Consider the following 144,179-nt stretch of genomic DNA (forward strand, 5'->3'; position numbering starts at 1 on the left):
TCCATTCCATTCCATTCCATTCCATTCCATTCCATTCCAATCCATTCTATTCTACTCGGGTTGATTCCATTCCATTCCATTCCATTCCATTCCATTCCATTCCGTTCCATTCCATTCCATTCGGTTCCATTCGATTCCATTCGATTCCATTCCATTTCACTCCATTCCGCTCCTTTCCGTTCCGTTCCATTCCGTTCCGTTCCATTCCATTCCTTTCTACTCGGGTTGATTCCATTCTATTCCACTCCATTCCATTCGATTCCATTCGATTCCATTCGATTCCATTCGATTCCATTCCATTCCATTCCATTCCATTCCATTCCATTCCATTCCATTCCATTCCATTCCATTCCATTCCATTCCATTCCATTCGATTCCATTCCATTCCATTCCATTCCATTCCATTCCATTCCATTTCATTCCATTCGATTCCGTTCGATTCCATTCCATTCCATTCCATTCAATTCCATTCCAATCCATTCGATTCCGTTCGATTCCATTCCATTCCATTCCATTCCATTCCATTCCATTCCATTCCATTCCATTCTACTCGGGTTCATTCCATTCCATTCCATTCCATTCCATTCCATTCTATTCCATTGAATTCCATTCCATTGAATTCCATTCCATTGAATTCCATTCCATTCCATTCCATTCCATTCCATTCCGTTCTACTCGGGTTGATTCCATTCCATTCCATTCCATTCCATTCCATTCCATTCCATTCCATTCCGTTCTACTCGGGTTGATTCCATTCCATTCCATTCCATTCCATTCCATTCCATTCCATTCCATTCCATTCGATTCCATTCCATTCCATTCCATTCCATTCCAGTCCATTCAATTCTACTCGGGTTGATTCCATTCCATTCCATTCCATTCCATTGCATTGCATTCCCTTCCATTCCATTCCATTCGGTTCCATTCGATTCCATTTGATTCCATTCCATTTCAATCCATTCCATTCCGTTCCGTTCCTTTCCGTTCCGTTCCGTTCTATTCGGGTTGATTCCATTCTATTCCACTCCATTCCATTCGATCCCATTCGATTCCATTCGATTCCATTCCATTCCATTCCATTCCATTCCATTCCATTCCTTTCCATTCCCTTCCATTCTATTCTATTGAATTACGTTCCATTCCATTCCATTCCATTCCTATCCATTCCATTCTACTCGGGTTGATTCCATTCCATTCCATTCCATTCCATTCCATTCCATTCCATTCCATTCCATTCAATTCCATTCCATTCCATTCCATTCCAATCCATTCCATTCTACTCGGGTTGATTCCATTCCATTCCATTCCATTCCATTTCATTCCAGTCCATTCCATTCGATTCCATTCCATTCCATTCCATTGCATTGCATTCCATTCCATTCCATTCCATTCCATTCCATTCCATTCCTTTCTACTCGAGGTGATTCCATTCCATTCCATTCCATTCCATTCTATTCCATTGAATTCCATTCCATTCCATTCCATTCCATTCCATTCCATTCCATGCCATTCCATTGCGTTCTACTCGGGTTGATTCCATTCGATTCCATTCCTTTCCATTCCATTCCATTCCATTCCTTTCCATTCCCTTTCATTCTCTTCTATTTGATTACATTCCATTCCATTCCATTCCATTCCTATCCATTCCATTCTACTCGGGTTGATTCCATTCCATTCCATTCCATTCCATTCCATTCCATTCCATTCCATTCCATTCCATTCCATTCCGTTCTACTCGGGTTCATTCCATTCCATTCCATTCCATTCCATTCCATTCCATTCCATTATATTCCATTCCATTCTTTTCCGTTCTTCTCGCGTCCATTCCATTCCTTTCCATTCCATTCGATCCCATTCCATTCCATTCGATTCCATTCCATTCCATTTCATTCCAATCCATTCCATTCTACTCGGGTTGATTCCATTCCATTCCATTCCATTCCATTCCATTCCATTCCATTCCAGTCCATTCTATTCGATTCCATTCCATTCCATTCCATTTCATTGCATTCCATTCCATTCCATTCCATACCATTCCGTTCTACTCGGGTTGATTCCATTCCATTCCATTCCATTCCATTCCATTCCATTCGATTCCATTCGATTCCATTCGATTCCATTCCATTCCATTACATTATATTCCATTCCATTCCAATCCATTCCATTCTACTCGGGTGGATTCCATTCCATTCCATTCCATTCCATTCCATTCCATTCCCTTCCATTCCATTCCATTCGGTTCCATTTGATTCCATTCCATTCCATTCCATTCCATTCCAATCCATTCCATTCTACTCGGGTTGATTCCATTCCATTCCATTCCAGTCCATTCCATTCCTTTCCATTTCATTCCAGTCCATTCCATTCGATTCCATTCCATTCCTTTCCATTTCATTGCATTCCATTCCATTCCATTCCATTCCATTCCATTCCATTCCATTCCATTCCATTCCTTTCTACTCGGGTTGATTCCATTCTATTCCATTCCATTCCATTCAATTCCATTCGATTCCATTCGATTCCATTCCATTCCATTCCATTCCATTCCATTCCATTCTAGTCCATTCCATTCCATTCCATTCCATTCCATTCCATTCCATTCCATTCCATGCCATTCCATTCCATTCCATTCCATTCCACTCCAATCCATTCCATTCTACTCGGGTTGATTCCATTCCATTCCATTCCATTCCCTTCCATTCCATTCCATTCCGTTCCTTTCGATTCCATTCGATTCCATTCCATTTCACTCAATTCCATTCTGTTCCGTTCCGTTCCGTTCCGTTCCGTTTAATTCAGGTTGATTCCATTCTATTCCACTCCATTCCATTCGATTCCATTCGATTCCATTCGATTCCATTCGATTCCATTCCATTCCATTCCATTCCATTCCATTCTATTCTATTGAATTCCATTCCATTCCACTCCATTCCATTCCATTCCAATCCATTCCATTCTACTCGGGTTGATTCCATTCCATTCCATTCCATTCCATTCCATTCCATTCCATTCCGTTCTTTCCATTCCATTCGGTGCCATTCGATTCCATCGGTTCCATTCCATTTCACTCCATTCCATTCGGATCCGTTCCGTTCCGTTCCGTTCCGTTCCATTCCATTCCGTTCTACTCGGGTTGATTCCATTCAATTCCACTCCATTCCATTCGATTCCATTCGATTCCATTCGATTCCATTCCATTCCATTCCATTCTATTCCATTCCATTCCATTTCATATTTTCCATTGAATTCCATTCCATTCCATTCCATTCCATTCCATTCCAATCCATTCCAATCTACTCGGGTTGATTCCATTCCATTCCATTCCATTCCATTCCATTCCATTCCATTCCATTCCATTCCATTCCATTCCATTCCATTCGATTCCATTCGATTCCATTCCATTACATTCCATTCCATTCCATTCCATTCCATTCCATTCCATTTCATTTTTTCCATTGAATTCCATTCCATTCCATTCCATTCCATTCCAATCCATTCCAATCTACTCGGGTTGATTCCATTCCTTTCCATTCCATTCCATTCCATTCGATTCCATTCGATTCCATTCGATTCCATTCGATTCCAATCCATTCCATTCCATTCCATTCCATTCCATTCCATTCCATTCCATTCCATTCCATTCCATTCCATTCGATTCCATTCGATTCCATTCCATTCCATTCCATTCCATTCCATTCCATTTCATATTTTCCTTTGAATTCCATTCCATTCCATTCCATTCCATTCCAATCCATTCCAATCTACTCGGGTTGATTCCATTCCTTTCCATTCCATTCCATTCCATTCCATTCCATTCCATTCGATTCCATTCGATTCCATTCGATTCCATTCCATTCCATTCCATTCCATTCCATTACATTACATTCCATTCCAATCCATTCCATTCCATTCGATTCCATTCCATTCCATTCCATTCCATTCCATTCCATTCCATTCCATTCCATTCCATTCCATTCCATTCCATTCGATTCCATTCCATTCCATTCCATTCCATTCCATTCCATTCCATTCCATTCCATTCCATTCCATTCCATTCCATTCCATTCCATTCCATTCCATTCCTTTCTACTCGGGTTGATTCCATTCTATTCCATTCCATTCCATTCGATTCCATTCGATTCCATTCGTTTCCATTCCATTCCATTCCATTCCATTCCGTTCCATTCCATTCTATTCCATTGAATTCCATTCCATTCCATTCCATTCCATTCCATTCCATTCCATTCCCTTCCATTCCGTTCTACTCGTGTTGATTCCATTCCATTCCATTCCATTCCATTCCATTCCATTCCATTCCATTCCATTCCGTTCTACTCGTGTTGATTCCATTCCAATCCATTCCATTCCATTCCATTCCATTCCATTCCATTCCATTCCATTCCATTATATTCCACTGAATTCCATTCAATTCCATTCCATTCCATTCCATTCCATTCCATTCCATTCCATTCGATTCCATTCGATTCCATTCCATTCCATTCCATTCCATTCCATTCCATTCCATTCCATTCCATTCCATTCCATTCCATTCCATTTCATTCCATTCCATTCCATTCCATGCCATTCCATTCCATTCCATTCCATTCCATTCCGTTCTACTCGGGTTGATTCCATTCCATTCCATTCCGTTCCATTCCATTCGATTCCATTCCATTCCATTCGATTCCATTCGATTCCATTCGTTTCCATTCCATTCCATTCCATTCCATTCCATTCCATTCCATTCTATTCCATTGAATTCCATTCCATTCCATTCCATTCCATTCCATTCCATTCCATTCCATTCCATTCCATACCATTCCATTCCCTTCCATTCCGTTCTACTCGGGTTGATTCCATTCCATTCCATTCCATTCCATTCCATTCCATTCCATTCCATTCCATTCCATTCGATTCCATTCCATTCCATTCCATTCCATTCCATTCCATTCCAATCCATTCTATTCTACTCGGGTTGATTCCATTCCATTCCATTCCATTCCATTCCATTCCATTCCGTTCCATTCCATTCCATTCGGTTCCATTCGATTCCATTCGATTCCATTCCATTTCACTCCATTCCGCTCCTTTCCGTTCCGTTCCATTCCGTTCCGTTCCATTCCATTCCTTTCTACTCGGGTTGATTCCATTCTATTCCACTCCATTCCATTCGATTCCATTCGATTCCATTCGATTCCATTCGATTCCATTCCATTCCATTCCATTCCATTCCATTCCATTTCATTCCATTCCATTCCATTCCATGCCATTCCATTCCATTCCATTCCATTCCATTCCGTTCTACTCGGGTTGATTCCATTCCATTCCATTCCATTCCATTCCATTCGATTCCATTCGATTCCATTCGATTCCATTCCATTCCATTCCATTCCATTCCATTCCAATCCATTCTATTCTACTCGGGCTGATTCCATTCCGTTCCTTTCCATTCCATTCCATTCCATTCGAATCAATTCCATTCCATTCCATTCCATTCCATTCCATTCCATTCCATTCCATCCCATTCCACTCCATTCCGTTCGGCTCGGGTTCATTCCATTCCATTCCATTCCATTCCATTCTATTCCATTGAATTCCATTCCATTCCATTCCATTCCATTCCATTCCATTCCATTCCCTTCTATTCCATTCCATTCCATTCCATTCCATTCCATTCCATTCCATTCCATTCCACTCCAATCCATTCCATTCTACTCGGGTTGATTCCATTCCATTCCATTCCATTCCCTTCCATTCCATTCCATTCGGTTCCTTTCGATTCCATTCGATTCCATTCCATTTCACTCAATTCCATTCTGTTCCGTTCCGTTCCGTTCCGTTCCGTTCAATTCAGGTTGATTCCATTCTATTCCACTCCATTCCATTCGATTCCATTCGATTCCATTCGATTCCATTCCATTCCATTCCATTCCATTCCATTCCATTCCATTCCATTCCATTCCATTCTATTCTATTGAATTCCATTCCATTCCACTCCATTCCATTCCATTCCAATCCATTCCATTCTACTCGGGTTGATTCCATTCCATTCCATTCCATTCCATTCCATTCCATTCCATTCCATTCCCTTCTTTCCATTCCATTCGGTGCCATTCGATTCCATCGATTCCATTCCATTTCACTCCATTCCATTCGGATCCGTTCCGTTCCGTTCCGTTCCGTTCCGTTCCGTTCCATTCCATTCCGTTCTACTCGGGTTGATTCCATTCAATTCCACTCCATTCCATTCGATTCCATTCGGTTCCATTCGATTCCATTCCATTCCATTCCATTCCATTCCATTCCATTCCATTTCATTTTTTCCATTGAATTCCATTCCATTCCATTCCATTCCATTCCATTCCAATCCATTCCAATCTACTCGGGTTGATTCCATTCCATTCCATTCCATTCCATTAAATTCCATTCCATTCCATTCCATTCCATTCCATTCCATTCGATTCCATTCCATTCCATTCCATTCCATTCGATTCCATTCCATTCCATTCCATTCCATTCCATTCCATTCCATTCCATTCCATTCGATTCCATTCGATTCCATTCCATTCCATTCCATTCCATTCCATTCCATTCCATTTCATTTTTTCCATTGAATTCCATTCCATTCCATTCCATTCCATTCCAATCCATTCCAATCTACTCGGGTTGATTCCATTCCTTTCCATTCCATTCCATTCCATTCCATTCCATTCCATTCCATTCCATTCCATTCAATTCCATTCGATTCCATTCGATTCCATTCGTTTCCATTCCATTCCATTCCATTCCATTCCATTCCATTCCATTCCATTCCATTCTATTCCATTGAATTCCATTCCATTCCATTCCATTCCATTCCATTCCATTCCATTCCATTCCCTTCCATTCCGTTCTACTCGGGTTGATTCCATTCCATTCCATTCCATTCCATTCCATTCCATTCCATTCGATTCCATTCGATTCCATTCCATTCCATTCCATTCCATTCCATTCCATTCCAATCCATTCTATTCTACTCGGGTTGATTCCATTCCATTCCATTCCATTCCATTCCATTCCATTCCCTTCCATTCCATTCCATTCGGTTCCATTCGATTCCATTCGATTCCATTCCATTTCACTCCATTCCGCTCCTTTCCGTTCCGTTCCATTCCGTTCTGTTCCATTCCATTCCTTTCTACTCGGGTTGATTCCATTCTATTCCACTCCATTCCATTCGATTCCATTCGATTCCATTCGATTCCAGTCCATTCCATTCCATTCCATTCCATTCCATTTCATTCCATTCCATTCCATTCCATGCCATTCCATTCCATTCCATTCCATTCCATTCCATTCCGTTCTACTCGGGTTGATTCCATTCCATTCCATTCCATTCCATTCCATTCCATTCCATTCGATTCAGTTCCATTCCTTTCCATTCTATTCCATTCCATTCCATTCCATTCCATTGAATTCCATTCCATTCCATTCCATTCCATTCCATTCCATTCCATTCCATTCCATTCCATTCCATTCGATCCCATTCCATTCCATTCCATTCCATTCCATTCCATTCCATTCCATTCCATTCCATTCCTTTCTACTCGGGTTGATTCCATTCCATTCCATTCCATTCCATTCCATTCCATTCGATTCCATTCGATTCCATTCGTTTCCATTCCATTCCATTCCATTCCATTCCATTCTATTCCATTGAATTCCATTCCATTCCATTCCATTCCATTCCATTCGATTCCCTTCCATTTCGTTCTACTCGGGTTGATTCCATTCCATTCCATTCCATTCCATTCCATTCCATTCGATTCCATTCGATTCCATTCCATTCCATTCCATTCCATTCCATTCCATTCCATTCCAATCCATTCTATTCTACTCGGGTTGATTCCATTCCATTCCATTCCATTCCATTCCATTCCATTCCATTCCATTCCCTTCCATTCCATTCCATTCGGTTCCATTCGATTCCATTCGATTCCATTCCATTTCACTCCATTCCGCTCCTTTCCGTTCCGTTCCATTCCGTTCCGTTCCATTCCATTCCTTTCTACTCGGGTTGATTCCATTCTATTCCACTCCATTCCATTCGATTGCATTCGATTCCATTCGATTCCATTCCATTCCATTCCATTCCATTCCATTTCATTCCATTCCATTCCATTCCATGCCATTCCATTCCATTCCATTCCATTCCATTCCGTTCTACTCGGGTTTATTCCATTCCATTCCATTCCGTTCCATTCCATTCCATTTCTTTGAATTCCATTCCATTCCATTCCATTCCATTCCGTTCTACTCGGGTTGATTCCATTCCATTCCATTCCATTCCATTCCATTCCATTCCATTCCATTCCATTCCATTTCATTCTATTCCATTGAATTCCATTCCATTCCATTCCATTCCATTCCAATCCATTCCATTCTACTCGGGTTGATTCCATTCCATTCCATTCCATTCCATTCCATTCCATTCCATTCCATTCCATTCCATTCCGTTCTACTCGTGTTCATTCCATTCAATTCCATTCCATTCCATTCTATTCCATTGAATTCCATTCCATTCCATTCCATTCCATTCCATTCCATTCCATTCCATTCCATTCCATTCCATTCCGTTCTACTCGGGTTGATTCCATTCCCTTTCATTCCATTCCATTCCATTCCATTTAATTCCATTCCATTCCATTCCATTCCATTCCATTCCATTCCATTACAATCCATTCCATTCTTCTCGGGTTGATTCCATTCCATTTCATTCCATTCCATTCTATTCCATTGAATTCCATTCCATTCCATTCCATTCCATTCCATTCCATTCCATTCCATTCCATTCCATTCCATTCCTTTCTACTCGGGTTGATTCCATTCCATTCCATTCCATTCCATTCCATTCCATTCCATTCGATTCCATTCGATTCCATTCCATTCCATTCCATTCCATTCCATTCCATTCCAATCCATTCTATTCTACTCGGGTTGATTCCATTCCATTCCATTCCATTCCATTCCATTCCATTCCCTTCCATTCCATTCCATTCGGTTCCATTCGATTCCATTCGATTCCATTCCATTTCACTCCATTCCGCTCCTTTCCGTTCCGTTCCATTCCGTTCCGTTCCAATCCATTCCTTTCTACTCGGGTTGATTCCATTCTATTCCACTCCATTCCATTCGATTCCATTCGATTCCATTCGATTCCAGTCCATTCCATTCCATTCCATTCCATTCCATTTCATTCCATTCCATTCCATTCCATGCCATTCCATTCCATTCCATTCCATTCCATTCCATTCCGTTCTACTCGGGTTGATTCCATTCCATTCCATTCCATTCCATTCCATTCCATTCCATTCCATTCGATTCAATTCCATTCCTTTCCATTCTATTCCATTCCATTCCATTCCATTCCATTGAATTCCATTCCATTCCATTCCATTCCATTCCATTCCATTCCATTCCATTCCATTCCATTCCATTCCATTCCATTCCATTCCATTCCATTCCATTCCATTCCATTCCTTTCTACTCGGGTTGATTCCATTCCATTCCATTCCATTCCATTCGATTCCATTCGATTCCATTCGTTTCCATTCCATTCCATTCCATTCCATTCCATTCCATTCCATTCCATTCTATTCCATTGAATTCCATTCCATTCCATTCCATTCCATTCCATTCCATTCCCTTCCATTCCGTTCTACTCGGGTTGATTCCATTCCATTCCATTCCATTCCATTCCATTCCATTCCATTCGATTCCATTCGATTCCATTCCATTCCATTCCATTCCATTCCATTCCATTCCATTCCATTCCAATCCATTCTATTCTACTCGGGTTGATTCCATTCCATTCCATTCCATTCCATTCCCTTCCATTCCATTCCATTCGGTTCCATTCGATTCCATTCGATTCCATTCCATTACACTCCATTCCGCTCCTTTCCGTTCCGTTCCATTCCGTTCCGTTCCATTCCATTCCTTTCTACTCGGGTTGATTCCATTCTATTCCACTCCATTCCATTCGATTGCATTCGATTCCATTCGATTCCATTCCATTCCATTCCATTCCATTCCATTTCATTCCATTCCATTCCATTCCATGCCATTCCATTCCATTCCATTCCATTCCATTCCGTTCTACTCGGGTTGATTCCATTCCATTCCATTCCGTTCCATTCCATTCCATTTCTTTGAATTCCATTCCATTCCATTCCATTCCATTCCGTTCTACTCGGGTTGATTCCATTCCATTCCATTCCATTCCATTCCATTCCATTCCATTCCATTCCATTCCATTCCATTCCATTCCATTTCATTCTATTCCATTGAATTCCATTCCATTCCATTCCATTCCATTCCAATCCATTCCATTCTACTCGGGTTGATTCCATTCCATTCCATTCCATTCCATTCCATTCCATTCCATTCCATTCCATTCCATTCCATTCCATTCCGTTCTACTCGTGTTCATTCCATTCAATTCCATTCCATTCCATTCTATTCCATTGAATTCCATTCCATTCCATTCCATTCCATTCCATTCCATTCCATTCCATTCCATTCCGTTCTACTCGGGTTGATTCCATTCCCTTCCATTCCATTCCATTCCATTCCATTTAATTCCATTCCATTCCATTCCATTCCTTTCCATTCCATTCCATTCCGTTCCACTCGGGTTGATTCCATTCCATTCCATTCCATTCCATTCCATTCCATTCCATTCCATTCCATTCCATTACAATCCATTCCATTCTTCTCGGGTTGATTCCATTCCATTTCATTCCATTCCATTCTATTCCATTGAATTCCATTCCATTCCATTCCATTCCATTCCATTCCATTCCATTCCATTCCATTCCATTCCGTTCCATTCCATTCGATTCCATTCCATTCCATTCCATTCCATTCGATTCCATTCGATTCCATTCGATTCCATTCCATTCCATTCCATTCCATTCCATTCCATTCCATTCCATTCCATTCCTTTCCATTCCATTCCATTCCGTTCTACTCGTGTTGATTCCATTCCAATCCATTCCATTCCATTCCATTCCATTCCATTCCATTCCATTCCATTCCATTCCATTATATTCCATTGAATTCCATTCCATTCCATTCCATTCCATTCCATTATATTCCATTGAATTCCATTCCATTCCATTCCATTCCATTCCATTCCATTCCATTCCATTCCTTTCCATTCCCTTCCATTCTATTCTATTGAATTACGTTCCATTCCATTCCATTCCATTCCTATCCATTCCATTCTACTCGGGTTGATTCCATTCCATTCCATTCCATTCCATTCCATTCCATTCCATTCCATTCAATTCCATTCCATTCCATTCCATTCCAATCCATTCCATTCTACTCGGGTTGATTCCATTCCATTCCATTCCATTCCATTCCATTCCATTCCATTTCATTCCAGTCCATTCCATTCGATTCCATTCCATTCCATTCCATTGCATTGCATTCCATTCCATTCCATTCCATTCCATTCCATTCCATTCCTTTCTACTCGAGGTGATTCCATTCCATTCCATTCCATTCCATTCCATTCCATTCCATTGAATTCCATTCCATTCCATTCCATTCCATTCCATTCCATTCCATTCGATTCCATTCCGTTCTACTCGGGTTGATTCCATTCGATTCCATTCCTTTCCATTCCATTCCATTCCCTTCCTTTCCATTCCCTTCCATTCTCTTCTATTTGATTACATTCCATTCCATTCCATTCCATTCCTATCCATTCCATTCTACTCCGGTTGATTCCATTCCATTCCATTCCATTCCATTCCATTCCATTCCATTCCATTCCATTCCATTCCATTCCATTCCATTCCATTCCGTTCTACTCGGGTTCATTCCATTCCATTCCATTCCATTCCATTCCATTCCATTATATTCCATTCCATTCCATTCCGTTCTACTCGGGTTGATTCCATTCCATTCCATTCCATTCCATTCGATTCCATTCGATTCCATTCGATTCCATTCCATTCCATTCCATTCCATTCCATTCCATTCCAATCCATTCTATTCTACTCGGGTTGATTCCATTCCGTTCCATTCCATTCCATTCCATTCCATTCGAATCAATTCCATTCCATTCCATTCCATTCCATTCCATTCCATTCTTTCCGTTCTACTCGGGTTGATTCCATTCCATTCCATTCCATTCCATTCGATTCCATTCGATTCCATTCGATTCCATTCCATTCCACTCCATTCCATTCCATTCCAATCCATTCCATTCTACTCGGGTTGATTCCATTCCATTCCATTCCATTCCATTCCATTCCATTCCCTTCTTTCCATTCCATTCGGTGCCATTCGATTCCATTCGATTCCATTCCGTTTCACTCCATTCCATTCGGTTCCGTTCTGTTCCGTTCCGTTCCGTTCCGTTCCGTTCCGTTCCATTCCATTCCGTTCTACTCGGGTTGATTCCATTCCCTTCCATTCCATTCCATTCCATTCCATTTAATTCCATTCCATTCCATTCCATTCCTTTCCATTCCATTCGATTCCATTCAATTCCATTCCATTCCATTCCATTCCATTCCATTCCATTCCATTCCATTCCATTCCATTCCATTTCATTTTTTCCATTGAATTCCATTCCATTCCTTTCCATTCCATTCCAATCCATTCCAATCTACTCGGGTTGATTCCATTCCTTTCCATTCCATTCCATTCCATTCCATTCCATTCCATTCCGTTCGATTCCATTCGATTCCACTCGATTCCATTCCATTCCATTCCATTCCATTCCATTCCATTCCATTCCATTCCATTCCATTCTACTCGGGTTGATTCCATTCCATTCCATTCCATTCCTTTCCATTCCATTCCATTCCATTCCATTCCATTCCATTCCATTCCATTCCGTTCTACTCGGGTTGATTCCATTCCATTCCATTCCATTCCATTCCATTCCATTCCATTCCAGTCCATTCCATTCTACTCGGGTTGATTGCATTCCATTCCATTCCATTCCATTGCATTCCATTCCCTTCCATTAAATTCCATTCGGTTCCATTCGATTCCATTTGATTCCATTCCATTTCACTCCATTCCATTCTGTTCCGTTCCGTTCCGTTCCGTTCCTTTCCGTTCTATTCGGGTTGATTCCATTCTATTCCACTCAATTCCATTCGATTCCATTCGATTCCCTTCGATTCCATTCCATTCCATTCCTTTCCATTACTTTCCATTCCCTTCCATTCTGTTCTATTGAATTACATTCCATTCCATTCCATTCCATTCCTACCCATTCCATTCTACTCGGGTTGATTCCATTCCATTCCATTCCTTTCCATTCCATTCCATTAAATTCCATTCCATTCCATTCCATTCCATTCCATTCCATTCCATTCCGTTCTACTCGGGTTCATTCCATTCCATTCCATTCCATTCCATTCCATTCCATTCCATTCCATTCCATTCCGTTCTACTCGCGTCCATTCCATTCCTTTCCATTCCATTCGATTCCATTCCATTCCATTCGATTCCATTCCATTCCATTCCATTCCAATCTATTCCATTCTACTCGGGTTGATTCCATTGCATTCCATTCCATTCCATTCTATTCCATTCCATTCCATTCCATTTCATTCCAGTCCATTCCATTCGATTCCATTCCATTCCATTCCATTTCATTGCATTCCATTCCATTCCATTCCATTCCATTCCATTCCATTCCATTCCATTCCATTCCATTCCATTCCGTTCTACTCGGGTTGATTCCATTCCATTCCATTCCATTCCATTCCATTCGATTCCATTCGATTCCATTCGATTCCATTCCATTCCATTCCATTCCATTCCATTCCATTCCATTTCATTTTTTCCATTGAATTCCATTCCATTCCATTTCATTCCATTCCAATCCATTCCGTTCAACTCGGGTTGATTCCATTCCATTCCATTCCATTCCATTCCATTCCATTCCATTCCATTCCAGTCCATTCCTTTCTACTCGGGTTGATTCCATTCCATTCCATTCCATTCCATTGCATTCCATTCCCTTCCATTCCATTCCATTCGGTTCCATTCGATTCCATTTGATTCCATTCCATTTCACTCCATTCCATTCCGTTCCGTTCCGTTCCGTTCCGTTCCGTTCCGTTCCGTTTTATTCGGGTTGATTCCATTCTATTCCACTCCATTCCATTCGATCCCATTCGATTCCATTCGATTCCATTCCATTCCATTCCATTCCATTCCATTCCTTTCCATTCCCTTCCATTCTATTCTACTGAATTACGTTCCATTCCATTCCATTCCATTCCAATCCATTCCATTCTACTCGGGTTGATTCCATTCCATTCCATTCCATTCCATTCCATTCCATTCCATTCCATTCCATTCCATTCCATTCCATTGCATTGCATTCCATTCCATTCCATTCCATTCCATTCCATTCCATTCCTTTCTACTCGAGTTGATTCCATTCCATTCCATTCCATTCCATTCTATTCCATTGAATTCCATTCCATTCCATTCCATTCCATTCCATTCCACTCCACTCCACACCACTCCATTCCATTCCATTCCATTCCATTCCATTCCGTTCCATTCCATTCCATTCCATTCCATTCCGTTCTACTCGGGTTGATCCCATTCGATTCCATTCCTTTCCATTCCATTCCATTCCATTCCTTTCCATTCCCTTCCATTCTCTTCTATTGAATAACATTCCATTCCATTCCATTCCATTCCTATCCATTCCATTCTACACGGGTTGATTCCATTCCATTCCATTCCATTCCATTCCATTCCATTCCATTCCATTCCATTCCATTCCATTCCATTCCATTCCGTTCTACTCGGGTTCATTCCATTCCATTCCATTCCATTCCATTCCATTCCATTCCATTCCATTCCATTCCATTCCATTCCATTCCATTCCGTTCTACTCGGGTTGATTCCATTCCATTCCATTCCATTCCATTCCATTCCATTCCATTCCGTTCTACTCGGGTTGATTCCATTCCATTCCATTCCATTCCATTCCATTCCATTCCATTCCATTCGATTCCATTCCGTTCTACTCTGGTTGATTCCATTCCATTCCATTCCATTCCATTCCATTCCATTCCATTCCATTCGATTCCATTCCATTCCATTCGATTCCATTCCATTCCATTCCATTCCATTCCATTCCATTCCATTCCATTTCATTTTTTCCATTGAATTCCATTCCATTCCATTTCATTCCATTCCAATCCATTCCAATCTACTCGGGTTGATTCCATTCCATTCCATTCCATTCCATTCCATTCCATTCCATTCCATTCCATTCCATTCCATTCGATTCGATTCCATTCCATTCCATTCCATTCCATTCCATTCCATTCCATTCCATTCCATTCCATTCCGTTCGATTCCATTCCATTCCATTCCATTCCATTCCATTACTTTCCATTCCATTCCATTCTACTCGGGTTCATTCCATTCCATTCCATTCCATTCCATTCCATTCTATTCCATTGAATTCCATTCCATTTCATTCCATTCCATTGAATTCCATTCCATTCCATTCGATACCATTCCGTTCTACTCGGGTTGATTCCATTCCATTCCATTCCATTCCATTCCATTCCATTCCCTTCCATTCCATTCCGTTCTACTCGGGTTGATTCCATTCCATTCCATTCCATTCCATTCCATTCCATTCCATTCCATTCCATTCCATTCCATTCGATTCCATTCCATTCCATTCCATTCCATTACAATCCATTCCATTCTTCTCTGGTTGATTCCATTCCATTTCATTCCATTCCATTCTATTCCATTGAATTCCATTCCATTCCATTCCATTCCATTCCATTCCATTCCATTCCGTTCCATTCCATTCCATTCCATTCCATTCCACTCCATTCCATTCCGTTCCATTCCATTCCGTTCCGTTCCATTCCATTCGATTCCATTCCATTCCATTCCATTCCATTCCATTCCATTCGATTCCATTCGATTCCATTCCATTACATTATATTCCATTTCATTCAATTCCATTCCATTCCATTTCATTCCATTCCATTCCATTCCATTCCATTCCATTCCATTCCTTTCCATTCCATTCCATTCCGTTCTACTCGTGTTGATTCCATTCCAATCCATTCCATTCCATTCCATTCCATTCCATTCCATTCCATTCCATTATATTCCATTGAATTCCATTCCATTCCATTCCATTCCATTCCATTATATTCCATTGAATTCCATTCCATTCCATTCCATTCCATTCCATTCCATTCCATTCCATTCCATTCCATTCCATTCCATTCCGTTCTACTCGGGTTGATTCCATTCCATTCCATTCCATTCCATTCCATTCCATTCCATTCCATTCCATTCCTTTCCATTCCATTCCATTCGATTCCCTTCCATTCCATTCCATTCCATTCGATTCCATTCCATTCCATTCCATTCCATTCGATTCCATTCCATTCCATTCCATTCCATTCCATTCCATTCGATTCCATTCGATTCCATTCGATTCCATTCTATTCCATTCCATTCCATTCCATTCATTCCATTCCATTCCATTCCATTCCTTTCCATTCCAATCCATTCCGTTCTACTCGGGTTGATTCCATTCCATTCCATTCCATTCCATTCCATTCCATTCCATTCCATTCGATTCAATTCCATTCCATTCCATTCTATTCCATTCCATTCCATTCTATTCCATTGAATTCCATTCCATTCCATTCCTTTCCATTCCATTCCATTCCATTCCATTCCATTCCATTCCATTCGATTCCATTCCATTCCATTCCACTCCATTCCATTCCATTCCACTCCATTCCATCCGATTCCATTCTATTCCATTCCATTCCATTCAATTCCATTCCATTCCATTTCATTCTATTCCATTGAATTCCATTCCATTCCATTCCATTCCATTCCAATCCACTCCATTCTACTCGGGTTGATTCCATTCCATTCCATTCCATTCCATTCCATTCCATTCCTTTCCATTCCATTCCATTGCATTCCATTCCATTCCATTCCTTTCGATACCATTCCATTCCATTCCATTCCATTCCATTCCATTCCATTCCATTCCATTCCATTCCATTCCATTCCATTCCATTCCATCCCATTCCATTCCATTCCGTTCAGCTCGGGTTCATTCCATTCCATTCCATTCCATTCCATTCTATTCCATTGAATTCCATTCCATTCCATTCCATTCCATTCCATTCCATTCCATTCCATTCCAATCCATTCCATTCTACTCGGGTTGATTCCATTCCATTCCATTCCATTCCATTCCATTCCATTCCCTTCCATTCCATTCCATTCGGTTCCTTTCGATTCCATTCGATTCCATTCCATTTCACTCAATTCTATTCCGTTCCGTTCCGTTCCATTCCGTTCCATTCAATTCAGGTTGATTCCATTCTATTCCACTCCATTCCATTCGATTCCATTCGATTCCATTCGATTCCATTCCATTCCATTCCATTCCATTCCATTCCATTCCATTCCATTCCATTCTATTCTATTGAATTCCATTCCATTCCACTCCATTCCATTCAATTCCAATCCATTCCATTCTACTCGGGTTGATTCCATTCCATTCCATTCCATTCCATTCCATTCCCTTCTTTCCATTGCATTCGGTCCCATTCGATTCCATTCGATTCCATTCCATTTCACTCCATTCCATTCGGTTCCGTTCCGTTCCGTTCCGTTCCGTTCCGTTCCGTTCCATAACATTCCGTTCTACTCGGGTTGATTCCATTCTATTCCACTCCATTCCATTCGATTCCATTCGATTCCATTCGATTCCATTCCATTCCATTCCATTCCATTCCATTCCATTCCATTTCATTTTTTCCATTGAATTCCATTCCATTCCATTCCATTCCATTCCAATCTACTCGGGTTGATTCCATTCCTTTCCATTCCATTCCATTCCATTCCATTCCATTCCATTCCATTCCATTCCATTCCATTTCATTCGATTCCATTCGATTCCATTCCATTCCATTCCATTCCATTCCATTCCATTCCATTCCATTCCATTCGATTCCATTCGATTCCATTCCATTCCATTTCATTTTTTCCATTTAATTCCATTCCATTCCATTCCATTCCATTCCAATCCATTCCAATCTACTCGGGTTGATTCCATTCCTTTCCATTCCATTCCATTCCATTCCATTCCATTCCATTCCATTCAATTCCATTCCATACGATTCCATTCGATTCCATTCGATTCCATTCCATTCCATTCAATTCCATTCCATTCCATTCCATTCCATTCCATTCCATTCCATTCCATTCCTTTCACCTCGGGTTGATTCCATTCCATTCCATTCCATTCCATTCCATTCGATTCCATTCGATTCCATTCCATTCCATTCCATTCCATTCCATTCCATTCCATTCCATTCTATTACATTGAATTCCATTCCATTCCATTCCATTCCATTCCATTCCATTCCATTCCCTTCCATTCCATTCCATTCGGTTCCTTTCGATTCCATTCGATTCCATTCCATTTCACTCAATTCTATTCCGTTCCGTTCCGTTCCATTCCGTTCCATTCAATTCAGGTTGATTCCATTCTATTCCACTCCATTCCATTCGATTCCATTCGATTCCATTCGATTCCATTCCATTCCATTCCATTCCATTCCATTCTATTCTATTGAATTCCATTCCATTCCACTCCATTCCATTCAATTCCAATCCATTCCATTCTACTCGGGTTGATTCCATTCCATTCCATTCCATTCCATTCCCTTCTTTCCATTGCATTCGGTCCCATTCGATTCCATTCGATTCCATTCCATTTCACTCCATTCCATTCGGTTCCGTTCCGTTCCGTTCCGTTCCGTTCCGTTCTGTTCCGTTCCATAACATTCCGTTCTACTCGGGTTGATTCCATTCTATTCCACTCCATTCCATTCGATTCCATTCGATTCCATTCGATTCCATTCCATTCCATTCCATTCCATTCCATTCCATTCCATTTCATTTTTTCCATTGAATTCCATTCCATTCCATTCCATTCCATTCCAATCTACTCGGGTTGATTCCATTCCTTTCCATTCCATTCCATTCCATTCCATTCCATTCCATTCCATTCCATTCCATTCCATTCGATTCCATTCGATTCCATTCCATTCCATTCCATTCCATTCCATTCCATTCCATTCCATTCCATTCCATACCATTCCATTCCATTCGATTCCATTCGATTCCATTCCATTCCATTTCATTTTTTCCATTGAATTCCATTCCATTCCATTCCATTCCATTCCAATCCATTCCAATCTACTCGGGTTGATTCCATTCCTTTCCATTCCATTCCATTCCATTCCATTCCATTCCATTCCATTCAATTCCATTCCATACGATTCCATTCGATTCCATTCGATTCCATTCCATTCCATTCCATTCCATTCCATTCCATTCCATTCCATTCCATTCCATTCCATTCCATTCCATTCCTTTCACCTCGGGTTGATTCCATTCCATTCCATTCCATTCCATTCGATTCCATTCGATTCCATTCGTTTCCATTCCATTCCATTCCATTCCATTCCATTCCATTCCATTCCATTCCATTCTATTCCATTGAATTCCATTCCATTCCATTCCATTCCATTCCATTCCATTCCATTCCATTCCATTCCATTCCCTTCCATTCCGTTCTACTCGGGTTGATTCCATTCCATTCCATTCCATTCCGTTCCATTCCATTCCCTTCCATTCCATTCTATTCGATTCCATTCGATTCCATTCGATTCCATTCCATTCCATTCCATTCCATTCCATTCCATTCCAATCCATTCTATTCTACTCGGGTTGATTCCATTCCATTCCATTCCATTCCATTCCATTCCATTCCCTTCCATTCCATTCCATTCGATTCCATTCGATTCCATTCGATTCCATTCCATTTCACTCCATTCCGCTCCTTTCCGTTCCGTTCCATTCCGTTCCGTTCCATTCCATTCCTTTCTACTCGGGTTGATTCCATTCTATTCCACTCCATTCCATTCGATTCCATTCGATTCCATTCGATTCCATTCCATTCCATTCCATTCCATTCCTTTCCATTTCATTCCATTCCATTCCATTCCATGCCATTCCATTCCATTCCATTCCATTCCATTCCGTTCCAATCCATTCGATTCTACCCGGGTTGATTCCATTCCATTCCATTCCATTCCATTCCATTCCATTCCATTCCATTCCATTCCATTCCATTCCATTCCATCCCATTTCATTCTATTCCATTGAATTGCATTCCATTCCATTCCATTCCATTCCAATCCATTCCATTCTACTCGGGTTGATTCCATTCCATTCCATTCCATTCCATTCCATTCCATTCCATTCCATTCCATTCCATTCCATTCCATTCCATTCCGTTCTACTCGGGTTGATTCCATTCCATTCCATTCCATTCCATTCCATTCCATTCCATTCCATTCCATTCCATTCCATTCCATTCCATTTCATTTTTTCCATTGAATTCCATTCCATTCCATTTCATTCCATTCCAATCCATTCCAATCTACTCGGGTTGATTCCATTCCATTCCATTCCATTCCATTCCATTCCATTCCATTCCATTCCATTCGATTCGATTCCATTCCATTCCATTCCATTCCATTCCATTCCATTCCATTCCATTCCATTCCATTCCATTCCATTCCATTCCATTCCGTTCGATTCCATTCCATTCCATTCCATTCCATTCCATTCCATTCCATTCCATTCGATTCCGTTCGATTCCATTCCATTCCATTCCATTCCATTCCATTCCATTCCATTCCATTCTACTCGGGTTCATTCCATTCCATTCCATTCCATTCCATTCCATTCTATTCCATTGAATTCCATTCCATTGAATACCATTCCATTGAATTCCATTCCATTCCATTCCATTCCATTCCGTTCTACTCGGGTTGATTCCATTCCATTCCATTCCATTCCATTCCATTCCATTCCATTCCATTCCATTCCGTTCTACTCGGGTTGATTCCATTCCATTCCATTCCATTCCATTCCATTCCATTCCATTCCATTCCATTCGATTCCATTCCATTCCATTCCATTCCATTCCAGTCCATTCAATTCTACTCGGGTTGATTCCATTCCATTCCATTCCATTCCATTGCATTGCATTCCCTTCCATTCCATTCCATTCGGTTCCATTCGATTCCATTTGATTCCATTCCATTTCAATCCATTCCATTCCGTTCCGTTCCTTTCCGTTCCGTTCCGTTCTATTCGGGTTGATTCCATTGTATTCCACTCCATTCCATTCGATCCCATTCGATTCCATTCGATTCCATTCCATTCCATTCCATTCCATTCCATTCCATTCCATTCCTTTCCATTCCCTTCCATTCTATTCTATTGAATTACGTTCCATTCCATTCCATTCCATTCCTATCCATTCCATTCTACTCGGGTTGATTCCATTCCATTCCATTCCATTCCATTCCATTCCATTCCTTTCCATTCCATTCCATTGCATTCCATTCCATTCCATTCCTTTCGATACCATTCCATTCCATTCCATTCCATTCCATTCCATTCCATTCCATTCCATTCCATTCCATCCCATTCCATTCCATTCCGTTCAGCTCGGGTTCATTCCATTCCATTCCATTCCATTCCATTCTATTCCATTGAATTCCATTCCATTCCATTCCATTCCATTCCATTCCATTCCATTCCATTCCATTCCATTCCAATCCATTCCATTCTACTCGGGTTGATTCCATTCCATTCCATTCCATTCCATTCCATTCCCTTCCATTCCATTCCATTCGGTTCCTTTCGATTCCATTCGATTCCATTCCATTTCACTCAATTCTATTCCGTTCCGTTCCGTTCCATTCCGTTCCATTCAATTCAGGTTGATTCCATTCTATTCCACTCCATTCCATTCGATTCCATTCGATTCCATTCGATTCCATTCCATTCCATTCCATTCCATTCCATTCCATTCCATTCCATTCTATTCTATTGAATTCCATTCCATTCCACTCCATTCCATTCAATTCCAATCCATTCCATTCTACTCGGGTTGATTCCATTCCATTCCATTCCATTCCATTCCATTCCCTTCTTTCCATTGCATTCGGTCCCATTCGATTCCATTCGATTCCATTCCATTTCACTCCATTCCATTCGGTTCCGTTCCGTTCCGTTCCGTTCCGTTCCGTTCCGTTCCGTTCCATAACATTCCGTTCTACTCGGGTTGATTCCATTCTATTCCACTCCATTCCATTCGATTCCATTCGATTCCATTCGATTCCATTCCATTCCATTCCATTCCATTCCATTTCATTTTTTCCATTGAATTCCATTCCATTCCATTCCATTCCATTCCAATCTACTCGGGTTGATTCCATTCCTTTCCATTCCATTCCATTCCATTCCATTCCATTCCATTCCATTCCATTCCATTCCATTCCATTCGATTCCATTCGATTCCATTCCATTCCATTTCATTTTTTCCATTGAATTCCATTCCATTCCATTCCATTCCATTCCAATCCATTCCAATCTACTCGGGTTGATTCCATTCCTTTCCATTCCATTCCATTCCATTCCATTCCATTCCATTCCATTCAATTCCATTCCATACGATTCCATTCGATTCCATTCGATTCCATTCCATTCCATTCCATTCCATTCCATTCCATTCCATTCCATTCCATTCCATTCCATTCCTTTCACCTCGGGTTGATTCCATTCCATTCCATTCCATTCCATTCGATTCCATTCGATTCCATTCCATTCCATTCCATTCCATTCCATTCCATTCCATTCCATTCTATTACATTGAATTCCATTCCATTCCATTCCATTCCATTCCATTCCATTCCATTCCCTTCAATTCCATTCCATTCGGTTCCTTTCGATTCCATTCGATTCCATTCCATTTCACTCAATTCTATTCCGTTCCGTTCCGTTCCATTCCGTTCCATTCAATTCAGGTTGATTCCATTCTATTCCACTCCATTCCATTCGATTCCATTCGATTCCATTCGATTCCATTCCATTCCATTCCATTCCATTCCATTCTATTCTATTGAATTCCATTCCATTCCACTCCATTCCATTCAATTCCAATCCATTCCATTCTACTCGGGTTGATTCCATTCCATTCCATTCCATTCCATTCCCTTCTTTCCATTGCATTCGGTCCCATTCGATTCCATTCGATTCCATTCCATTTCACTCCATTCCATTCGGTTCCGTTCCGTTCCGTTCCGTTCCGTTCCGTTCTGTTCCGTTCCATAACATTCCGTTCTACTCGGGTTGATTCCATTCTATTCCACTCCATTCCATTCGATTCCATTCGATTCCATTCGATTCCATTCCATTCCGTTCCATTCCATTCCATTCCATTCCATTTCATTTTTTCCATTGAATTCCATTCCATTCCATTCCATTCCATTCCAATCTACTCGGGTTGATTCCATTCCTTTCCATTCCATTCCATTCCATTCCATTCCATTCCATTCCATTCCATTCCATTCCATTCGATTCCATTCGATTCCATTCCATTCCATTCCATTCCATTCCATTCCATTCCATTCCATTCCATTCCATACCATTCCATTCCATTCGATTCCATTCGATTCCATTCCATTCCATTTCATTTTTTCCATTGAATTCCATTCCATTCCATTCCATTCCATTCCAATCCATTCCAATCTACTCGGGTTGATTCCATTCCTTTCCATTCCATTCCATTCCATTCCATTCCATTCCATTCCATTCCATTCAATTCCATTCCATACGATTCCATTCGATTCCATTCGATTCCATTCCATTCCATTCCATTCCATTCCATTCCATTCCATTCCATTCCATTCCATTCCTTTCACCTCGGGTTGATTCCATTCCATTCCATTCCATTCCATTCGATTCCATTCGATTCCATTCGTTTCCATTCCATTCCATTCCATTCCATTCCATTCCATTCCATTCCATTCCATTCCATTTCATTTTTTCCATTGAATTCCAATCCATTCCATTCCATTCCATTCCAATCCATTCCAATCTACTCGGGTTGATTCCATTCCTTTCCATTCCATTCCATTCCATTCGATTCCATTCGATTCCATTCGATTCCATTCCATTCCATTCCATTCCATTCCATTCCATTCCATTCCATTCCATTCCATTCGATTCCATTCCATTCCATTCCATTCCACTCCATTCCATTCCATTCCATTCCATTTCATTTTTTCCTTTGAATTCCATTCCATTCCATTCCATTCCATTCCAATCCATTCCAATCTACTCGGGTTGATTCCATTCCTTTCCATTCCATTCCATTCCATTCCATTCCATTCCATTCGATTCCATTCGATTCCATTCGATTCCATTCCATTCCATTCCATTCCATTCCATTACATTACATTCCATTCCAATCCATTCCATTCCATTCGATTCCATTCCATTCCATTCCATTCCATTCCATTCCATTCCATTCGATTCCATTCCATTGCATTCCATTCCATTACATTCGATTCCATTCCATTCCATTCCATTCCATTCCATTCCATTCCATTCCATTCCATTCCATTCCATTCCATTCCTTTCTACTCGGGTTGATTCCATTCTATTCCATTCCATTCCATTCGATTCCATTCGATTCCATTCGTTTCCATTCCATTCCATTCCATTCCATTCCGTTCCATTCCATTCTATTCCATTGAATTCCATTCCATTCCATTCCATTCCATTCCATTCCATTCCATTCCCTTCCATTCCGTTCTACTCGTGTTGATTCCATTCCATTCCATTCCATTCCATTCCATTCCATTCCATTCCATTCCATTCCATTCCGTTCTACTCGTGTTGATTCCATTCCAATCCATTCCATTCCATTCCATTCCATTCCATTCCATTCCATTCCATTCCATTATATTCCACTGAATTCCATTCCATTCCATTCCATTCCATTCCATTCCATTCCATTCCATTCGATTCCATTCGATTCCATTCCATTCCATTCCATTCCATTCCATTCCATTCCATTCCATTTCATTCCATTCCATTCCATTCCATGCCATTCCATTCCATTCCATTCCATTCCGTTCTACTCGGGTTGATTCCATTCCATTCCATTCCGTTCCATTCCATTCGATTCCATTCCATTCCATTCGATTCCATTCGATTCCATTCGTTTCCATTCCATTCCATTCCATTCCATTCCATTCCATTCCATTCCATTCCATTCCATTCTATTCCATTGAATTCCATTCCATTCCATTCCATTCCATTCCATTCCATTCCATTCCATTCCATACCATTCCATTCCCTTCCATTCCGTTCTACTCGGGTTGATTCCATTCCATTCCATTCCATTCCATTCCATTCCATTCCATTCCATTCCATTCCATTCCATTCGATTCCATTCGATTCCATTCCATTCCATTCCATTCCATTCCATTCCATTCCATTCCATTCCATTCCATTCCAATCCATTCTATTCTACTCGGGTTGATTCCATTCCATTCCATTCCATTCCATTCCATTCCATTCCATTCCCTTCCATTCCATTCCATTCGGTTCCATTCGATTCCATTCGATTCCATTCCATTTCACTCCATTCCGCTCCTTTCCGTTCCGTTCCATTCCGTTCCGTTCCATTCCATTCCTTTCTACTCGGGTTGATTCCATTCTATTCCACTCCATTCCATTCGATTCCATTCGATTCCATTCGATTCCATTCGATTCCATTCCATTCCATTCCATTCCATTCCATTCCATTTCATTCCATTCCATTCCATTCCATGCCATTCCATTCCATTCCATTCCATTCCATTCCGTTCTACTCGGGTTGATTCCATTCCATTCCATTCCATTCCATTCCATTCGATTCCATTCGATTCCATTCGATTCCATTCCATTCCATTCCATTCCATTCCATTCCAATCCATTCTATTCTACTCGGGTTGATTCCATTCCGTTCCTTTCCATTCCATTCCATTCCATTCGAATCAATTCCATTCCATTCCATTCCATTCCATTCCATTCCATTCCATTCCATCCCATTCCACTCCATTCCGTTCAGCTCGGGTTCATTCCATTCCATTCCATTCCATTCCATTCTATTCCATTGAATTCCATTCCATTCCATTCCATTCCATTCCATTCCATTCCATTCCATTCCATTCCATTCCATTCCATTCCATTCCATTCCATTCCCTTCTATTCCATTCCATTCCATTCCATTCCATTCCATTCCATTCCACTCCAATCCATTCCATTCTACTCGGGTTGATTCCATTCCATTCCATTCCATTCCCTTCCATTCCATTCCTTTCGGTTCCTTTCGATTCCATTCGATTCCATTCCATTTCACTCAATTCCATTCTGTTCCGTTCCGTTCCGTTCCGTTCCGTTCAATTCAGGTTGATTCCATTCTATTCCACTCCATTCCATTCGATTCCATTCGATTCCATTCGATTCCATTCCATTCCATTCCATTCCATTCCATTCCATTCCATTCTATTCTATTGAATTCCATTCCATTCCACTCCATTCCATTCCATTCCAATCCATTCCATTCTACTCGGGTTGATTCCATTCCATTCCATTCCATTCCATTCCATTCCATTCCATTCCCTTCTTTCCATTCCATTCGGTGCCATTCGATTCCATCGATTCCATTCCATTTCACTCCATTCCATTCGGATCCGTTCCGTTCCGTTCCGTTCCGTTCCGTTCCGTTCCGTTCCATTCCATTCCGTTCTACTCGGGTTGATTCCATTCAATTCCACTCCACTCCATTCGATTCCATTCCATTCCATTCCATTCCATTCCATTCCATTCCATTTCATTTTTTCCATTGAATTCCATTCCATTCCATTCCATTCCATTCCAATCCATTCCAATCTACTCGGGTTGATTCCATTCCATTCCATTCCATTCCATTCCATTCCATTCCATTCCATTCCATTCCATTCCATTCCATTCCATTCGATTCCATTCCATTCCATTCCATTCCATTCGATTCCATTCGATTCCATTCCATTCCATTCCATTCCATTCCATTCCATTCGATTCCATTCGATTCCATTCCATTCCATTCCATTCCATTCCATTCCATTCCAATCCATTCCAATCTACTCGGGTTGATTCCATTCCTTTCCATTCCATTCCATTCCATTCCATTCCATTCCATTCCATTCTATTCCATTGAATTCCATTCCATTCCATTCCATTCCATTCCATTCCATTCCATTCCATTCCATTCCATTCCATTCCCTTCCATTCCGTTCTACTCGGGTTGATTCCATTCCATTCCTTTCCATTCCATTCCATTCCATTCGATTCCATTCGATTCCATTCCATTCCATTCCATTCCATTCCATTCCATTCCATTCCAATCCATTCTATTCTACTCGGGTTGATTCCATTCCATTCCATTCCATTCCATTCCATTCCATTCCCTTCCATTCCATTCCATTCGGTTCCATTCGATTCCATTCGATTCCATTCCATTTCACTCCATTCCGCTCCTTTCCGTTCCGTTCCATTCCGTTCCGTTCCATTCCATTCCTTTCTACTCGGGTTGATTCCATTCTATTCCACTCCATTCCATTCGATTCCATTCGATTCCATTCGATTCCAGTCCATTCCATTCCATTCCATTCCATTCCATTTCATTCCATTCCATTCCATTCCATGCCATTCCATTCCATTCCATTCCATTAAATTCCATTCCGTTCTACTCGGGTTGATTCCATTCCATTCCATTCCATTCCATTCCATTCCATTCCATTCCATTCCATTCGATTCAATTCCATTCCTTTCCATTCTATTCCATTCCATTCCATTCCATTCCATTGAATTCCATTCCATTCCATTCCATTCCATTCCATTCCATTCCATTCCATTCCATTCCATTCCATTCCATTCCATTCCATTCCATTCCATTCCATTCCATTCGATTCCATTCCATTCCATTCCATTCCATTCCATTCCATTCCATTCCATTCCATTCCATTCCATTCCATTCCATTCCATTCCATTCCATTCCTTTCTACTCGGGTTGATTCCATTCCATTCCATTCCATTCCATTCGATTCCATTCGATTCCATTCGTTTCCATTCCATTCCATTCCATTCCATTCCATTCCATTCCATTCCATTCTATTCCATTGAATTCCATTCCATTCCATTCCATTCCATTCCATTCCATTCCCTTCCATTCCGTTCTACTCGGGTTGATTCCATTCCATTCCATTCCATTCCATTCGATTCCATTCGATTCCATTCGATTCCATTCCATTCCATTCCATTCCATTCCATTCCATTCCATTCCAATCCATTCTATTCTACTCGGGTTGATTCCATTCCATTCCATTCCATTCCATTCCATTCCATTCCCTTCCATTCCATTCCATTCGGTTCCATTCGATTCCATTCGATTCCATTCCATTTCACTCCATTCCGCTCCTTTCCGTTCCGTTCCATTCCGTTCCGTTCCATTCCATTCCTTTCTACTCGGGTTGATTCCATTCTATTCCACTCCATTCCATTCGATTGCATTCGATTCCATTCGATTCCATTCCATTCCATTCCATTCCATTCCATTTCATTCCATTCCATTCCATTCCATGCCATTCCATTCCATTCCATTCCATTCCATTTCTTTGAATTCCATTCCATTCCATTCCATTCCATTCCGTTCTACTCGGGTTGATTCCATTCCATTCCATTCCGTTCCATTCCATTCCATTTCTTTGAATTCCATTCCATTCCATTCCATTCCATTCCGTTCTACTCGGGTTGATTCCATTCCATTCCATTCCATTCCATTCCATTCCATTCCATTCCATTCCATTCCATTCCGTTCTACTCGTGTTCATTCCATTCAATTCCATTCCATTCCATTCTATTCCATTGAATTCCATTCCATTCCATTCCATTCCATTCCATTCCATTCCATTCCATTCCATTCCATTCCGTTCTACTCGGGTTGATTCCATTCCCTTCCATTCCATTCCATTCCATTCCATTTAATTCCATTCCATTCCATTCCATTCCTTTCCATTCCACTCCATTCCGTTCCACTCGGGTTGATTCCATTCCATTCCATTCCATTCCATTCCATTCCATTCCATTCCATTACAATCCATTCCATTCTTCTCGGGTTGATTCCATTCCATTTCATTCCATTCCATTCTATTCCATTGAATTCCATTCCATTCCATTCCATTCCATTCCATTCCATTCCATTCCATTCCATTCCATTCCATTCCATTCCATTCCGTTCCATTCCATTCGATTCCATTCCATTCCATTCCATTCCATTCCATTCCATTCGATTCCATTCGATTCCATTCCATTCCATTCCATTCCATTCCATTCCATTCCATTCCATTCCATTCCATTCCTTTCCATTCCATTCCATTCCGTTCTACTCGTGTTGATTCCATTCCAATCCATTCCATTCCATTCCATTCCATTCCATTCCATTCCATTCCATTCCATTCCATTCCATTCCATTCCATTCCATTATATTCCATTGAATTCCATTCCATTCCATTCCATTCCATTCCATTATATTCCATTGAATTCCATTCCATTCCATTCCATTCCATTCCATTCCATTCCATTCCATTCCATTCCTTTCCATTCCCTTCCATTCTATTCTATTGAATTACGTTCCATTCCATTCCATTCCATTCCTATCCATTCCATTCTACTCGGGTTGATTCCATTCCATTCCATTCCATTCCATTCCATTCCATTCAATTCCATTCCATTCCATTCCATTCCAATCCATTCCATTCTACTCGGGTTGATTCCATTCCATTCCATTCCATTCCATTCCATTCCATTCCATTTCATTCCAGTCCATTCCATTCGATTCCATTCCATTCCATTCCATTGCATTGCATTCCATTCCATTCCATTCCATTCCATTCCATTCCATTCCTTTCTACTCGAGGTGATTCCATTCCATTCCATTCCATTCCATTCATTCCATTCCATTCCATTCCATTCCTTTCCATTCCAATCCATTCCGTTCTACTCGGGTTGATTCCATTCCATTCCATTCCATTCCATTCCATTCAATTCCATTCCATTCCATTCTATTCCATTCCATTCCATTCTAATCCATTGAATTCCATTCCATTCCATTCCATTCCATTCCATTCCATTCCATTCCATTCCATTCCAATCCATTCCATCCGATTCCATTCTATTCCATTCCATTCCATTCAATTCCATTCCATTCCATTTCATTCTATTCCATTGAATTCCATTCCATTCCATTCCATTCCATTCCATTCCAATCCACTCCATTCTACTCGGGTTGATTCCATTCCATTCCATTCCATTCCATTCCATTCCATTCCATTCCATTCCATTCCATTGCATTCTATTCCATTCCATTCCATTCGATACCATTCCATTCCATTCCATTCCATTCCATTCCATTCGAATCAATTCCATTCCATTCCATTCCATTCCATTCCATTCCATTCCATTCCATTCCATTCCATCCCATTCCATTCCATTCCGTTCAGCTCGGGTTCATTCCATTCCATTCCATTCCATTCCATTCTATTCCATAGAATTCCATTCCATTCCATTCCATTCCATTCCCTTCCATTCCATTCCATTCGGTTCCATTCCATTCCATTCCATTCCATTGCAATCCATTCTATTCTACTCGGGTTGATTCAATTCCATTCCATTCCATTCCATTCCATTCCATTCCATTCCATTCCATTCCATTCCATTCCATTCCATTCCATTCCATTCCTTTCTACTCGGGTTGATTCCATTCCATTCCATTCCATTCCATTCCATTCCATTCCATTCCATTCCATTCGATTCCATTCCATTCCATTCCATTCCATTACAATCCATTCCATTCTTCTCGGGTTGATTCCATTCCATTTCATTCCATTCCATTCTATTCCATTGAATTCCATTCCATTCCATTCCATTCCATTCCATTCCATTCCATTCCATTCCATTCCATTCCATTCCATTCCATTCCATTCCATTCGATTCCATTCGATTCCATTCCATTCCATTCCATTCCATTCCATTCCATTTCATTTTTTCCATTGAATTCCATTCCATTCCATTCCATTCCATTCCAATCCATTCCAATCTACTCGGGTTGATTCCATTCCTTTCCATTCCATTCCATTCCATTCCATTCCATTCCATTCCATTCCATTCCATTCAATTCCATTCGATTCCATTCGATTCCATTCGTTTCCATTCCATTCCATTCCATTCCATTCCATTCCATTCCATTCCATTCCATTCCATTCTATTCCATTGAATTCCATTCCATTCCATTCCATTCCATTCCATTCCATTCCATTCCATTCCATTCCATTCCCTTCCATTCCGTTCTACTCGGGTTGATTCCATTCCATTCCATTCCATTCCATTCCATTCCATTCCATTCGATTCCATTCGATTCCATTCCATTCCATTCCATTCCATTACATTCGATTCAATTCCATTCCATTCCATTCTATTCCATTCCATTCCATTCTAATCCATTGAATTCCATTCCATTCCATTCCATTCCATTCCATTCCATTCCATTCCATTCCATTCCAATCCATTCCATCCGATTCCATTCTATTCCATTCCATTCCATTCAATTCCATTCCATTCCATTTCATTCTATTCCATTGAATTCCATTCCATTCCATTCCATTCCATTCCAATCCACTCCATTCTACTCGGGTTGATTCCATTCCATTCCATTCCATTCCATTCCATTCCATTCCATTCCATTCCATTGCATTCTATTCCATTCCATTCAATTCGATACCATTCCATTCCATTCCATTCCATTCCATTCCATTCGAATCAATTCCATTCCATTCCATTCCATTCCATTCCATTCCATTCCATTCCATTCCATTCCATCCCATTCCATTCCATTCCGTTCAGCTCGGGTTCATTCCATTCCATTCCATTCCATTCCATTCTATTCCATAGAATTCCATTCCATTCCATTCCATTCCATTCCCTTCCATTCCATTCCATTCAGTTCCATTCCATTCCATTCCATTCCATTGCAATCCATTCTATTCTACTCGGGTTGATTCAATTCCATTCCATTCCATTCCATTCCATTCCATTCCATTCCATTCCATTCCATTCCATTCCATTCCATTCCATTCCATTCCGTTCTACTCGGGTTGATTCCATTCCATTCCATTCCATTCCATTCCATTCCATTCCATTCCATTCCATTCGATTCCATTCCATTCCATTCCATTCCATTAAAATCCATTCCATTCTTCTCGGGTTGATTCCATTCCATTTCATTCCATTCCATTCTATTCCATTGAATTCCATTAAATTCCATTCCATTCCATTCCATTCCATTCCATTCCATTCCATTCCATTCCATTCCATTCCATTCGATTCCATTCGATTCCATTCCATTCCATTCCATTCCATTCCATTCCATTTCATTTTTTCCATTGAATTCCATTCCATTCCATTCCATTCCATTCCAATCCGTTCCAATCTACTCGGGTTGATTCCATTCCTTTCCATTCCATTCCATTCCATTCCATTCCATTCCATTCCATTCCATTCGATTCCATTCGATTCCATTCGTTTCCATTCCATTCCATTCCATTCCATTCCATTCCATTCCGTTCCATTCTATTCCATTGAATTCCATTCCATTCCATTCCATTCCATTCCATTCCATTCCATTCCATTCCATTCCATTCCCTTCCATTCCGTTCTACTCGGGTTGATTCCATTCCATTCCATTCCATTCCATTCCATTCCATTCCATTCGATTCCATTCGATTCCATTCCATTCCATTCCATTCCATTCCATTCCATTCCATTCCAATCCATTCTATTCTACTCGGGTTGATTCCATTCCATTCCATTCCATTCCATTCCATTCCATTCCCTTCCATTCCATTCCATTCGGTTCCATTCGATTCCATTCGATTCCATTTAATTTCACTCCATTCCGCTCCTTTCCGTTCCGTTCCATTCCGTTCCGTTCCATTCCATTCCTTTCTACTCGGGTTGATTCCATTCTATTCCACTCCATTCCATTCGATTCCATTCGATTCCATTCGATTCCAGTCCATTCCATTCCATTCCATTCCATTCCATTTCATTCCATTCCATTCCATTCCATGCCATTCCATTCCATTCCATTCCATTCCATTCCATTCCGTTCTACTCGGGTTGATTCCATTCCATTCCATTCCATTCCATTCCATTCCATTCCATTCGATTCAGTTCCATTCCTTTCCATTCTATTCCATTCCATTCCATTCCATTCCATTGAATTCCATTCCATTCCATTCCATTCCATTCCATTCCATTCCATTCCATTCCATTCCATTCGATTCCATTCCATTCCATTCCATTCCATTCCATTCCATTCCATTCCATTCCATTCCATTCCTTTCTACTCGGGTTGATTCCATTCCATTCCATTCCATTCCATTCCATTCGATTCCATTCGATTCCATTCGTTTCCATTCCATTCCATTCCATTCCATTCCATTCCATTCCATTCCATTCTATTCCATTGAATTCCATTCCATTCCATTCCATTCCATTCCATTCCATTCCCTTCCATTCCGTTCTACTCGGGTTGATTCCATTCCATTCCATTCCATTCCATTCGATTCCATTCGATTCCATTCGATTCCATTCCATTCCATGCCATTCCATTCCATTCCATTCCATTCCAATCCATTCTATTCTACTCGGGTTGATTCCATTCCATTCCATTCCATTCCATTCCATTCCATTCCATTCCATTCCATTCCCTTCCATTCCATTCCATTCGGTTCCATTCGATTCCATTCGATTCCATTCCATTTCACTCCATTCCGCTCCTTTCCGTTCCGTTCCATTCCGTTCCGTTCCATTCCATTCCTTTCTACTCGGGTTGATTCCATTCCATTCCACTCCATTCCATTCGATTGCATTCGATTCCATTCGATTCCATTCCATTCCATTCCATTCCATTCCATTTCATTCCATTCCATTCCATTCCATGCCATTCCATTCCATTCCATTCCATTCCATTCCGTTCTACTCGGGTTGATTCCATTCCATTCCATTCCGTTCCATTCCATTCCATTTCTTTGAATTCCATTCCATTCCATTCCATTCCATTCCGTTCTACTCGGGTTGATTCCATTCCATTCCATTCCATTCCATTCCATTCCATTCCATTCCATTCCATTCCATTTCATTCTATTCCATTGAATTCCATTCCATTCCATTCCATTCCATTCCAATCCATTCCATTCTACTCGGGTTGATTCCATTCCATTCCATTCCATTCCATTCCATTCCATTCCATTCCATTCCATTCCATTCCGTTCTACTCGGGTTTATTCCATTCCATTCCATTCCGATCCATTCCATTCCATTTCTTTGAATTCCATTCCATTCTATTCCATTCCATTCCGTTCTACTCGGGTTGATTCCATTCCATTCCATTCCATTCCATTCCATTCCATTCCATTCCATTCCATTCCATTCCATTTCATTCTATTCCATTGAATTCCATTCCATTCCATTCCATTCCATTCCATTCCATTCCATTCCATTCCATTCCGTTCTACTCGGGTTGATTCCATTCCCTTTCATTCCATTCCATTCCATTCCATTTAATTCCATTCCATTCCATTCCATTCCTTTCCATTCCATTCTATTCCGTTCCACTCGGGTTGATTCCATTCCATTCAATTCCATTCCATTCCATTCCATTCCATTCCATTCCATTCCATTCCATTCCATTACAATCCATTCCATTCTTCTCGGGTTGATTCCATTCCATTTCATTCCATTCCATTCTATTCCATTGAATTCCATTCCATTCCATTCCATTCCATTCCATTCCATTCCATTCCATTCCATTCCATTCCATTCCCTTCCATTCCTTTCTACTCGGGTTGATTCCATTCCATTCCATTCCATTCCATTCCATTCCATTCGATTCCATTCGATTCCATTCCATTCCATTCCATTCCATTCCATTCCATTCCAATCCATTCTATTCTACTCGGGTTGATTCCATTCCATTCCATTCCATTCCATTCCATTCCATTCCCTTCCATTCCATTCCATTCGGTTCCATTCGATTCCATTCGATTCCATTCCATTTCACTCCATTCCGCTCCTTTCCGTTCCGTTCCATTCCGTTCCGTTCCATTCCATTCCTTTCTACTCGGGTTGATTCCATTCTATTCCACTCCATTCCATTCGATTCCATTCGATTCCATTCGATTCCAGTCCATTCCATTCCATTCCATTCCATTCCATTTCATTCCATTCCATTCCATTCCATGCCATTCCATTCCATTCCATTCCATTCCATTCCATTCCATTCCGTTCTACTCGGGTTGATTCCATTCCATTCCATTCCATTCCATTCCATTCCATTCCATTCCATTCGATTCAATTCCATTCCTTTCCATTCTATTCCATTCCATTCCATTCCATTCCATTGAATTCCATTCCATTCCATTCCATTCCATTCCATTCCATTCCATTCCATTCCATTCCATTCCATTCCATTCCATTCCATTCCATTCCATTCCTTTCTACTCGGGTTGATTCCATTCCATTCCATTCCATTCCATTCGATTCCATTCGATTCCATTCGTTTCCATTCCATTCCATTCCATTCCATTCCATTCCATTCCATTCCATTCCATTCTATTCCATTCTATTCCATTGAATTCCATTCCATTCCATTCCATTCCATTCCATTCCATTCCATTCCCTTCCATTCCGTTCTACTCGGGTTGATTCCATTCCATTCCATTCCATTCCATTCCATTCCTTTCGATTCCATTCGATTCCATTCCATTCCATTCCATTCCATTCCATTCCATTCCATTCCATTCCAATCCATTCTATTCTACTCGGGTTGATTCCATTCCATTCCATTCCATTCCATTCCATTCCATTCCATTCCCTTCCATTCCATTCCATTCGGTTCCATTCGATTCCATTCGATTCCATTCCATTTCACTCCATTCCGCTCCTTTCCGTTCCGTTCCATTCCGTTCCGTTCCATTCCATTCCTTTCTACTCGGGTTGATTCCATTCTATTCCACTCCATTCCATTCGATTGCATTCGATTCCATTCGATTCCATTCCATTCCATTCCATTCCATTCCATTTCATTCCATTCCATTCCATTCCATGCCATTCCATTCCATTCCATTCCATTCCATTCCGTTCTACTCGGGTTGATTCCATTCCATTCCATTCCGTTCCATTCCATTCCATTTCTTTGAATTCCATTCCATTCCATTCCATTCCATTCCGTTCTACTCGGGTTGATTCCATTCCATTCCATTCCATTCCATTCCATTCCATTCCATTCCATTCCATTCCATTCCATTTCATTCTATTCCATTGAATTCCATTCCATTCCATTCCATTCCATTCCAATCCATTCCATTCTACTCGGGTTGATTCCATTCCATTCCATTCCATTCCATTCCATTCCATTCCATTCCATTCCATTCCATTCCGTTCTACTCGTGTTCATTCCATTCAATTCCATTCCATTCCATTCTATTCCATTGAATTCCATTCCATTCCATTCCATTCCATTCCATTCCATTCCATTCCATTCCATTCCGTTCTACTCGGGTTGATTCCATTCCCTTCCATTCCATTCCATTCCATTCCATTTAATTCCATTCCATTCCATTCCATTCCTTTCCATTCCATTCCATTCCGTTCCACTCGGGTTGATTCCATTCCATTCCATTCCATTCCATTCCATTCCATTCCATTCCATTCCATTCCATTCCATTACAATCCATTCCATTCTTCTCGGGTTGATTCCATTCCATTTCATTCCATTCCATTCTATTCCATTGAATTCCATTCCATTCCATTCCATTCCATTCCATTCCATTCCATTCCATTCCATTCCATTCCGTTCCATTCCATTCGATTCCATTCCATTCCATTCCATTCCATTCGATTCCATTCGATTCCATTCGATTCCATTCCATTCCATTCCATTCCATTCCATTCCATTCCATTCCATTCCATTCCATTCCTTTCCATTCCATTCCATTCCGTTATACTCGTGTTTATTCCATTCCAATCCATTCCATTCCATTCCATTCCATTCCATTCCATTCCATTCCATTATATTCCATTGAATTCCATTCCATTCCATTCCATTCCATTCCATTATATTCCATTGAATTCCATTCCATTCCATTCCATTCCATTCCATTCCATTCCATTCCATTCCTTTCCATTCCCTTCCATTCTATTCTATTGAATTACGTTCCATTCCATTCCATTCCATTCCTATCCATTCCATTCTACTCGGGTTGATTCCATTCCATTCCATTCCATTCCATTCCATTCCATTCCATTCCATTCCATTCCATTCAATTCCATTCCATTCCATTCCATTCCAATCCATTCCATTCTACTCGGGTTGATTCCATTCCATTCCATTCCATTCCATTCCATTCCATTCCATTTCATTCCAGTCCATTCCATTCGATTCCATTCCATTCCATTCCATTGCATTGCATTCCATTCCATTCCATTCCATTCCATTCCATTCCTTTCTACTCGAGGTGATTCCATTCCATTCCATTCCATTCCATTCCATTCCATTGAATTCCATTCCATTCCATTCCATTCCATTCCATTCCATTCCATTCGATTCCATTCCGTTCTACTCGGGTTGATTCCATTCGATTCCATTCCTTTCCATTCCATTCCATTCCCTTCCTTTCCATTCCCTTCCATTCTCTTCTATTTGATTACATTCCATTCCATTCCATTCCATTCCTATCCATTCCATTCTACTCCGGTTGATTCCATTCCATTCCATTACATTCCATTCCATTCCATTCCATTCCATTCCATTCCATTCCGTTCTACTCGGGTTCATTCCATTCCATTCCATTCCATTCCATTCCATTCCATTCCATTCCATTATATTCCATTCCATTCCATTCCGTTCTACTCGGGTTGATTCCATTCCATTCCATTCCATTCCATTCGATTCCATTCGATTCCATTCGATTCCATTCCATTCCATTCCATTCCATTCCATTCCAATCCATTCTATTCTACTCGGGTTGATTCCATTCCGTTCCATTCCATTCCATTCCATTCCATTCGAATCAATTCCATTCCATTCCATTCCATTCCATTCCATTCCATTCTTTCCGTTCTACTCGGGTTGATTCCATTCCATTCCATTCCATTCCATTCGATTCCATTCGATTCCATTCGATTCCATTCCATTCCACTCCATTCCATTCCATTCCAATCCATTCCATTCTACTCGGGTTGATTCCATTCCATTCCATTCCATTCCATTCCATTCCATTCCCTTCTTTCCATTCCATTCGGTGCCATTCGATTCCATTCGATTCCATTCCGTTTCACTCCATTCCATTCGGTTCCGTTCTGTTCCGTTCCGTTCCGTTCCGTTCCGTTCCGTTCCATTCCATTCCGTTCTACTCGGGTTGATTCCATTCCCTTCCATTCCATTCCATTCCATTCCATTTAATTCCATTCCATTCCATTCCATTCCTTTCCATTCCATTCGATTCCATTCAATTCCATTCCATTCCATTCCATTCCATTCCATTCCATTCCATTCCATTCGATTCCATTCGATTCCATTCCATTCCATTCCATTCCATTCCATTCCATTTCATTTTTTCCATTGAATTCCATTCCATTCCTTTCCATTCCATTCCAATCCATTCCAATCTACTCGGGTTGATTCCATTCCTTTCCATTCCATTCCATTCCATTCCATTCCATTCCATTCGATTCCATTCGATTCCACTCGATTCCATTCCATTCCATTCCATTCCATTCCATTCCATTCCATTCCATTCCATTCCATTCCATTCTACTCGGGTTGATTCCATTCCATTCCATTCCATTCCTTTCCATTCCATTCCATTCCATTCCATTCCATTCCATTCCATTCCGTTCTACTCGGGTTGATTCCATTCCATTCCATTCCATTCCATTCCATTCCATTCCATTCCAGTCCATTCCATTCTACTCGGGTTGATTGCATTCCATTCCATTCCATTCCATTGCATTCCATTCCCTTCCATTAAATTCCATTCGGTTCCATTCGATTCCATTTGATTCCATTCCATTTCACTCCATTCCATTCTGTTCCGTTCCGTTCCGTTCCGTTAGGTTCCGTTCTATTCGGGTTGATTCCATTCTATTCCACTCCATTCCATTCGATTCCATTCGATTCCCTTCGATTGCATTCCATTCCATTCCTTTCCATTACTTTCCATTCCCTTCCATTCTGTTCTATTGAATTACATTCCATTCCATTCCATTCCATTCCTACCCATTCCATTCTACTCGGGTTGATTCCATTCCATTCCATTCCTTTCCATTCCATTCCATTAAATTCCATTCCATTCCATTCCATTCCATTCCATTCCATTCCGTTCTACTCGGGTTCATTCCATTCCATTCCATTCCATTCCATTCCATTCCATTCCATTCCATTCCATTCCATTCCATTCCGTTCTACTCGCGTCCATTCCATTCCTTTCCATTCCATTCGATTCCATTCCATTCCATTCGATTCCATTCCGTTCCATTCCATTCCAATCCATTCCATTCTACTCGGGTTGATTCCATTGCATTCCATTCCATTCCATTCTATTCCATTCCATTCCATTCCATTTCATTCCAGTCCATTCCATTCGATTCCATTCCATTCCATTCCATTTCATTGCATTCCATTCCATTCCATTCCATTCCATTCCATTCCATTCCATTCCTTTCTACTCGAGTTGATTCCATTCTATTCCATTCCATTCCATTCGATTCCATTCAATTCCATTCTATTACATTCCATTCCATTCCATTCCGTTCCATTCCATTCCATTCCATTCCATTGAATTCCATTCCATTCCATTCCATTCCATTCCATTCCATTCCATTCCATTCCATTCCATTCCATTCCATTCCGTTCTACTCGGGTTGATTCCATTCCATTCCATTCCATTCCATTCCATTCGATTCCATTCGATTCCATTCGATTCCATTCCATTCCATTCCATTCCATTCCATTCCATTCCATTTCATTTTTTCCATTGAATTCCATTCCATTCCATTTCATTCCATTCCAATCCATTCCGTTCAACTCGGGTTGATTCCATTCCATTCCATTCCATTCCATTCCATTCCATTCCATTCCATTCCATTCCATTCCATTCCAGTCCATTCCTTTCTACTCGGGTTGATTCCATTCCATTCCATTCCATTCCATTGCATTCCATTCCCTTCCATTCCATTCCATTCGGTTCCATTCGATTCCATTTGATTCCATTCCATTTCACTCCATTCCATTCCGTTCCTTTCCGTTCCGTTCCGTTCCGTTCCGTTCCGTTTTATTCGGGTTGATTCCATTCTATTCCACTCCATTCCATTCGATCCCATTCGATTCCATTCGATTCCATTCCATTCCATTCCATTCCATTCCATTCCATTCCATTCCTTTCCATTCCCTTCCATTCTATTCTATTGAATTACGTTCCATTCCATTCCATTCCATTCCAATCCATTCCATTCTACTCGGGTTGATTCCATTCCATTCCATTCCATTCCATTCCATTCCATTCTATTCCATTCCATTCCATTTCACTCCAGTCCATTCCATTCGATTCCATTCCATTCCATTGCATTGCATTCCATTCCATTCCATTCCATTCCATTCCATTCCATTCCTTTCTACTCGAGTTGATTCCATTCCATTCCATTCCATTCCATTCTATTCCATTGAATTCCATTCCATTCCATTCCATTCCATTCCATTCCACTCCACTCTACTCCACTCCATTCCATTCCATTCCATTCCATTCCATTCCGTTCCATTCCATTCCATTCCATTCCATTCCGTTCTACTCGGGTTGATCCCATTCGATTCCATTCCTTTCCATTCCATTCCATTCCATTCCTTTCCATTCCCTTCCATTCTCTTCTATTGAATAACATTCCATTCCATTCCATTCCATTCCTATCCATTCCATTCTACACGGGTTGATTCCATTCCATTCCATTCCATTCCATTCCATTCCATTCCATTCCATTCCATTCCATTCCATTCCATTCCATTCCGTTCTACTCGGGTTCATTCCATTCCATTCCATTCCATTCAATTCCATTCCATTCCATTCCATTCCATTCCATTCCATTCCATTCCGTTCTACTCGGGTTGATTCCATTCCATTCCATTCCATTCCATTCCATTCCATTCCATTCCGTTCTACTCGGGTTGATTCCATTCCATTCCATTCCATTCCATTCCATTCCATTCCATTCCATTCCATTCGATTCCATTCCGTTCTACTCTGGTTGATTCCATTCCATTCCATTCCATTTCATTTTTTCCATTGAATTCCATTCCATTCCATTTCATTCCATTCCAATCCATTCCAATCTGCTCGGGTTGATTCCATTCCATTCCATTCCATTCCATTCCATTCCATTCCATTCCATTCCATTCCATTCCATTCCATTCGATTCGATTCCATTCCATTCCATTCCATTCCATTCCATTCCATTCCATTCCATTCCGTTCGATTCCATTCCATTCCATTCCATTCCATTCCATTCCATTCCATTCCATTCCATTCTACTCGGGTTCATTCCATTCCATTCCATTCCATTCCATTCCATTCTATTCCATTGAATTCCATTCCATTTCATTCCATTCCATTGAATTCCATTCCATTCCATTCGATACCATTCCGTTCTACTCGGGTTGATTCCATTCCATTCCATTCCATTCCATTCCATTCCATTCCATTCCATTCCATTCCGTTCTACTCGGGTTGATTCCATTCCATTCCATTCCATTCCATTCCATTCCATTCCATTCCATTCCATTCGATTCCATTCCATTCCATTCCATTCCATTACAATCCATTCCATTCTTCTCTGGTTGATTCCATTCCATTTCATTCCATTCCATTCTATTCCATTGAATTCCATTCCATTCCATTCCATTCCATTCCACTCCATTCCATTCCGTTCCATTCCATTCCGTTCCGTTCCATTCCATTCGATTCCATTCCATTCCATTCCATTCCATTCGATTCCATTCGATTCCATTCGATTCCATTCCATTACATTATATTCCATTTCATTCAATTCCATTCCATTCCATTTCATTCCATTCCATTCCATTCCATTCCATTCCATTCCATTCCATTCCTTTCCATTCCATTCCATTCCGTTCTACTCGTGTTGATTCCATTCCAATCCATTCCATTCCATTCCATTCCATTCCATTCCATTCCATTCCATTCCATTCCATTCCATTCCATTATATTCCATTGAATTCCATTCCATTCCATTCCATTCCATTCCATTATATTCCATTGAATTCCATTCCATTCCATTCCATTCCATTCCATTCCATTCCATTCCATTCCATTCCATTCCATTCCATTCCATTCCGTTCTACTCGGGTTGATTCCATTCCATTCCATTCCATTCCATTCCATTCCATTCCATTCCATTCCTTTCCATTCCATTCCATTCGATTCCATTCCATTCCATTCCATTCCATTCGATTCCATTCCATTCCATTCCATTCCATTCGATTCGATTCCATTCCATTCCATTCCATTCGATTCCATTCGATTCCATTCGATTCCATTCTATTCCATTCCATTCCATTCCATTCATTCCATTCCATTCCATTCCATTCCTTTCCATTCCAATCCATTCCGTTCTACTCGGGTTGATTCCATTCCATTCCATTCCATTCCATTCCATTCCATTCCATTCCATTCCATTCCATTCCATTCGATTCAATTCCATTCCATTCCATTCTATTCCATTCCATTCCATTCTATTCCATTGAATTCCATTCCATTCCATTCCTTTCCATTCCATTCCATTCCATTCCATTCCATTCCATTCGATTCCATTCCATTCCATTCCACTCCATTCCATTCCATTCCACTCCATTCCATCCGATTCCATTCTATTCCATTCCATTCCATTCAATTCCATTCCATTCCATTTCATTCTATTCCATTGAATTCCATTCCATTCCATTCCATTCCAATCCACTCCATTCTACTCGGGTTGATTCCATTCCATTCCATTCCATTCCATTCCATTCCATTCCTTTCCATTCCATTCCATTGCATTCCATTCCATTCCATTCCTTTCGATACCATTCCATTCCATTCCATTCCATTCCATTCCATTCGAATCAATTCCATTCCTTTCCATTCCATTCCATTCCATTCCATTCCATTCCATTCCATTCCATTCCATCCCATTCCATTCCATTCCGTTCAGCTCGGGTTCATTCCATTCCATTCCTTTCCATTCCATTCTATTCCATTGAATTCCATTCCATTCCATTCCATTCCATTCCATTCCATTCCATTCCATTCCAATCCATTCCATTCTACTCGGGTTGATTCCATTCCATTCCATTCCATTCCATTCCATTCCCTTCCATTCCATTCCATTCGGTTCCTTTCGATTCCATTCGATTCCATTCCATTTCACTCAATTCTATTCCGTTCCGTTCCGTTCCATTCCGTTCCATTCAATTCAGGTTGATTCCATTCTATTCCACTCCATTCCATTCGATTCCATTCGATTCCATTCCATTCCATTCCATTCCATTCCATTCCATTCCATTCCATTCTATTCTATTGAATTCCATTCCATTCCACTCCATTCCATTCAATTCCAATCCATTCCATTCTACTCGGGTTGATTCCATTCCATTCCATTCCATTCCATTCCCTTCTTTCCATTGCATTCGGTCCCATTCGATTCCATTCGATTCCATTCCATTTCACTCCATTCCATTCGGTTCCGTTCCGTTCCGTTCCGTTCCGTTCCGTTCCGTTCCGTTCCATAACATTCCGTTCTACTCGGGTTGATTCCAATCTATTCCACTCCATTCCATTCGATTCCATTCGATTCCATTCGATTCCATTCCATTCCGTTCCATTCCATTCCATTCCATTCCATTTCATTTTTTCCATTGAATTCCATTCCATTCCATTCCATTCCATTCCAATCTACTCGGGTTGATTCCATTCCTTTCCATTCCATTCCATTCCATTCCATTCCATTCCATTCCATTCCATTTCATTCGATTCCATTCGATTCCATTCCATTCCATTCCATTCCATTCCATTCCATTCCATTCCATTCCATTCCATTCCATTCCATTCGATTCCATTCGATTCCATTCCATTCCATTTCATTTTTTCCATTGAATTCCATTCCATTCCATTCCATTCCATTCCAATCCATTCCAATCTACTCGGGTTGATTCCATTCCTTTCCATTCCATTCCATTCCATTCCATTCCATTCCATTCCATTAGATTCAATTCCATTCCATACGATTCCATTCGATTCCATTCGATTCCATTCCATTCCATTCCATTCCATTCCATTCCATTCCATTCCATTCCATTCCATTCCATTCCATTCCTTTCACCTCGGGTTGATTCCATTCCATTCCATTCCATTCCATTCGATTCCATTCGATTCCATTCGTTTCCATTCCATTCCATTCCATTCCATTCCATTCCATTCCATTCCATTCTATTCCATTGAATTCCATTCCATTCCATTCCATTCCATTCCATTCCATTCCATTCCATTCCAATCCATTCCATTCTACTCGGGTTGATTCCATTCCATTCCATTCCATTCCATTCCATTCCCTTCCATTCCATTCCATTCGGTTCCTTTCGATTCCATTCGATTCCATTCCATTTCACTCAATTCTATTCCGTTCCGTTCCGTTCCATTCCGTTCCATTCAATTCAGGTTGATTCCATTCTATTCCACTCCATTCCATTCGATTCCATTCGATTCCATTCGATTCCATTCCATTCCATTCCATTCCATTCCATTCCATTCCATTCCATTCTATTCTATTGAATTCCATTCCATTCCACTCCATTCCATTCAATTCCAATCCATTCCATTCTACTCGGGTTGATTCCATTCCATTCCATTCCATTCCATTCCCTTCTTTCCATTGCATTCGGTCCCATTCGATTCCATTCGATTCCATTCCATTTCACTCCATTCCATTCGGTTCCGTTCCGTTCCGTTCCGTTCCGTTCCGTTCTGTTCCGTTCCATAACATTCCGTTCTACTCGGGTTGATTCCATTCTATTCCACTCCATTCCATTCGATTCCATTCGATTCCATTCGATTCCATTCCATTCCATTCCATTCCATTCCATTCCATTCCATTTCTTTTTTTCCATTGAATTCCATTCCATTCCATTCCATTCCATTCCAATCTACTCGGGTTGATTCCATTCCTTTCCATTCCATTCCATTCCATTCCATTCCATTCCATTCCATTCCATTCCATTCCATTCGATTCCATTCGATTCCATTCCATTCCATTCCATTCCATTCCATTCCATTCCATTCCATTCCATTCCATTCCATTCGATTCCATTCGATTCCATTCCATTCCATTTCATTTTTTCCATTGAATTCCATTTCATTCCATTCCATTCCATTCCATTCGATTCCATTCGATTCCATTCCATTCCATTCCATTCCATTCCATTCCATTCCATTCCATTCCATTCCATTCCATTCCATTCGATTCCATTCGATTCCATTCCATTCCATTTCATTTTTTCCATTGAATTCCATTCCATTCCATTCCATTCCATTCCATTCCATTCCATTCCATTCAATTCCATTCCATACGATTCCATTCGATTCCATTCGATTCCATTCCATTCCATTCCATTCCATTCCATTCCATTCCATTCCATTCCATTCCATTCCATTCCTTTCACCTCGGGTTGATTCCATTCCATTCCATTCCATTCCATTCGATTCCATTCGATTCCATTCGTTTCCATTCCATTCCATTCCATTCCATTCCATTCCATTCCATTCCATTCCATTCCATTCTATTCCATTGAATTCCATTCCATTCCATTCCATTCCATTCCATTCCATTCCATTCCCTTCCATTCCGTTCTACTCGGGTTGATTCCATTCCATTCCATTCCATTCCGTTCGATTCGATTCGATTCCATTCGATTCCATTCCATTCCATTCCATTCCATTCCATTCCATTCCATTCCAATCCATTCTATTCTACTCGGGTTGATTCCATTCCATTCCATTCCATTTCATTCCATTCCCTTCCCTTCCATTCCATTCCATTCGATTCCATTCGATTCCATTCGATTCCATTCCATTTCACTCCATTCCGCTCCTTTCCGTTCCGTTCCATTCCGTTCCGTTCCATTCCATTCCTTTCTACTCGGGTTGATTCCATTCTATTCCACTCCATTCCATTCGATTCCATTCGATTCCATTCGATTCCATTCCATTCCATTCCATTCCATTCCTTTCCATTTCATTCCATTCCATTCCATTCCATTCCATTCCATTCCATTCCATTCCATTCCATTCCGTTCCAATCCATTCGATTCTACCCGGGTTGATTCCATTCCATTCCATTCCATTCCATTCCATTCCATTCCATTCCATTCCATTCCATTCCATTCCATTCCATTCCATCCCATTTCATTCTATTCCATTGAATTGCATTCCATTCCATTCCATTCCATTCCAATCCATTCCATTCTACTCGGGTTGATTCCATTCCATTCCATTCCATTCCATTCCATTCCATTCCATTCCATTCCATTCCATTCCGTTCTACTCGGGTTGATTCCATTCCATTCCATTCCATTCCATTCCATTCCATTCCATTCCATTCCATTCCATTCCATTCCATTCCATTCGATTCCATTCCATTCCATTCCATTCCATTCCATTCCATTTCATTTTTTCCATTGAATTCCATTCCATTCCATTTCATTCCATTCCAATCCATTCCAATCTACTCGGGTTGATTCCATTCCATTCCATTCCATTCCATTCCATTCCATTCCATTCGATTCGATTCCATTCCATTCCATTCCATTCCATTCCATTCCATTCCATTCCATTCCATTCCATTCCATTCGATTCCGTTCGATTCCATTCCATTCCATTCCATTCCATTCCATTCCTTTCCATTCGATTCCGTTCGATTCCATTCCATTCCATTCCATTCCATTCCATTCCATTCCATTCCATTCCATTCTACTCGGGTTCATTCCATTCCATTCCATTCCATTCCATTCCATTCTATTCCATTGAATTCCATTCCATTGAATTCCATTCCATTGAATTCCATTCCATTCCATTCCATTCCATTCCGTTCTACTCGGGTTGATTCCATTCCATTCCATTCCATTCCATTCCATTCCATTCCATTCCATTCCGTTCTACTCGGGTTGATTCCATTCCATTCCATTCCATTCCATTCCATTCCATTCCATGCCATTCCATTCCATTCGATTCCATTCCATTCCATTCCATTCCATTCCAGTCCATTCAATTCTACTCGGGTTGATTCCATTCCATTCCATTCCATTCCATTGCATTGCATTCCCTTCCATTCCATTCCACTCGGTTCCATTCGATTCCATTTGATTCCATTCCATTTCAATCCATTCCATTCCGTTCCGTTCCTTTCCGTTCCGTTCCGTTCTATTCGGGTTGATTCCATTGTATTCCACTCCATTCCATTCGATCCCATTCGATTCCATTCGATTCCATTCCATTCCATTCCATTCCATTCCATTCCATTCCTTTCCATTCCCTTCCATTCTATTCTATTGAATTACGTTCCATTCCATTCCATTCCATTCCTATCCATTCCATTCTACTCGGGTTGATTCCATTCCATTCCATTCCATTCCATTCCATTCCATTCCATTCCATTCCATTCAATTCCATTCCATTCCATTCCATTCCAATCCATTCCATTCTACTCGGGTTGATTCCATTCCATTCCATTCCATTCCATTCCATTGCATTCCATTTCATTCCAGTCCATTCCATTCGATTCCATTCCATTCCATTCCATTGCATTTCATTCCATTCCATTCCATTCCATTCCATTCCTTTCTACTCGAGGTGATTCCATTCCATTCCATTCCATTCCATTCCATTCTATTCCATTGAATTCCATTCCATTCCATTCCATTCCATTCCATTCCATTCCATTCCATTCCATTCCATTGCGTTCTACTCTGGTTGATTCCATTCGATTCCATTCCTTTCCATTCCATTCCATTCCATTCCTTTCCATTCCCTTCCATTCTCTTCTATTTGATTACATTCCATTCCATTCCATTCCATTCCTATCCATTCCATTCTACTCGGGTTGATTCCATTCCATTCCATTCCATTCCATTCCATTCCATTCCATTCCATTCCATTCCATTCCATTCCATTCCGTTCTACTCGGGTTCATTCCATTCCATTCCATTCCATTCCATTCCATTCCATTCCATTATATTCCATTCCATTCTTTTCCGTTCTTCTCGCGTCCATTCCATTCCTCTCCATTCCATTCGATCCCATTCCATTCCATTCGATTCCATTCCATTCCATTTCATTCCAATCCATTCCATTCTACTTGGGTTGATTCCATTCCATTCCACTCCATTCCATTCCATTCCATTCCATTCCATTCCATTCCAGTCCATTCTATTCGATTCCATTCCATTCCATTCCATTTCATTGCATTCCATTCCATTCCATTCCATACCATTCCGTTCTACTCGGGTTGATTCCATTCCATTCCATTCCATTCCATTCCATTCCATTCGATTCCATTCGATTCCATTCGATTCCATTCCATTCCATTACATTATATTCCATTCCATTCCAATCCATTCCATTCTACTCGGGTGGATTCCATTCCATTCCATTCCATTCCATTCCATTCCATTCCCTTCCATTCCATTCCATTCGGTTCCATTTGATTCCATTCGATTCCATTCCATTCCATTCCAATCCATTCCATTCTACTCGGGTTGATTCCATTCCATTCCATTCCAGTCCATTCCATTCCTTTCCATTTCATTCCAGTCCATTCCATTCGATTCCATTCCATTCCTTTCCATTTCATTGCATTCCATTCCATTCCATTCCATTCCATTCCATTCCATTCCATTCCATTCCATTCCATTCCATTCCATTCCTTTCTACTCGGGTTGATTCCATTCTATTCCATTCCATTCCATTCAATTCCATTCGATTCCATTCGATTCCATTCCATTCCATTCCATTCCATTCCATTCCATTCTAGTCCATTCCATTCCATTCCATTCCATTCCATTCCATTCCATTCCATTCCATTCCATGCCATTCCATTCCATTCCATTCCATTCCACTCCAATCCATTCCATTCTACTCGGGTTGATTCCATTCCATTCCATTCCATTCCCTTCCATTCCATTCCATTCCGTTCCTTTCGATTCCATTCGATTCCATTCCATTTCACTCAATTCCATTCTGTTCCGTTCCGTTCCGTTCCGTTCCGTTCAATTCAGGTTGATTCCATTCTATTCCACTCCATTCCATTCGATTCCATTCGATTCCATTCGATTCCATTCCATTCCATTCCATTCCATTCCATTCCATTCCATTCTATTCTATTGAATTCCATTCCATTCCACTCCATTCCATTCCATTCCAATCCATTCCATTCTACTCGGGTTGATTCCATTCCATTCCATTCCATTCCATTCCATTCCATTCCATTCCGTTCTTTCCATTCCATTCGGTGCCATTCGATTCCATCGATTCCATTCCATTTCACTCCATTCCATTCGGATCCGTTCCGTTCCGTTCCGTTCCGTTCCGTTCCATTCCATTCCGTTCTACTCGGGTTGATTCCATTCAATTCCACTCCATTCCATTCGATTCCATTCGATTCCATTCGATTCCATTCCATTCCATTCCATTCCATTCCATTCCATTCCATTTCATATTTTCCATTGAATTCCATTCCATTCCATTCCATTCCATTCCATTCCAATCCATTCCAATCTACTCGGGTTGATTCCATTCCATTCCATTCCATTCCATTCCATTCCATTCCATTCCATTCCATTCCATTCCATTCCATTCCATTCGATTCCATTCGATTCCATTCGATTCCATTCCATTCCATTCCATTCGATTCCATTCCATTCCATTCCATTCCATTCCATTCCATTCCATTCCATTCCATTTTTTCCATTGAATTCCATTCCATTCCATTCCATTCCATTCCAATCCATTCCAATCTACTCGGGTTGATTCCATTCCTTTCCATTCCATTCCATTCCATTCGATTCCATTCGATTCCATTCGATTCCATTCGATTCCAATCCATTCCATTCCATTCCATTCCATTCCATTCCATTCCATTCCATTCGATTCCATTCCATTCCATTCCATTCCATTCCATTCCATTCCATTTCATTTTTTCCTTTGAATTCCATTCCATTCCATTCCATTCCATTCCAATCCATTCCAATCTACTCGGGTTGATTCCATTCCTTTCCATTCCATTCCATTCCATTCCATTCCATTCCATTCGATTCCATTCGATTCCATTCGATTCCATTCCATTCCATTCCATTCCATTCCATTACATTACATTCCATTCCAATCCATTCCATTCCATTCGATTCCATTCCATTCCATTCCATTCCATTCCATTCCATTCCATTCCATTCGATTCCATTCCATTCCATTCCATTCCATTCCATTCGATTCCATTCCATTCCATTCCATTCCATTCCATTCCATTCCATTCCATTCCATTCCATTCCATTCCATTCCATTCCATTCCTTTCTACTCGGGTTGATTCCATTCTATTCCATTCCATTCCATTCGATTCCATTCGATTCCATTCGTTTCCATTCCATTCCATTCCATTCCATTCCGTTCCATTCCATTCTATTCCATTGAATTCCATTCCATTCCATTCCATTCCATTCCATTCCATTCCATTCCATTCCCTTCCATTCCGTTCTACTCGTGTTGATTCCATTCCATTCCATTCCATTCCATTCCATTCCATTCCATTCCATTCCATTCCGTTCTACTCGTGTTGATTCCATTCCAATCCATTCCATTCCATTCCATTCCATTCCATTCCATTCCATTCCATTCCATTCCATTCCATTCCATTCCATTCCATTATATTCCACTGAATTCCATTCAATTCCATTTCATTCCATTCCATTCCATTCCATTCCATTCCATTCCATTCGATTCCATTCCATTCCATTCCATTCCATTCCATTCCATTCCATTCCATTCCATTCCATTTCATTCCATTCCATTCCATTCCATGCCATTCCATTCCATTCCATTCCATTCCATTCCGTTCTACTCGGGTTGATTCCATTCCATTCCATTCCGTTCCATTCCATTCGATTCCATTCCATTCCATTCGATTCCATTCGATTCCATTCGTTTCCATTCCATTCCATTCCATTCCATTCCATTCCATTCCATTCTATTCCATTGAATTCCATTCCATTCCATTCCATTCCATTCCATTCCATTCCATTCCATTCCATACCATTCCATTCCCTTCCATTCCGTTCTACTCGGGTTGATTCCATTCCATTCCATTCCATTCCATTCCATTCCATTCCATTCCATTCGATTCCATTCGATTCCATTCCATTCCATTCCATTCCATTCCATTCCATTCCATTCCATTCCATTCCAATCCATTCTATTCTACTCGGGTTGATTCCATTCCATTCCATTCCATTCCATTCCATTCCATTCCCTTCCATTCCATTCCATTCGGTTCCATTCGATTCCATTCGATTCCATTCCATTTCACTCCATTCCGCTCCTTTCCGTTCCGTTCCATTCCGTTCCGTTCCATTCCATTCCTTTCTACTCGGGTTGATTCCATTCTATTCCACTCCATTCCATTCGATTCCATTCGATTCCATTCGATTCCATTCGATTCCATTCCATTCCATTCCATTCCATTCCATTCCATTTCATTCCATTCCATTCCATTCCATGCCATTCCATTCCATTCCATTCCATTCCATTCCGTTCTACTCGGGTTGATTCCATTCCATTCCATTCCATTCCATTCCATTCGATTCCATTCGATTCAATTCGATTCCATTCCATTGCATTCCATTCCATTCCATTCCAATCCATTCTATTCTACTCGGGTTGATTCCATTCCGTTCCTTTCCATTCCATTCCATTCCATTCGAATCAATTCCATTCCATTCCATTCCATTCCATTCCATTCCATTCCATTCCATTCCATCCCATTCCACTCCATTCCGTTCAGCTCGGGTTCATTCCATTCCATTCCATTCCATTCCATTCTATTCCATTGAATTCCATTCCATTCCATTCCATTCCATTCCATTCCATTCCATTCCATTCCATTCCATTCCATTCCATTCCATTCCATTCTCTTCTATTCCATTCCATTCCATTCCATTCCATTCCATTCCATTCCACTCCAATCCATTCCATTCTACTCGGGTTGATTCCATTCCATTCCATTCCATTCCCTTCCATTCCATTCCATTCGGTTCCTTTCGATTCCATTCGATTCCATTCCATTTCACTCAATTCCATTCTGTTCCGTTCCGTTCCGTTCCGTTCCGTTCAATTCAGGTTGATTCCATTCTATTCCACTCCATTCCATTTGATTCCATTCGATTCCATTCGATTCCATTCCATTCCATTCCATTCCATTCCATTCCATTCCATTCCATTCCATTCCATTCTATTCTATTGAATTCCATTCCATTCCACTCCATTCCATTCCATTCCAATCCATTCCATTCTACTCGGGTTGATTCCATTCCATTCCATTCCATTCCATTCCATTCCATTGCATTCCCTTCTTTCCATTCCATTCGGTGCCATTCGATTCCATCGATTCCATTCCATTTCACTCCATTCCATTCGGATCCGTTCCGTTCCGTTCCGTTCCGTTCCGTTCCGTTCCATTCCATTCCGTTCTACTCGGGTTGATTCCATTCAATTCCACTCCATTCCATTCGATTCCATTCCATTCCATTCCATTCCATTCCATTCCATTCCATTTCATTTTTTCCATTGAATTCCATTCCATTCCATTCCATTACATTCCATTCAAATCCATTCCAATCTACTCGGGTTGATTCCATTCCATTCCATTCCATTCCATTCCATTCCATTCGATTCCATTCCATTCCATTCCATTCCATTCGATTCCATTCGATTCCATTCCATTCCATTCCATTCCATTCCATTCCATTCCATTCCATTCGATTCCATTCCATTCCATTCCATTCCATTCCATTTCATTTTTTCCATTGAATTCCATTCCATTCCATTCCATTCCATTCCAATCCATTCCAATCTACTCGGGTTGATTCCATTCCTTTCCATTCCATTCCATTCCATTCCATTCCATTCCATTCCATTCCATTCCATTCAATTCCATTCGATTCCATTCGATTCCATTCGTTTCCATTCCATTCCATTCCATTCCATTCCATTCCATTCCATTCCATTCTATTCCATTGAATTCCATTCCATTCCATTCCATTCCATTCCATTCCATTCCATTCCATTCCCTTCCATTCCGTTCTACTCGGGTTGATTCCATTCCATTCCATTCCATTCCATTCCATTCCATTCGATTCCATTCGATTCCATTCCATTCCATTCCATTCCATTCCATTCCATTCCATTCCAATCCATTCTATTCTACTCGGGTTGATTCCATTCCATTCCATTCCATTCCATTCCATTCCATTCCCTTCCATTCCATTCCATTCGGTTCCATTCGATTCCATTCGATTCCATTCCATTTCACTCCATTCCGCTCCTTTCCGTTCCGTTCCATTCCGTTCCGTTCCATTCCATTCCTTTCTACTCGGGTTGATTCCATTCTATTCCACTCCATTCCATTCGATTCCATTCGATTCCATTCGATTCCAGTCCATTCCATTCCATTCCATTCCATTCCATTTCATTCCATTCCATTCCATTCCATTCCATTCCATTCCAATCCATTCCAATCTACTCGGGTTGATTCCATTCCATTCCATTCCATTCCATTCCATTCCATTCCATTCCATTGCATTCCATTCCATTCCATTCCATTCGATTCCATTCGATTCCATTCGATTCCATTCCATTCCATTCCATTCGATTCCATTCCATTCCATTCCATTCCATTCCATTCCATTCCATTCCATTCCATTTTTTCCATTGAATTCCATTCCATTCCATTCCATTCCATTCCAATCCATTCCAATCTACTCGGGTTGATTCCATTCCTTTCCATTCCATTCCATTCCATTCGATTCCATTCGATTCCATTCGATTCCATTCGATTCCAATCCATTCCATTCCATTCCATTCCATTCCATTCCATTCCATTCCATTCCATTCGATTCCATTCCATTCCATTCCATTCCATTCCATACCATTCCATTTCATTTTTTCCTTTGAATTCCATTCCATTCCATTCCATTCCATTCCAATCCATTCCAATCTACTCGGGTTGATTCCATTCCTTTCCATTCCATTCCATTCCATTCCATTCCATTCCATTCGATTCCATTCGATTCCATTCGATTCCATTCCATTCCATTCCATTCCATTCCATTACATTACATTCCATTCCAATCCATTCCATTCCATTCGATTCCATTCCATTCCATTCCATTCCATTCCATTCCATTCCATTCCATTCGATTCCATTCCATTCCATTCCATTCCATTCCATTCGATTCCATTCCATTCCATTCCATTCCATTCCATTCCATTCCATTCCATTCCATTCCATTCCATTCCATTCCATTCCATTCCTTTCTACTCGGGTTGATTCCATTCTATTCCATTCCATTCCATTCGATTCCATTCGATTCCATTCGTTTCCATTCCATTCCATTCCATTCCATTCCGTTCCATTCCATTCTATTCCATTGAATTCCATTCCATTCCATTCCATTCCATTCCATTCCATTCCATTCCATTCCCTTCCATTCCGTTCTACTCGTGTTGATTCCATTCCATTCCATTCCATTCCATTCCATTCCATTCCATTCCTTTCCATTCCGTTCTACTCGTGTTGATTCCATTCCAATCCATTCCATTCCATTCCATTCCATTCCATTCCATTCCATTCCATTCCATTCCATTCCATTCCATTATATTCCACTGAATTCCATTCAATTCCATTTCATTCCATTCCATTCCATTCCATTCCATTCCATTCCATTCGATTCCATTCCATTCCATTCCATTCCATTCCATTCCATTCCATTCCATTCCATTCCATTCCATTCCATTTCATTCCATTCCATTCCATTCCATGCCATTCCATTCCATTCCATTCCATTCCATTCCGTTCTACTCGGGTTGATTCCATTCCATTCCATTCCGTTCCATTCCATTCGATTCCATTCCATTCCATTCGATTCCATTCGATTCCATTCGTTTCCATTCCATTCCATTCCATTCCATTCCATTCCATTCCATTCTATTCCATTGAATTCCATTCCATTCCATTCCATTCCATTCCATTCCATTCCATTCCATTCCATACCATTCCATTCCCTTCCATTCCGTTCTACTCGGGTTGATTCCATTCCATTCCATTCCATTCCATTCCATTCCATTCCATTCCATTCGATTCCATTCGATTCCATTCCATTCCATTCCATTCCATTCCATTCCATTCCATTCCATTCCAATCCATTCTATTCTACTCGGGTTGATTCCATTCCATTCCATTCCATTCCATTCCATTCCATTCCCTTCCATTCCATTCCATTCGGTTCCATTCGATTCCATTCGATTCCATTCCATTTCACTCCATTCCGCTCCTTTCCGTTCCGTTCCATTCCGTTCCGTTCCATTCCATTCCTTTCTACTCGGGTTGATTCCATTCTATTCCACTCCATTCCATTCGATTCCATTCGATTCCATTCGATTCCATTCGATTCCATTCCATTCCATTCCATTCCATTCCATTCCATTTCATTCCATTCCATTCCATTCCATGCCATTCCATTCCATTCCATTCCATTCCATTCCATTCCGTTCTACTCGGGTTGATTCCATTCCATTCCATTCCATTCCATTCCATTCGATTCCATTCGATTCAATTCGATTCCATTCCATTCCATTCCATTCCATTCCATTCCAATCCATTCTATTCTACTCGGGTTGATTCCATTCCGTTCCTTTCCATTCCATTCCATTCCATTCGAATCAATTCCATTCCATTCCATTCCATTCCATTCCATTCCATTCCATTCCATCCCATTCCACTCCATTCCGTTCAGCTCGGGTTCATTCCATTCCATTCCATTCCATTCCATTCTATTCCATTGAATTCCATTCCATTCCATTCCATTCCATTCCATTCCATTCCATTCCATTCCATTCCATTCCATTCCATTCCATTCTCTTCTATTCCATTCCATTCCATTCCATTCCATTCCATTCCATTCCATTCCACTCCAATCCATTCCATTCTACTCGGGTTGATTCCATTCCATTCCATTCCATTCCCTTCCATTCCATTACATTCGGTTCCTTTCGATTCCATTCGATTCCATTCCATTTCACTCAATTCCATTCTGTTCCGTTCCGTTCCGTTCCGTTCCGTTCAATTCAGGTTGATTCCATTCTATTCCACTCCATTCCATTTGATTCCATTCGATTCCATTCGATTCCATTCCATTCCATTCCATTCCATTCCATTCCATTCCATTCCATTCTATTCTATTGAATTCCATTCCATTCCACTCCATTCCATTCCATTCCAATCCATTCCATTCTACTCGGGTTGATTCCATTCCATTCCATTCCATTCCATTCCATTCCATTGCATTCCCTTCTTTCCATTCCATTCGGTGCCATTCGATTCCATCGATTCCATTCCATTTCACTCCATTCCATTCGGATCCGTTCCGTTCCGTTCCGTTCCGTTCCGTTCCGTTCCATTCCATTCCGTTCTACTCGGGTTGATTCCATTCAATTCCACTCCATTCCATTCGATTCCATTCCATTCCATTCCATTCCATTCCATTTCATTTTTTCCATTGAATTCCATTCCATTCCATTCCATTCCATTCCATTCAAATCCATTCCAATCTACTCGGGTTGATTCCATTCCATTCCATTCCATTCCATTCCATTCCATTCCATTCCATTCCATTCCATTCCATTCGATTCCATTCCATTCCATTCCATTCCATTCGATTCCATTCGATTCCATTCCATTCCATTCCATTCCATTCCATTCCATTCGATTCCATTCGATTCCATTCCATTCCATTCCATTCCATTCCATTTCATTTTTTCCATTGAATTCCATTCCATTCCATTCCATTCCATTCCATTCCAATCCATTCCAATCTACTCGGGTTGATTCCATTCCTTTCCATTCCATTCCATTCCATTCCATTCCATTCCATTCCATTCCATTCCATTCAATTCCATTCGATTCCATTCGATTCCATTCGTTTCCATTCCATTCCATTCCATTCCATTCCATTCCATTCCATTCCATTCTATTCCATTGAATTCCATTCCATTCCATTCCATTCCATTCCATTCCATTCCATTCCATTCCCTTCCATTCCGTTCTACTCGGGTTGATTCCATTCCATTCCATTCCATTCCATTCCATTCCATTCGATTCCATTCGATTCCATTCCATTCCATTCCATTCCATTCCATTCCATTCCATTCCAATCCATTCTATTCTACTCGGGTTGATTCCATTCCATTCCATTCCATTCCATTCCATTCCATTCCCTTCCATTCCATTCCATTCGGTTCCATTCGATTCCATTCGATTCCATTCCATTTCACTCCATTCCGCTCCTTTCCGTTCCGTTCCATTCCGTTCCGTTCCATTCCATTCCTTTCTACTCGGGTTGATTCCATTCTATTCCACTCCATTCCATTCGATTCCATTCGATTCCATTCGATTCCAGTCCATTCCATTCCATTCCATTCCATTCCATTTCATTCCATTCCATTCCATTCCATGCCATTCCATTCCATTCCTTTCCATTCCATTCCATTCCGTTCTACTCGGGTTGATTCCATTCCATTCCATTCCATTCCATTCCATTCCATTCCATTCCATTCCATTCGATTCTATTCCATTCCTTTCCATTCTATTCCATTCCATTCCATTCCATTCCATTGAATTCCATTCCATTCCATTCCATTCCATTCCATTCCATTCCATTCCATTCCATTCCATTCGATTCCATTCCATTCCATTCCATTCCATTCCATTCCATTCCATTCCATTCCATTCCATTCCATTCCTTTCTACTCGGGTTGATTCCATTCCATTCCATTCCATTCCATTCGATTCCATTCGATTCCATTCGTTTCCATTCCATTCCATTCCATTCCATTCCATTCCATTCCATTCAATTCCATTCTATTCCATTGAATTCCATTCCATTCCATTCCATTCCATTCCATTCCATTCCCTTCCATTCCGTTCTACTCGGGTTGATTCCATTCCATTCCATTCCATTCCATTCGATTCCATTCGATTCCATTCGATTCCATTCCATTCCATTCCATTAGATTCCATTCCATTCCATTCCAATCCATTCTATTCTACTCGGGTTGATTCCATTCCATTCCATTCCATTCCATTCCATTCCATTCCCTTCCATTCCATTCCATTCGGTTCCATTCGATTCCATTCGATTCCATTCCATTTCACTCCATTCCGCTCCTTTCCGTTCCGTTCCATTCCGTTCCGTTCCATTCCATTCCTTTCTACTCGGGTTGATTCCATTCTATTCCACTCCATTCCATTCGATTGCATTCGATTCCATTCGATTCCATTCCATTCCATTCCATTTCATTCCATTCCATTCCATTCCATGCCATTCCATTCCATTCCATTCCATTCCATTCCGTTCTACTCGGGTTGATTCCATTCCATTCCATTCCGTTCCATTCCATTCCATTTCTTTGAATTCCATTCCATTCCATTCCATTCCATTCCGTTCTACTCGGGTTGATTCCATTCCATTCCATTCCATTCCATTCCATTCCATTCCATTCCATTCCATTCCATTCCATTTCATTCTATTCCATTGAATTCCATTCCATTCCATTCCATTCCATTCCATTCCATTCTACTCGGGTTGATTCCATTCCATTCCATTCCATTCCATTCCATTCCATTCCATTCCATTCCATTCCATTCCATTCCATTCCATTCCGTTCTACTCGTGTTCATTCCATTCAATTCCATTCCATTCCATTCTATTCCATTGAATTCCATTCCATTCCATTCCATTCCATTCCATTCCATTCCATTCCATTCCATTCCATTCCGTTCTACTCGGGTTGATTCCATTCCCTTCCATTCCATTCCATTCCATTCCATTTAATTCCATTCCATTCCATTCCATTCCTTTCCATTCCATTCCATTCCGTTCCACTCGTGTTGATTCCATTCCATTCCATTCCATTCCATTCCATTCCATTCCATTCCATTCCATTCCATTCCATTCCATTACAATCCATTCCATTCTTCTCGGGTTGATTCCATTCCATTTCATTCCATTCCATTCTATTCCATTGAATTCCATTCCATTCCATTCCATTCCATTCCATTCCATTCCATTCCATTCCATTCCGTTCCATTCCATTCGATTCCATTCCATTCCATTCCATTCCATTCCATTCCATTCGATTCCATTCGATTCCATTCCGTTCCATTCCATTCCATTCCATTCCATTCCATTCCATTCCTTTCCATTCCATTCCATTCCGTTCTACTTGTGTTGATTCCATTCCAATCCATTCCATTCCATTCCATTCCATTCCATTCCATTCCATTCCATTCCATTCCATTCCATTCCATTCCATTATATTCCATTGAATTCCATTCCATTCCATTCCATTCCATTCCATTATATTCCATTGAATTCCATTCCATTCCATTCCATTCCATTCCATTCCATTCCATTCCATTCCATTCCATTCCTTTCCATTCCCTTCCATTCTATTCTATTGAATTACGTTCCATTCCATTCCATTCCATTCCTATCCATTCCATTCTACTCGGGTTGATTCCATTCCATTCCATTCCATTCCATTCCATTCCATTCCATTCCATTCAATTCCATTCCATTCCATTCCATTCCAATCCATTCCATTCTACTCGGGTTGATTCCATTCCATTCCATTCCATTCCATTCCATTCCATTCCATTTCATTCCAGTCCATTCCATTCGATTCCATTCCATTCCATTCCATTGCATTGCATTCCATTCCATTCCATTCCATTCCATTCCATTCCTTTCTACTCGAGGTGATTCCATTCCATTCCATTCCATTCCATTCATTCCATTCCATTCCATTCCATTCCTTTCCATTCCAATCCATTCCGTTCTACTCGGGTTGATTCCATTCCATTCCATTCCATTCCATTCCATTCGATTCCATTCGATTCAATTCGATTCCATTCCATTCCATTCCATTCCATTCCATTCCAATCCATTCTATTCTACTCGGGTTGATTCCATTCCGTTCCTTTCCATTCCATTCCATTCCATTCGAATCAATTCCATTCCATTCCATTCCATTCCATTCCATTCCATTCCATTCCATCCCATTCCACTCCATTCCGTTCAGCTCGGGTTCATTCCATTCCATTCCATTCCATTCCATTCTATTCCATTGAATTCCATTCCATTCCATTCCATTCCATTCCATTCCATTCCATTCCATTCCATTCCATTCCATTCCATTCCATTCTCTTCTATTCCATTCCATTCCATTCCATTCCATTCCATTCCATTCCATTCCACTCCAATCCATTCCATTCTACTCGGGTTGATTCCATTCCATTCCATTCCATTCCCTTCCATTCCATTACATTCGGTTCCTTTCGATTCCATTCGATTCCATTCCATTTCACTCAATTCCATTCTGTTCCGTTCCGTTCCGTTCCGTTCCGTTCAATTCAGGTTGATTCCATTCTATTCCACTCCATTCCATTTGATTCCATTCGATTCCATTCGATTCCATTCCATTCCATTCCATTCCATTCCATTCCATTCCATTCCATTCTATTCTATTGAATTCCATTCCATTCCACTCCATTCCATTCCATTCCAATCCATTCCATTCTACTCGGGTTGATTCCATTCCATTCCATTCCATTCCATTCCATTCCATTGCATTCCCTTCTTTCCATTCCATTCGGTGCCATTCGATTCCATCGATTCCATTCCATTTCACTCCATTCCATTCGGATCCGTTCCGTTCCGTTCCGTTCCGTTCCGTTCCGTTCCATTCCATTCCGTTCTACTCGGGTTGATTCCATTCAATTCCACTCCATTCCATTCGATTCCATTCCATTCCATTCCATTCCATTCCATTCCATTCCATTTCATTTTTTCCATTGAATTCCATTCCATTCCATTCCATTCCATTCCATTCAAATCCATTCCAATCTACTCGGGTTGATTCCATTCCATTCCATTCCATTCCATTCCATTCCATTCCATTCCATTCCATTCCATTCCATTCGATTCCATTCCATTCCATTCCATTCCATTCGATTCCATTCGATTCCATTCCATTCCATTCCATTCCATTCCATTCCATTCGATTCCATTCGATTCCATTCCATTCCATTCCATTCCATTCCATTTCATTTTTTCCATTGAATTCCATTCCATTCCATTCCATTCCATTCCATTCCAATCCATTCCAATCTACTCGGGTTGATTCCATTCCTTTCCATTCCATTCCATTCCATTCCATTCCATTCCATTCCATTCCATTCCATTCAATTCCATTCGATTCCATTCGATTCCATTCGTTTCCATTCCATTCCATTCCATTCCATTCCATTCCATTCCATTCCATTCTATTCCATTGAATTCCATTCCATTCCATTCCATTCCATTCCATTCCATTCCATTCCATTCCCTTCCATTCCGTTCTACTCGGGTTGATTCCATTCCATTCCATTCCATTCCATTCCATTCCATTCGATTCCATTCGATTCCATTCCATTCCATTCCATTCCATTCCATTCCATTCCATTCCAATCCATTCTATTCTACTCGGGTTGATTCCATTCCATTCCATTCCATTCCATTCCATTCCATTCCCTTCCATTCCATTCCATTCGGTTCCATTCGATTCCATTCGATTCCATTCCATTTCACTCCATTCCGCTCCTTTCCGTTCCGTTCCATTCCGTTCCGTTCCATTCCATTCCTTTCTACTCGGGTTGATTCCATTCTATTCCACTCCATTCCATTCGATTCCATTCGATTCCATTCGATTCCAGTCCATTCCATTCCATTCCATTCCATTCCATTTCATTCCATTCCATTCCATTCCATGCCATTCCATTCCATTCCTTTCCATTCCATTCCATTCCGTTCTACTCGGGTTGATTCCATTCCATTCCATTCCATTCCATTCCATTCCATTCCATTCCATTCCATTCCATTCGATTCTATTCCATTCCTTTCCATTCTATTCCATTCCATTCCATTCCATTCCATTGAATTCCATTCCATTCCATTCCATTCCATTCCATTCCATTCCATTCCATTCCATTCCATTCGATTCCATTCCATTCCATTCCATTCCATTCCATTCCATTCCATTCCATTCCATTCCATTCCATTCCATTCCATTCCTTTCTACTCGGGTTGATTCCATTCCATTCCATTCCATTCCATTCGATTCCATTCGATTCCATTCGTTTCCATTCCATTCCATTCCATTCCATTCCATTCCATTCCATTCTATTCCATTGAATTCCATTCCATTCCATTCCATTCCATTCCATTCCATTCCCTTCCATTCCGTTCTACTCGGGTTGATTCCATTCCATTCCATTCCATTCCATTCGATTCCATTCGATTCCATTCGATTCCATTCCATTCCATTCCATTAGATTCCATTCCATTCCATTCCAATCCATTCTATTCTACTCGGGTTGATTCCATTCCATTCCATTCCATTCCATTCCATTCCATTCCCTTCCATTCCATTCCATTCGGTTCCATTCGATTCCATTCGATTCCATTCCATTTCACTCCATTCCGCTCCTTTCCGTTCCGTTCCATTCCGTTCCGTTCCATTCCATTCCTTTCTACTCGGGTTGATTCCATTCTATTCCACTCCATTCCATTCGATTGCATTCGATTCCATTCGATTCCATTCCATTCCATTCCATTTCATTCCATTCCATTCCATTCCATGCCATTCCATTCCATTCCATTCCATTCCATTCCGTTCTACTCGGGTTGATTCCATTCCATTCCATTCCGTTCCATTCCATTCCATTTCTTTGAATTCCATTCCATTCCATTCCATTCCATTCCGTTCTACTCGGGTTGATTCCATTCCATTCCATTCCATTCCATTCCATTCCATTCCATTCCATTCCATTCCATTCCATTTCATTCTATTCCATTGAATTCCATTCCATTCCATTCCATTCCATTCCATTCCATTCTACTCGGGTTGATTCCATTCCATTCCATTCCATTCCATTCCATTCCATTCCATTCCATTCCATTCCATTCCATTCCATTCCATTCCGTTCTACTCGTGTTCATTCCATTCAATTCCATTCCATTCCATTCTATTCCATTGAATTCCATTCCATTCCATTCCATTCCATTCCATTCCATTCCATTCCATTCCATTCCATTCCGTTCTACTCGGGTTGATTCCATTCCCTTCCATTCCATTCCATTCCATTCCATTTAATTCCATTCCATTCCATTCCATTCCTTTCCATTCCATTCCATTCCGTTCCACTCGTGTTGATTCCATTCCATTCCATTCCATTCCATTCCATTCCATTCCATTCCATTCCATTCCATTCCATTACAATCCATTCCATTCTTCTCGGGTTGATTCCATTCCATTTCATTCCATTCCATTCTATTCCATTGAATTCCATTCCATTCCATTCCATTCCATTCCATTCCATTCCATTCCATTCCATTCCGTTCCATTCCATTCGATTCCATTCCATTCCATTCCATTCCATTCCATTCCATTCGATTCCATTCGATTCCATTCCGTTCCATTCCATTCCATTCCATTCCATTCCATTCCATTCCTTTCCATTCCATTCCATTCCGTTCTACTTGTGTTGATTCCATTCCAATCCATTCCATTCCATTCCATTCCATTCCATTCCATTCCATTCCATTCCATTCCATTCCATTCCATTCCATTATATTCCATTGAATTCCATTCCATTCCATTCCATTCCATTCCATTATATTCCATTGAATTCCATTCCATTCCATTCCATTCCATTCCATTCCATTCCATTCCATTCCATTCCATTCCTTTCCATTCCCTTCCATTCTATTCTATTGAATTACGTTCCATTCCATTCCATTCCATTCCTATCCATTCCATTCTACTCGGGTTGATTCCATTCCATTCCATTCCATTCCATTCCATTCCATTCCATTCCATTCAATTCCATTCCATTCCATTCCATTCCAATCCATTCCATTCTACTCGGGTTGATTCCATTCCATTCCATTCCATTCCATTCCATTCCATTCCATTTCATTCCAGTCCATTCCATTCGATTCCATTCCATTCCATTCCATTGCATTGCATTCCATTCCATTCCATTCCATTCCATTCCATTCCATTCCTTTCTACTCGAGGTGATTCCATTCCATTCCATTCCATTCCATTCATTCCATTCCATTCCATTCCATTCCTTTCCATTCCAATCCATTCCGTTCTACTCGGGTTGATTCCATTCCATTCCATTCCATTCCATTCCATTCAATTCCATTCCATTCCATTCTATTCCATTCCATTCCATTCTAATCCATTGAATTCCATTCCATTCCATTCCATTCCATTCCATTCCATTCCATTCCATTCCATTCCATTCCATTCCACTCCATTCCATCCGATTCCATTCTATTCCATTCCATTCCATTCAATTCCATTCCATTCCATTTCATTCTATTCCATTGAATTCCATTCCATTCCATTCCATTCCATTCCAATCCACTCCATTCTACTCGGGTTGATTCCATTCCATTCCATTCCATTCCATTCCATTCCATTCCATTCCATTCCATTCCATTCCATTCCATTCCATTCCATTGCATTCTATTCCATTCCATTCCATTCGATACCATTCCATTCCATTCCATTCCATTCCATTCCATTCGAATCAATTCCATTCCATTCCATTCCATTCCATTCCATTCCATTCCATTCCATTCCATTCCATTCCATCCCATTCCATTCCATTCCGTTCAGCTCGGGTTCATTCCATTCCATTCCATTCCATTCCATTCTATTCCATAGAATTCCATTCCATTCCATTCCATTCCATTCCCTTCCATTCCATTCCATTCGGTTCCATTCCATTCCATTCCATTCCATTGCAATCCATTCTATTCTACTCGGGTTGATTCAATTCCATTCCATTCCATTCCATTCCATTCCATTCCATTCCATTCCATTCCATTCCATTCCATTCCATTCCGTTCTACTCGGGTTGATTCCATTCCATTCCATTCCATTCCATTCCATTCCATTCCATTCCATTCCATTCGATTCCATTCCATTCCATTCCATTCCATTACAATCCATTCCATTCTTCTCGGGTTGATTCCATTCCATTTCATTCCATTCCATTCTATTCCATTGAATTCCATTCCATTCCATTCCATTCCATTCCATTCCATTCCATTCCATTCCATTCCATTCCGTTCCGTTCCATTCCATTCCATTCCGTTCCATTCCATTCCATTCCATTCCATTCCATTCCATTCCATTCGATTCCATTCGATTCCATTCGATTCCATTCCATTACATTCCATTCCATTTCATTCCATTCCATTCCATTCCATTCCATTCCATTCCATTCCATTATATTCCATTGAATTCCATTCCATTCCATTCCATTCCATTCCATTCCATTCCATTCCATTCCATTCCATTCCATTCCATTCCGTTCTACTCGGGTTGATTCCATTCCATTCCATTCCATTCCATTCCATTCCATTCCATTCCATTCCTTTCCATTCCATTCCATTCGATTCCATTCCATTCCATTCCATTCCATTCGATTCCATTCCATTCCATTCCATTCCATTCCATTCCATTCGATTCCATTCGATTCCATTCGATTCCATTCCATTCCATTCCATTCCATTCCATTCATTCCATTCCATTCCATTCCATTCCATTCCTTTCCATTCCAATCCATTCCGTTCTACTCGGGTTGATTCCATTCCATTCCATTCCATTCCATTCCATTCCATTCCATTCCATTCCATTCGATTCAATTCCATTCCATTCCATTCTATTCCATTCCATTCCATTCTATTCCATTGAATTCCATTCCATTCCATTCCTTTCCATTCCATTCCATTCCATTCCATTCCATTCCATTCCATTCGATTCCATTCCATTCCATTCCACTCCATTCCATTCCATTCCACTCCATTCCATCCGATTCCATTCTATTCCATTCCATTCCATTCAATTCCATTCCATTCCATTTCATTCTATTCCATTGAATTCCATTCCATTCCATTCCATTCCATTCCATTCCAATGCACTCCATTCTTCTCGGGTTGATTCCATTCCATTCCATTCCATTCCATTCCATTCTATTCCATTCCATTCCATCCCATTCCATTCCATTCCGTTCAACTCGGGTTCATTCCATTCCATTCCATTCCATTCCATTCCATTCCTTTCCATTCCATTCCATTGCATTCCATTCCATTCCATTCCTTTCGATACCATTCCATTCCATTCCATTCCATTCCATTCCATTCCAATCCACTCCATTCTACTCGGGTTGATTCCATTCCATTCCATTCCATTCCATTCCATTCCTTTCCATTCCATTCCATTACATTCCATTCCATTCCATTCCATTCCATTCCATTCCATTCCATTCCATTCCATTCCGTTCTACTCGGGTTCATTCCATTCCATTCCATTCCATTCCATTCCATTCCATTATATTCCATTCCATTCCATTCCGTTCTACTCGGGTTGATTCCATTCCATTCCATTCCATTCCATTCCATTCCATTCGATTCCATTCGATTCCATTCCATTCCATTCCATTCCATTCCATTCCAATCCATTCTATTCTACTCGGGTTGATTCCATTCCGTTCCATTCCATTCCATTCCATTCCATTCGAATCAATTCCATTCCATTCCATTCCATTCCATTCCATTCCATTCTTTCCGTTCTACTCGGGTTGATTCCATTCCATTCCATTCCATTCCATTCGATTCCATTCGATTCCATTCGATTCCATTCCATTCCACTCCATTCCATTCCATTCCAATCCATTCCATTCTACTCGGGTTGATTCCATTCCATTCCATTCCATTCCATTCCATTCCATTCCCTTCTTTCCATTCCATTCGGTGCCATTCGATTCCATTCGATTCCATTCCGTTTCACTCCATTCCATTCGGTTCCGTTCTGTTCCGTTCCGTTCCGTTCCGTTCCGTTCCGTTCCATTCCATTCCGTTCTACTCGGGTTGATTCCATTCCCTTCCATTCCATTCCATTCCATTCCATTTAATTCCATTCCATTCCATTCCATTCCTTTCCATTCCATTCGATTCCATTCAATTCCATTCCATTCCATTCCATTCCATTCCATTCCATTCCATTCCATTCCATTCCATTCCATTCGATTCCATTCGATTCCATTCCATTCCATTCCATTCCATTCCATTCCATTTCATTTTTTCCATTGAATTCCATTCCATTCCTTTCCATTCCATTCCAATCCATTCCAATCTACTCGGGTTGATTCCATTCCTTTCCATTCCATTCCATTCCATTCCATTCCATTCCATTCGATTCCATTCGATTCCACTCGATTCCATTCCATTCCATTCCATTCCATTCCATTCCATTCCATTCCATTCCATTCCATTCCATTCTACTCGGGTTGATTCCATTCCATTCCATTCCATTCCTTTCCATTCCATTCCATTCCATTCCATTCCATTCCATTCCGTTCTACTCGGGTTGATTCCATTCCATTCCATTCCATTCCATTCCATTCCATTCCATTCCAGTCCATTCCATTCTACTCGGGTTGATTGCATTCCATTCCATTCCATTCCATTGCATTCCATTCCCTTCCATTAAATTCCATTCGGTTCCATTCTATTCCATTTGATTCCATTCCATTTCACTCCATTCCATTCTGTTCCGTTCCGTTCCGTTCCGTTCCGTTCCGTTCTATTCGGGTTGATTCCATTCTATTCCACTCCATTCCATTCGATTCCATTCGATTCCCTTCGATTCCATTCCATTCCATTCCTTTCCATTACTTTCCATTCCCTTCCATTCTGTTCTATTGAATTACATTCCATTCCATTCCATTCCATTCCTACCCATTCCATTCTACTCGGGTTGATTCCATTCCATTCCATTCCTTTCCATTCCATTCCATTAAATTCCATTCCATTCCATTCCATTCCATTCCATTCCATTCCGTTCTACTCGGGTTCATTCCATTCCATTCCATTCCATTCCATTCCATTCCATTCCATTCCATTCCATTCCATTCCATTCCGTTCTACTCGCGTCCATTCCATTCCTTTCCATTCCATTCGATTCCATTCCATTCCATTCGATTCCATTCCATTCCATTCCATTCCAATCCATTCCATTCTACTCGGGTTGATTCCATTGCATTCCATTCCATTCCATTCTATTCCATTCCATTCCATTCCATTTCATTCCAGTCCATTCCATTCGATTCCATTCCATTCCATTCCATTTCATTGCATTCCATTCCATTCCATTCCATTCCATTCCATTCCATTCCATTCCATTCCTTTCTACTCGAGTTGATTCCATTCTATTCCATTCCATTCCATTCGATTCCATTCAATTCCATTCTATTCCATTCCATTCCATTCCATTCCGTTCCATTCCATTCCATTCCATTCCATAGAATTCCATTCCATTCCATTCCATTCCATTCCATTCCATTCCATTCCATTCCATTCCATTCCATTCCATTCCATTCCGTTCTACTCGGGTTGATTCCATTCCATTCCATTCCCTTCCATTCCATTCGATTCCATTCGATTCCATTCGATTCCATTCCATTCCATTCCATTCCATTCCATTCCATTCCATTTCATTTTTTCCATTGAATTCCATTCCATTCCATTTCATTCCATTCCAATCCATTCCGTTCAACTCGGGTTGATTCCATTCCATTCCATTCCATTCCATTCCATTCCATTCCATTCCATTCCATTCCATTCCAGTCCATTCCTTTCTACTCGGGTTGATTCCATTCCATTCCATTCCATTCCATTGCATTCCATTCCCTTCCATTCCATTCCATTCGGTTCCATTCGATTCCATTTGATTCCATTCCATTTCACTCCATTCCATTCCGTTCCGTTCCGTTCCGTTCCGTTCCGTTCCGTTCCGTTTTATTCGGGTTGATTCCATTCTATTCCACTCCATTCCATTCGATCCCATTCGATTCCATTCGATTCCATTCCATTCCATTCCATTCCATTCCATTCCTTTCCATTCCCTTCCATTCTATTCTATTGAATTACGTTCCATTCCATTCCATTCCATTCCAATCCATTCCATTCTACTCGGGTTGATTCCATTCCATTCCATTCCATTCCATTCCATTCCATTCCATTCCATTCCATTTCATTCCAGTCCATTCCATTGGATTCCATTCCATTCCATTCCATTGCATTGCATTCCATTCCATTCCATTCCATTCCATTCCTTTCTACTCGAGTTGATTCCATTCCATTCCATTCCATTCCATTCTATTCCATTGAATTCCATTCCATTCCATTCCATTCCATTCCATTCCACTCCACTCCACTCCACTCCATTCCATTCCATTCCATTCCATTCCATTCCGTTCCATTCCATTCCATTCCATTCCATTCCGTTCTACTCGGGTTGATCCCATTCGATTCCATTCCTTTCCATTCCATTCCATTCCATTCCTTTCCATTCCTTTCCATTCTCTTCTAGTGAATAACATTCCATTCCATTCCATTCCATTCCTATCCATTCCATTCTACACGGGTTGATTCCATTCCATTCCATTCCATTCCATTCCATTCCATTCCATTCCATTCCATTCCATTCCATTCCATTCCGTTCTACTCGGGTTCATTCCATTCCATTCCATTCCATTCCATTCCATTCCATTCCATTCCATTCCATTCCATTCCATTCCATTCCGTTCTACTCGGGTTGATTCCATTCCATTCCATTCCATTCCATTCCATTCCATTCCATTCCATTCCGTTCTACTCGGGTTGATTCCATTCCATTCCATTCCATTCCATTCCATTCCATTCCATTCCATTCCATTCCATTCCATTCCATTCCATTCCGTTCTACTCTGGTTGATTCCATTCCATTCCATTCCATTCCATTCCATTCCATTCCATTCCATTCCATTCCATTCCATTCCATTCGATTCCATTCCATTCCATTCCATTCCATTCCATTCCATTCCATTCCATTTCATTTTTTCCATTGAATTCCATTCCATTCCATTTCATTCCATTCCAATCCATTCCAATCTACTCGGGTTGATTCCATTCCATTCCATTCCATTCCATTCCATTCCATTCCATTCCATTCCATTCCATTCCATTCCATTCGATTCGATTCCATTCCATTCCATTCCATTCCATTCCATTCCATTCCATTCCATTCCATTCCATTCGATTCGATTCCATTCCATTCCATTCCATTCCATTCCATTCCATTCCATTCCATTCCATTCCATTCCGTTCGATTCCATTCCATTCCATTCCATTCCATTCCATTACATTCCATTCCATTCCATTCTACTCGGGTTCATTCCATTCCATTCCATTCCATTCCATTCCATTCCATTCTATTCCATTTAATTCCATTCCATTTCATTCCATTCCATTGAATTCCATTCCATTCCATTCGATACCATTCCGTTCTACACGGGTTGATTCCATTCCATTCCATTCCATTCCATTCCATTCCATTCCATTCCATTCCATTCCGTTCTACTCGGGTTGATTCCATTCCATTCCATTCCATTCCATTCCATTCCATTCCATTCCATTCCATTCCATTCGATTCCATTCCATTCCATTCCATTCCATTACAATCCATTCCATTCTTCTCTGGTTGATTCCATTCCATTTCATTCCATTCCATTCTATTCCATTGAATTCCATTCCATTCCATTCCATTCCATTCCATTCCATTCCGTTCCATTCCATTCCATTCCATTCCATTCCACTCCATTCCATTCCGTTCCATTCCATTCCGTTCCGTTCCATTCCATTCGATTCCATTCCATTCCATTCCATTCCATTCGATTCCATTCGATTCCATTCGATTCCATTCCATTACATTATATTCCATTTCATTCAATTCCATTCCATTCCATTTCATTCCATTCCATTCCATTCCATTCCATTCCATTCCATTCCATTCCTATCCATTCCATTCCATTCCATTCCATTCCAATCCATTCCATTATATTCCATTGAATTCCATTCCATTCCATTCCATTCCATTCCATTGAATTCCATTCCATTCCATTCCATTCCATTCCATTATATTCCATTGAATTCCATTCCATTCCATTCCATTCCATTCCATTCCATTCCATTCCATTCCATTCCATTCCATTCCATTCCATTCCGTTCTACTCGGGTTGATTCCATTCCATTCCATTCCATTCCATTCCATTCCATTCCTTTCCATTCCATTCCATTCGATTCCATTCCATTCCATTCCATTCCATTCGATTCCATTCCATTCCATTCCATTCCATTCGATTCGATTTCATTCCATTCCATTCCATTCCATTCCATTCGATTCCATTCGATTCCATTCGATTCCATTCTATTCCATTCCATTCCATTCCATTCATTCCATTCCATTCCATTCCATTCCTTTCCATTCCAATCCATTCCGTTCTACTCGGGTTGATTCCATTCCATTCCATTCCATTCCATTCCATTCCATTCCATTCCATTCCATTCCATTCCATTCGATTCAATTCCATTCCATTCCATTCTATTCCATTCCATTCCATTCTATTCCATTGAATTCCATTCCATTCCATTCCTTTCCATTCCATTCCATTCCATTCCATTCCATTCCATTCGATTCCATTCCATTCCATTCCACTCCATTCCATTCCATTCCACTCCATTCCATCCGATTCCATTCTATTCCATTCCATTCCATTCAATTCCATTCCATTCCATTTCATTCTATTCCATTGAATTCCATTCCATTCCATTCCATTCCAATCCACTCCATTCTACTCGGGTTGATTCCATTCCATTCCATTCCATTCCATTCCATTCCATTCCTTTCCATTCCATTCCATTGCATTCCATTCCATTCCATTCCTTTCGATACCATTCCATTCCATTCCATTCCATTCCATTCCATTCGAATCAATTCCATTCCATTCCATTCCATTCCATTCCATTCCATTCCATTCCATTCCATTCCATCCCATTCCATTCCATTCCGTTCAGCTCGGGTTCATTCCATTCCATTCCTTTCCATTCCATTCTATTCCATTGAATTCCATTCCATTCCATTCCATTCCATTCCATTCCATTCCATTCCATTCCATTCCAATCCATTCCATTCTACTCGGGTTGATTCCATTCCATTCCATTCCATTCCATTCCATTCCCTTCCATTCCATTCCATTCGGTTCCTTTCGATTCCATTCGATTCCATTCCATTTCACTCAATTCTATTCCGTTCCGTTCCGTTCCATTCCGTTCCATTCAATTCAGGTTGATTCCATTCTATTCCACTCCATTCCATTCGATTCCATTCGATTCCATTCCATTCCATTCCATTCCATTCCATTCCATTCCATTCCATTCCATTCTATTCTATTGAAATCCATTCCATTCCACTCCATTCCATTCAATTCCAATCCATTCCATTCTACTCGGGTTGATTCCATTCCATTCCATTCCATTCCATTCCCTTCTTCCCATTGCATTCGGTCCCATTCGATTCCATTCGATTCCATTCCATTTCACTCCATTCCATTCGGTTCCGTTCCGTTCCGTTCCGTTCCGTTCCGTTCCGTTCCGTTCCATAACATTCCGTTCTACTCGGGTTGATTCCAATCTATTCCACTCCATTCCATTCGATTCCATTCGATTCCATTCGATTCCATTCCATTCCGTTCCATTCCATTCCATTCCATTCCATTTCATTTTTTCCATTGAATTCCATTCCATTCCATTCCATTCCATTCCAATCTACTCGGGTTGATTCCATTCCTTTCCATTCCATTCCATTCCATTCCATTCCATTCCATTCCATTCCATTTCATTCGATTCCATTCGATTCCATTCCATTCCATTCCATTCCATTCCATTCCATTCCATTCCATTCCATTCCATTCCATTCGATTCCATTCGATTCCATTCCATTCCATTTCATTTTTTCCATTGAATTCCATTCCATTCCATTCCATTCCATTCCAATCCATTCCAATCTACTCGGGTTGATTCCATTCCTTTCCATTCCATTCCATTCCATTCCATTCCATTCCATTCCATTAGATTCAATTCCATTCCATACGATTCCATTCGATTCCATTCGATTCCATTCCATTCCATTCCATTCCATTCCATTCCATTCCATTCCATTCCATTCCATTCCATTCCTTTCACCTCGGGTTGATTCCATTCCATTCCATTCCATTCCATTCGATTCCATTCGATTCCATTCGTTTCCATTCCATTCCATTCCATTCCATTCCATTCCATTCCATTCCATTCTATTCCATTGAATTCCATTCCATTCCATTCCATTCCATTCCATTCCATTCCATTCCAATCCATTCCATTCTACTCGGGTTGATTCCATTCCATTCCATTCCATTCCATTCCATTCCCTTCCATTCCATTCCATTCGGTTCCTTTCGATTCCATTCGATTCCATTCCATTTCACTCAATTCTATTCCGTTCCGTTCCGTTCCATTCCGTTCCATTCAATTCAGGTTGATTCCATTCTATTCCACTCCATTCCATTCGATTCCATTCGATTCCATTCGATTCCATTCCATTCCATTCCATTCCATTCCATTCCATTCCATTCCATTCTATTCTATTGAATTCCATTCCATTCCACTCCATTCCATTCAATTCCAATCCATTCCATTCTACTCGGGTTGATTCCATTCCATTCCATTCCATTCCATTCCCTTCTTTCCATTGCATTCGGTCCCATTCGATTCCATTCGATTCCATTCCATTTCACTCCATTCCATTCGGTTCCGTTCCGTTCCGTTCCGTTCCGTTCCGTTCTGTTCCGTTCCATAACATTCCGTTCTACTCGGGTTGATTCCATTCTATTCCACTCCATTCCATTCGATTCCATTCGATTCCATTCGATTCCATTCCATTCCATTCCATTCCATTCCATTCCATTCCATTTCATTTTTTCCATTGAATTCCATTCCATTCCATTCCATTCCATTCCAATCTACTCGGGTTGATTCCATTCCTTTCCATTCCATTCCATTCCATTCCATTCCATTCCATTCCATTCCATTCCATTCCATTCGATTCCATTCGATTCCATTCCATTCCATTCCATTCCATTCCATTCCATTCCATTCCATTCCATTCCATTCCATTCCATTCCATTCGATTCCATTCCATTCCATTTCATTTTTTCCATTGAATTCCATTCCATTCCATTCCATTCCATTCCATTCCATTCCATTCCATTCGATTCCATTCCATTCCATTCCATTCCATTCCATTCCATTCCATTCCATTCCATTCCATTCCATTCGATTCCATTCGATTCCATTCCATTCCATTTCATTTTTTCCATTGAATTCCATTCCATTCCATTCCATTCCATTCCATTCCATTCCATTCCATTCAATTCCATTCCATACGATTCCATTCGATTCCATTCGATTCCATTCCATTCCATTCCATTCCATTCCATTCCATTCCATTCCATTCCATTCCATTCCATTCCATTCCTTTCACCTCGGGTTGATTCCATTCCATTCCATTCCATTCCATTCGATTCCATTCGATTCCATTCGTTTCCATTCCATTCCATTCCATTCCATTCCATTCCATTCCATTCCATTCCATTCTATTCCATTGAATTCCATTCCATTCCATTCCATTCCATTCCATTCCATTCCATTCCATTCCCTTCCATTCCGTTCTACTCGGGTTGATTCCATTCCATTCCATTCCATTCCGTTCGATTCGATTCGATTCCATTCGATTCCATTCCATTCCATTCCATTCCATTCCATTCCATTCCATTCCATTCCAATCCATTCTATTCTACTCGGGTTGATTCCATTCCATTCCATTCCATTCCATTCCATTCCCTTCCCTTCCATTCCATTCCATTCGATTCCATTCGATTCCATTCGATTCCATTCCATTTCACTCCATTCCGCTCCTTTCCGTTCCGTTCCATTCCGTTCCGTTCCATTCCATTCCTTTCTACTCGGGTTGATTCCATTCTATTCCACTCCATTCCATTCGATTCCATTCGATTCCATTCGATTCCATTCCATTCCATTCCATTCCATTCCTTTCCATTTCATTCCATTCCATTCCATTCCATGCCATTCCATTCCATTCCATTCCATTCCATTCCGTTCCAATCCATTCGATTCTACCCGGGTTGATTCCATTCCATTCCATTCCATTCCATTCCATTCCATTCCATTCCATTCCATTCCATTCCATTCCATTCCATTCCATCCCATTTCATTCTATTCCATTGAATTGCATTCCATTCCATTCCATTCCATTCCAATCCATTCCATTCTACTCGGGTTGATTCCATTCCATTCCATTCCATTCCATTCCATTCCATTCCATTCCATTCCATTCCATTCCGTTCTACTCGGGTTGATTCCATTCCATTCCATTCCATTCCATTCCATTCCATTCCATTCCATTCCATTCCATTCCATTCCATTCCATTCCATTCGATTCCATTCCATTCCATTCCATTCCATTCCATTCCATTTCATTTTTTCCATTGAATTCCATTCCATTCCATTTCATTCCATTCCAATCCATTCCAATCTACTCGGGTTGATTCCATTCCATTCCATTCCATTCCATTCCATTCCATTCCATTCGATTCGATTCCATTCCATTCCATTCCATTCCATTCCATTCCATTCCATTCCATTCCATTCCATTCCATTCCATTCGATTCCGTTCGATTCCATTCCATTCCATTCCATTCCATTCCATTCCATTCCATTCGATTCCGTTCGATTCCATTCCATTCCATTCCATTCCATTCCATTCCATTCCATTCCATTCCATTCTACTCGGGTTCATTCCATTCCATTCCATTCCATTCCATTCCATTCTATTCCATTGAATTCCATTCCATTGAATTCCATTCCATTGAATTCCATTCCATTCCATTCCATTCCATTCCGTTCTACTCGGGTTGATTCCATTCCATTCCATTCCATTCCATTCCATTCCATTCCATTCCATTCCGTTCTACTCGGGTTGATTCCATTCCATTCCATTCCATTCCATTCCATTCCATGCCATTCCATTCCATTCGATTCCATTCCATTCCATTCCATTCCATTCCAGTCCATTCAATTCTACTCGGGTTGATTCCATTCCATTCCATTCCATTCCATTGCATTGCATTCCCTTCCATTCCATTCCACTCGGTTCCATTCGATTCCATTTGATTCCATTCCATTTCAATCCATTCCATTCCGTTCCGTTCCTTTCCGTTCCGTTCCGTTCTATTCGGGTTGATTCCATTGTATTCCACTCCATTCCATTCGATCCCATTCGATTCCATTCGATTCCATTCCATTCCATTCCATTCCATTCCATTCCATTCCATTCCTTTCCATTCCCTTCCATTCTATTCTATTGAATTACGTTCCATTCCATTCCTTTCCATTCCCTTCCATTCTATTCTATTGAATTACGTTCCATTCCATTCCATTCCATTCCTATCCATTCCATTCTACTCGGGTTGATTCCATTCCATTCCATTCCATTCCATTCCATTCCATTCCATTCCATTCCATTCAATTCCATTCCATTCCATTCCATTCCAATCCATTCCATTCTACTCGGGTTGATTCCATTCCATTCCATTCCATTCCATTCCATTGCATTCCATTTCATTCCAGTCCATTCCATTCGATTCCATTCCATTCCATTCCATTGCATTTCATTCCATTCCATTCCATTCCATTCCATTCCATTCCATTCCTTTCTACTCGAGGTGATTCCATTCCATTCCATTCCATTCCATTCTATTCCATTGAATTCCATTCCATTCCATTCCATTCCATTCCATTCCATTCCATTCCATTCCATTCCATTGCGTTCTACTCTGGTTGATTCCATTCGATTCCATTCCTTTCCATTCCATTCCATTCCATTCCTTTCCATTCCCTTCCATTCTCTTCTATTTGATTACATTCCATTCCATTCCATTCCATTCCTATCCATTCCATTCTACTCGGGTTGATTCCATTCCATTCCATTCCATTCCATTCCATTCCATTCCATTCCATTCCATTCCATTCCATTCCATTCCGTTCTACTCGGGTTCATTCCATTCCATTCCATTCCATTCCATTCCATTCCATTCCATTATATTCCATTCCATTCTTTTCCGTTCTTCTCGCGTCCATTCCATTCCTCTCCATTCCATTCGATCCCATTCCATTCCATTCGATTCCATTCCATTCCATTTCATTCCAATCCATTCCATTCTACTTGGGTTGATTCCATTCCATTCCACTCCATTCCATTCCATTCCATTCCATTCCATTCCATTCCATTCCAGTCCATTCTATTCGATTCCATTCCATTCCATTCCATTTCATTGCATTCCATTCCATTCCATTCCATACCATTCCGTTCTACTCGGGTTGATTCCATTCCATTCCATTCCATTCCATTCCATTCCATTCGATTCCATTCGATTCCATTCGATTCCATTCCATTCCATTACATTATATTCCATTCCATTCCAATCCATTCCATTCTACTCGGGTGGATTCCATTCCATTCCATTCCATTCCATTCCATTCCATTCCCTTCCATTCCATTCCATTCGGTTCCATTTGATTCCATTCGATTCCATTCCATTCCATTCCAATCCATTCCATTCTACTCGGGTTGATTCCATTCCATTCCATTCCAGTCCATTCCATTCCTTTCCATTTCATTCCAGTCCATTCCATTCGATTCCATTCCATTCCTTTCCATTTCATTGCATTCCATTCCATTCCATTCCATTCCATTCCATTCCATTCCATTCCATTCCATTCCATTCCATTCCATTCCATTCCATTCCATTCCATTCCATTCCATTCCATTCCATTCCATTCCTTTCTACTCGGGTTGATTCCATTCTATTCCATTCCATTCCATTCAATTCCATTCGATTCCATTCGATTCCATTCCATTCCATTCCATTCCATTCCATTCCATTCTAGTCCATTCCATTCCATTCCATTCCATTCCATTCCATTCCATTCCATTCCATTCCATGCCATTCCATTCCATTCCATTCCATTCCACTCCAATCCATTCCATTCTACTCGGGTTGATTCCATTCCATTCCATTCCATTCCCTTCCATTCCATTCCATTCCGTTCCTTTCGATTCCATTCGATTCCATTCCATTTCACTCAATTCCATTCTGTTCCGTTCCGTTCCGTTCCGTTCCGTTCAATTCAGGTTGATTCCATTCTATTCCACTCCATTCCATTCGATTCCATTCGATTCCATTCGATTCCATTCCATTCCATTCCATTCCATTCCATTCCATTCCATTCCATTCTATTCTATTGAATTCCATTCCATTCCACTCCATTCCATTCCATTCCAATCCATTCCATTCTACTCGGGTTGATTCCATTCCATTCCATTCCATTCCATTCCATTCCATTCCATTCCGTTCTTTCCATTCCATTCGGTGCCATTCGATTCCATCGATTCCATTCCATTTCACTCCATTCCATTCGGATCCGTTCCGTTCCGTTCCGTTCCGTTCCGTTCCATTCCATTCCGTTCTACTCGGGTTGATTCCATTCAATTCCACTCCATTCCATTCGATTCCATTCGATTCCATTCGATTCCATTCCATTCCATTCCATTCCATTCCATTCCATTCCATTTCATATTTTCCATTGAATTCCATTCCATTCCATTCCATTCCATTCCATTCCAATCCATTCCAATCTACTCGGGTTGATTCCATTCCATTCCATTCCATTCCATTCCATTCCATTCCATTCCATTCCATTCCATTCCATTCCATTCCATTCGATTCCATTCGATTCCATTCGATTCCATTCCATTCCATTCCATTCGATTCCATTCCATTCCATTCCATTCCATTCCATTCCATTCCATTCCATTCCATTTTTTCCATTGAATTCCATTCCATTCCATTCCATTCCATTCCAATCCATTCCAATCTACTCGGGTTGATTCCATTCCTTTCCATTCCATTCCATTCCATTCGATTCCATTCGATTCCATTCGATTCCATTCGATTCCAATCCATTCCATTCCATTCCATTCCATTCCATTCCATTCCATTCCATTCCATTCCATTCGATTCCATTCCATTCCATTCCATTCCATTCCATTCCATTCCATTTCATTTTTTCCTTTGAATTCCATTCCATTCCATTCCATTCCATTCCAATCCATTCCAATCTACTCGGGTTGATTCCATTCCTTTCCATTCCATTCCATTCCATTCCATTCCATTCCATTCCATTCCATTCGATTCCATTCGATTCCATTCCATTCCATTCCATTCCATTCCATTACATTACATTCCATTCCAATCCATTCCATTCCATTCGATTCCATTCCATTCCATTCCATTCCATTCCATTCCATTCCATTCGATTCCATTCGATTCCATTCCATTCCATTCCATTCGATTCCATTCCATTCCATTCCATTCCATTCCATTCCATTCCATTCCATTCCATTCCATTCCATTCCATTCCATTCCATTCCATTCCTTTCTACTCGGGTTGATTCCATTCTATTCCATTCCATTCCATTCGATTCCATTCGATTCCATTCGTTTCCATTCCATTCCATTCCATTCCATTCCGTTCCATTCCATTCTATTCCATTGAATTCCATTCCATTCCATTCCATTCCATTCCATTCCATTCCATTCCATTCCCTTCCATTCCGTTCTACTCGTGTTGATTCCATTCCATTCCATTCCATTCCATTCCATTCCATTCCATTCAATTCCATTCCGTTCTACTCGTGTTGATTCCATTCCAATCCATTCCATTCCATTCCATTCCATTCCATTCCATTCCATTCCATTCCATTCCATTCCATTCCATTCCATTCCATTCCATTCCATTATATTCCACTGAATTCCATTCAATTCCATTTCATTCCATTCCATTCCATTCCATTCCATTCCATTCCATTCGATTCCATTCCATTCCATTCCATTCCATTCCATTCCATTCCATTCCATTCCATTCCATTTCATTCCATTCCATTCCATTCCATGCCATTCCATTCCATTCCATTCCATTCCATTCCGTTCTACTCGGGTTGATTCCATTCCATTCCATTCCGTTCCATTCCATTCGATTCCATTCCATTCCATTCGATTCCATTCGATTCCATTCGTTTCCATTCCATTCCATTCCATTCCATTCCATTCCATTCCATTCTATTCCATTGAATTCCATTCCATTCCATTCCATTCCATTCCATTCCATTCCATACCATTCCATTCCCTTCCATTCCGTTCTACTCGGGTTGATTCCATTCCATTCCATTCCATTCCATTCCATTCCATTCCATTCCATTCCATTCGATTCCATTCGATTCCATTCCATTCCATTCCATTCCATTCCATTCCAATCCATTCTATTCTACTCGGGTTGATTCCATTCCATTCCATTCCATTCCATTCCATTCCATTCCCTTCCATTCCATTCCATTCGGTTCCATTCGATTCCATTCGATTCCATTCCATTTCACTCCATTCCGCTCCTTTCCGTTCCGTTCCATTCCGTTCCGTTCCATTCCATTCCTTTCTACTCGGGTTGATTCCATTCTATTCCACTCCATTCCATTCGATTCCATTCGATTCCATTCGATTCCATTCGATTCCATTCCATTCCATTCCATTCCATTCCATTCCATTTCATTCCATTCCATTCCATTCCATGCCATTCCATTCCATTCCATTCCATTCCATTCCGTTCTACTCGGGTTGATTCCATTCCATTCCATTCCATTCCATTCCATTCGATTCCATTCGATTCAATTCGATTCCATTCCATTCCATTCCATTCCATTCCATTCCAATCCATTCTATTCTACTCGGGTTGATTCCATTCCGTTCCTTTCCATTCCATTCGAATCAATTCCATTCCATTCCATTCCATTCCATTCCATTCCATTCCATTCCATCCCATTCCACTCCATTCCGTTCAGCTCGGGTTCATTCCATTCCATTCCATTCCATTCCATTCTATTCCATTGAATTCCATTCCATTCCATTCCTTTCCATTCCATTCCATTCCATTCCATTCCATTCTCTTCTATTCCATTCCATTCCATTCCATTCCATTCCATTCCATTCCACTCCAATCCATTCCATTCTACTCGGGTTGATTCCATTCCATTCCATTCCATTCCCTTCCATTCCATTCCATTCGGTTCCTTTCGATTCCATTCGATTCCATTCCATTTCACTCAATTCCATTCTGTTCCGTTCCGTTCCGTTCCGTTCCGTTCAATTCAGGTTGATTCCATTCTATTCCACTCCATTCCATTCGATTCCATTCGATTCCATTCGATTCCATTCCATTCCATTCCATTCCATTCCATTCCATTCCATTCCATTCTATTCTATTGAATTCCATTCCATTCCACTCCATTCCATTCCATTCCAATCGATTCCATTCTACTCGGGTTGATTCCATTCCATTCCATTCCATTCCATTCCATTCCATTGCATTCCCTTCTTTCCATTCCATTCGGTGCCATTCGATTCCATCGATTCCATTCCATTTCACTCCATTCCATTCGGATCCGTTCCGTTCCGTTCCGTTCCGTTCCGTTCCGTTCCATTCCATTCCGTTCTACTCGGGTTGATTCCATTCAATTCCACTCCATTCCATTCGATTCCATTCCATTCCATTCCATTCCATTCCATTCCATTCCATTTCATTTTTTCCATTGAATTCCATTCCATTCCATTCCATTCCATTCCATTCCAATCCATTCCAATCTACTCGGGTTGATTCCATTCCATTCCATTCCATTCCATTCCATTCCATTCCATTCCATTCCATTCCATTCCATTCCATTCCATTCGATTCCATTCCATTCCATTCCATTCCATTCGATTCCATTCGATTCCATTCCATTCCATTCCATTCCATTCCATTCCATTCGATTCCATTCGATTCCATTCCATTCCATTCCATTCCATTCCATTTCATTTTTTCCATTGAATTCCATTCCATTCCATTCCATTCCATTCCAATCCATTCCAATCTACTCGGGTTGATTCCATTCCTTTCCATTCCATTCCATTCCATTCCATTCCATTCCATTCCATTCCATTCCATTCAATTCCATTCGATTCCATTCGATTCCATTCGTTTCCATTCCATTCCATTCCATTCCATTCCATTCCATTCCATTCCATTCCATTCTATTCCATTGAATTCCATTCCATTCCATTCCATTCCATTCCATTCCATTCCATTCCATTCCCTTCCATTCCGTTCTACTCGGGTTGATTCCATTCCATTCCATTCCATTCCATTCCATTCCATTCGATTCCATTCGATTCCATTCCATTCCATTCCATTCCATTCCATTCCATTCCATTCCATTCCAATCCATTCTATTCTACTCGGGTTGATTCCATTCCATTCCATTCCATTCCATTCCATTCCATTCCCTTCCATTCCATTCCATTCGGTTCCATTCGATTCCATTCGATTCCATTCCATTTCACTCCATTCCGCTCCTTTCCGTTCCGTTCCATTCCGTTCCGTTCCATTCCATTCCTTTCTACTCGGGTTGATTCCATTCTATTCCACTCCATTCCATTCGATTCCATTCGATTCCATTCGATTCCAGTCCATTCCATTCCATTCCATTCCATTCCATTTCATTCCATTCCATTCCATTCCATGCCATTCCATTCCATTCCTTTCCATTCCATTCCATTCCGTTCTACTCGGGTTGATTCCATTCCATTCCATTCCATTCCATTCCATTCCATTCCATTCCATTCCATTCGATTCAATTCCATTCCTTTCCATTCTATTCCATTCCATTCCATTCCATTCCATTGAATTCCATTCCATTCCATTCCATTCCATTCCATTCCATTCCATTCCATTCCATTCGATTCCATTCCATTCCATTCCATTCCATTCCATTCCATTCCATTCCATTCCATTCCATTCCATTCCTTTCTACTCGGGTTGATTCCATTCCATTCCATTCCATTCCATTCGATTCCATTCGATTCCATTCGTTTCCATTCCATTCCATTCCATTCCATTCCATTCCATTCCATTCCATTCCATTCTATTCCATTGAATTCCATTCCATTCCATTCCATTCCATTCCATTCCATTCCATTCCATTCCCTTCCATTCCGTTCTACTCGGGTTGATTCCATTCCATTCCATTCCATTCCATTCGATTCCATTCGATTCCATTCGATTCCATTCCATTCCATTCCATTAGATTCCATTCCATTCCATTCCAATCCATTCTATTCTACTCGGGTTGATTCCATTCCATTCCATTCCATTCCATTCCATTCCATTCCCTTCCATTCCATTCCATTCGGTTCCATTCGATTCCATTCGATTCCATTCCATTTCACTCCATTCCGCTCCTTTCCGTTCCGTTCCATTCCGTTCCGTTCCATTCCATTCCTTTCTACTCGGGTTGATTCCATTCTATTCCACTCCATTCCATTCGATTGCATTCGATTCCATTCGATTCCATTCCATTCCATTCCATTTCATTCCATTCCATTCCATTCCATGCCATTCCATTCCATTCCATTCCATTCCATTCCGTTCTACTCGGGTTGATTCCATTCCATTCCATTCCGTTCCATTCCATTCCATTTCTTTGAATTCCATTCCATTCCATTCCATTCCATTCCGTTCTACTCGGGTTGATTCCATTCCATTCCATTCCATTCCATTCCATTCCATTCCATTCCATTCCATTCCATTCCATTTCATTCTATTCCATTGAATTCCATTCCATTCCATTCCATTCCATTCCATTCCATTCTACTCGGGTTGATTCCATTCCATTCCATTCCATTCCATTCCATTCCATTCCATTCCATTCCATTCCATTCCATTCCATTCCGTTCTACTCGTGTTCATTCCATTCAATTCCATTCCATTCCATTCTATTCCATTGAATTCCATTCCATTCCATTCCATTCCATTCCATTCCATTCCATTCCATTCCATTCCATTCCGTTCTACTCGGGTTGATTCCATTCCCTTCCATTCCATTCCATTCCATTCCATTTAATTCCATTCCATTCCATTCCATTCCTTTCCATTCCATTCCATTCCGTTCCACTCGTGTTGATTCCATTCCATTCCATTCCATTCCATTCCATTCCATTCCATTCCATTCCATTCCATTCCATTCCATTACAATCCATTCCATTCTTCTCGGGTTGATTCCATTCCATTTCATTCCATTCCATTCTATTCCATTGAATTCCATTCCATTCCATTCCATTCCATTCCATTCCATTCCATTCCATTCCGTTCCATTCCATTCGATTCCATTCCATTCCATTCCATTCCATTCCATTCCATTCGATTCCATTCGATTCCATTCCGTTCCATTCCATTCCATTCCATTCCATTCCATTCCATTCCATTCCATTCCTTTCCATTCCATTCCATTCCGTTCTACTTGTGTTGATTCCATTCCAATCCATTCCATTCCATTCCATTCCATTCCATTCCATTCCATTCCATTCCATTCCATTCCATTCCATTCCATTATATTCCATTGAATTCCATTCCATTCCATTCCATTCCATTCCATTATATTCCATTGAATTCCATTCCATTCCATTCCATTCCATTCCATTCCATTCCATTCCATTCCATTCCATTCCATTCCTTTCCATTCCCTTCCATTCTATTCTATTGAATTACGTTCCATTCCATTCCATTCCATTCCTATCCATTCCATTCTACTCGGGTTGATTCCATTCCATTCCATTCCATTCCATTCCATTCCATTCCATTCCATTCAATTCCATTCCATTCCATTCCATTCCAATCCATTCCATTCTACTCGGGTTGATTCCATTCCATTCCATTCCATTCCATTCCATTCCATTCCATTTCATTCCAGTCCATTCCATTCGATTCCATTCCATTCCATTCCATTGCATTGCATTCCATTCCATTCCATTCCATTCCATTCCATTCCTTTCTACTCGAGGTGATTCCATTCCATTCCATTCCATTCCATTCATTCCATTCCATTCCATTCCATTCCTTTCCATTCCAATCCATTCCGTTCTACTCGGGTTGATTCCATTCCATTCCATTCCATTCCATTCCATTCAATTCCATTCCATTCCATTCTATTCCATTCCATTCCATTCTAATCCATTGAATTCCATTCCATTCCATTCCATTCCATTCCATTCCATTCCATTCCATTCCATTCCATTCCATTCCACTCCATTCCATCCGATTCCATTCTATTCCATTCCATTCCATTCAATTCCATTCCATTCCATTTCATTCTATTCCATTGAATTCCATTCCATTCCATTCCATTCCATTCCAATCCACTCCATTCTACTCGGGTTGATTCCATTCCATTCCATTCCATTCCATTCCATTCCATTCCATTCCATTCCATTCCATTGCATTCTATTCCATTCCATTCCATTCGATACCATTCCATTCCATTCCATTCCATTCCATTCCATTCGAATCAATTCCATTCCATTCCATTCCATTCCATTCCATTCCATTCCATTCCATTCCATTCCATCCCATTCCATTCCATTCCGTTCAGCTCGGGTTCATTCCATTCCATTCCATTCCATTCCATTCTATTCCATAGAATTCCATTCCATTCCATTCCATTCCATTCCCTTCCATTCCATTCCATTCGGTTCCATTCCATTCCATTCCATTCCATTGCAATCCATTCTATTCTACTCGGGTTGATTCAATTCCATTCCATTCCATTCCATTCCATTCCATTCCATTCCATTCCATTCCATTCCATTCCATTCCATTCCGTTCTACTCGGGTTGATTCCATTCCATTCCATTCCATTCCATTCCATTCCATTCCATTCCATTCCATTCGATTCCATTCCATTCCATTCCATTCCATTACAATCCATTCCATTCTTCTCGGGTTGATTCCATTCCATTTCATTCCATTCCATTCTATTCCATTGAATTCCATTCCATTCCATTCCATTCCATTCCATTCCATTCCATTCCATTCCATTCCGTTCCGTTCCGTTCCATTCCATTCCATTCCGTTCCATTCCATTCCATTCCATTCCATTCCATTCCATTCCATTCGATTCCATTCGATTCCATTCGATTCCATTCCATTACATTCCATTCCATTTCATTCCATTCCATTCCATTCCATTCCATTCCATTCCATTCCATTATATTCCATTGAATTCCATTCCATTCCATTCCATTCCATTCCATTCCATTCCATTCCATTCCATTCCATTCCATTCCGTTCTACTCGGGTTGATTCCATTCCATTCCATTCCATTCCATTCCATTCCATTCCATTCCATTCCATTCCATTCCATTCCTTTCCATTCCATTCCATTCGATTCCATTCCATTCCATTCCATTCCATTCGATTCCATTCCATTCCATTCCATTCCATTCCATTCCATTCGATTCCATTCGATTCCATTCGATTCCATTCCATTCCATTCCATTCCATTCCATTCATTCCATTCCATTCCATTCCATTCCATTCCTTTCCATTCCAATCCATTCCGTTCTACTCGGGTTGATTCCATTCCATTCCATTCCATTCCATTCCATTCCATTCCATTCCATTCCATTCGATTCAATTCCATTCCATTCCATTCTATTCCATTCCATTCCATTCTATTCCATTGAATTCCATTCCATTCCATTCCTTTCCATTCCATTCCATTCCATTCCATTCCATTCCATTCGATTCCATTCCATTCCATTCCACTCCATTCCATTCCATTCCACTCCATTCCATCCGATTCCATTCTATTCCATTCCATTCCATTCAATTCCATTCCATTCCATTTCATTCTATTCCATTGAATTCCATTCCATTCCATTCCATTCCATTCCATTCCAATGCACTCCATTCTTCTCGGGTTGATTCCATTCCATTCCATTCCATTCCATTCCATTCTATTCCATTCCATTCCATCCCATTCCATTCCATTCCGTTCAACTCGGGTTCATTCCATTCCATTCCATTCCATTCCATTCCATTCCTTTCCATTCCATTCCATTGCATTCCATTCCATTCCATTCCTTTCGATACCATTCCATTCCATTCCATTCCATTCCAATCCACTCCATTCTACTCGGGTTGATTCCATTCCATTCCATTCCATTCCATTCCATTCCTTTCCATTCCATTCCATTACATTCCATTCCATTCCATTCCATTCCATTCCATTCCATTCCATTCCATTCCGTTCTACTCGGGTTCATTCCATTCCATTCCATTCCATTCCATTCCATTCCATTCCATTATATTCCATTCCATTCCATTCCGTTCTACTCGGGTTGATTCCATTCCATTCCATTCCATTCCATTCGATTCCATTCGATTCCATTCGATTCCATTCCATTCCATTCCATTCCATTCCATTCCAATCCATTCTATTCTACTCGGGTTGATTCCATTCCGTTCCATTCCATTCCATTCCATTCCATTCGAATCAATTCCATTCCATTCCATTCCATTCCATTCCATTCCATTCCATTCTTTCCGTTCTACTCGGGTTGATTCCATTCCATTCCATTCCATTCCATTCGATTCCTTTCGATTCCATTCGATTCCATTCCATTCCACTCCATTCCATTCCATTCCAATCCATTCCATTCTACTCGGGTTGATTCCATTCCATTCCATTCCATTCCATTCCATTCCATTCCCTTCTTTCCATTCCATTCGGTGCCATTCGATTCCATTCGATTCCATTCCGTTTCACTCCATTCCATTCGGTTCCGTTCTGTTCCGTTCCGTTCCGTTCCGTTCCGTTCCGTTCCATTCCATTCCGTTCTACTCGGGTTGATTCCATTCCCTTCCATTCCATTCCATTCCATTCCATTTAATTCCATTCCATTCCATTCCATTCCTTTCCATTCCATTCGATTCCATTCAATTCCATTCCATTCCATTCCATTCCATTCCATTCCATTCCATTCCATTCCATTCCATTCCATTCGATTCCATTCGATTCCATTCCATTCCATTCCATTCCATTCCATTCCATTTCATTTTTTCCATTGAATTCCATTCCATTCCTTTCCATTCCATTCCAATCCATTCCAATCTACTCGGGTTGATTCCATTCCTTTCCATTCCATTCCATTCCATTCCATTCCATTCCATTCGATTCCATTCGATTCCACTCGATTCCATTCCATTCCATTCCATTCCATTCCATTCCATTCCATTCCATTCCATTCCATTCCATTCTACTCGGGTTGATTCCATTCCATTCCACTCCATTCCTTTCCATTCCATTCCATTCCATTCCATTCCATTCCATTCCATTCCATTCCGTTCTACTCGGGTTGATTCCATTCCATTCCATTCCATTCCATTCCATTCCATTCCATTCCAGTCCATTCCATTCTACTCGGGTTGATTGCATTCCATTCCATTCCATTCCATTGCATTCCATTCCCTTCCATTAAATTCCATTCGGTTCCATTCGATTCCATTTGATTCCATTCCATTTCACTCCATTCCATTCTGTTCCGTTCCGTTCCGTTCCGTTCCGTTCCGTTCTATTCGGGTTGATTCCATTCTATTCCACTCCATTCCATTCGATTCCATTCGATTCCCTTCGATTCCATTCCATTCCATTCCTTTCCATTACTTTCCATTCCCTTCCATTCTGTTCTATTGAATTACATTCCATTCCATTCCATTCCATTCCTACCCATTCCATTCTACTCGGGTTGATTCCATTCCATTCCATTCCTTTCCATTCCATTCCATTAAATTCCATTCCATTCCATTCCATTCCATTCCATTCCATTCCGTTCTACTCGGGTTCATTCCATTCCATTCCATTCCATTCCATTCCATTCCATTCCATTCCATTCCATTCCATTCCATTCCGTTCTACTCGCGTCCATTCCATTCCTTTCCATTCCATTCGATTCCATTCCATTCCATTCGATTCCATTCCATTCCATTCCATTCCAATCCATTCCATTCTACTCGGGTTGATTCCATTGCATTCCATTCCATTCCATTCTATTCCATTCCATTCCATTCCATTTCATTCCAGTCCATTCCATTCGATTCCATTCCATTCCATTCCATTTCATTGCATTCCATTCCATTCCATTCCATTCCATTCCATTCCATTCCATTCCATTCCTTTCTACTCGAGTTGATTCCATTCTATTCCATTCCATTCCATTCCATTCCATTCAATTCCATTCTATTCCATTCCATTCCATTCCATTCCGTTCCATTCCATTCCATTCCATTCCATAGAATTCCATTCCATTCCATTCCATTCCATTCCATTCCATTCCATTCCATTCCATTCCATTCCATTCCGTTCTACTCGGGTTGATTCCATTCCATTCCATTCCATTCCATTCCATTCGATTCCATTCGATTCCATTCGATTCCATTCCATTCCATTCCATTCCATTCCATTCCATTCCATTTCATTTTTTCCATTGAATTCCATTCCATTCCATTTCATTCCATTCCAATCCATTCCGTTCAACTCGGGTTGATTCCATTCCATTCCATTCCATTCCATTCCATTCCATTCCATTCCATTCCATTCCAGTCCATTCCTTTCTACTCGGGTTGATTCCATTCCATTCCATTCCATTCCATTGCATTCCATTCCCTTCCATTCCATTCCATTCGGTTCCATTCGATTCCATTTGATTCCATTCCATTTCACTCCATTCCATTCCGTTCCGTTCCGTTCCGTTCCGTTCCGTTCCGTTCCGTTTTATTCGGGTTGATTCCATTCTATTCCACTCCATTCCATTCGATCCCATTCGATTCCATTCGATTCCATTCCATTCCATTCCATTCCATTCCATTCCTTTCCATTCCCTTCCATTCTATTCTATTGAATTACGTTCCATTCCATTCCATTCCATTCCAATCCATTCCATTCTACTCGGGTTGATTCCATTCCATTCCATTCCATTCCATTCCATTCCATTCCATTCCATTCCATTCCATTTCATTCCAGTCCATTCCATTCGATTCCATTCCATTCCATTCCATTGCATTGCATTCCATTCCATTCCATTCCATTCCATTCCATTCCATTCCTTTCTACTCGAGTTGATTCCATTCCATTCCATTCCATTCCATTCTATTCCATTGAATTCCATTCCATTCCACTCCATTCCATTCCATTCCACTCCACTCCACTCCACTCCATTCCATTCCATTCCATTCCATTCCATTCCGTTCCATTCCATTCCATTCCATTCCATTCCGTTCTACTCGGGTTGATCCCATTCGATTCCATTCCTTTCCATTCCATTCCATTCCATTCCATTCCATTCCTTTCCATTCTCTTCTAGTGAATAACATTCCATTCCATTCCATTCCATTCCTATCCATTCCATTCTACACGGGTTGATTCCATTCCATTCCATTCCATTCCATTCCATTCCATTCCATTCCATTCCATTCCATTCCATTCCATTCCGTTCTACTCGGGTTCATTCCATTCCATTCCATTCCATTCCATTCCATTCCATTCCATTCCATTCCATTCCATTCCATTCCATTCCGTTCTACTCGGGTTGATTCCATTCCATTCCATTCCATTCCATTCCATTCCATTCCATTCCATTCCATTCCATTCCGTTCTACTCGGGTTGATTCCATTCCATTCCATTCCATTCCATTCCATTCCATTCCATTCCATTCCATTCCATTCCATTCCATTCCGTTCTACTCTGGTTGATTCCATTCCATTCCATTCCATTCCATTGCATTCCATTCCCTTCCATTCCATTCCATTCGGTTCCATTCGATTCCATTCCATTCCATTCCATTCCATTCCATTCCATTCCATTCCATTCCATTCCATTCCATTCCATTCCGTTCTACTCGGGTTCATTCCATTCCATTCCATTCCATTCCATTCCATTCCATTCCATTCCATTCCATTCCATTCCATTCCATTCCGTTCTACTCGGGTTGATTCCATTCCATTCCATTCCATTCCATTCCATTCCATTCCATTCCATTCCGTTCTACTCGGGTTGATTCCATTCCATTCCATTCCATTCCATTCCATTCCATTCCATTCCATTCCATTCCATTCCATTCCATTCCGTTCTACTCTGGTTGATTCCATTCCATTCCATTCCATTCCATTCGATTCCATTCCATTCCATTCCATTCCATTCCATTCCATTCCATTCCATTCCATTTCATTTTTTCCATTGAATTCCATTCCATTCCATTTCATTCCATTCCAATCCATTCCAATCTACTCGGGTTGATTCCATTCCATTCCATTCCATTCCATTCCATTCCATTCCATTCCATTCCATTCCATTCCATTCCATTCGATTCGATTCCATTCCATTCCATTCCATTCCATTCCATTCCATTCCATTCCATTCCATTCCATTCCATTCCATTCGATTCGATTCCATTCCATTCCATTCCATTCCATTCCATTCCATTCCATTCCATTCCATTCCATTCCGTTCGATTCCATTCCATTCCATTCCATTCCATTCCATTACATTCCATTCCATTCCATTCTACTCGGGTTCATTCCATTCCATTCCATTCCATTCCATTCCATTCCATTCTATTCCATTTAATTCCATTCCATTTCATTCCATTCCATTGAATTCCATTCCATTCCATTCGATACCATTCCGTTCTACACGGGTTGATTCCATTCCATTCCATTCCATTCCATTCCATTCCATTCCATTCCATTCCATTCCGTTCTACTCGGGTTGATTCCATTCCATTCCATTCCATTCCATTCCATTCCATTCCATTCCATTCCATTCCATTCGATTCCATTCCATTCCATTCCATTCCATTACAATCCATTCCATTCTTCTCTGGTTGATTCCATTCCATTTCATTCCATTCCATTCTATTCCATTGAATTCCATTCCATTCCATTCCATTCCATTCCATTCCATTCCGTTCCATTCCATTCCATTCCATTCCATTCCACTCCATTCCATTCCGTTCCATTCCATTCCGTTCCGTTCCATTCCATTCGATTCCATTCCATTCCATTCCATTCCATTCGATTCCATTCGATTCCATTCGATTCCATTCCATTACATTATATTCCATTTCATTCAATTCCATTCCATTCCATTTCATTCCATTCCATTCCATTCCATTCCATTCCATTCCATTCCTATCCATTCCATTCCATTCCGTTCTACTCGTGTTGATTCCATTCCAATCCATTCCATTCCATTCCATTCCATTCCATTCCATTCCATTCCATTCCATTCCATTATATTCCATTGAATTCCATTCCATTCCATTCCATTCCATTCCATTATATTCCATTGAATTCCATTCCATTCCATTCCATTCCATTCCATTCCATTCCATTCCATTCCATTCCATTCCATTCCATTCCATTCCATTCCGTTCTACTCGGGTTGATTCCATTCCATTCCATTCCATTCCATTCCATTCCATTCCATTCCTTTCCATTCCATTCCATTCGATTCCATTCCATTCCATTCCATTCCATTCGATTCCATTCCATTCCATTCCATTCCATTCGATTCCATTCCATTCCATTCCATTCCATTCCATTCCATTCGATTCCATTCGATTCCATTCGATTCCATTCTATTCCATTCCATTCCATTCCATTCATTCCATTCCATTCCATTCCATTCCTTTCCATTCCAATCCATTCCGTTCTACTCGGGTTGATTCCATTTCATTCCATTCCATTCCATTCCATTCCATTCCATTCCATTCCATTCCATTCCATTCAATTCCATTCCATTCAATTCTATTCCATTCCATTCCATTCTATTCCATTGAATTCCATTCCATTCCATTCCTTTCCATTCCATTCCATTCCATTCCATTCCATTCCATTCGATTCCATTCCATTCCATTCCACTCCATTCCATTCCATTCCACTCCATTCCATCCGATTCCATTCTATTCCATTCCATTCCATTCAATTCCATTCCATTCCATTTCATTCTATTCCATTGAATTCCATTCCATTCCATTCCATTCCATTCCAATCCACTCCATTCTACTCGGGTTGATTCCATTCCATTCCATTCCATTCCATTCCATTCCATTCCTTTCCATTCCATTCCATTGCATTCCATTCCATTCCATTCCTTTCGATACCATTCCATTCCATTCCATTCCATTCCATTCCATTCGAATCAATTCCATTCCATTCCATTCCATTCCATTCCATTCCATTCCATTCCATTCCATTCCATTCCATCCCATTCCATTCCATTCCGTTCAGCTCGGGTTCATTCCATTCCATTCCATTCCATTCCATTCTATTCCATTGAATTCCATTCCATTCCATTCCATTCCATTCCATTCCATTCCATTCCATTCCATTCCAATCCATTCCATTCTACTCGGGTTGATTCCATTCCATTCCATTCCATTCCATTCCATTCCCTTCCATTCCATTCCATTCGGTTCCTTTCGTTTCCATTCGATTCCATTCCATTTCACTCAATTCTATTCCGTTCCGTTCCGTTCCATTCCGTTCCATTCAATTCAGGTTGATTCCATTCTATTCCACTCCATTCCATTCGATTCCATTCGATTCCATTCGATTCCATTCCATTCCATTCCATTCCATTCCATTCCATTCCATTCCATTCTATTCTATTGAATTCCATTCCATTCCACTCCATTCCATTCAATTCCAATCCATTCCATTCTACTCGGGTTGATTCCATTCCATTCCATTCCATTCCATTCCCTTCTTTCCATTGCATTCGGTCCCATTCGATTCCATTCGATTCCATTCCATTTCACTCCATTCCATTCGGTTCCGTTCCGTTCCGTTCCGTTCCGTTCCGTTCCGTTCCATAACATTCCGTTCTACTCGGGTTGATTCCATTCTATTCCACTCCATTCCATTCGATTCCATTCGATTCCATTCGATTCCATTCCATTCCATTCCATTCCATTCCATTTCATTTTTTCCATTGAATTCCATTCCATTCCATTCCATTCCATTCCAATCTACTCGGGTTGATTCCATTCCTTTCCATTCCATTCCATTCCATTCCATTCCATTCCATTCCATTCCATTCCATTCCATTTCATTCGATTCCATTCGATTCCATTCCATTCCATTCCATTCCATTCCATTCCATTCCATTCCATTCCATTCCATTCCATTCCATTCCATTCCATTCGATTCCATTCCATTCCATTCCATTCCATTTCATTTTTTCCATTGAATTCCATTCCATTCCATTCCATTCCATTCCAATCCATTCCAATCTACTCGGGTTGATTCCATTCCTTTCCATTCCATTCCATTCCATTCCATTCCATTCCATTCCATTCAATTCCATTCCATACGATTCCATTCGATTCCATTCGATTCCATTCCATTCCATTCCATTCCATTCCATTCCATTCCATTCCATTCCATTCCATTCCATTCCTTTCACCTCGGGTTGATTCCATTCCATTCCATTCCATTCCATTCGATTCCATTCGATTCCATTCGTTTCCATTCCATTCCATTCCATTCCATTCCATTCCATTCCATTCCATTCCATTCTATTCCATTGAATTCCATTCCATTCCATTCCATTCCATTCCATTCCATTCCATTCCAATCCATTCCATTCTACTCGGGTTGATTCCATTCCATTCCATTCCATTCCATTCCATTCCCTTCCATTCCATTCCATTCGGTTCCTTTCGATTCCATTCGATTCCATTCCATTTCACTCAATTCTATTCCGTTCCGTTCCGTTCCATTCCGTTCCATTCAATTCAGGTTGATTCCATTCTATTCCACTCCATTCCATTCGATTCCATTCGATTCCATTCGATTCCATTCCATTCCATTCCATTCCATTCCATTCCATTCCATTCCATTCCATTCTATTCTATTGAATTCCATTCCATTCCACTCCATTCCATTCAATTCCAATCCATTCCATTCTACTCGGGTTGATTCCATTCCATTCCATTCCATTCCATTCCCTTCTTTCCATTGCATTCGGTCCCATTCGATTCCATTCGATTCCATTCCATTTCACTCCATTCCATTCGGTTTCGCTCCGTTCCGTTCCGTTCCGTTCCGTTCTGTTCCGTTCCATAACATTCCGTTTTACTCGGGTTGATTCCATTCTATTCCACTCCATTCCATTCGATTCCATTCGATTCCATTCGATTCCATTCCATTCCATTCCATTCCATTCCATTCCATTCCATTTCATTTTTTCCATTGAATTCCATTCCATTCCATTCCATTCCATTCCAATCTACTCGGGTTGATTCCATTCCTTTCCATTCCATTCCATTCCATTCCATTCCATTCCATTCCATTCCATTCCATTCCATTCGATTCCATTCGATTCCATTCCATTCCATTCCATTCCATTCCATTCCATTCCATTCCATTCCATTCCATTCCATTCCATTCCATTCCATTCGATTCCATTCGATTCCATTCCATTCCATTTCATTTTTTCCATTGAATTCCATTCCATTCCATTCCATTCCATTCCAATCCATTCCAATCTACTCGGGTTGATTCCATTCCTTTCCATTCCATTCCATTCCATTCCATTCCATTCCATTCCATTCCATTCAATTCCATTCCATACGATTCCATTCGATTCCATTCGATTCCATTCCATTCCATTCCATTCCATTCCATTCCATTCCATTCCATTCCATTCCATTCCTTTCACCTCGGGTTGATTCCATTCCATTCCATTCCATTCCATTCGATTCCATTCGATTCCATTCGTTTCCATTCCATTCCATTCCATTCCATTCCATTCCATTCCATTCCATTCCATTCCATTCCATTCTATTCCATTGAATTCCATTCCATTCCATTCCATTCCATTCCATTCCATTCCATTCCATTCCATTCCATTCCCTTCCATTCCGTTCTACTCGGGTAGATTCCATTCCATTCCATTCCATTCCGTTCGATTCGATTCGATTCCATTCGATTCCATTCCATTCCATTCCATTCCATTCCATTCCATTCCAATCCATTCTATTCTACTCGGGTTGATTCCATTCCATTCCATTCCATTCCATTCCCTTCTTTCCATTGCATTCGGTCCCATTCGATTCCATTCCATTCCATTCCATTCCATTCCATTCCATTCCATTCCGTTCTACTCGGGTTGATTCCATTCCATTCCATTCCATTCCATTCCATTCCATTCCATTCCATTCCATTCCATTCCATTCCGTTCTACTCTGGTTGATTCCATTCCATTCCATTCCATTCCATTCCATTCCATTCCATTCCATTCCATTCCATTCCATTCCATTCCATTCGATTCCATTCCATTCCATTCCATTCCATTCCATTCCATTCCATTCCATTTCATTTTTTCCATTGAATTCCATTCCATTCCATTTCATTCCATTCCAATCCATTCCAATCTACTCGGGTTGATTCCATTCCATTCCATTCCATTCCATTCCATTCCATTCCATTCCATTCCATTCCATTCCATTCCATTCGATTCGATTCCATTCCATTCCATTCCATTCCATTCCATTCCATTCCATTCCATTCCATTCCATTCCATTCCATTCCATTCGATTCGATTCCATTCCATTCCATTCCATTCCATTCCATTCCATTCCATTCCGTTCGATTCCATTCCATTCCATTCCATTCCATTCCATTACATTCCATTCCATTCCATTCTACTCGGGTTCATTCCATTCCATTCCATTCCATTCCATTCCATTCCATTCTATTCCATTTAATTCCATTCCATTTCATTCCATTCCATTGAATTCCATTCCATTCCATTCGATACCATTCCGTTCTACACGGGTTGATTCCATTCCATTCCATTCCATTCCATTCCATTCCATTCCATTCCATTCCATTCCGTTCTACTCGGGTTGATTCCATTCCATTCCATTCCATTCCATTCCATTCCATTCCATTCCATTCCATTCCATTCGATTCCATTCCATTCCATTCCATTCCATTACAATCCATTCCATTCTTCTCTGGTTGATTCCATTCCATTTCATTCCATTCCATTCTATTCCATTGAATTCCATTCCATTCCATTCCATTCCATTCCATTCCATTCCGTTCCATTCCATTCCATTCCATTCCATTCCACTCCATTCCATTCCGTTCCATTCCATTCCGTTCCGTTCCATTCCATTCGATTCCATTCCATTCCATTCCATTCCATTCGATTCCATTCGATTCCATTCGATTCCATTCCATTACATTATATTCCATTTCATTCAATTCCATTCCATTCCATTTCATTCCATTCCATTCCATTCCATTCCATTCCATTCCATTCCTATCCATTCCATTCCATTCCGTTCTACTCGTGTTGATTCCATTCCAATCCATTCCATTCCATTCCATTCCATTCCATTCCATTCCATTCCATTCCATTCCATTCCATTCCATTATATTCCATTGAATTCCATTCCATTCCATTCCATTCCATTCCATTATATTCCATTGAATTCCATTCCATTCCATTCCATTCCATTCCATTCCATTCCATTCCATTCCATTCCATTCCATTCCATTCCATTCCGTTCTACTCGGGTTGATTCCATTCCATTCCATTCCATTCCATTCCATTCCATTCCATTCCATTCCATTCCTTTCCATTCCATTCCATTCGATTCCATTCCATTCCATTCCATTCCATTCGATTCCATTCCATTCCATTCCATTCCATTCGATTCCATTCCATTCCATTCCATTCCATTCCATTCCATTCGATTCCATTCGATTCCATTCGATTCCATTCTATTCCATTCCATTCCATTCCATTCATTCCATTCCATTCCATTCCATTCCTTTCCATTCCAATCCATTCCGTTCTACTCGGGTTGATTCCATTTCATTCCATTCCATTCCATTCCATTCCATTCCATTCCATTCCATTCCATTCCATTCAATTCCATTCCATTCAATTCTATTCCATTCCATTCCATTCTATTCCATTGAATTCCATTCCATTCCATTCCTTTCCATTCCATTCCATTCCATTCCATTCCATTCCATTCGATTCCATTCCATTCCATTCCACTCCATTCCATTCCATTCCACTCCATTCCATCCGATTCCATTCTATTCCATTCCATTCCATTCAATTCCATTCCATTCCATTTCATTCTATTCCATTGAATTCCATTCCATTCCATTCCATTCCATTCCAATCCACTCCATTCTACTCGGGTTGATTCCATTCCATTCCATTCCATTCCATTCCATTCCATTCCTTTCCATTCCATTCCATTGCATTCCATTCCATTCCATTCCTTTCGATACCATTCCATTCCATTCCATTCCATTCCATTCCATTCGAATCAATTCCATTCCATTCCATTCCATTCCATTCCATTCCATTCCATTCCATTCCATTCCATTCCATCCCATTCCATTCCATTCCGTTCAGCTCGGGTTCATTCCATTCCATTCCATTCCATTCCATTCTATTCCATTGAATTCCATTCCATTCCATTCCATTCCATTCCATTCCATTCCATTCCATTCCATTCCAATCCATTCCATTCTACTCGGGTTGATTCCATTCCATTCCATTCCATTCCATTCCATTCCCTTCCATTCCATTCCATTCGGTTCCTTTCGTTTCCATTCGATTCCATTCCATTTCACTCAATTCTATTCCGTTCCGTTCCGTTCCATTCCGTTCCATTCAATTCAGGTTGATTCCATTCTATTCCACTCCATTCCATTCGATTCCATTCGATTCCATTCGATTCCATTCCATTCCATTCCATTCCATTCCATTCCATTCCATTCCATTCTATTCTATTGAATTCCATTCCATTCCACTCCATTCCATTCAATTCCAATCCATTCCATTCTACTCGGGTTGATTCCATTCCATTCCATTCCATTCCATTCCCTTCTTTCCATTGCATTCGGTCCCATTCGATTCCATTCGATTCCATTCCATTTCACTCCATTCCATTCGGTTCCGTTCCGTTCCGTTCCGTTCCGTTCCGTTCCGTTCCGTTCCATAACATTCCGTTCTACTCGGGTTGATTCCATTCTATTCCACTCCATTCCATTCGATTCCATTCGATTCCATTCGATTCCATTCCATTCCATTCCATTCCATTCCATTCCATTTCATTTTTTCCATTGAATTCCATTCCATTCCATTCCATTCCATTCCAATCTACTCGGGTTGATTCCATTCCTTTCCATTCCATTCCATTCCATTCCATTCCATTCCATTCCATTCCATTCCATTTCATTCGATTCCATTCGATTCCATTCCATTCCATTCCATTCCATTCCATTCCATTCCATTCCATTCCATTCCATTCCATTACATTCCATTCCATTCCATTCGATTCCATTCCATTCCATTCCATTCCATTTCATTTTTTCCATTGAATTCCATTCCATTCCATTCCATTCCATTCCAATCCATTCCAATCTACTCGGGTTGATTCCATTCCTTTCCATTCCATTCCATTCCATTCCATTCCATTCCATTCCATTCAATTCCATTCCATACGATTCCATTCGATTCCATTCGATTCCATTCCATTCCATTCCATTCCATTCCATTCCATTCCATTCCATTCCATTCCATTCCATTCCATTCCTTTCACCTCGGGTTGATTCCATTCCATTCCATTCCATTCCATTCGATTCCATTCGATTCCATTCGTTTCCATTCCATTCCATTCCATTCCATTCCATTCCATTCCATTCCATTCTATTCCATTGAATTCCATTCCATTCCATTCCATTCCATTCCATTCCATTCCATTCCAATCCATTCCATTCTACTCGGGTTGATTCCATTCCATTCCATTCCATTCCATTCCATTCCCTTCCATTCCATTCCATTCGGTTCCTTTCGATTCCATTCGATTCCATTCCATTTCACTCAATTCTATTCCGTTCCGTTCCGTTCCATTCCGTTCCATTCAATTCAGGTTGATTCCATTCTATTCCACTCCATTCCATTCGATTCCATTCGATTCCATTCGATTCCATTCCATTCCATTCCATTCCATTCCATTCCATTCCATTCCATTCTATTCTATTGAATTCCATTCCATTCCACTCCATTCCATTCAATTCCAATCCATTCCATTCTACTCGGGTTGATTCCATTCCATTCCATTCCATTCCATTCCCTTCTTTCCATTGCATTCGGTCCCATTCGATTCCATTCGATTCCATTCCATTTCACTCCATTCCATTCGGTTCCGCTCCGTTCCGTTCCGTTCCGTTCCGTTCTGTTCCGTTCCATAACATTCCGTTTTACTCGGGTTGATTCCATTCTATTCCACTCCATTCCATTCGATTCCATTCGATTCCATTCGATTCCATTCCATTCCATTCCATTCCATTCCATTCCATTCCATTTCATTTTTTCCATTGAATTCCATTCCATTCCATTCCATTCCATTCCAATCTACTCGGGTTGATTCCATTCCTTTCCATTCCATTCCATTCCATTCCATTCCATTCCATTCCATTCCATTCGATTCCATTCGATTCCATTCCATTCCATTCCATTCCATTCCATTCCATTCCATTCCATTCCATTCCATTCCATTCCATTCCATTCCATTCCATTCCATTCGATTCCATTCGATTCCATTCCATTCCATTTCATTTTTTCCATTGAATTCCATTCCATTCCATTCCATTCCATTCCAATCCATTCCAATCTACTCGGGTTGATTCCATTCCTTTCCATTCCATTCCATTCCATTCCATTCCATTCCATTCCATTCCATTCAATTCCATTCCATACGATTCCATTCGATTCCATTCGATTCCATTCCATTCCATTCCATTCCATTCCATTCCATTCCATTCCATTCCATTCCATTCCATTCCATTCCATTCCTTTCACCTCGGGTTGATTCCATTCCATGCCATTCCATTCCATTCGATTCCATTCGATTCCATTCGTTTCCATTCCATTCCATTCCATTCCATTCCATTCCATTCCATTCCATTCCATTCTATTCCATTGAATTCCATTCCATTCCATTCCATTCCATTCCATTCCATTCCATTCCATTCCATTCCATTCCCTTCCATTCCGTTCTACTCGGGTAGATTCCATTCCATTCCATTCCATTCCGTTCGATTCGATTCGATTCCATTCGATTCCATTCCATTCCATTCCATTCCATTCCATTCCATTCCAATCCATTCTATTCTACTCGGGTTGATTCCATTCCATTCCATTCCATTCCATTCCATTCCATTCCCTTCCATTCCATTCCATTCGATTCCATTCGATTCCATTCGATTCCATTCCATTTCACTCCATTCCGCTCCTTTCCGTTCCGTTCCATCCCGTTCCGTTCCATTCCATTCCTTTCTACTCGGGTTGATTCCATTCTATTCCACTCCATTCCATTCGATTCCATTCGATTCCATTCGATTCCATTCCATTCCATTCCATTCCATTCCTTTCCATTTCATTCCATTCCATTCCATTCCATGCCATTCCATTCCATTCCATTCCATTCCATTCCGTTCCAATCCATTCGATTCTACCCGGGTTGATTCCATTCCATTCCATTCCATTCCATTCCATTCCATTCCATTCCATTCCATTCCATTCCATTCCATTCCATTCCATTCCATTCCATCCCATTTCATTCTATTCCATTGAATTGCATTCCATTCCATTCCATTCCATTCCAATCCATTCCATTCTACTCGGGTTGATTCCATTCCATTCCATTCCATTCCATTCCATTCCATTCCATTCCATTCCATTCCATTCCGTTCTACTCGGGTTGATTCCATTCCATTCCATTCCACTCCATTCCATTCCATTCCATTCCATTCCATTCCATTCCATTCCATTCCATTCGATTCCATTCCATTCCATTCCATTCCATTCCATTCCATTTCATTTTTTCCATTGAATTCCATTCCATTCCATTTCATTCCATTCCAATCCATTCCAATCTACTCGGGTTGATTCCATTCCATTCCATTCCATTCCATTCCATTCCATTCCATTCCATTCGATTCGATTCCATTCCATTCCATTCCATTCCATTCCATTCCATTCCATTCCATTCCATTCCATTCGATTCCGTTCGATTCCATTCCATTCCATTCCATTCCATTCGATTCCGTTCGATTCCATTCCATTCCATTCCATTCCATTCCATTCCATTCCATTCCATTCTACTCGGGTTCATTCCATTCCATTCCATTCCATTCCATTCCATTCTATTCCATTGAATTCCATTCCATTGAATTCCATTCCATTGAATTCCATTCCATTCCATTCCATTCCATTCCGTTCTACTCGGGTTGATTCCATTCCATTCCATTCCATTCCATTCCATTCGATTCCATTCGATTCCATTCGATTCCATTCCATTCCATTCCATTCCATTCCATTCCAATCCATTCTATTCTACTCGGGTTGATTCCATTCCGTTCCTTTCCATTCCATTCCATTCCATTCGAATCAATTCCATTCCATTCCATTCCATTCCATTCCATTCCATTCCATTCCATCCCATTCCACTCCATTCCGTTCAGCTCGGGTTCATTCCATTCCATTCCATTCCATTCCATTCTATTCCATTGAATTCCATTCCATTCCATTCCATTCCATTCCATTCCATTCCATTCCATTCCATTCCAATCCATTCTATTCTACTCGGGTTGATTCCATTCCATTCCATTCCATTCCATTCCCTTCTTTCCATTGCATTCGGTCCCATTCGATTCCATTCCATTCCATTCCATTCCATTCCATTCCATTCCATTCCGTTCTACTCGGGTTGATTCCATTCCATTCCATTCCATTCCATTCCATTCCATTCCATTCCATTCCATTCCATTCCATTCCGTTCTACTCTGGTTGATTCCATTCCATTCCATTCCATTCCATTCCATTCCATTCCATTCCATTCCATTCCATTCCATTCCATTCCATTCGATTCCATTCCATTCCATTCCATTCCATTCCATTCCATTCCATTCCATTTCATTTTTTCCATTGAATTCCATTCCATTCCATTTCATTCCATTCCAATCCATTCCAATCTACTCGGGTTGATTCCATTCCATTCCATTCCATTCCATTCCATTCCATTCCATTCCATTCCATTCCATTCCATTCCATTCGATTCGATTCCATTCCATTCCATTCCATTCCATTCCATTCCATTCCATTCCATTCCATTCCATTCCATTCCATTCCATTCGATTCGATTCCATTCCATTCCATTCCATTCCATTCCATTCCATTCCATTCCGTTCGATTCCATTCCATTCCATTCCATTCCATTCCATTACATTCCATTCCATTCCATTCTACTCGGGTTCATTCCATTCCATTCCATTCCATTCCATTCCATTCCATTCTATTCCATTTAATTCCATTCCATTTCATTCCATTCCATTGAATTCCATTCCATTCCATTCGATACCATTCCGTTCTACACGGGTTGATTCCATTCCATTCCATTCCATTCCATTCCATTCCATTCCATTCCATTCCATTCCGTTCTACTCGGGTTGATTCCATTCCATTCCATTCCATTCCATTCCATTCCATTCCATTCCATTCCATTCCATTCGATTCCATTCCATTCCATTCCATTCCATTACAATCCATTCCATTCTTCTCTGGTTGATTCCATTCCATTTCATTCCATTCCATTCTATTCCATTGAATTCCATTCCATTCCATTCCATTCCATTCCATTCCATTCCGTTCCATTCCATTCCATTCCATTCCATTCCACTCCATTCCATTCCGTTCCATTCCATTCCGTTCCGTTCCATTCCATTCGATTCCATTCCATTCCATTCCATTCCATTCGATTCCATTCGATTCCATTCGATTCCATTCCATTACATTATATTCCATTTCATTCAATTCCATTCCATTCCATTTCATTCCATTCCATTCCATTCCATTCCATTCCATTCCATTCCTATCCATTCCATTCCATTCCGTTCTACTCGTGTTGATTCCATTCCAATCCATTCCATTCCATTCCATTCCATTCCATTCCATTCCATTCCATTCCATTCCATTCCATTCCATTATATTCCATTGAATTCCATTCCATTCCATTCCATTCCATTCCATTATATTCCATTGAATTCCATTCCATTCCATTCCATTCCATTCCATTCCATTCCATTCCATTCCATTCCATTCCATTCCATTCCATTCCGTTCTACTCGGGTTGATTCCATTCCATTCCATTCCATTCCATTCCATTCCATTCCATTCCATTCCATTCCTTTCCATTCCATTCCATTCGATTCCATTCCATTCCATTCCATTCCATTCGATTCCATTCCATTCCATTCCATTCCATTCGATTCCATTCCATTCCATTCCATTCCATTCCATTCCATTCGATTCCATTCGATTCCATTCGATTCCATTCTATTCCATTCCATTCCATTCCATTCATTCCATTCCATTCCATTCCATTCCTTTCCATTCCAATCCATTCCGTTCTACTCGGGTTGATTCCATTTCATTCCATTCCATTCCATTCCATTCCATTCCATTCCATTCCATTCCATTCCATTCAATTCCATTCCATTCAATTCTATTCCATTCCATTCCATTCTATTCCATTGAATTCCATTCCATTCCATTCCTTTCCATTCCATTCCATTCCATTCCATTCCATTCCATTCGATTCCATTCCATTCCATTCCACTCCATTCCATTCCATTCCACTCCATTCCATCCGATTCCATTCTATTCCATTCCATTCCATTCAATTCCATTCCATTCCATTTCATTCTATTCCATTGAATTCCATTCCATTCCATTCCATTCCATTCCAATCCACTCCATTCTACTCGGGTTGATTCCATTCCATTCCATTCCATTCCATTCCATTCCATTCCTTTCCATTCCATTCCATTGCATTCCATTCCATTCCATTCCTTTCGATACCATTCCATTCCATTCCATTCCATTCCATTCCATTCGAATCAATTCCATTCCATTCCATTCCATTCCATTCCATTCCATTCCATTCCATTCCATTCCATTCCATCCCATTCCATTCCATTCCGTTCAGCTCGGGTTCATTCCATTCCATTCCATTCCATTCCATTCTATTCCATTGAATTCCATTCCATTCCATTCCATTCCATTCCATTCCATTCCATTCCATTCCATTCCAATCCATTCCATTCTACTCGGGTTGATTCCATTCCATTCCATTCCATTCCATTCCATTCCCTTCCATTCCATTCCATTCGGTTCCTTTCGTTTCCATTCGATTCCATTCCATTTCACTCAATTCTATTCCGTTCCGTTCCGTTCCATTCCGTTCCATTCAATTCAGGTTGATTCCATTCTATTCCACTCCATTCCATTCGATTCCATTCGATTCCATTCGATTCCATTCCATTCCATTCCATTCCATTCCATTCCATTCCATTCCATTCTATTCTATTGAATTCCATTCCATTCCACTCCATTCCATTCAATTCCAATCCATTCCATTCTACTCGGGTTGATTCCATTCCATTCCATTCCATTCCATTCCCTTCTTTCCATTGCATTCGGTCCCATTCGATTCCATTCGATTCCATTCCATTTCACTCCATTCCATTCGGTTCCGTTCCGTTCCGTTCCGTTCCGTTCCGTTCCGTTCCGTTCCATAACATTCCGTTCTACTCGGGTTGATTCCATTCTATTCCACTCCATTCCATTCGATTCCATTCGATTCCATTCGATTCCATTCCATTCCATTCCATTCCATTCCATTCCATTTCATTTTTTCCATTGAATTCCATTCCATTCCATTCCATTCCATTCCAATCTACTCGGGTTGATTCCATTCCTTTCCATTCCATTCCATTCCATTCCATTCCATTCCATTCCATTCCATTCCATTTCATTCGATTCCATTCGATTCCATTCCATTCCATTCCATTCCATTCCATTCCATTCCATTCCATTCCATTCCATTCCATTACATTCCATTCCATTCCATTCGATTCCATTCCATTCCATTCCATTCCATTTCATTTTTTCCATTGAATTCCATTCCATTCCATTCCATTCCATTCCAATCCATTCCAATCTACTCGGGTTGATTCCATTCCTTTCCATTCCATTCCATTCCATTCCATTCCATTCCATTCCATTCAATTCCATTCCATACGATTCCATTCGATTCCATTCGATTCCATTCCATTCCATTCCATTCCATTCCATTCCATTCCATTCCATTCCATTCCATTCCATTCCATTCCTTTCACCTCGGGTTGATTCCATTCCATTCCATTCCATTCCATTCGATTCCATTCGATTCCATTCGTTTCCATTCCATTCCATTCCATTCCATTCCATTCCATTCCATTCCATTCTATTCCATTGAATTCCATTCCATTCCATTCCATTCCATTCCATTCCATTCCATTCCAATCCATTCCATTCTACTCGGGTTGATTCCATTCCATTCCATTCCATTCCATTCCATTCCCTTCCATTCCATTCCATTCGGTTCCTTTCGATTCCATTCGATTCCATTCCATTTCACTCAATTCTATTCCGTTCCGTTCCGTTCCATTCCGTTCCATTCAATTCAGGTTGATTCCATTCTATTCCACTCCATTCCATTCGATTCCATTCGATTCCATTCGATTCCATTCCATTCCATTCCATTCCATTCCATTCCATTCCATTCCATTCTATTCTATTGAATTCCATTCCATTCCACTCCATTCCATTCAATTCCAATCCATTCCATTCTACTCGGGTTGATTCCATTCCATTCCATTCCATTCCATTCCCTTCTTTCCATTGCATTCGGTCCCATTCGATTCCATTCGATTCCATTCCATTTCACTCCATTCCATTCGGTTCCGCTCCGTTCCGTTCCGTTCCGTTCCGTTCTGTTCCGTTCCATAACATTCCGTTTTACTCGGGTTGATTCCATTCTATTCCACTCCATTCCATTCGATTCCATTCGATTCCATTCGATTCCATTCCATTCCATTCCATTCCATTCCATTCCATTCCATTTCATTTTTTCCATTGAATTCCATTCCATTCCATTCCATTCCATTCCAATCTACTCGGGTTGATTCCATTCCTTTCCATTCCATTCCATTCCATTCCATTCCATTCCATTCCATTCCATTCGATTCCATTCGATTCCATTCCATTCCATTCCATTCCATTCCATTCCATTCCATTCCATTCCATTCCATTCCATTCCATTCCATTCCATTCCATTCCATTCCATTCGATTCCATTCGATTCCATTCCATTCCATTTCATTTTTTCCATTGAATTCCATTCCATTCCATTCCATTCCATTCCAATCCATTCCAATCTACTCGGGTTGATTCCATTCCTTTCCATTCCATTCCATTCCATTCCATTCCATTCCATTCCATTCCATTCAATTCCATTCCATACGATTCCATTCGATTCCATTCGATTCCATTCCATTCCATTCCATTCCATTCCATTCCATTCCATTCCATTCCATTCCATTCCATTCCATTCCATTCCTTTCACCTCGGGTTGATTCCATTCCATGCCATTCCATTCCATTCGATTCCATTCGATTCCATTCGTTTCCATTCCATTCCATTCCATTCCATTCCATTCCATTCCATTCCATTCCATTCTATTCCATTGAATTCCATTCCATTCCATTCCATTCCATTCCATTCCATTCCATTCCATTCCATTCCATTCCCTTCCATTCCGTTCTACTCGGGTAGATTCCATTCCATTCCATTCCATTCCGTTCGATTCGATTCGATTCCATTCGATTCCATTCCATTCCATTCCATTCCATTCCATTCCATTCCAATCCATTCTATTCTACTCGGGTTGATTCCATTCCATTCCATTCCATTCCATTCCATTCCATTCCCTTCCATTCCATTCCATTCGATTCCATTCGATTCCATTCGATTCCATTCCATTTCACTCCATTCCGCTCCTTTCCGTTCCGTTCCATCCCGTTCCGTTCCATTCCATTCCTTTCTACTCGGGTTGATTCCATTCTATTCCACTCCATTCCATTCGATTCCATTCGATTCCATTCGATTCCATTCCATTCCATTCCATTCCATTCCTTTCCATTTCATTCCATTCCATTCCATTCCATGCCATTCCATTCCATTCCATTCCATTCCATTCCGTTCCAATCCATTCGATTCTACCCGGGTTGATTCCATTCCATTCCATTCCATTCCATTCCATTCCATTCCATTCCATTCCATTCCATTCCATTCCATTCCATTCCATTCCATCCCATTTCATTCTATTCCATTGAATTGCATTCCATTCCATTCCATTCCATTCCAATCCATTCCATTCTACTCGGGTTGATTCCATTCCATTCCATTCCATTCCATTCCATTCCATTCCATTCCATTCCATTCCATTCCGTTCTACTCGGGTTGATTCCATTCCATTCCATTCCACTCCATTCCATTCCATTCCATTCCATTCCATTCCATTCCATTCCATTCCATTCGATTCCATTCCATTCCATTCCATTCCATTCCATTCCATTTCATTTTTTCCATTGAATTCCATTCCATTCCATTTCATTCCATTCCAATCCATTCCAATCTACTCGGGTTGATTCCATTCCATTCCATTCCATTCCATTCCATTCCATTCCATTCCATTCGATTCGATTCCATTCCATTCCATTCCATTCCATTCCATTCCATTCCATTCCATTCCATTCCATTCGATTCCGTTCGATTCCATTCCATTCCATTCCATTCCATTCCATTCCGTTCGATTCCATTCCATTCCATTCCATTCCATTCCATTCCATTCCATTCCATTCTACTCGGGTTCATTCCATTCCATTCCATTCCATTCCATTCCATTCTATTCCATTGAATTCCATTCCATTGAATTCCATTCCATTGAATTCCATTCCATTCCATTCCATTCCATTCCGGTCTACTCGGGTTGATTCCATTCCATTCCATTCCATTCCATTCCATTCCATTCCATTCCATTCCGTTCTACTCGGGTTGATTCCATTCCATTCCATTCCATTCCATTCCATTCCATTCCATTCCATTCCATTCGATTCCATTCCATTCCATTCCATTCCATTCCAGTCCATTCAATTCTACTCGGGTTGATTCCATTCCATTCCATTCCATTCCATTGCATTGCATTCCCTTCCATTCCATTCCATTCGGTTCCATTCGATTCCATTTGATTCCATTCCATTTCAATCCATTCCATTCCGTTCCGTTCCTTTCCGTTCCGTTCCGTTCTATTCGGGTTGATTCCATTGTATTCCACTCCATTCCATTCGATCCCATTCGATTCCATTCGATTCCATTCCATTCCATTCCATTCCATTCCATTCCATTCCATTCCTTTCCATTCCCTTCCATTCTATTCTATTGAATTACGTTCCATTCCATTCCATTCCATTCCTATCCATTCCATTCTACTCGGGTTGATTCCATTCCATTCCATTCCATTCCATTCCATTCCATTCCATTCCATTCCATTCAATTCCTTTCCATTCCATTCCATTCCAATCCATTCCATTCTACTCGGGTTGATTCCATTCCATTCCATTCCATTCCATTCCATTCCATTCCATTTCATTCCAGTCCATTCCATTCGATTCCATTCCATTCCATTCCATTGCATTTCATTCCATTCCATTCCATTCCATTCCATTCCATTCCATTCCTTTCTACTCGAGGTGATTCCATTCCATTCCATTCCATTCCATTCTATTCCATTGAATTCCATTCCATTCCATTCCATTCCATTCCATTCCATTCCATTCCATTCCATTCCATTGCGTTCTACTCTGGTTGATTCCATTCGATTCCATTCCTTTCCATTCCATTCCATTCCATTCCTTTCCATTCCCTTCCATTCTCTTCTATTTGATTACATTCCATTCCATTCCATTCCATTCCTATCCATTCCATTCTACTCGGGTTGATTCCATTCCATTCCATTCCATTCCATTCCATTCCATTCCATTCCATTCCATTCCATTCCATTCCGTTCTAATCGGGTTCATTCCATTCCATTCCATTCCATTCCATTCCATTCCATTCCATTATATTCCATTCCATTCTTTTCCGTTCTTCTCGCGTCCATTCCATTCCTTTCCATTCCATTCGATCCCATTCCATTCCATTCGATTCCATTCCATTCCATTTCATTCCAATCCATTCCATTCTACTTGGGTTGATTCCATTCCATTCCATTCCATTCCATTCCATTCCATTCCATTCCAGTCCATTCTATTCGATTCCATTCCATTCCATTCCATTTCATTGCATTCCATTCCATTCCATTCCATACCATTCCGTTCTACTCGGGTTGATTCCATTCCATTCCATTCCATTCCATTCCATTCCATTCGATTCCATTCGATTCCATTCGATTCCATTCCATTCCATTACATTATATTCCATTCCATTCCAATCCATTCCATTCTACTCGGGTGGATTCCATTCCATTCCATTCCATTCCATTCCATTCCATTCCCTTCCATTCCATTCCATTCGGTTCCATTTGATTCCATTCGATTCCATTCCATTCCATTCCAATCCATTCCATTCTACTCGGGTTGATTCCATTCCATTCCATTCCAGTCCATTCCATTCCTTTCCATTTCATTCCAGTCCATTCCATTCGATTCCATTCCATTCCTTTCCATTTCATTGCATTCCATTCCATTCCATTCCATTCCATTCCATTCCATTCCATTCCATTCCATTCCATTCCTTTCTACTCGGGTTGATTCCATTCTATTCCATTCCATTCCATTCAATTCCATTCGATTCCATTCGATTCCATTCCATTCCATTCCATTCCATTCCATTCCATTCCATTCTAGTCCATTCCATTCCATTCCATTCCTTTCTACTCGGGTTGATTCCATTCTATTCCATTCCATTCCATTCAATTCCATTCGATTCCATTCGATTCCATTCCATTCCATTCCATTCTACTCGGGTTGATTCCATTCCATTCCATTCCATTCCCTTCCATTCCATTCCATTCCGTTCCTTTCGATTCCATTCGATTCCATTCCATTTCACTCAATTCCATTCTGTTCCGTTCCGTTCCGTTCCGTTCCGTTCAATTCAGGTTGATTCCATTCTATTCCACTCCATTCCATTCGATTCCATTCGATTCCATTCGATTCCATTCCATTCCATTCCATTCCATTCCATTCCGTTCTATTCTATTGAATTCCATTCCATTCCACTCCATTCCATTCCATTCCAATCCATTCCATTCTACTCGGGTTGATTCCATTCCATTCCATTCCATTCCATTCCATTCCATTCCATTCCGTTCTTTCCATTCCATTCGGTGCCATTCGATTCCATCGATTCCATTCCATTTCACTCCATTCCATTCGGATCCGTTCCGTTCCGTTCCGTTCCGTTCCGTTCCATTCCATTCCGTTCTACTCGGGTTGATTCCATTCAATTCCACTCCATTCCATTCGATTCCATTCGATTCCATTCGATTCCATTCCATTCCATTCCATTCCATTCCATTCCATTTCATATTTTCCATTGAATTCCATTCCATTCCATTCCATTCCATTCCATTCCATTCCATTCGATTCCATTCGATTCCATTCCATTCCATTCCATTCCATTCCATTCCATTCCATTTCATTTTTTCCATTGAATTCCATTCCATTCCATTCCATTCCATTCCAATCCATTCCAATCTACTCGGGTTGATTCCATTCCTTTCCATTCCATTCCATTCCATTCGATTCCATTCGATTCCATTCGATTCCATTCGATTCCAATCCATTCCATTCCATTCCATTCCATTCCATTCCATTCCATTCCATTCCATTCCATTCCATTCGATTCCATTCCATTCCATTCCATTCCATTCCATTCCATTCCATTCCATTTCATTTTTTCCTTTGAATTCCATTCCATTCCATTCCATTCCATTCCAATCCATTCCAATCTACTCGGGTTGATTCCATTCCTTTCCATTCCATTCCATTCCATTCCATTCCATTCCATTCGATTCCATTCGATTCCATTCGATTCCATTCCATTCCATTCCATTCCATTCCATTACATTACATTCCATTCCAATCCATTCCATTCCATTCGATTCCATTCCATTCCATTCCATTCCATTCCATTCCATTCCATTCCATTCGATTCCATTCCATTCCATTCCATTCCATTCCATTCCATTCCATTCCATTCCATTCCATTCCATTCCATTCCATTCCATTCCATTCCATTCCATTCCATTCCGTTTTACTCGGGTTGATTCCATTCCATTCCATTCCATTCCATTCCATTCCATTCCATTCCATTCCATTCCATTCCATTCGATTCCATTCCATTCCATTCCATTCCATTACAATCCATTCCATTCTTCTCTGGTTGATTCCATTCCATTTCATTCCATTCCATTCTATTCCATTGAATTCCATTCCATTCCATTCCATTCCATTCCATTCCATTCCGTTCCATTCCATTCCATTCCATTCCATTCCACTCCATTCCATTCCGTTCCATTCCATTCCGTTCCGTTCCATTCCATTCGATTCCATTCCATTCCATTCCATTCCATTCGATTCCATTCGATTCCATTCGATTCCATTCCATTACATTATATTCCATTTCATTCAATTCCATTCCATTCCATTTCATTCCATTCCATTCCATTCCATTCCATTCCATTCCATTCCTATCCATTCCATTCCATTCCGTTCTACTCGTGTTGATTCCATTCCAATCCATTCCATTCCATTCCATTCCATTCCATTCCATTCCATTCCATTCCATTCCATTCCATTCCATTCCATTATATTCCATTGAATTCCATTCCATTCCATTCCATTCCATTCCATTCCATTATATTCCATTGAATTCCATTCCATTCCATTCCATTCCATTCCATTCCATTCCATTCCATTCCATTCCATTCCATTCCATTCCGTTCTACTCGGGTTGATTCCATTCCATTCCATTCCATTCCATTCCATTCCATTCCATTCCTTTCCATTCCATTCCATTCGATTCCATTCCATTCCATTCCATTCCATTCGATTCCATTCCATTCCATTCCATTCCATTCGATTCCATTCCATTCCATTCCATTCCATTCCATTCATTCCATTCCATTCCATTCCATTCCTTTCCATTCCAATCCATTCCGTTCTACTCGGGTTGATTCCATTTCATTCCATTCCATTCCATTCCATTCCATTCCATTCCATTCCATTCCATTCCATTCGATTCAATTCCATTCCATTCAATTCTATTCCATTCCATTCCATTCTATTCCATTGAATTCCATTCCATTCCATTCCTTTCCATTCCATTCCATTCCATTCCATTCCATACCATTCGATTCCATTCCATTCCATTCCACTCCATTCCATTCCATTCCACTCCATTCCATCCGATTCCATTCTATTCCATTCCATTCCATTCAATTCCATTCCATTCCATTTCATTCTATTCCATTGAATTCCATTCCATTCCATTCCATTCCATTCCAATCCACTCCATTCTACTCGGGTTGATTCCATTCCATTCCATTCCATTCCATTCCATTCCATTCCTTTCCATTCCATTCCATTGCATTCCATTCCATTCCATTCCTTTCGATACCATTCCATTCCATTCCATTCCATTCCATTCCATTCCATTCGAATCAATTCCATTCCATTCCATTCCATTCCATTCCATTCCATTCCATTCCATTCCATCCCATTCCATTCCATTCCGTTCAGCTCGGGTTCATTCCATTCCATTCCATTCCATTCCATTCTATTCCATTGAATTCCATTCCATTCCATTCCATTCCATTCCATTCCATTCCATTCCATTCCATTCCAATCCATTCCATTCTACTCGGGTTGATTCCATTCCATTCCATTCCATTCCATTCCATTCCCTTCCATTCCATTCCATTCGGTTCCTTTCGTTTCCATTCGTTTCCATTCCATTTCACTCAATTCTATTCCGTTCCGTTCCGTTCCATTCCGTTCCATTCAATTCAGGTTGATTCCATTCTATTCCACTCCATTCCATTCGATTCCATTCGATTCCATTCGATTCCATTCCATTCCATTCCATTCCATTCCATTCCATTCCATTCCATTCCATTCCATTCTATTCTATTGAATTCCATTCCATTCCACTCCATTCCATTCCAATCTACTCGGGTTGATTCCATTCCTTTCCATTCCATTCCATTCCATTCCATTCCATTCCATTCCATTCCATTCCATTTCATTCGATTCCATTCGATTCCATTCCATTCCATTCCATTCCATTCCATTCCATTCCATTCCATTCCATTCCATTCCATTCCATTCCATTCCATTCGATTCCATTCGATTCCATTCCATTCCATTTCATTTTTTCCATTGAATTCCATTCCATTCCATTCCATTCCATTCCATTCCAATCCATTCCAATCTACTCGGGTTGATTCCATTCCTTTCCATTCCATTCCATTCCATTCCATTCCATTCCATTCCATTCCATTCAATTCCATTCCATACGATTCCATTCGATTCCATTCGATTCCATTCCATTCCATTCCATTCCATTCCATTCCATTCCATTCCATTCCATTCCATTCCATTCCATTCCATTCCATTCCTTTCACCTCGGGTTGATTCCATTCCATTCCATTCCATTCCATTCGATTCCATTCGATTCCATTCGTTTCCATTCCATTCCATTCCATTCCATTCCATTCCATTCCATTCCATTCTATTCCATTGAATTCCATTCCATTCCATTCCATTCCATTCCATTCCATTCCATTCCAATCCATTCCATTCCATTCCATTCCGTTCTAATCGGGTTGATTCCATTCCATTCCATTCCATTCCATTCCATTCCATTCCATTATATTCCATTCCATTCTTTTCCGTTCTTCTCGCGTCCATTCCATTCCTTTCCATTCCATTCGATCCCATTCCATTCCATTCGATTCCATTCCATTCCATTTCATTCCAATCCATTCCATTCTACTTGGGTTGATTCCATTCCATTCCATTCCATTCCATTCCATTCCATTCCATTCCAGTCCATTCTATTCGATTCCATTCCATTCCATTCCATTTCATTGCATTCCATTCCATTCCATTCCATACCATTCCGTTCTACTCGGGTTGATTCCATTCCATTCCATTCCATTCCATTCCATTCCATTCGATTCCATTCGATTCCATTCGATTCCATTCCATTCCATTACATTATATTCCATTCCATTCCAATCCATTCCATTCTACTCGGGTGGATTCCATTCCATTCCATTCCATTCCATTCCATTCCATTCCCTTCCATTCCATTCCATTCGGTTCCATTTGATTCCATTCGATTCCATTCCATTCCATTCCAATCCATTCCATTCTACTCGGGTTGATTCCATTCCATTCCATTCCAGTCCATTCCATTCCTTTCCATTTCATTCCAGTCCATTCCATTCGATTCCATTCCATTCCTTTCCATTTCATTGCATTCCATTCCATTCCATTCCATTCCATTCCATTCCATTCCATTCCATTCCATTCCATTCCTTTCTACTCGGGTTGATTCCATTCTATTCCATTCCATTCCATTCAATTCCATTCGATTCCATTCGATTCCATTCCATTCCATTCCATTCCATTCCATTCCATTCCATTCTAGTCCATTCCATTCCATTCCATTCCTTTCTACTCGGGTTGATTCCATTCTATTCCATTCCATTCCATTCAATTCCATTCGATTCCATTCGATTCCATTCCATTCCATTCCATTCTACTCGGGTTGATTCCATTCCATTCCATTCCATTCCCTTCCATTCCATTCCATTCCGTTCCTTTCGATTCCATTCGATTCCATTCCATTTCACTCAATTCCATTCTGTTCCGTTCCGTTCCGTTCCGTTCCGTTCAATTCAGGTTGATTCCATTCTATTCCACTCCATTCCATTCGATTCCATTCGATTCCATTCGATTCCATTCCATTCCATTCCATTCCATTCCATTCCGTTCTATTCTATTGAATTCCATTCCATTCCACTCCATTCCATTCCATTCCAATCCATTCCATTCTACTCGGGTTGATTCCATTCCATTCCATTCCATTCCATTCCATTCCATTCCATTCCGTTCTTTCCATTCCATTCGGTGCCATTCGATTCCATCGATTCCATTCCATTTCACTCCATTCCATTCGGATCCGTTCCGTTCCGTTCCGTTCCGTTCCGTTCCATTCCATTCCGTTCTACTCGGGTTGATTCCATTCAATTCCACTCCATTCCATTCGATTCCATTCGATTCCATTCGATTCCATTCCATTCCATTCCATTCCATTCCATTCCATTTCATATTTTCCATTGAATTCCATTCCATTCCATTCCATTCCTTTCCATTCCAATCCATTCCAATCTACTCGGGTTGATTCCATTCCATTCCATTCCATTCCATTCCATTCCATTCCATTCCATTCCATTCCATTCCATTCGATTCCATTCGATTCCATTCGATTCCATTCCATTCCATTCCATTCCATTCGATTCCATTCCATTCCATTCCATTCCATTCCATTCCATTCCATTCCATTCGATTCCATTCGATTCCATTCCATTCCATTCCATTCCATTCCATTCCATTCCATTTCATTTTTTCCATTGAATTCCATTCCATTCCATTCCATTCCATTCCAATCCATTCCAATCTACTCGGGTTGATTCCATTCCTTTCCATTCCATTCCATTCCATTCGATTCCATTCGATTCCATTCGATTCCATTCGATTCCAATCCATTCCATTCCATTCCATTCCATTCCATTCCATTCCATTCCATTCCATTCCATTCCATTCCATTCCATTCCATTCCATTCCATTCCATTCCATTCCATTCCGTTCTACTCGGGTTGATTCCATTCCATTCCATTCCATTCCATTCCATTCCATTCCATTCCATTCCATTCCATTCCATTCCATTCGATTCCATTCCATTCCATTCCATTCCATTACAATCCATTCCATTCTTCTCTGGTTGATTCCATTCCATTTCATTCCATTCCATTCTATTCCATTGAATTCCATTCCATTCCATTCCATTCCATTCCATTCCATTCCGTTCCATTCCATTCCATTCCATTCCATTCCACTCCATTCCATTCCGTTCCATTCCATTCCGTTCCGTTCCATTCCATTCGATTCCATTCCATTCCATTCCATTCCATTCGATTCCATTCGATTCCATTCGATTCCATTCCATTACATTATATTCCATTTCATTCAATTCCATTCCATTCCATTTCATTCCATTCCATTCCATTCCATTCCATTCCATTCCATTCCTATCCATTCCATTCCATTCCGTTCTACTCGTGTTGATTCCATTCCAATCCATTCCATTCCATTCCATTCCATTCCATTCCATTCCATTCCATTCCATTCCATTCCATTCCATTCCATTATATTCCATTGAATTCCATTCCATTCCATTCCATTCCATTCCATTATATTCCATTGAATTCCATTCCATTCCATTCCATTCCATTCCATTCCATTCCATTCCATTCCATTCCATTCCATTCCATTCCGTTCTACTCGGGTTGATTCCATTCCATTCCATTCCATTCCATTCCATTCCATTCCATTCCTTTCCATTCCATTCCATTCGATTCCATTCCATTCCATTCCATTCCATTCGATTCCATTCCATTCCATTCCATTCCATTCGATTCCATTCCATTCCATTCCATTCCATTCCATTCCATTCGATTCCATTCGATTCCATTCGATTCCATTCTATTCCATTCCATTCCATTCCATTCATTCCATTCCATTCCATTCCATTCCTTTCCATTCCAATCCATTCCGTTCTACTCGGGTTGATTCCATTTCATTCCATTCCATTCCATTCCATTCCATTCCATTCCATTCCATTCCATTCCATTCGATTCAATTCCATTCCATTCAATTCTATTCCATTCCATTCCATTCTATTCCATTGAATTCCATTCCATTCCATTCCTTTCCATTCCATTCCATTCCATTCCATTCCATACCATTCGATTCCATTCCATTCCATTCCACTCCATTCCATTCCATTCCACTCCATTCCATCCGATTCCATTCTATTCCATTCCATTCCATTCAATTCCATTCCATTCCATTTCATTCTATTCCATTGAATTCCATTCCATTCCATTCCATTCCATTCCAATCCACTCCATTCTACTCGGGTTGATTCCATTCCATTCCATTCCATTCCATTCCTTTCCATTCCATTCCATTGCATTCCATTCCATTCCATTCCTTTCGATACCATTCCATTCCATTCCATTCCATTCCATTCCATTCCATTCCATTCGAATCAATTCCATTCCATTCCATTCCATTCCATTCCATTCCATTCCATTCCATTCCATCCCATTCCATTCCATTCCGTTCAGCTCGGGTTCATTCCATTCCATTCCATTCCATTCCATTCTATTCCATTGAATTCCATTCCATTCCATTCCATTCCATTCCATTCCATTCCATTCCATTCCATTCCAATCCATTCCATTCTACTCGGGTTGATTCCATTCCATTCCATTCCATTCCATTCCATTCCCTTCCATTCCATTCCATTCGGTTCCTTTCGTTTCCATTCGATTCCATTCCATTTCACTCAATTCTATTCCGTTCCGTTCCGTTCCATTCCGTTCCATTCAATTCAGGTTGATTCCATTCTATTCCACTCCATTCCATTCGATTCCATTCGATTCCATTCGATTCCATTCCATTCCATTCCATTCCATTCCATTCCATTCCATTCCATTCCATTCTATTCTATTGAATTCCATTCCATTCCACTCCATTCCATTCCAATCTACTCGGGTTGATTCCATTCCTTTCCATTCCATTCCATTCCATTCCATTCCATTCCATTCCATTCCATTCCATTTCATTCGATTCCATTCGATTCCATTCCATTCCATTCCATTCCATTCCATTCCATTCCATTCCATTCCATTCCATTCCATTCCATTCCATTCCATTCGATTCCATTCGATTCCATTCCATTCCATTTCATTTTTTCCATTGAATTCCATTCCATTCCATTCCATTCCATTCCATTCCAATCCATTCCAATCTACTCGGGTTGATTCCATTCCTTTCCATTCCATTCCATTCCATTCCATTCCATTCCATTCCATTCCATTCAATTCCATTCCATACGATTCCATTCGATTCCATTCGATTCCATTCCATTCCATTCCATTCCATTCCATTCCATTCCATTCCATTCCATTCCATTCCATTCCATTCCATTCCATTCCTTTCACCTCGGGTTGATTCCATTCCATTCCATTCCATTCCATTCGATTCCATTCGATTCCATTCGTTTCCATTCCATTCCATTCCATTCCATTCCATTCCATTCCATTCCATTCTATTCCATTGAATTCCATTCCATTCCATTCCATTCCATTCCATTCCATTCCATTCCAATCCATTCCATTCTACTCGGGTTGATTCCATTCCATTCCATTCCATTCCATTCCATTCCCTTCCATTCCATTCCATTCGGTTCCTTTCGATTCCATTCGATTCCATTCCATTCCACTCAATTCTATTCCGTTCCGTTCCGTTCCATTCCGTTCCATTCAATTCAGGTTGATTCCATTCCATTCCATTCCATTCCATTCCATTCCATTCCATTCCATTCCATTCCATTCCATTCCATTCCATTCCTTTCACCTCGGGTTGATTCCATTCCATTCCATTCCATTCCATTCGATTCCATTCGATTCCATTCGATTCCATTCCATTCCATTCCATTCCATTCCATTCCATTCCATTCCATTCCATTCTATTCTATTGAATTCCATTCCATTCCACTCCATTCCATTCAATTCCAATCCATTCCATTCTACTCGGGTTGATTCCATTCCATTCCATTCCATTCCATTCCCTTCTTTCCATTGCATTCGGTCCCATTCGATTCCATTCGATTCCATTCCATTTCACTCCATTCCATTCGGTTCCGTTCCGTTCCGTTCCGTTCCGTTCTGTTCCGTTCCATAACATTCCGTTCTACTCGGGTTGATTCCATTCTATTCCACTCCATTCCATTCGATTCCATTCGATTCCATTCGATTCCATTCCATTCCATTCCATTCCATTCCATTCCATTCCATTTCATTTTTTCCTTTGAATTCCATTCCATTCCATTCCATTCCATTCCAATCTACTCGGGTTGATTCCATTCCTTTCCATTCCATTCCATTCCATTCCATTCCATTCCATTCCATTCCATTCCATTCCATTCGATTCCATTCGATTCCATTCCATTCCATTCCATTCCATTCCATTCCATTCCATTCCATTCCATTCCATTCCATTCCATTCCATTCCATTCCATTCGATTCCATTCCATTCCATTTCATTTTTTCCATTGAATTCCATTCCATTCCATTCCATTCCATTCCAATCCATTCCAATCTACTCGGGTTGATTCCATTCCTTTCCATTCCATTCCATTCCATTCCATTCCATTCCATTCCATTCCATACGATTCCATTCGATTCCATTCGATTCCATTCGATTCCATTCCATTCCATTCCATTCCATTCCATTCCATTCCATTCCATTCCATTCCATTCCTTTCACCTCGGGTTGATTCCATTCCATTCCATTCCATTCCATTCGATTCCATTCGATTCCATTCGTTTCCATTCCATTCCATTCCATTCCATTCCATTCCATTCCATTCCATTCCATTCCATTCCATTCTATTCCATTGAATTCCATTCCATTCCATTCCATTCCATTCCATTCCATTCCATTCCATTCCATTCCATTCCCTTCCATTCCGTTCTACTCGGGTAGATTCCATTCCATTCCATTCCATTCCGTTCGATTCGATTCGATTCCATTCGATTCCATTCCATTCCATTCCATTCCATTCCATTCCATTCCAATCCATTCTATTCTACTCGGGTTGATTCCATTCCATTCCATTCCATTCCATTCCATTCCATTCCCTTCCATTCCATTCCATTCGATTCCATTCGATTCCATTCGATTCCATTCCATTTCACTCCATTCCGCTCCTTTCCGTTCCGTTCCATTCCGTTCCGTTCCATTCCATTCCTTTCTACTCGGGTTGATTCCATTCTATTCCACTCCATTCCATTCGATTCCATTCGATTCCATTCGATTCCATTCCATTCCATTCCATTCCATTCCTTTCCATTTCATTCCATTCCATTCCATTCCATGCCATTACATTCCATTCCATTCCATTCCATTCCGTTCCAATCCATTCGATTCTACCCGGGTTGATTCCATTCCATTCCATTCCATTCCATTCCATTCCATTCCATTCCATTCCATTCCATTCCATTCCATCCCATTTCATTCTATTCCATTGAATTGCATTCCATTCCATTCCATTCCATTCCAATCCATTCCATTCTACTCGGGTTGATTCCATTCCATTCCATTCCATTCCATTCCATTCCATTCCATTCCATTCCATTCCGTTCTACTCGGGTTGATTCCATTCCATTCCATTCCATTCCATTCCATTCCATTCCATTCCATTCCATTCCATTCCATTCCATTCCATTCGATTCCATTCCATTCCATTCCATTCCATTCCATTCCATTCCATTTCATTTTTTCCATTGAATTCCATTCCATTCCATTTCATTCCATTCCAATCCATTCCAATCTACTCGGGTTGATTCCATTCCATTCCATTCCATTCCATTCCATTCCATTCCATTCCATTCGATTCGATTCCATTCCATTCCATTCCATTCCATTCCATTCCATTCCATTCCATTCCATTCGATTCCGTTCGATTCCATTCCATTCCATTCCATTCCATTCCATTCCATTCCATTCGATTCCGTTCGATTCCATTCCATTCCATTCCATTCCATTCCATTCCATTCCATTCCATTCTACTCGGGTTCATTCCATTCCATTCCATTCCATTCCATTCCATTCCATTCTATTCCATTGAATTCCATTCCATTGAATTCCATTCCATTGAATTCCATTCCATTCCATTCCATTCCATTCCGTTCTACTCGGGTTGATTCCATTCCATTCCATTCCATTCCATTCCATTCCATTCCATTCCATTCCGTTCTACTCGGGTTGATTCCATTCCATTCCATTCCATTCCATTCCATTCCATTCCATTCCATTCCATTCGATTCCATTCCATTCCATTCCATTCCATTCCAGTCCATTCAATTCTACTCGGGTTGATTCCATTCCATTCCATTCCATTCCATTGCATTGCATTCCCTTCCATTCCATTCCATTCGGTTCCATTCGATTCCATTCGATTCCATTCGATTCCATTCCATTCCATTCCATTCCATTCCATTCCTTTCCATTCCCTTCCATTCTATTCTATTGAATTACGTTCCATTCCATTCCATTCCATTCCTATCCATTCCATTCTACTCGGGTTGATTCCATTCCATTCCATTCCATTCCATTCCATTCCATTCCATTCCATTCCATTCAATTCCATTCCATTCCATTCCATTCCAATCCATTCCATTCTACTCGGGTTGATTCCATTCCATTCCATTCCATTCCATTCCATTCCATTCCATTTCATTCCAGTCCATTCCATTCGATTCCATTCCATTCCATTCCATTGCATTTCATTCCATTCCATTCCATTCCATTCCATTCCATTCCATTCCTTTCTACTCGAGGTGATTCCATTCCATTCCATTCCATTCCATTCTATTCCATTGAATTCCATTCCATTCCATTCCATTCCATTCCATTCCATTCCATTCCATTCCATTCCATTCCATTGCGTTCTACTCTGGTTGATTCCATTCGATTCCATTCCTTTCCATTCCATTCCATTCCATTCCTTTCCATTCCCTTCCATTCTCTTCTATTTGATTACATTCCATTCCATTCCATTCCATTCCTATCCATTCCATTCTACTCGGGTTGATTCCATTCCATTCCATTCCATTCCATTCCATTCCATTCCATTCCATTCCATTCCATTCCATTCCGTTCTAATCGGGTTCATTCCATTCCATTCCATTCCATTCCATTCCATTCCATTCCATTATATTCCATTCCATTCTTTTCCGTTCTTCTCGCGTCCATTCCATTCCTTTCCATTCCATTCGATCTCATTCCATTCCATTCGATTCCATTCCATTCCATTTCATTCCAATCCATTCCATTCTACTTGGGTTGATTCCATTCCATTCCATTCCATTCCATTCCATTCCATTCCATTCCATTCCATTCCAGTCCATTCTATTCGATTCCATTCCATTCCATTCCATTTCATTGCATTCCATTCCATTCCATTCCATACCATTCCGTTCTACTCGGGTTGATTCCATTCCATTCCATTCCATTCCATTCCATTCCATTCGATTCCATTCGATTCCATTCGATTCCATTCCATTCCATTACATTATATTCCATTCCATTCCAATCCATTCCATTCTACTCGGGTGGATTCCATTCCATTCCATTCCATTCCATTCCATTCCATTCCATTCCCTTCCATTCCATTCCATTCGATTCCATTCCATTCCATTCCATTCCATTCCATTCCATTCCAATCCATTCCATTCTACTCGGGTTGATTCCATTCCATTCCATTCCAGTCCATTCCATTCCTTTCCATTTCATTCCAGTCCATTCCATTCGATTCCATTCCATTCCTTTCCATTTCATTGCATTCCATTCCATTCCATTCCATTCCATTCCATTCCATTCCATTCCATTCCATTCCATTCCATTCCATTCCTTTCTACTCGGGTTGATTCCATTCTATTCCATTCCATTCCATTCAATTCCATTCGATTCCATTCGATTCCATTCCATTCTATTCCACTCCATTCCATTCGATTCCATTCGATTCCATTCGATTCCATTCCATTCCATTCCATTCCATTCCATTCCATTCCATTCTATTCTATTGAATTCCATTCCATTCCACTCCATTCCATTCCATTCCAATCCATTCCATTCTACTCGGGTTGATTCCATTCCATTCCATTCCATTCCATTCCATTCCATTCCATTCCGTTCTTTCCATTCCATTCGGTGCCATTCGATTCCATCGATTCCATTCCATTTCACTCCATTCCATTCGGATCAGTTCCGTTCCGTTCCGTTCCGTTCCGTTCCATTCCATTCCGTTCTACTCGGGTTGATTCCATTCAATTCCACTCCATTCCATTCGATTCCATTCGATTCCATTCGATTCCATTCCATTCCATTCCATTCCATTCCATTCCATTCCATTTCATATTTTCCATTGAATTCCATTCCATTCCATTCCATTCCATTCCATTCCAATCCATTCCAATCTACTCGGGTTGATTCCATTCCATTCCATTCCATTCCATTCCATTCCATTCCATTCCATTCCATTCCATTCGATTCCATTCGATTCCATTCCATTCCATTCCATTCCATTCCATTCCATTCCATTTCATTTTTTCCATTGAATTCCATTCCATTCCATTCCATTCCATTCCAATCCATTCCAATCTACTCGGGTTGATTCCATTCCTTTCCATTCCATTCCATTCCATTCGATTCCATTCGATTCCATTCGATTCCATTCGATTCCAATCCATTCCATTCCATTCCATTCCATTCCATTCCATTCCATTCCATTCCATTCCATTCGATTCCATTCCATTCCATTCCATTCCATTCCATTCCATTCCATTCCATTCCATTTCATTTTTTCCTTTGAATTCCATTCCATTCCATTCCATTCCATTCCAATCCATTCCAATCTACTCGGGTTGATTCCATTCCTTTCCATTCCATTCCATTCCATTCCATTCGATTCCATTCGATTCCATTTGATTCCATTCGATTCCATTCCATTCCATTCCATTCCATTCCATTACATTACATTACATTCCAATCCATTCCATTCCATTCGATTCCATTCCATTCCATTCCATTCCATTCCATTCGATTCCATTCCATTCCATTCCATTCCATTCCATTCGATTCCATTCCATTCCATTCCATTCCATTCCATTCCATTCCATTCCATTCCATTCCATTCCATTCCATTCCATTCCATTCCATTCCATTCCTTTCTACTCGGGTTGATTCCATTCTATTCCATTCCATTCCATTCGATTCCATTCGATTCCATTCGTTTCCATTCCATTCCATTCCATTCCATTCCGTTCCATTCCATTCTATTCCATTGAATTCCATTCCATTCCATTCCATTCCATTCCATTCCATTCCATTCCATTCCCTTCCATTCCGTTCTACTCGTGTTGATTCCATTCCATTCCATTCCATTCCATTCCATTCCATTCCATTCCATTCCGTTCTACTCATGTTGATTCCATTCCAATCCATTCCATTCCATTCCATTCCATTCCATTCCATTCCATTCCATTCCATTCCATTCCATTCCATTATATTCCACTGAATTCCATTCAATTCCATTTCATTCCAATCCATTCCATTCCATTCCATTCGATTCCATTCGATTCCATTCCATTCCATTCCATTCCATTCCATTCCATTCCATTCCATTCCATTCCATTTCATTCCATTCCATTCCATTCCATGCCATTCCATTCCATTCCATTCCATTCCATTCCGTTCTACTCGGGTTGATTCCATTCCATTCCATTCCGTTCCATTCCATTCGATTCCATTCCATTCCATTCGATTCCATTCGATTCCATTCGTTTCCATTCCATTCCATTCCATTCCATTCCATTCCATTCCATTCTATTCCATTGAATTCCATTCCATTCCATTCCATTCCATTCCATTCCATTCCATTCCATTCCATACCATTCCATTCCCTTCCATTCCGTTCTACTCGGGTTGATTCCATTCCATTCCATTCCATTCCATTCCATTCCATTCCATTCCATTCGATTCCATTCGATTCCATTCCATTCCATTCCATTCCATTCCATTCCATTCCATTCCATTCCAATCCATTCTATTCTACTCGGGTTGATTCCATTCCATTCCATTCCATTCCATTCCATTCCATTCCCTTCCATTCCATTCCATTCGGTTCAATTCGATTCCATTCGATTCCATTCCATTTCACTCCATTCCGCTCCTTTCCGTTCCGTTCCATTCCGTTCCGTTCCATTCCATTCCTTTCTACTCGGGTTGATTCCATTCAATTCCACTCCATTCCATTCCATTCCATTCGATTCCATTCGATTCCATTCGATTCCATTCCATTCCATTCCATTCCATTCCATTCCATTTCATTCCATTCCATTCCATTCCATGCCATTCCATTCCATTCCATTCCATTCCATTCCGTTCTACTCGGGTTGATTCCATTCCATTCCATTCCATTCCATTCCATTCGATTCCATTCGATTCCATTCGATTCCATTCCATTCCATTCCATTCCATTCCATTCCAATCCATTCTATTCTACTCGGGTTGATTCCATTCCGTTCCTTTCCATTCCATTCCATTCCATTCGAATCAATTCCATTCCATTCCATTCCATTCCATTCCATTCCATTCCATTCCATTCCATCCCATTCCACTCCATTCCGTTCAGCTCGGGTTCATTCCATTCCATTCCATTCCATTCCATTCTATTCCATTGAATTCCATTCCATTCCATTCCATTCCATTCCATTCCATTCCATTCCATTCCATTCCATTCCATTCCATTCTCTTCTATTCCATTCCATTCCATTCCATTCCATTCCATTCCATTCCATTCCATTCCATTCCATTCCACTCCAATCCATTCCATTCTACTCGGGTTGATTCCATTCCATTCCATTCCATTCCCTTCCATTCCATTCCATTCGGTTCCTTTCGATTCCATTCGATTCCATTCCATTTCACTCAATTCCATTCTGTTCCGTTCCGTTCCGTTCCGTTCCGTTCAATTCAGGTTGATTCCATTCTATTCCACTCCATTCCATTCGATTCCATTCGATTCCATTCGATTCCATTCCATTCCATTCCATTCCATTCCATTCCATTCCATTCCATTCTATTCTATTGAATTCCATTCCATTCCACTCCATTCCATTCCATTCCAATCCATTCCATTCTACTCGGGTTGATTCCATTCCATTCCATTCCATTCCATTCCATTCCATTCCATTCCCTTCTTTCCATTCCATTCGGTGCCATTCGATTCCATCGATTCCATTCCATTTCACTCCATTCCATTCGGATCCGTTCCGTTCCATTCCGTTCCGTTCCGTTCCGTTCCATTCCATTCCGTTCTACTCGGGTTGATTCCATTCAATTCCACTCCATTCCATTCGATTCCATTCCATTCCATTCCATTCCATTCCATTCCATTCCATTTCATTTTTTCCATTGAATTCCATTCCATTCCATTCCATTCCATTCCATTCCAATCCATTCCAATCTACTCGGGTTGATTCCATTCCATTCCATTCCATTCCATTCCATTCCATTCCATTCCATTCCATTCCATTCCATTCCATTCCATTCGATTCCATTCCATTCCATTCCATTCCATTCGATTCCATTCGATTCCATTCCATTCCATTCCATTCCATTCCATTCCATTCGATTCCATTCGATTCCATTCGATTCCATTCGATTCCATTCCATTCCATTCCATTCCATTCCATTTCATTTTTTCCATTGAATTCCATTCCATTCCATTCCATTCCATTCCAATCCATTCCAATCTACTCCGGTTGATTCCATTCCTTTCCATTCCATTCCATTCCATTCCATTCCATTCCATTCCATTCCATTCAATTCCATTCAATTCCATTCGATTCCATTCGTTTCCATTCCATTCCATTCCATTCCATTCCATTCCATTCCATTCCATTCCATTCCATTCTATTCCATTGAATTCCATTCCATTCCATTCCATTCCATTCCATTCCATTCCATTCCATTCCCTTCCATTCCGTTCTACTCGGGTTGATTCCATTCCATTCCATTCCATTCCATTCCATTCCATTCCATTCCATTCGATTCCATTCTATTCCATTCCATTCCATTCCATTCCATTCCATTCCATTCCATTCCAATCCATTCTATTCTACTCGGGTTGATTCCATTCCATTCCATTCCATTCCATTCCATTCCATTCCATTCCCTTCCATTCCATTCCATTCGGTTCCATTCGATTCCATTCGATTCCATTCCATTTCACTCCATTCCGCTCCTTTCCGTTCCGTTCCATTCCGTTCCGTTCCATTCCATTCCTTTCTACTCGGGTTGATTCCATTCTATTCCACTCCATTCCATTCGATTCCATTCGATTCCATTCGATTCCAGTCCATTCCATTCCATTCCATTCCATTCCATTTCATTCCATTCCATTCCATTCCATGCCATTCCATTCCATTCCTTTCCATTCCATTCCATTCCGTTCTACTCGGGTTGATTCCATTCCATTCCATTCCATTCCATTCCATTCCATTCCATTCCATTCCATTCCATTCCATTCGATTCAATTCCATTCCTTTCCATTCCATTCCATTCCATTCCATTCCATTCCATTGAATTCCATTCCATTCCATTCCATTCCATTCCATTCCATTCCATTCCATTCCATTCCATTCCATTCCATTCCATTCCATTCCATTCCATTCCATTCCATTCCATTCCTTTCTACTCGGGTTGATTCCATTCCATTCCATTCCATTCCATTCGATTCCATTCGATTCCATTCGTTTCCATTCCATTCCATTCCATTCCATTCCATTCCATTCCATTCCATTCTATTCCATTGAATTCCATTCCATTCCATTCCATTCCATTCCATTCCATTCCCTTCCATTCCGTTCTACTCGGGTTGATTCCATTCCATTCCATTCCATTCCATTCGATTCCATTCGATTCCATTCGATTCCATTCCATTCCATTCCATTCCATTCCATTCCATTCCATTCCAATCCATTCTATTCTACTCGGGTTGATTCCATTCCATTCCATTCCATTCCATTCCATTCCATTCCATTCCATTCCATTCCATTCCATTCCATTCCGTTCTACTCGTGTTCATTCCATTCAATTCCATTCCATTCCATTCTATTCCATTGAATTCCATTCCATTCCATTCCATTCCATTCCATTCCATTCCATTCCATTCCATTCCGTTCTACTCGGGTTGATTCCATTCCCTTCCATTCCATTCCATTCCATTCCATTTAATTCCATTCCATTCCATTCCATTCCTTTCCATTCCATTCCATTCCGTTCCACTCGTGTTGATTCCATTAAATTCCATTCCATTCCATTCCATTCCATTCCATTCCATTACAATCCATTCCATTCTTCTCGGGTTGATTCCATTCCATTTCATTCCATTCCATTCTATTCCATTGAATTCCATTCCATTCCATTCCATTCCATTCCATTCCATTCCATTCCATTCCATTCCATTCGATTCCATTCCGTTCCATTCCATTCGATTCCATTCCTTTCGATTCCATTCCATTCCATTCCATTCGATTCCATTCGATTCCATTCCATTCCATTCCATTCCATTCCATTCCATTCCATTCCATTCCATTCCATTCCTTTCCATTCCATTCCATTCCGTTCTACTCGTGTTGATTCCATTCCAATCCATTCCATTCCATTCCATTCCATTCCATTCCATTCCATTCCATTCCATTCCATTCCATTCCATTATATTCCATTGAATTCCATTCCATTCCATTCCATTCCATTCCATTATATTCCATTGAATTCCATTCCATTCCATTCCATTCCATTCCATTCCATTCCATTCCATTCCATTCCATTCCTTTCCATTCCCTTCCATTCTATTCTATTGAATTACGTTCCATTCCATTCCATTCCATTCCTATCCATTCCATTCTACTCGGGTTGATTCCATTCCATTCCATTCCATTCCATTCCATTCCATTCCATTCAATTCCATTCCATTCCATTCCATTCCAATCCATTCCATTCTACTCGCGTTGATTCCATTCCATTCCATTCCATTCCATTCCATTCCATTCCATTCCATTCCATTTCATTCCAGTCCATTCCATTCGATTCCATTCCATTCCATTCCATTGCATTGCATTCCATTCCATTCCATTCCATTCCATTCCATTCCTTTCTACTCGAGGTGATTCCATTCCATTCCATTCCATTCCATTCATTCCATTCCATTCCATTCCATTCCTTTCCATTCCAATCCATTCCGTTCTACTCGGGTTGATTCCATTCCATTCCATTCCATTCCATTCGATTCAATTCCATTCCATTCCATTCTATTCCATTCCATTCCATTCTAATCCATTGAATTCCATTCCATTCCATTCCATTCCATTCCATTCCATTCCATTCCATTCCATTCCACTCCATTCCATCCGATTCCATTCTATTCCATTCCATTCCATTCAATTCCATTCCATTCCATTTCATTCTATTCCATTGAATTCCATTCCATTCCATTTCATTCCATTCCAATCCACTCCATTCTACTCGGGTTGATTCCATTCCATTCCATTCCATTCCATTCCATTCCATTCCATTCCATTCCATTCCATTCCATTCCATTCCATTGCATTCTATTCCATTCCATTCCATTCGATACCATTCCATTCCATTCCATTCCATTCCATTCCATTCGAATCAATTCCATTCCATTCCATTCCATTCCATTCCATTCCATTCCATTCCATCCCATTCCATTCCATTCCGTTCAGCTCGGGTTCATTCCATTCCATTCCATTCCATTCCATTCTATTCCATAGAATTCCATTCCATTCCATTCCATTCCATTCCCTTCCATTCCATTCCATTCGGTTCCATTCCATTCCATTCCATTCCATTGCAATCCATTCTATTCTACTCGGGTTGATTCAATTCCATTCCATTCCATTCCATTCCATTCCATTCCATTCCATTCCATTCCATTCCATTCCATTCCATTCCGTTCTACTCGGGTTGATTCCATTCCATTCCATTCCATTCCATTCCATTCCATTCCATTCCATTCCATTCGATTCCATTCCATTCCATTCCATTCCATTACAATCCATTCCATTCTTCTCGGGTTGATTCCATTCCATTTCATTCCATTCCATTCTATTCCATTGAATTCCATTCCATTCCATTCCATTCCATTCCATTCCATTCCATTCCATTCCATTCCGTTCCGTTCCGTTCCATTCCATTCCATTCCATTCCATTCCGTTCCGTTCCATTCCATTCCATTCGATTCCATTCCATTACATTCCATTCCATTTCATGCCATTCCATTCCATTCCATTCCATTCCATTCCATTCCATTCCATTATATTCCATTGAATTCCATTCCATTCCATTCCATTCCATTCCATTCCATTCCATTCCATTCCATTCCATTCCATTCCGTTCTACTCGGGTTGATTCCATTCCATTCCATTCCATTCCATTCCATTCCATTCCATTCCATTCCTTTCCATTCCATTCCATTCGATTCCATTCCATTCCATTCCATTCCATTCGATTCCATTCCATTCCATTCCATTCCATTCCATTCCATTCCATTCCATTCGATTCCATTCGATTCCATTCCATTCCATTCCATTCCATTCCATTCATTCCATTCCATTCCATTCCATTCCATTCCTTTCCATTCCAATCCATTCCGTTCTACTCGGGTTGATTCCATTCCATTCCATTCCATTCCATTCCATTCCATTCCATTCCATTCCATTCCATTCAATTCCATTCCATTCCATTCTATTCCATTCCATTCCATTCTATTCCATTGAATTCCATTCCATTCGATTCCTTTCCATTCCATTCCATTCCATTCCATTCCATTCCATTCGATTCCATTCCATTCCATTCCACTCCATTCCATTCCATTCCACTCCATTCCATCCGATTCCATTCTATTCCATTCCATTCCATTCAATTCCATTCCATTCCATTTCATTCTATTCCATTGAATTCCATTCCATTCCATTCCATTCCATTCCAATCCACTCCATTCTACTCGGGTTGATTCCATTCCATTCCATTCCATTCCATTCCATTCCATTCCATTCCATCCCATTCCATTCCATTCCGTTCAACTCGGGTTCATTCCATTCCATTCCATTCCATTCCATTCCATTCCTTTCCATTCCATTCCATTGCATTCCATTCCATTCCATTCCTTTCGATACCATTCCATCCCATTCCATTCCATTCCATTCCATTCCATTCCATTCCATTCCATTCCATTCCATTCCAATCCATTCCATTCTACTCGGGTTGATTCCATTCCATTCCCTTCCATTCCATTCCATTCGGTTCCTTTCGATTCCATTCGATTCCATTCCATTTCACTCAATTCCATTCCGTTCCGTTCCGTTCCATTCCGTTCCATTCAATTCAGGTTGATTCCATTCTATTCCACTCCATTCCATTCGATTCCATTCGATTCCATTCGATTCCATTCCATTCCATTCCTTTCCATTCCCTTCCATTCTATTCTATAGAATTACGTTCCATTCCATTCCATTCCATTCCTATCCATTCCATTCTACTCGGGTTGATTCCATTCCATTCCATTCCATTCCATTCCATTCCATTCCATTCAATTCCATTCCATTCCATTCCATTCCAATCCATTCCATTCTACTCGCGTTGATTCCATTCCATTCCATTCCATTCCATTCCATTCCATTCCATTCCATTCCATTTCATTCCAGTCCATTCCATTCGATTCCATTCCATTCCATTCCATTGCATTGCATTCCATTCCATTCCATTCCATTCCATTCCATTCCTTTCTACTCGAGGTGATTCCATTCCATTCCATTCCATTCCATTCATTCCATTCCATTCCATTCCATTCCTTTCCATTCCAATCCATTCCGTTCTACTCGGGTTGATTCCATTCCATTCCATTCCATTCCATTCGATTCAATTCCATTCCATTCCATTCTATTCCATTCCATTCCATTCTAATCCATTGAATTCCATTCCATTCCATTCCATTCCATTCCATTCCATTCCATTCCATTCCATTCCACTCCATTCCATCCGATTCCATTCTATTCCATTCCATTCCATTCAATTCCATTCCATTCCATTTCATTCTATTCCATTGAATTCCATTCCATTCCATTTCATTCCATTCCAATCCACTCCATTCTACTCGGGTTGATTCCATTCCATTCCATTCCATTCCATTCCATTCCATTCCATTCCATTCCATTCCATTCCATTCCATTCCATTGCATTCTATTCCATTCCATTCCATTCGATACCATTCCATTCCATTCCATTCCATTCCATTCCATTCGAATCAATTCCATTCCATTCCATTCCATTCCATTCCATTCCATTCCATTCCATCCCATTCCATTCCATTCCGTTCAGCTCGGGTTCATTCCATTCCATTCCATTCCATTCCATTCTATTCCATAGAATTCCATTCCATTCCATTCCATTCCATTCCCTTCCATTCCATTCCATTCGGTTCCATTCCATTCCATTCCATTCCATTGCAATCCATTCTATTCTACTCGGGTTGATTCAATTCCATTCCATTCCATTCCATTCCATTCCATTCCATTCCATTCCATTCCATTCCATTCCATTCCATTCCGTTCTACTCGGGTTGATTCCATTCCATTCCATTCCATTCCATTCCATTCCATTCCATTCCATTCCATTCGATTCCATTCCATTCCATTCCATTCCATTACAATCCATTCCATTCTTCTCGGGTTGATTCCATTCCATTTCATTCCATTCCATTCTATTCCATTGAATTCCATTCCATTCCATTCCATTCCATTCCATTCCATTCCATTCCATTCCATTCCGTTCCGTTCCGTTCCATTCCATTCCATTCCATTCCATTCCGTTCCGTTCCATTCCATTCCATTCGATTCCATTCCATTACATTCCATTCCATTTCATGCCATTCCATTCCATTCCATTCCATTCCATTCCATTCCATTCCATTATATTCCATTGAATTCCATTCCATTCCATTCCATTCCATTCCATTCCATTCCATTCCATTCCATTCCATTCCATTCCGTTCTACTCGGGTTGATTCCATTCCATTCCATTCCATTCCATTCCATTCCATTCCATTCCATTCCTTTCCATTCCATTCCATTCGATTCCATTCCATTCCATTCCATTCCATTCGATTCCATTCCATTCCATTCCATTCCATTCCATTCCATTCCATTCCATTCGATTCCATTCGATTCCATTCCATTCCATTCCATTCCATTCCATTCATTCCATTCCATTCCATTCCATTCCATTCCTTTCCATTCCAATCCATTCCGTTCTACTCGGGTTGATTCCATTCCATTCCATTCCATTCCATTCCATTCCATTCCATTCCATTCCATTCCATTCAATTCCATTCCATTCCATTCTATTCCATTCCATTCCATTCTATTCCATTGAATTCCATTCCATTCGATTCCTTTCCATTCCATTCCATTCCATTCCATTCCATTCCATTCGATTCCATTCCATTCCATTCCACTCCATTCCATTCCATTCCACTCCATTCCATCCGATTCCATTCTATTCCATTCCATTCCATTCAATTCCATTCCATTCCATTTCATTCTATTCCATTGAATTCCATTCCATTCCATTCCATTCCATTCCAATCCACTCCATTCTACTCGGGTTGATTCCATTCCATTCCATTCCATTCCATTCCATTCCATTCCATTCCATCCCATTCCATTCCATTCCGTTCAACTCGGGTTCATTCCATTCCATTCCATTCCATTCCATTCCATTCCTTTCCATTCCATTCCATTGCATTCCATTCCATTCCATTCCTTTCGATACCATTCCATCCCATTCCATTCCATTCCATTCCATTCCATTCCATTCCATTCCATTCCATTCCATTCCAATCCATTCCATTCTACTCGGGTTGATTCCATTCCATTCCCTTCCATTCCATTCCATTCGGTTCCTTTCGATTCCATTCGATTCCATTCCATTTCACTCAATTCCATTCCGTTCCGTTCCGTTCCATTCCGTTCCATTCAATTCAGGTTGATTCCATTCTATTCCACTCCATTCCATTCGATTCCATTCGATTCCATTCGATTCCATTCCATTCCATTCCATTCCATTCCATTCCATTCTATTCTATTGAATTCCATTCCATTCCACTCCATTCCATTCAATTCCAATCCATTCCATTCTACTCGGGTTGATTCCATTCCATTCCATTCCATTCCATTCCATTCCATTCCCTTCTTTCCATTGCATTCGGTGCCATTCGATTCCATTCAATTCCATTCCATTTCACTCCATTCCATTCGGTTCCGTGCCGTTCCATTCCGTTCCGTTCCGTTCCGTTCCGTTCCATTCCATTCCGTTCTACTCGGGTTGATTCCATTCTATTCCACTCCATTCCATTCGATTCCATTCGATTCCATTCGATTCCATTCCATTCCATTCCATTCCATTCCATTCCATTCCATTTCATTTTTTCCATTGAATTCCATTCCATTCCATTCCAATCCATTCCAATCTACTCGGGTTGATTCCATTCCTTTCCATTCCATTCCATTCCATTCCATTCCATTCCATTCCATTCCAATCCATTCCATTCCATTCCATTCGATTCCATTCGATTCCATTCCATTCCATTCCATTCCATTCGATTCCATTCCATTCCATTCCATTCCATTCCATTCCATTCGATTCCATTCGATTCCATTCCATTCCATTCCATTCCATTCCATTCCATTTCATTTTTTCCATTGAATTCCATTCCATTCCATTCCATTCCATTCCAATCCATTCCAATCTACTCGGGTTGATTCCATTCCTTTCCATTCCATTCCATTCCATTCCATTCCATTCCATTCCATTCCATTCCATTCCATTCCATTCCATTCCATTCCATTCCTTTCACCTCGGGTTGATTCCATTCCATTCCATTCCATTCCATTCGATTCCATTCGATTCCATTCGTTTCCATTCCATTCCATTCCATTCCATTACATTCCATTCCATTCCATTCTATTCCATTGAATTCCATTCCATTCCATTCCATTCCATTCCATTCCATTCCATTCCATTCCATTCCATTCCATTCCCTTCCATTCCGTTCTACTCGGGTTGATTCCATTCCATTCCATTCCATTCCATTCGATTCCATTCGATTCCATTCGATTCCATTCCATTCCATTCCATTCCATTCCATTCCATTCCATTCCATTCCAATCCATTCTATTCTACTCGGGTTGATTCCATTCCATTACATTCCATTCCATTCCATTCCATTCCCTTCCATTCCATTCCATTCGATTCCATTCGATTCCATTCGATTCCATTCCATTTCACTCCATTCCGCTCCTTTCCGTTCCGTTCCATTCCGTTCCGTTCCATTCCATTCCTTTCTACTCGGGTTGATTCCATTCTATTCCACTCCATTCCATTCGATTCCATTCGATTCCATTCGATTCCATTCCATTCCATTCCATTCCATTCCTTTCCATTTCATTCCATTCCATTCCATTCCATGCCATTCCATTCCATTCCATTCCATTCCATTCCATTCCGTTCCAATCCATTCGATTCTACCCGGGTTGATTCCATTCCATTCCATTCCATTCCATTCCATTCCATTCCATTCCATTCCATTCCATTCCATTCCGTTCCGTTCCGTTCCGTTCGATTCGATTCCATTCCATTCCATTCCATTCCATTCCATTCCATTCCATTCCATTCCATTCCATTCGATTCCGTTCGATTCCATTCCATTCCATTCCATTCCATTCCATTCCATTCCATTCCATTCCATTCTACTCGGGTTCATTCCATTCCATTCCATTCCATTCCATTCCATTCTATTCCATTGAATTCCATTCCATTGAATTCCATTCCATTGAATTCCATTCCATTCCATTCCATTCCATTCCATTCCATTCCATTTCATTCCAGTCCATTCCATTCGATTCCATTCCATTCCATTCCATTGCATTTCATTCCATTCCATTCCATTCCATTCCATTCCATTCCATTCCTTTCTACTCGAGGTGATTCCATTCCATTCCATTCCATTCCATTCTATTCCATTGAATTCCATTCCATTCCATTCCATTCCATTCCATTCCATTCCATTCCATTCCATTCCATTCCATTGCGTTCTACTCTGGTTGATTCCATTCGATTCCATTCCTTTCCATTCCATTCCATTCCATTCCTTTCCATTCCCTTCCATTCTCTTCTATTTGATTACATTCCATTCCATTCCATTCCATTCCTATCCATTCCATTCTACTCGGGTTGATTCCATTCCATTCCATTCCATTCCATTCCATTCCATTCCATTCCATTCCATTCCATTCCATTCCGTTCTAATCGGGTTCATTCCATTCCATTCCATTCCATTCCATTCCATTCCATTCCATTATATTCCATTCCATTCTTTTCCGTTCTTCTCGCGTCCATTCCATTCCTTTCCATTCCATTCGATCTCATTCCATTCCATTCGATTCCATTCCATTCCATTTCATTCCAATCCATTCCATTCTACTTGGGTTGATTCCATTCCATTCCATTCCATTCCATTCCATTCCATTCCATTCCATTCCATTCCAGTCCATTCTATTCGATTCCATTCCATTCCATTCCATTTCATTGCATTCCATTCCATTCCATTCCATACCATTCCGTTCTACTCGGGTTGATTCCATTCCATTCCATTCCATTCCATTCCATTCCATTCGATTCCATTCGATTCCATTCGATTCCATTCCATTCCATTACATTATATTCCATTCCATTCCAATCCATTCCATTCTACTCGGGTGGATTCCATTCCATTCCATTCCATTCCATTCCATTCCATTCCATTCCCTTCCATTCCATTCCATTCGATTCCATTCCATTCCATTCCATTCCATTCCATTCCATTCCATTCCAATCCATTCCATTCTACTCGGGTTGATTCCATTCCATTCCATTCCAGTCCATTCCATTCCTTTCCATTTCATTCCAGTCCATTCCATTCGATTCCATTCCATTCCTTTCCATTTCATTGCATTCCATTCCATTCCATTCCATTCCATTCCATTCCATTCCATTCCATTCCATTCCATTCCATTCCATTCCTTTCTACTCGGGTTGATTCCATTCTATTCCATTCCATTCCATTCAATTCCATTCGATTCCATTCGATTCCATTCCATTCTATTCCACTCCATTCCATTCGATTCCATTCGATTCCATTCGATTCCATTCCATTCCATTCCATTCCATTCCATTCCATTCCATTCTATTCTATTGAATTCCATTCCATTCCACTCCATTCCATTCCATTCCAATCCATTCCATTCTACTCGGGTTGATTCCATTCCATTCCATTCCATTCCATTCCATTCCATTCCATTCCGTTCTTTCCATTCCATTCGGTGCCATTCGATTCCATCGATTCCATTCCATTTCACTCCATTCCATTCGGATCAGTTCCGTTCCGTTCCGTTCCGTTCCGTTCCATTCCATTCCGTTCTACTCGGGTTGATTCCATTCAATTCCACTCCATTCCATTCGATTCCATTCGATTCCATTCGATTCCATTCCATTCCATTCCATTCCATTCCATTCCATTCCATTTCATATTTTCCATTGAATTCCATTCCATTCCATTCCATTCCATTCCATTCCAATCCATTCCAATCTACTCGGGTTGATTCCATTCCATTCCATTCCATTCCATTCCATTCCATTCCATTCCATTCCATTCCATTCGATTCCATTCGATTCCATTCCATTCCATTCCATTCCATTCCATTCCATTCCATTTCATTTTTTCCATTGAATTCCATTCCATTCCATTCCATTCCATTCCAATCCATTCCAATCTACTCGGGTTGATTCCATTCCTTTCCATTCCATTCCATTCCATTCGATTCCATTCGATTCCATTCGATTCCATTCGATTCCAATCCATTCCATTCCATTCCATTCCATTCCATTCCATTCCATTCCATTCCATTCCATTCGATTCCATTCCATTCCATTCCATTCCATTCCATTCCATTCCATTCCATTCCATTCCATTTCATTTTTTCCTTTGAATTCCATTCCATTCCATTCCATTCCATTCCAATCCATTCCAATCTACTCGGGTTGATTCCATTCCTTTCCATTCCATTCCATTCCATTCCATTCGATTCCATTCGATTCCATTTGATTCCATTCGATTCCATTCCATTCCATTCCATTCCATTCCATTACATTACATTACATTCCAATCCATTCCATTCCATTCGATTCCATTCCATTCCATTCCATTCCATTCCATTCCATTCGATTCCATTCCATTCCATTCCATTCCATTCCATTCGATTCCATTCCATTCCATTCCATTCCATTCCATTCCATTCCATTCCATTCCATTCCATTCCATTCCATTCCATTCCATTCCATTCCATTCCTTTCTACTCGGGTTGATTCCATTCTATTCCATTCCATTCCATTCGATTCCATTCGATTCCATTCGTTTCCATTCCATTCCATTCCATTCCATTCCGTTCCATTCCATTCTATTCCATTGAATTCCATTCCATTCCATTCCATTCCATTCCATTCCATTCCATTCCATTCCCTTCCATTCCGTTCTACTCGTGTTGATTCCATTCCATTCCATTCCATTCCATTCCATTCCATTCCATTCCATTCCGTTCTACTCATGTTGATTCCATTCCAATCCATTCCATTCCATTCCATTCCATTCCATTCCATTCCATTCCATTCCATTCCATTCCATTCCATTATATTCCACTGAATTCCATTCAATTCCATTTCATTCCAATCCATTCCATTCCATTCCATTCGATTCCATTCGATTCCATTCCATTCCATTCCATTCCATTCCATTCCATTCCATTCCATTCCATTCCATTTCATTCCATTCCATTCCATTCCATGCCATTCCATTCCATTCCATTCCATTCCATTCCGTTCTACTCGGGTTGATTCCATTCCATTCCATTCCGTTCCATTCCATTCGATTCCATTCCATTCCATTCGATTCCATTCGATTCCATTCGTTTCCATTCCATTCCATTCCATTCCATTCCATTCCATTCCATTCTATTCCATTGAATTCCATTCCATTCCATTCCATTCCATTCCATTCCATTCCATTCCATTCCATACCATTCCATTCCCTTCCATTCCGTTCTACTCGGGTTGATTCCATTCCATTCCATTCCATTCCATTCCATTCCATTCCATTCCATTCGATTCCATTCGATTCCATTCCATTCCATTCCATTCCATTCCATTCCATTCCATTCCATTCCAATCCATTCTATTCTACTCGGGTTGATTCCATTCCATTCCATTCCATTCCATTCCATTCCATTCCCTTCCATTCCATTCCATTCGGTTCCATTCGATTCCATTCGATTCCATTCCATTTCACTCCATTCCGCTCCTTTCCGTTCCGTTCCATTCCGTTCCGTTCCATTCCATTCCTTTCTACTCGGGTTGATTCCATTCAATTCCACTCCATTCCATTCCATTCCATTCGATTCCATTCGATTCCATTCGATTCCATTCCATTCCATTCCATTCCATTCCATTCCATTTCATTCCATTCCATTCCATTCCATGCCATTCCATTCCATTCCATTCCATTCCATTCCGTTCTACTCGGGTTGATTCCATTCCATTCCATTCCATTCCATTCCATTCGATTCCATTCGATTCCATTCGATTCCATTCCATTCCATTCCATTCCATTCCATTCCAATCCATTCTATTCTACTCGGGTTGATTCCATTCCGTTCCTTTCCATTCCATTCCATTCCATTCGAATCAATTCCATTCCATTCCATTCCATTCCATTCCATTCCATTCCATTCCATTCCATCCCATTCCACTCCATTCCGTTCAGCTCGGGTTCATTCCATTCCATTCCATTCCATTCCATTCTATTCCATTGAATTCCATTCCATTCCATTCCATTCCATTCCATTCCATTCCATTCCATTCCATTCCATTCCATTCCATTCCATTCTCTTCTATTCCATTCCATTCCATTCCATTCCATTCCATTCCATTCCATTCCATTCCATTCCATTCCACTCCAATCCATTCCATTCTACTCGGGTTGATTCCATTCCATTCCATTCCATTCCCTTCCATTCCATTCCATTCGGTTCCTTTCGATTCCATTCGATTCCATTCCATTTCACTCAATTCCATTCTGTTCCGTTCCGTTCCGTTCCGTTCCGTTCAATTCAGGTTGATTCCATTCTATTCCACTCCATTCCATTCGATTCCATTCGATTCCATTCGATTCCATTCCATTCCATTCCATTCCATTCCATTCCATTCCATTCCATTCTATTCTATTGAATTCCATTCCATTCCACTCCATTCCATTCCATTCCAATCCATTCCATTCTACTCGGGTTGATTCCATTCCATTCCATTCCATTCCATTCCATTCCATTCCATTCCCTTCTTTCCATTCCATTCGGTGCCATTCGATTCCATCGATTCCATTCCATTTCACTCCATTCCATTCGGATCCGTTCCGTTCCATTCCGTTCCGTTCCGTTCCGTTCCATTCCATTCCGTTCTACTCGGGTTGATTCCATTCAATTCCACTCCATTCCATTCGATTCCATTCCATTCCATTCCATTCCATTCCATTCCATTCCATTTCATTTTTTCCATTGAATTCCATTCCATTCCATTCCATTCCATTCCATTCCAATCCATTCCAATCTACTCGGGTTGATTCCATTCCATTCCATTCCATTCCATTCCATTCCATTCCATTCCATTCCATTCCATTCGATTCCATTCCATTCCATTCCATTCCATTCGATTCCATTCGATTCCATTCCATTCCATTCCATTCCATTCCATTCCATTCGATTCCATTCGATTCCATTCGATTCCATTCGATTCCATTCCATTCCATTCCATTCCATTCCATTTCATTTTTTCCATTGAATTCCATTCCATTCCATTCCATTCCATTCCAATCCATTCCAATCTACTCCGGTTGATTCCATTCCTTTCCATTCCATTCCATTCCATTCCATTCCATTCCATTCCATTCCATTCAATTCCATTCAATTCCATTCGATTCCATTCGTTTCCATTCCATTCCATTCCATTCCATTCCATTCCATTCCATTCCATTCCATTCCATTCTATTCCATTGAATTCCATTCCATTCCATTCCATTCCATTCCATTCCATTCCATTCCATTCCCTTCCATTCCGTTCTACTCGGGTTGATTCCATTCCATTCCATTCCATTCCATTCCATTCCATTCCATTCCATTCGATTCCATTCTATTCCATTCCATTCCATTCCATTCCATTCCATTCCATTCCATTCCAATCCATTCTATTCTACTCGGGTTGATTCCATTCCATTCCATTCCATTCCATTCCATTCCATTCCATTCCCTTCCATTCCATTCCATTCGGTTCCATTCGATTCCATTCGATTCCATTCCATTTCACTCCATTCCGCTCCTTTCCGTTCCGTTCCATTCCGTTCCGTTCCATTCCATTCCTTTCTACTCGGGTTGATTCCATTCTATTCCACTCCATTCCATTCGATTCCATTCGATTCCATTCGATTCCAGTCCATTCCATTCCATTCCATTCCATTCCATTTCATTCCATTCCATTCCATTCCATGCCATTCCATTCCATTCCTTTCCATTCCATTCCATTCCGTTCTACTCGGGTTGATTCCATTCCATTCCATTCCATTCCATTCCATTCCATTCCATTCCATTCCATTCCATTCGATTCAATTCCATTCCTTTCCATTCTATTCCATTCCATTCCATTCCATTCCATTGAATTCCATTCCATTCCATTCCATTCCATTCCATTCCATTCCATTCCATTCCATTCCATTCCATTCCATTCCATTCCATTCCATTCCATTCCATTCCATTCCATTCCATTCCATTCCTTTCTACTCGGGTTGATTCCATTCCATTCCATTCCATTCCATTCGATTCCATTCGATTCCATTCGTTTCCATTCCATTCCATTCCATTCCATTCCATTCCATTCCATTCCATTCTATTCCATTGAATTCCATTCCATTCCATTCCATTCCATTCCATTCCATTCCCTTCCATTCCGTTCTACTCGGGTTGATTCCATTCCATTCCATTCCATTCCATTCGATTCCATTCGATTCCATTCGATTCCATTCCATTCCATTCCATTCCATTCCATTCCATTCCATTCCAATCCATTCTATTCTACTCGGGTTGATTCCATTCCATTCCATTCCATTCCATTCCATTCCATTCCATTCCATTCCATTCCATTTCATTCTATTCCGTTGAATTCCATTCCATTCCATTCCATTCCATTCCATTCCATTCTACTCGGGTTGATGCCATTCCATTCCATTCCATTCCATTCCATTCCATTCCATTCCATTCCATTCCATTCCATTCCGTTCTACTCGTGTTCATTCCATTCAATTCCATTCCATTCCATTCTATTCCATTGAATTCCATTCCATTCCATTCCATTCCATTCCATTCCATTCCATTCCATTCCATTCCGTTCTACTCGGGTTGATTCCATTCCCTTCCATTCCAT

The sequence above is a fragment of the Gorilla gorilla genome, chromosome 15, assembly GCF_029281585.2.
Source record: "Gorilla gorilla gorilla isolate KB3781 chromosome 15, NHGRI_mGorGor1-v2.1_pri, whole genome shotgun sequence".
NCBI lineage: Eukaryota > Metazoa > Chordata > Mammalia > Primates > Hominidae > Gorilla > Gorilla gorilla.